The sequence below is a fragment of the Antechinus flavipes genome, chromosome 1 (assembly GCF_016432865.1).
Source record: "Antechinus flavipes isolate AdamAnt ecotype Samford, QLD, Australia chromosome 1, AdamAnt_v2, whole genome shotgun sequence".
Classification (NCBI taxonomy): domain Eukaryota; kingdom Metazoa; phylum Chordata; class Mammalia; order Dasyuromorphia; family Dasyuridae; genus Antechinus; species Antechinus flavipes.
Genome location: NC_067398.1, coordinates 678,150,840 through 678,295,018, shown reverse-complemented (window position 1 = coordinate 678,295,018; position 144,179 = coordinate 678,150,840). Strand labels below are relative to the sequence as shown.

Below are 144,179 nucleotides of genomic sequence, written 5' to 3'. Positions count from 1 at the left end.
CCCAATCTTCAGCAACTGTCATTCTAGTCAATGAGTAGCCATCAACACTGAGGCAAAACCCTAAACCAACAAAAAAGATAATGGCTCCCTAAAGTTCAGATAATGATTAGCATTTTTAGCAATAAAATATTTTAAATTAAGATACATACATGTTTTAGAAATAATAGTATTGCACACTTAATAGACTATAGTACAGTGTAAACATAACCTTTATATGCAGTGGGAAACCGAAAAATTCATGTGACTTTATTGTGATATTTGTTTTATTGTTGTGGTCTGGAACTGGACCCACAATATCTCTAAGCCTACATTGCTCCTACTATATACTCTATTCCTTGGTGATGAGGTTCTTATTAAGGTCTTCTATATAACCTTCCATCGTCCAAATAACTTTAGAGTTGTCACTGGTTAATCTTAACCTTCATAATTCTGAAGTCTGATATGAGCAGCACTAAATGAAAGGTAGAAAAACGAAGACAAATATAACAAAAACAATATAAAATAAATAACATAACAGTTCCCTGTAGGAGTGACTGAATCTGGGGGAGTTGAAGGAAGGGATCAGTCTAAATGATCACCTGTTGAATGATACCAAATCTGTGTAAAAAGGTAGCAAGAGCAGCACCAGGAACATCAGGGTTATAGCAAAGATGATAAGATTTCTTTTTTTTTTTCTTTTTTTTTATTATTATAACTTTTTATTGACCAAATATATGCCTAGGTAATTTTTTTTACAACATTATCCCTTGCACTCACTTCTGTCCCGATTTTTCTCCTCTCTCCCTCCACTTCCTCCCCCAGATGGCAAGCAGTCCTATATATGTTAGATATGTCACAGTATATCCTAGATACAATATATGTGTGCAGAACCGAACAGTTCTCTTGTTGCACAGGAAGAATTGGATTCAGAAGGTATAAATAACCCGGGAAAAAAAACAAAAATACAAGTAGCCCACACTCATTTTCCAGTGTTCCTTCTCTGGGTGTAGCTGATTCTGTCCATCATTGATCAACTGGAACTGAATTAGATCTTCTCATTGTCGAATACAGATGATAAGATTTCTTGCATAGTCATTGATCCTCATCACAAGTCAGGGAGAATTGCCCTGCTCCAGTTAGTGTTCCCTGGCCCACCAGCCAGACTTCCCCCTTTCTGGGAGCCCCATGGCACATGGCCAGGGAATATGGTGTGGTGGAACACAAAATCTTTGCATTATGAAAGGCTTCTGAGGGACTCATCCCCTTCTTTGATGGGGGATGGTTAGACATTTTCACCCTTTCCTTGTTCCTATTTTCAAGCAAGTTTCCTCCACAAAATGCTACACAGTGGTCCTCTAAGCCTTCCTTCTGGAGGAATTAAAGTTGATCAGTGGATCTTATATAGGCAGGAATATGGAAAGTCCTGTTGGTTTTACATTATAGGAAGCCATGAGCTATGGGAGTTGGGAGAGGGTTTCCCTTTGTCCCCAAATATGCTGTTGAACCCTCGACACGACACTGGGCTACCATGGCTGCTGAAGCTGCCTCACTGTTTGCTGCCACTGGGGCCTATGTCTCTGGATGTTGCCGCCTGTATCCCTGGAGTCCGTGTCTCTGCCTGATGCGGCCTACTCCTACTCTGGCCAGTCTTTGGCCACCATTCTGGGACTTTGTACTTGCTTCCCACCACCTCCCTAGAGCAGGCCTGCTTGTTGACCCAGACCACAGCTGCTGGGCTTTATGTTGTGGCCTGCTGCCTTCTCTACCAGGAACAGCTGCTCTCCCCAGGCTGCCAACTAGGTGCTAAGCTCTTCTCACTTACTCTCTGCAGGCCGGAGCACAATTTCACCACTACTGGAACCTGACTGCCACCACCTCACCTCACCCTCCCCACACATCCCAGCCCCATGCAACAGGTCATCTTGTGATTTGCCCAGAACTCTGCAACCAGTTTCAGAGGTAGGTCTTTAGTCCAGGGCTTCCTGACTACAAAGCCAGCTCTCTCTGGTAATTACTCCATACTGCTTCTTTCTCTCTTTTTTTTAAATAAACATTTATCAAATATATATTATGTGCCAGGCACTCTACTAAGCACTTCTCAAATATTATCTATTTTAACAAGGCTTGCTTTTTTAATTTTAAAAAACAAACTCAATTATCTTCATATTCTAGAAAATATGAAGGCACAATATGCTTTTTGTTTTGTTTTTTCCCCTAGTAAATTAATTTATTTTTAATACATATTGCTTTATGAATCATAGAGCAGAAGGGAAAAAACATAGGAGAGATTTTAAAAAACAGAAAAAAGAATGAACATGATATGTATTGATTTACATTCAGTCTCCTTCTTTTTCTGAATGCAGATGACATTTTCTGTACAAAGTCAATTGGGATTACTTTGGATCACTGAATCACTGAGAAGAATCACCATCTTCCATAGTTGATCATTGCACATTCTTGCTGTTATTGTGTACAATGTATTCCTGGTTCTGCTTGTTTTCCTTCACATCAGTTCATGGAAATCTTTCCAAGTCTTTCTAAAATCAGCTTATTCATCATTTTCATAGGACAATGATATTCCATTTCTTATACCACAATTTGTGTAGCCATTTCTCAACTGATGGCATCTACTCATTTTCCAATGTTTTGCTACCACAGAAAGAGCTGCTAAAAACATTTTTGCACATGTGGATCCTTTTCCCTCCTTTAAGATTTTCTTAATATACAGACCCAGTAATGGCACTGCTGGGTCAAAGGGTATGCACAGTTTTATAGGCCTTTGGGTATAGTTCCAAATTGCTCTCCAGAATGGTTAGGCTATCTTACCCAGCAACAATGCCTTAGTGCTCCAGTTTTCCCACATCCTCTCCAACATTCATCATTATCTTTTCCTGTCATCTTATCCAATCTGAGAGGTATGAAATGGTAGGTCAGAGTTATGTTAATTTTCATTTCTCTAACCAATAGTAATTTAGAGCATTTTTTCATGTAACTATAGATGGCTCTGATAGTTTAAATCCCATGGGTAAAACAGAAATAGAAAGAATTCACTGATCATCTTCTGAAAAAGATCCCAAAATGAAAATCCCAAGAATATTATAGCAAATTCCAGATCAAATTGAGCTCCTATGACAAGAAAAAAAATATTTCAAGCAGCCAAAAAAAAAGCCATTCAAATATCATGGATCACAGTCAGGATCACACAAGATTTAGCAACATTTATATTTTTAAAAATGGAGGGCTTGGAATATGATACTCCAGAAGGCAAAGAAGCTAGGAAACAACCAAGAATCATCTACTCAACAAAACTGAGTATAATCCTTCAGGGGGAAGAAATGAATACTTAATAAAAGAGAACTTTCAAGTATTCCTAATAAAAAGACCAGAGCTAAATGGAAATTTTAATGTTCAAATATAGGATTCAAGAGAAACATAAAAGGGTAAACATGAAAGAGAAATCATAAGGGAGTTAACAAGGTTAAATTATTTACATTCCTTTATGGAAAGAAGATATATGATCTAAGAACTTTGTCATTATTGTCATTATTGAGAATTCATAGAGGGAATCAGATGTGAGTTGACTTTGATGGGATGATCACAAAAGAAATTAAAGGTTTAGAAAGAGGGATGTTCTGGGAGAAGAGGGAAGGGAAAAGAAGAGTCGAGAAAATTATCTCACATAAAAAAGATATGCAAAGAAGAACTTTTACACCCTTGGAAGGTAACACTTGAACCTCATTTTCATTAGAATTTGTTCAAAGAAGAAATAACATATACACTCATTTGGATACCCACCAGAAGCGGTGGGGCAGGGAAAGGGAATAAGAGAAGATGGGGGATGATAGAAAGGAAAGTGAATAGTGGTAGGCATTGAGAAATGACAGGATGGATATATATACAGAGAGAGAGAGAATACACACACACACACACACACACACACACACACACGCGTATATATATATATATATATATATATATAAAGAGAGAGAGAGAGAGAGAGGGCACAGCAGTGGAAAAAAGTAGGATGGAGGGGGAAAAACACAGTAGTCATAACTGTGAATGTGAATAAGATGAACTCACAAATAAAATGGAAACATAGGAGAACGGATTAGAAACCAGAATCCAACAGTATGTTGTTTACAAGAAACACATTTGAAACAGAGAGATATACACAGAGTTAAAATAAAAGACTGGAGCAGAATCTGTTATGCTTCAATTGAGAGGGGGATAGCAATCACAATCTTAGACACAGAAAAAGCAAAAAGAAACTTAATTTAAAAAGATAAACAGGGAGAATATATTGGCTAAAATGGTACCATAGACAAGGAAATAAGATGAATGCTAAACATACACTGTGTATCATGTGGCATAGCATTCAAAGTCATAGGAAGAAATAGACAGTAAAACTATACTACTGGGGAACTCAATTTTCCTGTCTCAGAACTAGATACATTTAACTATAAAATAAATAAAAAACAAGCTAAGAAGATCAATAGAATTTTAGAAAAAATAGATATTATAGACTTCTGGAGAAAACTGAATGGAAGTAAAACTTTTCTCAGCTGTACATAGTATCTTCACAAAAATTGGCCATGTATTAAGACATAAAAACATCACAACCAAATACTGAAAAAAATGCATCCTTTTTAGATCATAATGCAATAAAAATTACATTCAATCGGGGGCCATGTTAGCAGAATAAAAATTAATTGGAAGCCAAATAATTGAATTTTAAAGAATGCATGAGTCAAAGAACAAATCATAGAAACAATAAATAATTTCATTAGAGACTGAGCAATGAAGCAACATATGTGGAATATAGCTAAAACCATACTTAGGGAAAAATTTCTGTCTCTAAATACATACATTAATAAAAGAAAGAGCAGATTAATGAATTGGATGTATAATTTAAACAAACTAGAAAAATAACAAATTTAAAATCCCCAATTAAACACCGATATGGAAATCCTGAAAAATCAAAGGAGAAATAAATAAAAATAAAAGTTTTAAAACATTGAACTAATAAAATTAGGAGCTGGATCAAAGAAAAATGATTTTTGATTAATTTGATTTTTAAAAAAGAAAGAAGAAAAGTAGTATAAAAAGGCTAAATGCATCACCAACGAAGATGAAATTACAGTAATTATTAGGAATTATTTTGCCCATTTGTCAATAAATTTGACAATCTAAGTGAAATGAATATTTACAAAAATGAAAACTGTCCAGATTAACAAAAGAGGGAAGATATTACATAACCCTATCTTAGAAAAAGCAATTGAATAAATCATCAATGAGCTCTCTAAGAAAAAATTACCAGATGGATTTGCAAGTGAATTCTAATAAATATTTAAAAAACAATTAATACTAATACTATATAAATAATTTAAAAAAATAAGTAAAGGAGCCTTACCAAATTCCTTTAATGATACAAATGTGGGATTAATATATAAATCAGGAAGAGTAAAAATAGAGAAAAACATTCAATATTCAAATTACTTTTGATTATAGAGATTGAAACAACACTGAAATACCAATTCACCACCTATCAGATTGGCTAATATGACAGAAAAGGAAAATAACAAATGTTGAAGGGGATATGGGAAAATTGGAACAGTGAAACACTGTTAGTGGAGTTGTGAAATGATCCAACCATTCTGAAGAGCAATTTGAAACTATGCCTAAAAGATTATAACACTGTCCTTTCACCCATCAATACCTGTTGTTAAGTCTGTTACCCCAAAGAGATAAAAAAAAAGGGGAAAGGATCCATATACACAAAAATATTCATTGTGGATTATGTGAATGTGTGTATGTATATGTGGACCCATAATATTGGAAACTGAGGGCAAGTCCACCAATTTTGAAATGATTGAACAAAATTGTGGCATATGGTTCTAATGGAATATTACTGTGCTATATGAAATGACAAGCAAGATGGTTTCAGAAAAACTTGGGGAGTCATATGAATTCATGCAAAATAAAGTGAGAGAACTAGAAGAACATTGTGCATAGTAATTGTGCAATGATGATCAGCTGTGAAAGATTTAGTTATTATGATCAATACAATGATTTACAATTCCTAAAGATTCATAGAGGAAAATACTATCCAGAGAAAACTGAGTACAAATTGGAGCATATTTTTTCACTTTCTTATTCTTTCTTGCTTTTTTTTTTTTGCAGTGTGGCTAATAGGTAAATATATTTTTCATGAGTTCACATGTATAATTAATATTGCCTTCTCATTGGGTTGGGAAAGGATGAAAAGGAGGAAGAGAATTCAGAATTCAAAATTTAAAAAAAAAAAATCGTTAAAAATAAATAAATAAATACATTTTAGAAACCTAAATAAAATAAAATCCCACCCAGATTCACTGTCTGGAAAATCATCAATTAATGAATGAATCACTTGTTGATTTGACTTGGCTTTAACCCAAACATGACATATCTAAAGCTAAATAGAAGAAGGAAGCTGAGAACAGTGGAAAGAATCTAACTTTTAGAAGACCTGGGTTTAAATCTTTGCTTTAGTTACTTACCTATATTCCCTGGGCAATTTAACCCTCTTGGCTTGTTTCTTTCTTGGCAAAAAGAGGAAATTGTATTAGATGATTTCAAAGATCTTTTCTTGCCTTAAATCCTAGAGTTTCTGCTTAGATTATTTAGTATTTTCAATTATTCTCACCTTTCTCCTGGGGCAGCTAGGATAGAGCACTGGGCTCGGAATCAGGAATATATCTTCATGGGTTCAAATCCCATCTCAGATACTTACTAGCTGCCCTGGACAAATCACTTAACCCTATTTGCCTCATATCCTCATTTGTAAAATGAGCTGGACAAAGAAATGGCAAATTCCTCCAGGTACTTTCCCAAGAAAATCCTAAGTGGGGTGACAAAGAGTGACATAAATGAAAAATAATCTCCTCCCCTACATCAGAAGGATTAATTGATAACAAACAGTTGCCTTGAAGAAGTTTTTGAATGCCCTTAGACTCCTCTTGTGGGGCAAAGCACTTGATACTGGTTCCATTGTAGCTGAGAATTACAAGGCAGGGGCTCCACAGTTCATACAAAAGCTGGCTGAAATCTTTCATGTTATATAGCAAGAGGAAGTTATCCTCCAGGAATCCAAAGACGCCTCCACTGTCCATCTCTATAAAGGTAAAAGAAATGGGTCATCTTGTGACTATCACAGAGAGGTCTCTCTCTTAGTCATTGTTAGCGATTCTTGCCAAAGTCCTTCTGAAGAGGCTAAACCTTCACCTGGAAGACAGGTATCTATCTGAGAACCAAGCTGGCTTCAGAAAGGACCAAGGAATTGTTGAAATAATGATTACTGCCCAACAACTCCAGGGCAAGTACCAGGAGCAGAAAAAGAGGTTTGTACAAATGATCATCAATATGACCAAGGCCTTTGGTGCTGTCAAATATGAGGGCTTGTGGGAAATGATGACAAAATTTGATTGCCCCAAGGAATTCATCTCATGACTGCAAGCTTGCATGGGTTCTGGATAATGGAAGATTCTCTAGCACTTTCCCAGTTATCAATGGCGTGAAATAGGGCTGTGTGCTTGTTCTCATGCTTTTTACTGTGTTTTCAAACCCCTTACACAAGGATGAAAATGGCATCAAGGTCAGCCTCTACATTAATGGTAAATATTTTACTTGAAAAGACTACAAGACTCAAGTGAAGAAGAGTTGATGTATGATTTTTTTTTCAGACGATTATACACTCAATGCATTCTGAGGCTGAGATGCAACAGATTATGGATAATTTTTTACTGCTTGTGCTAATTTTAGCCTAACAATTAATACTGAGAAAACAGGTTCTTCACCAGCACCATCCATATATGGAAAATCAGTTACAACAAATGGAAAAGTTTTAAGTGCTGTGGATAAGTTTACTTACCTTGGCAGAATACTTTCCAGGGATTTATACTTTGATGATGAGGTTGACACACACATTGCCAGAGCTAGATCACTGTTTGGGAGACTTCAAAGGAAATTGGGGGAGAAAAAAGGTATTAGCCTGACCACCAAAAACTGGAGATCTACAAAGCTATTGTATTGACTTCATTGTTGTATGTCTGCAAAACCTGATTAATATTCCAGTGCCAAATCAGGAAACTGAATCACTTCCATTTGAATTGTCTTAGATTCTGAACATCACCTGGAAAAATAAGATACCAGTCACTGAGGTCCTTAATTCAAACTCTGTTGCAGAGAGCACAATTCCAGTGGGCTGGTTATATTGTTTCAATGCCAAATCTAAATAATCTAAAAGATTATTTTATGAAGAACTCACACAAAGCAATCACTCACAGAGTGGCCAGAAGAAACAGTGCGAGGACACTCTTAAGGTTTCTCTGAAGACTTTGGAATTGCTTGGGAGAGGAAGCACAGGACTGCCCAGCATGGAAGGCCCATATCAAAGAAGGCACTGTGCTCTATGAGCAAAGTAGCATTGCACTAGCTCAGAGAAACATGAAATGTGTGAATTTAGGGATATCTGCACTCCAAACATTCATATTGACTGACCTGAAGTAGAATCTTAAGAGTTCATATTGTTCTGATGAGCCACAGTTGAACACACTGTATCCTGACCCCCAACATCCTTTCTTCAAGGTCTGGCTCAGCCAATTTAGCCTCAAGGCTTCCCAGGCTCAATCCCAATTAACTTTCTCTCCAGCAGAGCAAAAAAAGCTACTGGAGCAACAGCTGTTCTTACCTTAGGGCCCAGCACAAACACAGACATTGTTCACTCCTCTCACAGGGGACAAAGGTTCAGGTGCTAGCAACCTTGATTCCAGGGAGACTTCCTAAGAATATTTCAATGCCCTCTGGATTTCTGGACTGTGGTCTCCTGAGAGGAAGTATCTCAATTAGTAAATAGATTCTGAGACCTGGGGCCCTGACTATGAGCCCAAAATTCCAACATCTTTGGATTAAGTCTAGCACCTCTAGATTCCAGGATGGAATTGAGACTGAGAATGATAGAATTACAAAGTGCTAGAGCTAAAAGAAGGCCTATCTTTTGGGAGGATCAAGAAGATAACAGTAAGGAAGACAGAATTCTAGAAAAATAGGACTTAAAGTGAACAGAGGTTGGGGGAAATGGCATTCTAATTTGGGCTTTTGATCATTAAAGCAAACACTGACTAGTGGAGAGAAGTAAGGAAGAACTTATACCTGACTAACCTGTAACCTTATCTGGAAAATGAGAATAGTCATTATCTGCAAGTTGCTCAAAGTATAAGAATAAACAATTTTCAAAAGAGTTGCCAACTTTAAATTTCCACATAAAAATATGCCCTGAGCCACTTGTAAGGAGTTGATAGGCTCATGGATGAAGGGAAATTTGGTAAAATTTCAATTTGATAAGGTTCCAAATAAAAGACCATTTTATTTAGACATTCTGTTGCTTTGTGCCCATGCACAAGACATTAAATCTCTCTAAACCAAAGCATCTTATCTGGAAAATGGGAATAGTAACCATCTGCAAGTTGCTCAAAGTATAAGAACAAACAGGTTTCAAAAGAAGAGTTGCCAACTATAAAAGTTCCACATAAAAACACTCTCTACGCCACTTGTAGTGAGAAAAATTAAAATTAAAATAACTCTGAGGTTTCACTTTACATAATACCAATTGGCAGACATGACCAAAAAAGAGGAATCGTCAATGTTGGAAAAGCTTTAGAAAGATAGACTATCTAATACACTATTAGTGAAGTTGTAAATTGGTCCATTGTCCTAGATGTACATTTGGAAACAAAAAATAGTAACAAAACTATCCATATCTTTTGTTGATAATATACAGAAATAATGATGATTTACATGAGTTTATTATATATCCTGGAATTTTTCTGCATTTGTGAAGTTTTCATTCTTTCATACATGGTTAATTTTTGTGAATGTACCATGTACAACTGGGATAGAAAATCATCTCTAGGGCTGAATAAGTTATGGTATATGAATATTATGCAATATTATTGTTCTATAAGAAATGACCAGCAGGATGATTTCAGAAAGGCCTGGAGAGACTTACATGAATGGATGCTAAGTGAAATGACCAGAACCAGGAGATCATTGTACATGGCAACAACAAGATTATACGATAATCAGTTCTGATGAATGTGACTTTTTCTAACAATGAGGTGATTCAGATCAGTTCCAATAATCTTGTGATGAAGAGAGCCATTTAAACCCAGAGAAAGGACTGTGAGAATTGAGAGTGAATCACAACATAGCATTTTCACTCTTTCTGTCATTTGCTTGCATTTTGTTTTCTTTCTCATTTTTTATTTTGATCCAATTTTTCTTGTGCAGCAAGATAATGGTATAAATATGTTTATACATATATATGTTGGATTTAACATATATTTTAACATATTTAATCTATATTAGATTATCTGCCATCTAGGGAAAGGATGGAGGAAAGAGGGGGAAAATTGGAACACAAAATTTTGCAAGGGTCAATGTTGAAAAATTATCCATGCATATGTTTTGTAAATTAAAATTTAAAAAATTAAAAACAATCATCTCTAAAAATCTGTTATATTAAACTTTTCCAAAATCCTATTCAGTTCTTTCATTTTTTTGTTTATCTTTTGGTTTGATTTATGGAGGCCTCAGAGGGGTAAATTAATGTCTCAATATTATAGGATTTTGGGGGGTTTTTTGTTGTTGTTGTTGTTTGTTGTTTTTTGCTGAGGCAATTGGGGTTAAGTGACTTGCCCAGAGTCACACAGCTAGAAAGTATTAAGTGTCTGAGACCAGATTTGAACTCAGGTCCTCCTGACTTCAGGGCTGGTACTCTAGCCACTGCATTACCTAACTCCCCTATTATAGTTTTACTATATATTTCTCTCTAACTTATTTGATTTTTCCTTTAAGAATTTAAATGTTATATCATTTGGCACATATATGTTTAGTACTGATATTCATTCATAATCTGTGGTATCTTTCAGCAAAAGGCAGCTCCCCTTGTTAGCCCGTTTAATTAGGTCTGTTATTGCTTTTACTTTGCCTGAGATCATGATTGCTATTTAATCCATTACTTCAGCAAAAGAATAATAGATTCTGCTTCTTATTTTAACTCTGTATGTATCTTTCCATTTCAGGTATGTTGTTATTATTGTTGTTGTTTTTAACAACATGTTGCTGGATTCTAATTTCTAATCCATTTTGCTGTCCTCTCATTTTATTTGTGAATTCATTCACATTCACAATTATGATTGTTAACTATGCATATCCCGGGAGACAGGATGATAAATTAAGAGTCAATTCAATTAAACTCTCAACATTCCCTTCCAAACAACTATAAAAATGACACCTTGAATAAAATTTTAGAGCCACAGAGCTAATAAAAGTTAAGGTAAGACATTTTTCTGGCCTCAGAACTTAGGAGGTCAACAGGAGAGGTTTGTATCTCTGGGGATGGAAGCCTGTCCAGAGCCCACACAGCAGGAACAACAGCCTTTTTCTTGACTTCCAACTTGATATCAAAGTTGAGTTCTGTTCACCTCAGGATGGGGAGGCCAAGCTTTAAGCTTTTGCATGCTGCTCTTTTCAGAGCTAATTCTAGGGGTCTGCAAGTTTGGGATGCTTCCATCTGGTCTTTAGCCACAAATACTAGCCCTCCCTTTGCCTTGCTCCCTTGTGATCAATGCTGAGGGTTTCTCTCAGTCCTAGAACTGTGACCCAGAACTGCATATGGGCAAGAGAGTTGACAATCAGTGCCAGCTCTACCCAGCTGCCCCTGGTCTCAGGAATGAGAGCTCTTGAAGCTGCTACTGCACTTGGAACCACCCCTGCTGTTTCATCTACATTAGTTTTGGGCCAGCTTCCACCTCCATCTCACATATCTCTCTTGCCAACCTCCTACATTGTCTTAGCCTGGAAGAATGTCTCACTGACATTTTTTTGGCTTTGCAACTCTAGAATTCAATCTGAAACATTATTTTAAAATTGCTTGGATGTTGGGAGAACTTAGCTGAGTGCTTTCTCTATTCCACCATCTTGGCTCAACCCTTAGAATTCTCCAAGGATATAGCCGTTAGCATCATTTAAAATATGTGCTTCCAGCTGCCTGTCCACTTGAGACTTGAACCTATTTCCAGAAATTCATGATAATGAGTAATAGAAGGGCGTAACCCTCCCTGCAGAGCTTGTACAGAAATTCTGACTGTCTGTTGTCATTTTGCAGTGTGATGATGAACGGCCTTCTAGCTATCTTCTGAAATGGATTTTAATGTGTGTACACAATTCCCAGACAGAGAGAAATTCTCTGCTCTTTAGCATCATTTGGGTGAGAACGAAGAAATGCTGTAAGCCCACATATAGGGAGAACTCTCCTTACCCGGTCACCATGAGGCCATGAACACTTACACTTTTGTCTTGTCTCTAGGTGTGTTTTTTCTGGTCTTAGATGAACGCGTTATCATTGTTAGAATGGACCAGGGTATGACCTTGTGAGCCAGGGTTAGGATGGCCCCAGCAGCCAAGATAAAGGCATTCCTTCTCTAATATTCACCTAGGATGAGGGGAGACTCAATACAATAGAGATAGCATCACATTTTCATGGCCGTGCAGCAAATGGAGTAGGAGATAGTCGGTAGCAGTAGCTTTTGCTACTATCCTCCTGATTTGGAGGTTTAAAGCATTTCTTTTTTTCTCTATCAAATAGAGAGAAAGGTTGAGTTCTTCTACTTGTGGCTTTTATATATAGCCTCAGATCTGGTTTAGCAGCCAAAAAAAAAACTCACCTTTCTTAACTAAGCAGAAAGAAATAGCTCCAGAACACCTGTGCATGCTCTGAATCAGGACAGGACCTCTCTATTAGCCATCATCTTGCATTTTCAGAGCCAGACTGTCATTGACCAGTCTTCCATTGTATTCTAGGGTAAATAATAATATCTGTGATACTCAGCCCACATATCTGTTGTGAGGGTCAAAGGAGATAAAGTGTGAATGCCATCTGAAAATCTGACAGTACCAAACAAATGTGCAAATGTGATGGTGGAGTTGTTATTTCCAGAAGCCTCTGACAAGAGATGAACTCTGGTAAATCCCCCCTGCTGGATCCAAGGCCTCTGAGGGCACACCAACTGTTCTTTGAGAGCCCAATTAGAGCTAAGGTTTGAGCCACTGCTGGGAGGACTTTTAACGAGCCCCGGAAACTGCTGTTCTCCCTGGAGCAGCAATTTGTTCAAATCACATTAACTATCCTTAATTGAGAAAAGTTACACTTTGCTAACTCCCTTTGGGGAAAAGCATTTCTCTTTCCTGCTTTCAACGATCCTGACAGTTGCACCTAGGAGGTTTGGGAAGCCCCAAGGACCCAGTTCAGGCCTTGCTGACAGGCTGGGAAATATAAGAAAAGGTCCTGTGAGTGAACAGGATTTCCCAGAACCCTCCCTGGGATCCCCTAGCCCCATACCAACTCCCCAAGCTCAGTCCTGCCTCTGCACCTAGCACAGAGCTCAGGCCTCTGACTCTATTCCAGAAATCATCAATTTAACACACTACATACACACACATCTTTTAAAAAATAAGATTATCTTGAAGTGCAAATGGCCAAATCAAAATGTAGCATCTCATTATATCTGCTATACCTAAGACACTTACTAGCTGTGTGACACTGGCTGGACAAGTCCTTTAAGTCCTGTCTGCCTCAGCTTTTCACCTGCATCACCCCATTGCCCCAGCTGCTGGTGGGTCCAACTGCCCTCCATTCTCCATTCAGCCACTAAAGCTCTGGTCACATCACCTCCTTCCTCAATTAATTCCAGCGGCTCTCTAGTACCTTTAGGAGCAAAGACAAAATCTTGTCTTTGTGGTCCAAAGCCTTTGTGCTCTCGGCCCTCACACCTTCCCAGTCTTCTCAACTTGTTCTCTCCAGTTCAGTGATTGGCCTCCTGGCTGTTGAATAGTACCTTCCATCTCTCAACTACAAGTATCTCCTCTCTCTGCTGGCCATGTTTTTCTCTCCTACACTCCATCTACTGACCTCCCCAGCTTCCTTAACACCTCATCTCCAAAAGAAAGCGTTTCCTAACCTCTCTTAATTCCGGTGCTTTCTCCTCTGAAGCAGAATCATTTTGTCTCCTTATAGACTTAGATGCTGGGGGTGGGGAAAGGGAGATTTTCTCTGTGAGACAAGCCTGCCATATGTTCTGTATATTTTTACTCTGAGTGCTTGCATGTAGCTAAAGGACCTTCATCTTTTCTAGAAAGCTCCTGGGAGAGATTCCAGGTGAGGAGGGAAAAAAATCAACTCCTGGTGTTCTGGGGGGAAACCTTGGGGAAGGGTGGTGATGGTAATTAAGAGTGATATGTGACAAACTGCCAAGGTTGAATCTGGTGTGCAAGGTGTAGTCCTGGGCCATGGCCCTGCAAGTGCACGAGAGGAGGGCCAACAAAGCGCTAGTGTTTAAAATGTGAGGAAGGAAAGGCAGTTGTGACTTATGGACTTTTCAAAGAGGGAAGGGAAGCATTTATATAGCACCTACTATGTGCCGGCACTGCACTAAGCACTTTCCAAAAATGATCTGGTTTCCTTACAATGCTGGGAGGCTGGTACCATTATTTTTTCCATTTTGTAGTTGAGGAAACTGAAGCAAACAGGGATTGAATGACTTGCTTAGGGATTTAGTAACTAGTAAGTTTCTGAGGCTAGATTTGAACTCAGGCCTTCTTGCTGCCTCTTATCCTTCTCAAAGTATATAAGACATTACTCTTGCCCTTGTGGGCAAGCTAAGTCATAGTATCAGATATAGCCACTGAATCTCTTTTTCTCCCCAAGCTTATTTTATTTAAAAAACAGAATAAGAAAAAAGAAAAACAGAAAATGAATACAAAACGAAATGAAACAAAACAAAAGAGAACATTGTCATGTGCCCAAGAGAACATCAGAACATCAGGGAGGATTCAAAATATATAGAAATGAATTATCCCACCACATAAACACACACATGGCTTCCCTAACCATTATGACCCTATGCTTTAATTCTTCTCCTTAACTTGCCTTGCAATTACTTAACCTCCCTCTACCCGTGGATCCCTCCGTTGTCTTCTTTCCTCACCCTTTGCTTCCCCATTCATTTCTCCCTCCCTATGTATTTGTTTATAGATTTCAGAAAGTGCTATACCCTTGATGGTATAGCTATAGTGTTGCCTATTTGACCCATTCCTGATGTAAGTTTTCAGAACAATGAGCCTTCCTCCCCCCTCTAATGCCTCTGTGTCTATTCTTCATCTGCACCTCATTGGTATGACATAATTACTATTTTTACCTTAATTCTGCCCCAATCTTTCTTTTGAACTGTCATATTATTGATGTCAATCTTAAACCTATTCTATAAATTTCCCATGTTAAAAAAACTAATAATTTATCCATGTTGAGTTCCTTGAAACTGATCTTTGATGTTGACTATTATAAATTAAATTTTCTATTAATATCAGGTTTGATTGATAGGAAGTCCTGACAATTTGCAAGTTCATTGAATGTCCATTTTTTCTCGTTCAATATTATAGATAATTTTGCTGGATATATTTTTGGCCACAGGCCTAGTTCTTTTGATTGTCAGTAGATATGATTTCAGGACCTGCAGTCCTTTATTGTGATAGCTGATGAATCCTGTACATTTCTAATTGTAGTTCCAACATATTTGAATTGTTTTTTCTTGGTTCTTGTAAAATATTCTCTTTGATCTTGGGGTTTCAGAATTTGGCAAAAATGTGCCTGTGTGTTTTCCACAGAGGATCTCATTAAGGTGGTAATTGGTGTATCTTTTTCTATTTTTACTTTCCCTCATGTTCTATCACTCCAGGACAATTTTCTTGGGTTATTTCTTGTATCACTGTGTCAAGTTCCTTTTTTTGGTCATAATTTTCAGGCAATCCAATTATTCTTATATTTTCTGCTCTCCAAATCTGTCATTTTTCTTATGAGATGTTTCACATTCTGTTCACAAATTATTCTTTATAATTTGTTTTGTTTTTCCTTGGTCTCTCATAGAGAGACTTCTTCTTGCCCAATTCTAATTTTCAAAGAGTTATTTTCATCTTTGCCCCTCTGTATCTCCTTTTCTAGGTTAACTTTTTTTCATAATCTTGTTTTTCTTGGATAGTTTTTTCCTCAATGGATCTCACCTGATTTTAATTTTTTTATTATTAAAGCTTTTTATTTTCAAAACATATGCATAGATAATTTTCAACATTCACCCTTGCAAAACCTTGTGTTCCAATTTCCCTCCCTTCTCATCCCCTTCCCTAGACGGCAAATAATCTAATGTGTGTTAAACACTTCCATTTCTTCTATGCATATTTCTGCAATTATCATGCTGCATAAGAAAAATCAGATCAAAAAGGAAAAAATGAGAAAGAAAACAAAATGCAAGTAAATAACAACAAAAAGAGTGAAAATACTATGTTATGGCCCACACACAATTCTCACAGTCTTCAATCTGGGTACAGATAGCTCTCTTCATCACAATACCATTGGAACTGGTCTAAATAATTTCATTGTTGAAAAAAGCCTCATCCATCAGAATTGATCATCGTATAATCTTGTTGCTATACAATGATCTCCTGGTTGTAAAAAATTACCCAGGCATGGGCTCTGTCAATAAAAAGTTGTAATTATTTTAAAAAATGATCTCCTGCTTCTGCTCCCTTTACTTAGCATCAGTTCATGTAAGCCTCCCCAAACCTCTCTGAAATCATCCTGCTGATTGTTTCTTACAGAACAATAATATTCCATAACATTCACATACTATAATTTATTCAGCCATTCCCCAATTGATGGGCATCCACTCAGTTTCCAGTTCCTTGCCACTATAAAAAGCGCTGCCACAAACATTTTGGCACATGCAGGTCCTTTTCCCTCCTTTATGATCTCTTTGGGATACAGGCTCAATAGAAACACTGCTGGTCAAAGGATATGCACAGTTTGATAACTCTGAGCACAGTTCCATATTCCGCTCCACAATGGTTGGATCAGTTCACAACTCCACCAACAGTTTTCCCAGTTTTCCCACATGCCCTCCAACATTCGTCGTTATCTTTTCCTGTTATCTTAGCCAATCTGGCAGGTGTGTAGTGATACCTCAGAGTCTAAATTTGCATTTCTCTGATCAATAGTGATTTAGAGGACCTTTTCATATGACTAGAAATGGTTTTAATTTCTTCATCTGAAAAGTGTTTATTCATATCCTTTGATCATTTATCAATTGGAGAATGGCTTGAATTATTATAAATTTGAGTCAATTTTCTATATATTTTAGAAATGAGGCCTGTAGCAGAACCATTGAATCTCATTTGATTTTTAATTTTTTGTGTGTGTGTTCTATAAATTATCTCTGGGCAAGGAGCCATTTCACATTACTCTTTGGGGTAGAAGCTTTTTTTACTTCAGTGTCCTTCTCTGAAGATGAACGCTGGTCTTCTCTGTTCCCACTATATGTTTCTATAGTGGGGTTCTTCTTTGCTGGTTCATTTTTTAAATAAGAGATATTAGTGTAAACACCTTTAATTGTGGGATGGGAGGATGGTGCCTCTCCCTTCACTTCAGCTTTCCCCTCTGACCAGGGACCCTAAACCAAGAGCTCCACCCTTGAGCAAGTGTCCAAAACTCCTGTCCCACTGCTTCTGCACTCATGGGTATTAGTTCCTTCTTACCCAAGGCCAGGTTCAGCAACACCTGAGGTTCCCTCAGTCTTCTGGGATTTAGTCCCAGATCCCACAGTCTGGGAGGTGAAAGTTTCTGTGGTATTGAAGCTCCAGAGGACCCAAGTTCCCTACTCATGTTTCTTCGGAGCTAGTCTGGAGGCCTTTGCTCTTCACACTGGCTAATCCCAGCCCCAAGTCTTTCTTCAGGTCTTCTCTGGTTGTATCAGGAAGATTCCTGTTCTGTCCCAAATCTTCTTGGTTTTATGTTCTATTTATTGGGGGAAATCACAAGAACTTGAAATTTGCCAACCTACTCTGCCATCTTCCCAGAATCCTCCCTGCCACTGAGTCTCAGTCAAAGCCAGTTAGACAATCCCAGGTATTAGTCACATAGTCACCTTATAGGAACCTTGGAGGGCAGTTTATACTTTTCTAGGAGCAGAGAAGAATAGCCATCTCCATTTTCTGAATTTTAGCTCTGTCCTACCTTTAAAACAGGTACTTAACTTGGAGTTCATGGGGGGATTATTGAGAATTATGGATTATAGGGGATCTGAAAACTTGTATGGGAAAAACAGCATTTTATTTTTGCTAACCTCTAACTGAAATTTAGCTTTTCCTTCAATTACTTAAGACCTGATTCTGAGAAGGTGTCTATAGGCTTTGCCAGAATGCCAAAACAAATAGCAGCTTCCATCTGTTAGCCTGGTCCTCAGAACTTGTGACTTGAGAAGGACCATTTAATTTTCCCAAGTTTTAATTTCATCATCTGAAAAATACCATCTGTTTAAAAAAAAGTGAAGAAGCCTTTCCTACAAAGAGGTGGTTGGAGAATCAAATAAGACCACGAATGTAAAGTGCTTTGTAAATTGTAAAGTGAATCATTATTGTCATGAACTCCTAAATTTAGAACTGAAAATCTTCCTTCTTCTTTCTTCCTCCTCCTCTTCCTCCCACTTTTTAAATTAGGGACTTAAAAATTAGGTATTCATTTCTTTTTTGTGTTTCTTTAGGATCTAGCATGGTACCTTCTCCCTCTTTCTTCTTCCTTTTCCTCCTCCTCCTCTTCCCCTCCTTCTCTTCCTCATTTGCCCCATAAAAGAGATAGTACCAAATTACTTAGTGTCAGAGGTACAGAAAATCTAACCAGAACCTAAGTCAACACAAGAATAGCTTAAGAAAATGGGTCTTATGGAAAGGTTTAATGGCAAGAGGGACTCCTTCTTCAGGAGATTTTTCCATGTTCCCTTCCAATCCTAACATCCTGTGATTTCCAAATCAAGCATTCTCCCTTCCACCTCTATGCCTATATCTGGAATATGTTTTGTCCTCTACTCTACTTCTTCAATACTGACTTTCTTTAAGAATTAACTTAAATAATGTTTCCTACAGGAAGACTTTGCTGACCCCTCTCCTACTGTTAGTACTTTCTCCTCCAATTAATTCATACTTATTTATCCATGTATAGATTCTATTCCATCAGTAGATTATATAATTTCAAGAACTATTTTTAAATGACTTTCTACCCTAAAGATCTAACACAGTGCTATGTGTATATGTATACGTGTATCCATGTTCATTTATGTGTATAAGTATGCTTAATAAATGATTATAATTAAACTGTGATGTTGACAGGAGGGTGATATATAGTTACAGTGACCATGCTTTGATTAATCTGGAATCAGGAGATCTGTCACTACTTGTGTGACCTTGGATGATTTGTTTAAACTCCTTGGATTTCAGTGCTTCAGTTTCTGGTAAAATGAAATTTTTGGATTAGGTAACCTCTGCATTTACTTTCATCTCTAAATCTATGACCCTATGATGCTACAAAAGAGCATTTGCATTTATCCACTCATATCCTTTGATCTAGCAATAATAGGTCTGTATCCTAAAAGAGGTTTAAAAAAAGGAAAAGAACTTTTCTATACAAAAAAATTTATTGCAGTTCTTTTCTAGTGGCAAAGAATTGGAAATTGGAGGGATGCTCATCAAATGGGGAGTGGCTGAAAAATGATATGGGATTGTAATGGAATACTATTGTGCTGTAAGAATTGATAGGCAGAATGATCTCAGAAAAACCTGGAAAGATTTAACCTAAACTGATGCAAAGTGAAATGAATGGGACAACAATGATCAACTGCAAATGATTTAGCTATTCTCTGCAATACAATGATCCAAGACAATTCTGAAGGATATATGATAAAGAATGCTATCCATCCCAAGAGAAAGAGTTAATAGGGTCTAAATACATATTGAAGTATACTTTTAAATTTTTTCTTTATTTTTCTTGAGGAATTTTTTGGAATGTTTTCTTTTACATCACTAATATGGAAATATGTTTTGTGTGATTACTTATGTATAACCTATATCAGTTTGCTTGCCTTCTCAATAAGAGAGGTGAAGAGGGAGAGAATTTGGAGTTTAAAATTTTAAAAATGAATATTAAAAATTGTTTTTATGCGTAATTGGAGAAAATAAAGTATTAATTTCTAAAAACAACCTTTATAGGGGCAGCTAGGTCATGCAGTGAATAGAGCACAAGCCCTGAAGTAAGGAAGACCTGAGTCCAAATCTGATCTAAAACAACACTTAACACTTTTTAGCTGTGTGATCCTGGGCAAGTCACTTAACCCTCAATTGCCTCAGGGGGAAAAAAAGAACCTTTCTAATAAGGCTTTGATAGGGAATGCCCTTTGTCTATATTGTCATGTGTTTCAGTTCGGAATTTGAGAAATATGATCACTCTAAACCAATAGAGCAGGGGTGTTGGTAGTGGAACTGCCTTTTGCCAAATATGTGGGTAGTTGGGTCCATAGTTATTTTGGATGGTGTGTTTCTTCCTGCCTTGCTGGTAAGAAGCATCTGGCCACTTGGCCACTATGAGTGAAGAAGCAGTGAGGGAGCACCATAGTGCATAGAACTTGGGGCTTGGAGTTAGGAAGCCTCCTCTGAATTCCTTCTGACCTCAAACACTTACTAGTTGTGTGACTCTGAGCAAGCCACTTCACCCTGTTTGCCTCCGTTTCCTCTTCTCTAAAAATGAGCTGGAGAAGGAAATGGCAAAGTATCTTTGCCAAGAAAACTCCAAACAGGGTCACAAAATGTTGAACTGAAAAAAAAAAAAAAAAAAAAAAAAAAAAGAGTGAACAACAACAAACAAGTAAAGAAAGCCTCATTCCCAAACAAAAAACAATGGTCTTAGGTCCTCCAAATATAATCTATATGACAGATTTGGGGAGGACCGGAAATCAAACTCATACCCACAAATTAAATGTTCGGGACAAGTACTCAGGTATAACTTAAAGTCTTGTAGTGGTATAAAAAACAGCTCTGGATTTTTACATGGACTTAGTTCAGTTTTGAGTTTCCCATACAACAGCTTGTATAGGAGGGTAAAATAAAAATAGGGGGGAGACCTTTGCTGTAACCCTGGGTTGCTCACAGAGCATTAGCATTTGGCTTGTTATGTCACCACCTAGTGGTTTTTATCTTTTATTTTTTCCCCAGAAACAGGGAGTTGATCCATTATAAGCCTCCACTAAAAGGGCTTTCACCTCCAATGTAAACATCTAGGATAATCCGATGTTGAATATAGGAAGAGATTTTTTAAACTGAAAAAAAAAAGAATTCATATTTGAGTCCAAGAATAAGCAAGGCTCCTATCATTCTCTGCTCTCTAGATTTCTATACTACCTAGAAACTCCAAAACAAGGAGAAAGCTTCAAATAATTCTTATCCCTGGTGCCTCCCATTACTTGCAGATATTCTCATGCAGTCCTTCAGATTTATAATACCATCCGGATGGGGCTCTTTCCCAAAGGGGAAAGCACTCAGCATTGCTGGAGTCACACAATGCAACCTCCTCTTTCCCCCAGAGTCCATGTAATCATTTAGACTTATAATCTTGCTCTGCTCTGCTCCCTACCCAGATAGTTCATCCAGACATAATACTGCACTGAGAAGTACCTTGCTTCACAGCTACCATGAGTAAGACTTTTAAAAAATTATCATCTGTAACCCATTATCTGTGCAGAAAAGCAGCTCTGAGTTTAAGCAGACCCCGTCCAATCTTGGGAGTTGCCCATACAGTCTATTTGACCTGTGTAATGATGATTCATGACTCCCTACTAATTCAATGACTAAGACAGCCATCTGTTAACCTAACACGTACAACAGAGAGGTCTGTTGTCATCTCAGGACATTTAACTAGGATGTGACCGATAGCTTCCTGAGACTTGTCAGACCTCATGAGCACTACCCATCTACCTTTGACAATTCAGGTGGGAGAGCCTCCTGTGACAAGAGGCCTTTGTCCAGCTTCGTTCCCTTCCCTCTGTGCTTAGCTTCCTAGGAGACAAACTGGCCCGGGAGACAACCCCTAATTTTGCTCCTTCCTCTTTTCTCTGCCTTGTGGGAATCTGTAACAAGTATAATTTGTACCTAAGTACAGCTCTTTAACTGTGGTTACCTCTCTGTCTCATTCTATTGATGAGACCAAGACTTCTTAAACACTTGCCACTCATGACTCCTTTTTGCTAGAGAAATTTTTTACATGACCCCAGGATATAGTTAAATGAAATATTTATACAAATCAAACATTTACTGATAATAAATCATAATTTCATGGCCTCCACATTCAGTTCCGAGACCCCATATGGCATTGCAAACGGCAGTTTAAGAAGCTGGAGATTAGAGTCCATGAGAACTGGAGTGATGTCTTTACCAGAGGCTCTAAATTGGGTTCATTGGATTTTAGGGATCCATTGGCCTGTGAATAGATTTCAGGGGGATCCAAGACATCTTTTTTGGTAATTCTATGTAATCTTTTATTTATTTATTTGTAATCCCTTGCAATCCTATATATTTGATTTTATGTAGTTAAAAACATTATTAGGGGATGGGATCCATAAGATTTACTAGAGGAGTTCATACTATAAAAAAGGTTAAGTGGCTGAGATCAGATTTGAATCCAAGTCCTCCTGACTCCAGAGCTGTTGAAATCTTTACAAACTGTTTAGTCATTAGAGTTGAGATGTTTGGGGCCAGAACCTGAAACAAGGTACTAAGTGAACTAATTGATACAATGCTTTTGTTTACACCTTTACTCATTGGAGTTCACAAGTATGGGAGATTCACAAAGTTAACTGGGTAACTTTGTGAATTCACACCTCCCTTGAAGCTCTTGGAGCCAGAGAGCACTATGGGAGAAAACCCATAATCCCTCTCTCTCGCATCCCACAATCCCTCTCTCAAAGGAGCATAAATAGAGCTTCAGTGAGCCCAGCAAGAGAGCGGAGCTGAATTTAGATTGAGAAGGGAGCATCAAGTGAGTTCAGCCAGAAGCCCTCTCTGAGTGAGGAGTTTTACTCCAGAACATTGACTGGGGTTGGAGAGGAGCACTCTGGGAGATTGAGAACCAGAAGCCCTCTCTCGGAGGCAAGACAGATTCAACTTGGTGCTGGCTCTGGAGGCTGAAGAAAGCAGAGGCAGAAGCAAAGGACAAAGCTGCAAGAGCTCTTGGAAGCAAGCAGAGAGAGAGGCCTCTAAACTAACCAGGCTGTGTTGGAGACAATAAAAGATCTGAACTTTTATCGCCTGGCTGCATTTGGGGTAATTATTGATCTGAACTGATACTAAGGCTGCCTCCAGGAAACCTCCCTGAGAAACCTGCTCACTCCCAGAGAGAACTATAATTTTAAAGAAGAAAATCACCACACAGAGCTGGCGACCTATCCACTGCACCATCTAGGGGCTCCAAAATAAGTGCCTACCAAATGTTTGTTGAATGAATGAATGGCCATATGGAGCATCCTTCCCTTCCCAGCAGTGATGGAGATCTTTGCCAAGACTGAGTTGGACTACATGCCTTCTGAAGTCCCTTCTGGGTGAGCATGGGACTTGGAGGCAAAGGCCTGGGGTTCAAATTCTATTTCTGATACTTATGTGATCTTGAGGGCCAGTCCCTTTCTTTCTATGGGCCTCCATGTTTTCCTCAAGGGGATAGGTTCCTTCCTAAGATTCCTTCCAATTCTAGACTCCCACTTAGTCAGGATTTTCCAAAGAAGAGGACTGTAATGGGTTGAGGCTTGAGTTGATGCACTGAGGTCCCAAGCACATGAGGCTAAATAGTAATTGGACCATACTCTATTAATATATAAGCTTGGAGAAAGAATGGCCCTGCCCACTCTTTGTGCAAGTCCTGATGTGTTGTATAGGAAATGACGATTTTGGTGGGTGGAGGCAGGGGAGTGGAAAAAGAAGGGAAAGGAGAGACTTTTTGCATTGATTCGCATTTGCTCATCTCAGATCTCCCTCTATTAGCTGGCTTCCTGTCGCAGCTGCCCATATTGCTATCGCAATCCTTATTCACCTCTTCACTTCATTAAAGATTGAAGATTTTTCCTTTAACCTGAATTCCTGATTCCAGCTGATTTTAAATACCCAGTCATTACAGAGGACCATTAATAGGATTCCTATTTATAAACCCATAGTAGCTAAGTGGTGCAATGAACACGTTTGCTGATCTTGGAGTCAAGGAGACATGAATTCAAATTCTGACTCACATACTTATTTGCTAGATCAATTACTTAATTTTTGTCTAAGGTCTCTGTTTACTCATCTGTAAAATGTCTTTTATGGCACCCACATTATAGAAGTTGGTATGAGGATTAAATAATATAAGTAGAGTTTTGCAAACCTCAAAGCACTGTATAAATGTTGATGTTATTGCTGTTATTGTTGTTATAAGTCTAACAGACACTGAATGGTCCCAGAAATTTCTGAAGCAATGATCCAAGACAATTCCAAAGGATTCACAATGAAAAATGCTATCCACACCCAGAGAAAAACTGATAAAGTCTGAATGCTGATCAAAGCATACTATTTTCACTTTGTGTGTGTGTGTGTGTGTGTGTGTGTGTGTGTGTGTGTGTGTGTTATGTTTCCTTTGGGTCTGTGTCTTATTTCACAACATGATTAATATGGAAATATGTTTTGCTTGGTTGCATATGTATGACCTATATAAAATTGCTTGCTGTCTCAGGGAAGAGGGAGGCAAGGAAGGGAAGAAGAAAATTTGGAACTCAAAATTTTTTAAAAGAATGTGAAAAAAAAAAGAATGTGAAAAATTGTCTTTATATCTAATTGGGAAAAATATTATTTAAAAAAAGAAATTGCTATAAAGGCACCAACATCTGACACTCTAGAGACCCCATCCCCACAGCCCTGGAAGTACATTAGCCATACATGCTGGAGAGCTTGTGATTTTCCAAATGGTGCCTCCCTCTGGTTGTGTGTCTCTATGTGTGCATATTTATTATGTGAGCAGAGTCATAAGTAGGAATTCTGACAATTGGGACAAATTCTGTATGAAATTATGGCCTGGGAGTTATTCCTATGAGTCAAATTGGGTTTTGCAAATCTGGAAGCTTTATAACCCACAGAATAGATATTACAAAATCTGTACTGAGATTGCCACCAAAATGTCAATCCACGCAGCATGAAATTTTTATTTCAAAGCTAATTGCTAGCTGATTTTTACCTCTTTCAAATTGACCACTAAGCTATTTTTCCTTTATTGAAAGCCTCTAAAACCAGAAATTCTGGTACACAAAGTAAATTCATTTGAGGGCTGTCTGGATGGAGAGAAGCAAACCTTGTCCTAAGGCACACATCTCTACCCACAAACGGATAATAGCCAGGAAACAACTTGCTGGCATTTCATGTGTACTCTAGGTTTTCAAGATTCAATTGCCCTTCTGAGTGAAAGAAATGTCTCATTTATAGCCAGTGAATGTCACAGACTATCATTGCCTTGGAAGAGATGATGAAATGGCCTGAGGAATCTGGGAAAACTTATATGAACAGATCCAAAGTGAAGGGAGCAGAACCAGAAGTATTTATATTTTATATAAGACAGAGAGCTTAGACTTTTAAGAACTCTGGCCATTGCAGTCACCAGTGATGAAGCGTGCTATACATCTATCTTCTCAGACAAGTGACAGACTCAAGATGCACATTGAGGCATGTGGTCGGCATGGAAAATTATTTTGCTTGATTCTACAATTTGTTACAAGGATTTTGTTTTGTTTTGTTTTTCAATGGGAGATGGAGGCATTGGTGGGAAGGAGAGAAAATTAAATGCTTGTTAAATAAGTGTCTTTTTAAAGGAACTAAATGCACTCCCTGGAGACATGAGACTCAGTGATGAGTCAACCCTAACTTTCCTAGTGGAAAATGGCCTGAGGTGCTACTTCCCTATTACTCTTCTCTTGATTGTGTGGGTAGAATGGTGATAGAACATTGGGGAAGGGAGGCAGGGATTGGGAAGCAAGGAATGGGAGGCAGGCTTTGGTTGCGGCTGTACCTGGTGTGGAGCCAACTCTCAATCTATGAAACTATGGAATCTTAGGAAACCTGTTCCCTCCAATTCAAAGAGCATATTGCTATTCATCATTTAGCTTGACCTTGACCCCAACTATTCCTTTATCCTCAAGTCTCTGAGCAGGAAGGAACCATATGTGAAGGGGCACTGTGTCTCCAGTGGATCCCCCATCTCTGTGTGATCTTCACCCCAGAACCTACTCCCTGGGAAGCAGGCCTCTTCCTCCCCAGTCTTTGATCAGTGGGGGAATTAAATGTGTCCCCTCCCCACAGCCCTGCCCTTATTATTGCTCTGGATGTGAGGAGCAGCTGTATTCCTTGGCCCTTTTATTTTCCCTGCCAAGGTTGGGAAGCCTGGCAATCTGATTCTTCCAGTTCTACTCCCCACCCTGGAGATCTCTTGATGCATAAAATCTTGGTGAGGACCCATTAAATCAAGGCGGCTATGGAAAAGGGGGATTCCTGCACTGAAGTTAATTTGGAAGGCATTGTACTGGGAAGAGCAGTATTTTTAGAGTAATACTTTATTCATTGATTTCAGTCATATCAAACTCTTCACAACCCCATTTGTTGTTTTCTTGGCAAAAAATATTGGAGTTCTTGCCATTTCCTTCTTTTCACTCATTTTACAGATGAGGAAACTGAGGTAAGCAAGGTTAAGTAACTTATTTGGGGTTCACACAGCTAGTAAGTGTCTGAGGCCAGATGTAAAACTGACTCCAGGCTGTCATTTTATCCGCTGCACCACCTAGCTGTCCTGTAATAATATGTGGGTGTAAATCCTAGAACAGAAAATACTAAGACATTTGAGCCTCAATTATTCTGTGCTCTAAAATTAAAGTAGAAATGACCTCTTAAGTTCCCTCCCCCACCTTGAAGAGTCTAGGATCTCTAAGGTCAAAAATGGCAAAGGAAAATGTGCCGTTGGGTGGAACTATCAAGAGTTGGGTCTTGGGGAACCATGATGTTACCTTGAAGGAGCAGATTATTCAGAATTCACTGAAAGGAAATGAGGAGTCTCCCCATAAGCTCACAGAATGTCAGAGCTGGAGGGGATCATCCTTTCTTGGGAGATTGTATACACATCTCTCATTCTTACTGACTTACAGGAGAGAGAGGCAACCTGTAAGTTCCCACAGCTTTGGTAAGGGATAATACAACTGATGAAAAGGGTGGGAGGAAGAGAAGGGAGAGAGATGAAAGACTTGCGGAGGTCAGAGGTAGGTCTGGGTCAAGGGTAACATGAAGCTTGGAGGAAGGTCATAGGAGGAAGGGGGAAGATCCTTAGTTGTCAGAGCTATGAGGATGTGGAGGGATGGGTCACAGTGGAAGAGTGGGAGCCTGACGAGGTCATCACAGTAAACAGCAAGGTGAGACAGAAGAGGATGAATGGAAAGGGGTGAGATAGGGGGCTGCTGAGGAGTAAGGGGCTAAACTCATATCCCAGGGAGAGACCAGGCCACTGAAGGTTAATATGAAGCCAATCTGTGGTTGAAAGGGCCCTGGTACTAATGTACCCAATGGCCTCTGGGTACCTAAACTCAGGCTGCTCCAGAGGTACATAATCGTCAGCCAGCTGGTCTTTCAGGACTGAGGAAATTGTGCAATTATCCCCAGCCACGTATTCAGGCATTGTGGGTGTGGGGCTTTCCCTTCCTCCTCCAAACGTAGCTCAAGGGGCAGCCTGGCAAGCCTGCCTCCCCGGGGGAAGTCGCAAAGGTAAAAAAGAGGCAGAGTCGGTGTTCTGGCCAATCCAGAATGAGCGAGGCCCAGTGTTTATTCCAGCCCGAGCCCAGCCCACTCCAGGGATATGGCCAGGGCCAGGGGCCAAGGTTCCTGGGTTCACTCTGCTACATCTTTATCACAGTCCATTATCAATGAATTTTCCTCAGGTCCAGGTGGGAGAGATAAGAGCTGATGGTTCTCCTTTGGACCTCGTAATCCCCTTCTTTTTTTCGCAAGCACATGGTGACCTGAACAGGGTGGAGGGGAGGAGAGCAGTTAGGAGTTATGGGGACAGGAGCCCCGACCAGGAGGGCCCAAAGGCAGCCCTGGGGAACCCCGGGAGCAGAGCCAGGAGCTGAAGTAATGAGAACTGGTCTTGCTACCTGTACATTTCTGCCCAACCCCTGCCCCCAAACCTAAGGCCAGGCTTAGGGAGAAGGCACCCAATTAGAGGGTTCATGAGCTTCACTGAGAGAACTCTCCACCGACTGAGGAAGTAATAAGAGTCTAACAGCAGGCTACCTCAACTTTCTCTTGAGAAAATCCATCCTTTCTGTCTCTGTTGTTTCTCTCACTCTGGGTTCTGCTTCTGCCTCAGTTTCTGTCTCATCTTTGTCCCTCTCTGAAGGCACCGTGCATTTTCTCACTCTGCCTCTCTCTGACATACAGAAATCACTTTTCTCTCAAATTCTCACTCAGGCACACACCCCCTCATTCATATATGAATTAGACCCTCACTCTAGTGCCTTCCATTTCCTAAATTCACACTCTTCCTCTTCTCCAAAGTCAGATGCCGCCATAACCACCCTACATTCTCACATAAACATTCTCATTCACTCTCTGACAAGCATATTGATCATGAGATCACAGGACATCTACTCCCAGCTCTTCATTTCACATATGAGGAAACTGAGACCCATAGAGATGGCTTGATGAAGGCCACATAAATGATTTTTAACCCAGTTCCTCTGGTTCCAAACACAGTGATCTTTCCATTGTGCTACCACAAATCTCTTATATGGTCTTTCTCTCTCTCCTTCTCTCTTTGTCTCTCTCCTCCTCCCTTCTTCCTCTACTGCCCTTTCTCCCTTCTTTTGTCTCTGCCTCTGCCTCTTCCCCCATTTTTCTCTCCCACTCCTTTCTCTCTTCCTCTCCCCTCCCTCTGTTGTCTCTCTCCTCCCTCTTCTTCTACCTTCCCTTCCTCCCTCCCTTTCTCCCTTCCTGTCTCTCTCTGTCTCTTTCTGTCTCTCTGTCACACACACACACACACACACACACACACACACACACACACACCCCTCAGTAGCTTTTAGAGATTCCCCAAGGATATTCTTACCACAAAGCAGCATGTCAAGCTAACAATGAGCCCCAGAAGCATAGCCAGGCAGATGAGGATGATGGCCCAGTAGGGCAGGTCTGGGGGGAAAAATAGTGATGCAGAGGGATCATGGAGGTGAAAGGACAGCACAGAGTGGAGTGTCCTTTGGAATTCCCAGCCCATGGGAAGAGAGTGGACAAAGAGCAGCCACCCAACCTAGAACACACCCCCATCTTCCATACTACCAGATCTTTACCCCTTCAAATAGAGCTGATTTGGGGAGCAGGGTCATGCAGACTATGGGAGGGGATTTAGAAAAAGGGCTGAGGCTCAAGGCATAGAAGAAAAGAAATTGGGCAAATGGAGAGGAGGTTATTTTGGGCCAGAGAAGATGGTTTGGGATTCTCTAGTGTCACACACCCTGGGACAAGGGTGGGTGATAGTGCAAGACCCAATATCAGAACAGGGAAAAAGGTGACAGTGCTACTGAATCATACCCAATGAAAAGGGAGTGGGCTAAGGTGCGGACACACAGAACCCTCCCCAAGCCCACCCTCTCAAAAGGTGCTCAGGAGTTGGGAGACACACCCAGAGATCTGACAATTGGTAGGGATAAAACACTCTTCATTTGTCTGGTGAGCATAGTCAAGACAGAGCTCAGCACTGAGTGCTGGCTAGGGAGAGAAAAGTCAACCTGGACACTCATTTCCTGCCCCATCCCCGACTCTTCAAGGAAGAACTGGCAGGGGGCAAGGCTAATGATTAGCACACTTACCAGTTTTCTTACTTGTTCCATCTATTATGTTGGTAGAATACCCTGAGGATAAAAAAATATGGAATAAGGATAGGAAACTTTGGGTGTGGAAGATGATAATGTAAGGACAAAAAAATGGAGAGACTGTGGAGGCAAGGCAAAAGAAACAAACTCAAGAGATCAGAGAGAGAGGAAAAGATATAGGAATAATGGAGACACACAATTGTAGGGAGCAAGGATAGCAATGGGGGGGGGCAATCAGGAAGGGAAGAGGGAGATTAGGCATCTAGGAATATTGAGTCAGTGTCTTTTGCGCTTGAGATGTCAGGATTCTATAGCATTCCAGGAATCCCTCATCCTTCCCTTCAGATTCCCTTAAAAGGACAGAAATACCAGACTGGAGGACCAGCCCCTCACCATCCACCAGGACACTGTTCCGATCCAGAGTGAAATTCTGTAGCCGGGTGCCATTGTTTGTCAGCTGGAGGAACTCTTGGTACACAGCAGCCCTGTCGAAGCTGTGGGCCCGAGTGGCTGAAGTGAAGTCACACAGAGAGTCCACCCCGGTGTGGCTACTGGGAGGGACAAGCCTAAAGAAGAGTGAATGTGTCAGTGAGGGAGAAAGGAAGGAAAAGTGGGGAGGAGAGAGCCAGGAGCAACAGCCTCCGGGGAACTGGGCCGTAAGAAGCAGGCCTCTGGCCCTGGCAGGAAAGCCTTCTGCAAGGGGGACCTCTTCTCACTGCATCCCTGCCACCAAAATTAGATTTATTTCTTAGGTATTTTGTAAATTCATATGCACACACACACACACACACACAGACAGAGACAGACATTTTTACACACAGATGGTAAGCTCCTTGGGGAAAAGATTTGCATTATTCTTTTTATTCTTTTTATTTCCTATACTGTATCTGATGCAGAGTGTGTTGCTTAAAAGCTTATTGAATGGCTGATTAATTGTACATACTCTTGTATGTACTTCTAAATTTACATATTGTGTTCCTAGACTGTAGCCTCCTTGAGAGCAGAGACTGCTTCAGCTGTGTATTTTTGCATCTTCCCCAGCACCTGTCCCACTGTTTGGGACATATTAGGAGATTTATAAATTCTTGTTGATTGATTGCTTGGTTTTCCAGACAGTTTGGCAGCATAAGCTTGCTGCTTTCTGTATTCCCTGGACCCTCTCTCTGTGCTGGTTTGAGGCAGCTTGTAGAAGGAAGAGGGGAGGGAAGGAAAGAAAGAAAGAGAAGAGAAGAGGCCTGCCCCTAAGGCACATCAGAGGAAGGGATGCTCTGTCTTGAACATGGTCTGCTTTGAAACTTGGTCTCCCCCAAGAACTGCTTGCTTGCTGGGATCATGGGAGTGAGAAGCTTGAGAAAAGAAGAGTCCTAGACAGAGCTGTCCCCCTGGGGAGAAATCTCACCTAAAAGTCTGCACCTGACAGTCAGAAAAGTAGCTCTTGATGCTGCTGTTTCTGAAGAGCTGGTTTAGCTACAAGAAAAAAAAAAAAAAGATTATTTCCTAAGATCCAATCCTCAGGCCAGATCGTGTCCAGAAAAAAATACTTAAACTCTTTTCAAGTCATGTTATGGGGTTAACTTCTCCCTCTGGCAGATACCAGCCCAGATGGGCCTTGATGGATGGAAGAGATGGACTGAGCTCACTTTCCTGGGGATCAGAGACCATCCTAAATGAAACAGGGTACCCCACCCTGCCGCCCACCAGTGTATAAAGTTTTGTAGGAGAATCTTCCTTCCCTGCTTCAGGGTCAAACCACCGGATTGTTTCCTTCTCACTACCAGGTTGATACTGGGTAAATCGGTGGATCCCTTTCACACCCAGTGACTCCCTTGTGTACTATGAAGGGGCTAGCTGGCTGGTGTCTAAAGTCACTCCTGCCTCTGCTGTCTCCATCCCCCCTTCCCTGAATCTCTTCTCTGCTGTCTTTTCTCCTGCCCCTTTAGACATAGTGTGATATACCTGGGTTCAAGGATGAGCTGAATTTGAATTCCTTCCATGACACACTGATGCTAAGTAAATCAGTTTCCTCAATTTAGAGCTGGAAGGGACCTTCAATGATATCAACTCCTACATCTTACAGATGAGGAAACTGAGGCTAGGAAGTTAAGTGACTTGCCAGGGGTCACAATTAATGTCTTAGACAGGATTTGAACCCAGACGTTCCTGATTCCAAATTCAGCACTATCCACTGGGTATCCTGGCTGATTCATGTAACAGGCAACTCCCTATAAGTTGCAGATTAGGTACTGATCTGCTTTGGTAGAGGGAATCACTTCACTGCAACATTTCTCTATCAATGAAATACAGGTCCAGTAAAAAAACAACCCAGTTCTGAAACCTTCCCTCCCTCCTACCACCTCCACAGGTCCCGTCTGTTGCCCGCCTGACACCATCCTCTTGAAGAATCTAGACTGAAAGTTCTTCCTATTTATTCTCTAGGGAACATAGCGGATGGAGGTTGTTCAGGGCTCGGCTAAAGCTCTGATGTGGCCCACATATTGGGGAAAACGACAGGGAAAAGGGCATGTTTGGAGGGCCCCACTTGGGCGCTAGCTCTTGAGAAGCCCAGAGGAAGGGACTAGAGCCTCACCGCATCCTCAATGCCATTTTTGTTTTCCTGATATTCGACTGAGTCAGGATGTGTCAAGTTCTGGGAATAGAACAAGCTGGTGATGGTGAAGTTCAACTTGAAGTGTTGGGGTCTGAGATCAGTCAATGGCTTAGCTGTAGACAATGGGAAGGCTAGTTCCAGTTCTGGGAAAAGAACAAAGAAAAAGACTGATGATGATGATGATGATGATGATGATGATGATGAAGGCCCAAACTGAGAGAGGTCAGAGAGACGTCATATAGACCAGTCCCCTTTCTCCAGGGATAGAAAGCTAACTGGCCCTTTCTCTGGTTCATATCCTGATCTTTTAAGACAGATGATACCAGTGTCCATTTTCAGGAGGCCAGGAAGTACCCAATTGTTCCCAGGAAACATCTGGTGAGTTAGAATCACAGGCAGCCAGAACTGGAGAGTCACTTAAGAGTTTGGTTCCCTCATTTTGCATGTGAAAAAGATGGGCTGCAGTGAAATTTGTTCATCAGATCTACCTAAAGACCATCCTGGTACTTTTAAACTTTGTCTTAGGTTGACCTTTCCCAGGACACTTATTTCGGCATCTGTGTTAAACACCAAGAGTTCCTACCTTAGCCCCCAGGTAGTAAAATGCACAAAGGCTTAGGAAGTCCAGCTCCAATACTACCTCCTCTTAGAAGGCTTCCTGAATGCTCTGGGCCAGGAATAAATAGTCCTCTAGAACCTCACAGATTATGTCCCTATCCTAATGCAATCATCTATATTTTCTCCAGCCAACTCTCCAAAAAAGTTTCAGGAAGATTTAAAATGTGCATTGGTAGAAGACCAAGTGCTCTGTTCATGCATGAAATCACAGACCCAGCCTCCCTTATTATTTCCTCTGTTATCCCCTTGAAAGGCAACATGGAAAAGTGGGTAGAGAGCTGGTTTTAAAGCCAAGACCACCTGGATTTCAAGTGGCAGCTGCTTCTGGCACATACAGCCTGTGTGAGCCTTTACCTCTCAATGCCCCCCTCATTCTCTAAAACTTTAATGTGCAAAGCATGCATTAATATGCACTGATAAAGGGGGTTCCCTCATTGGAGTTCTCTGTGCCTCTGAAATGCCAGGGATGGACTCCAGAGAGGAGAAGAAGAAAGTGGGAGGGGAGAGAAGGGAAAAGGATTGCATAGTATGTTTTTGCATATTTTTATCTATATCTGTGTAAAATGGTGAGGGAGACAGTTTGGAATTTAAAATGTAACAAAAAGAAATTAAGTTTTTAGAAAGAAAGGAAAGGAACAAACACTTGGTATGTGCCACGCACTGTGTTAAGTGCTTTAGAAATATTACCTCATTTGCAATGCTTAATAAATTGTTTTCTAAAGGAAAGAACTTTGAATGTCAACAGACAAACAGATAGAAGGAGTGGGGGAAGCCTGAAGGGATAGATGGGAACAAAATATGTAGTCTATGCCCTTTTTTGACTTCAGGGAAGCCTTTATCATTGGGACTCACTCTCAGAAGTAAGTGAAAAGGGGAGGAGGAGCTGCCCTGAACGGATACGAAGGCTAGCTCCTTGTCTGGGGCTGGAGGACTGTAGGGATAGTCTGGAAGTACAATTGGTTTTTCCCAGATCTGACACTTAACTTTTTATGACTTTGAGCAGTCATGTCTTGCTTGCTTGATATCCTACATTCTGTATGCTATCCTCAGACATTGGCATTCTGTGTCCTAAAGATGCTCCCAGTTTTGACATTGTTTTCTAAGGGTTCCCTGCCATTCTGACATTGTATTCTATACCCTCCCCATCCCAACTCTGATATTCTGTGTTCTAAGCTTCTCCCCTGACTCCAGTCTGCTATTCTGTGTTCTAAGGGCTCCCTTCAGTTCTGACATTGTATTCTAAGCCTTCCCCATCCCAACTCTGGCATTTTGTGTTCTAAAGGCCCGCTATAGCCTTTAATAATCTCTGCTCTAAAGCCTCTCCCAGTTTTGACTTTCTTGGTTCTGAGAACCTTGTTATTTCAGCCATGTTATGCCTTATATTCTAAGGAACTTCCTAGCTCAATATTTCAATCCCACAAATCTTAATTTCATCCCAACTTCCAGGGGCACAAGCTTTCTAAGACTTTTGCTTCTGCTCACCACAAGTTCACTTCCCACCTCCCATCCCCTCTGCAGTTTTCCCCCTCCCTTGCTATTCCCTTCTCCCCAATCCAGGACATTGTGTTTTCTCCTACTTGTCACTTGGAGGTTATCCAGCTCATAGGAGTCCCCTAGACAGTGGGCTGTGGCATTCCGGGTTCTGTCTAGAAACACTTGTCCGATGGTGTCAGGATCCAGGTTGGAGGAGAAGCTGCAGGTGCAGGTGACCAACACAGAGCCTACCCTATGGACCAAGATCATAGGACATTTGACCAAAGGCCTGACCACAGATGGGAACCAAATTGCCTATTCCACTATAACCTTGATCACAGAGCAACAGTCCTGGGTTGAAGTGAGGAAGTTTTGTTATTGTTTTTTTTAGCTCAGCAAAACAAGATGAGAGGATTCCACAAAATTTCAGAGATGAGTTAATTCATCAACTAGTATTTATACACTCTGTACAAGGTACTGTGCTAGGCATTCAAGATACACGCTTACCTAATCTAATCTCTGGCAGGGAAAGAATTCTTCTATAATATCCCTCACAGGCTGCTTATTCTCAGCTGCACCACTACCAGCAGTTCTGATTTTAAAGATATTCTCACCATAAGTGGAAATCTCTCTCCTGTACAATCTTCCCTCTATTTGCCTAGTTTTTCCTGCTGGAATCCCATAGGTAGTCTGCTTGCTTTGCCCCATGATGGCATTTTAGCACTGGAAGATTGTTCTCCTGTATCCTAAGGCTTCAGACTCAGACAATCTCCATTTTGGGAGGGAACTCAGTGGCCATCTTGCCCAAGGGAGTTCAGCAACATCCCTGACAAGTGGTCATCCAGCCTGTGTCTCTCTGTCTCTGTCTCTGCCTCTGTCTGTCTGTCTCCTTTTTTCTCTCTTCCTCACTCTCTCCACCTCCTCCCACAGTGGAACTGTGATTCAAACCTTGGTTCTCTAATCAGAATCTGAAGACTATAGCAAAACCGAGGGAGCAAAATAGAAATGCTATCTGTGGGTATTTGAGGTATTTTCGAGGGGGATGTGTAACATTAGACCAATAGTATTTACTAATTCATGATCCCACAATAGCTTATGAGCTTGCCTGGGAAAGTAAGAGAGAACCCCGATAAGAGGAAATACAAAGCATGAGCATGGAGAGAAAGGGATGGAGATGGAGAGGAAGTGGGGAATAAAGTCCAATGGATGTTGAATCTCCTGGGGAGGATTAGGGGAGAGGAAAGGGCAGGGCATATTGAAGTCACTGGGGGGAAAGTTAAGGGAGGACCATGAGGTGATGGGACCCCAGCAACATATCCAGTGTTATACCTTGCCAGGAGGCAAATTTATTTTGATGAAAGAAAAAAACAATTAGAATTGCTCCTAAATGGAAGGGAAAAGTCTTGGGAACATATGAGTTCTCTTTTACCAGAGATCTTTAGACAGAGATAACCATATGGAATTAGAGCCTCTTGTTCAGGTTTAAGGTGCACGAAACATCCTCTGGGATTCACCCCAATAGTCTCTTGTACAATCCGTTGAGACCCTGCCACTGGGCCCACTGGGGAGGGAGGAAGCCCGGGCCAAGTGTGGCTGTGCCCAAATCCCTTTTCTTGTTTCTTCACAAGGGCACTGGAGATAAACTTGGCCTGTCCAGAGCTAGCCTTGCCCTGAGTGTCCCCAGGAGTCTTAAATCATAGATCTTAGTGCTGTCAGAAGCCAGCAGGCAGGCTGGCCCAGATGGAGCCAACGATGGGGTTGGCAGGGGTCATGGAAGAGTAATCAATTATCCATTAAGTGCCAGCACTGGGGGTGGGGGGTGGAAAAGATGGGGAGGGATGGTTTGGGATAAGTGGCCAGAGCCACACCTACCTGAGGCCTGTGATGAGGCAGTAGCGGAATCTGTCCTGGAGCTGGCTGCTTGAGTAAAGCTGTGTCATCTGCAATAGAAAGCAGCATGATGGACCAGAATATGCCCTCCTCCCTGTTCCTCCCTCTTTCCCCCAAATACCTAAGGAAAGCTTGGGGAAGCTTGGGAGGATCCATTCTGCAAGCTGAAAAAAGGTGCTGTGAGACAGTCCTACAGGCTCTGTTCTTTGTCTCTGCTCTCTGTCTTTTCCCTTCCTTTCCTCCATCTTCTCTTTCTCTCTCTCCTTCCTCCCTTTTTTTCTCTCATTAATTCTCCCTCTTTTTTTCTCCTCCTCTTTATCTCTTTTTTTTCTCCAGCTCTTTCCCTTCTCTTCTTCCTCCCTCCTCTCTCTTTCTCCCTCCCCCATCCTCTACTACTTCTCGTCCTCTTATCCCCTCCTTCCCTCCCCTCTCTCTCTCTTCTTCTGGGCAATCCAGATCCCACTTGCCCTGCAGCTTAGTTGTCTTAAGAGAGCTACCTGGAGCCCCTAGAGCTTAAGTGCTTTTCCTACGGCCACATAGCTAGTTTGTACCAGAGGCAGGGTTTGATTCCAGGTCTTTCTGAGGAGAAGGTATACAAGTCCAGAGAATAAATGGGGAAGGAAAAGGAATCCTCTGGATCCTCCACTGGAAATGCAGAGCCATAGCTGGGAATGTTAGTGCAGGAGAAAAGTACCACAAACCTCTTTCAGGGTAAGTGTTATCAAAGATACATCACTTGGGGGCAGGATTGATATTGTTCCGTGGAGGAAGGAAACAAGGATGTGAACACTGATGGAAGGAGGGACCGCTGGGGATTCGGGGGGACAAAGGACTGCCTAGTTATGGCTCCTACTCCTTCTTTTGCAAACTGCCAGAGTCATCTTCCTAATACCTCCTCTGATCACGTCATTCTTCTCCCCAAATAACCCTCAGTGTCTCCTCATCACTTAAATATCAAAATCCTCTAAATCTGACATTCAAGGCCCTCCACAATTTGGGTCCAACTGATCTTTTCAACTTTTATCTTAAATCTCTTTTGAATCATCAGTTTAGCTATGGAAGGAAAGTTATCCAATCCACTCTACAATGCCATACCCTCCCACCCCCACCCACCCCTACATACATACACCATTTTACAATTAAGAAAACTGAGACCTAGAGAGATGTGGCTTCCATTGAGTCACATGAGTAGCAAATAAAAAAGGTAGGATATAACTTGGATCCTTTGATTCGAAATCCTTCAATTCTTTCCATTGCTCCACATTTCCTTTTCTCATTCTATATTCCCTATATCTCCTCCAAGACTATTTCCCAGTCCTGCCCTCCCTCCCACTCCCAAGTTGAAAATGATCCTTCCTCTTAAAATTTCTTATAGCACTCTATCCAGGCCTTTCAAAATTAGAACTATTATTTCCATGGCTCTTTATGACGATCTTGATTACAATCTTGTGATGTAGGTGCTATTATTATTCCCACTTTATAGATGAGAAAACTAAGGCTGTGGGAGGTCAAGTGACTTGTGACCCTGTCTAAAGTCACACACTTAGCTAGTAAATCTCTTAGAATTTAATCCAGGTTTTCCTAACCTCAGCTCCTATGTGTTATCCACTCTATCACTTAATCTACTCATTTGCACTTATATTTCATTCTCATATTTCACATGTGGATATGTCTTGCTCTGCTATTAGAATGAAAACTCCTTAAAAGTAAAAATCTGTATGCCATTTATCTTCCAATCTTTCCTATATGGATTTTGGTCCCATTTTGTATCCTATTTGTTGGATGGATGAATGGATAGACAGACAGACAGAAAGGTAGGGAATAAATAGGTAGATACTAGTGTACATAGATGTATGGACAGAGAGAAGGATGGATGGATGAGTCACCCAGGTGGATGAATGGTGGATGGATGGTTGAAGGAAGGAAGATAGTGATCAGAGTAGATTAGGGGAAACATGATTGATAGAGATTCTACTGATGTAGACCAAGGATATGGATAGTAGAAATGTTTAAACTTTGTATGTGGAGAGAATGTAACAGAATTAAAGAAAGGTATTAATGAGTAGTCTGGACTTGGGAACATTATATATTAATAGTCAAAGTCTTGTGTTAAAGGGGAATATCAGTAGCCTAGGGTCTTAGGGCCTCTAAGTCCTTTTCCAAAAAGAGGGATAATGTATCCAGGACTAAGGAAGGTAGTCTGCTCTGGTCCTGTCTGACAGGCACATAAATCTAGAGTATTGAAAGGGACCTCAGAGAACGAGTTCAACCTTTTCATTTTGCAGATGAGGAAACTGAGAATCAGAAATATATAGTGCCCAGGTCACCAAGTTATAAACATCAAAGGTGAGAAGTAAACTCTGACTCCCACTCAAGTCAGTTTTCTTTCCATTCTTCTGCCTCCCTCATCTGGAGTTCAGGTTGCCATGTTTTAGAGGAGACCTGGGTGAGTGAACCCCCTGAACTGAGGCATAGGTGGAGGAAAGAAGGAGAGACCTGATTCTGGGAGGGCTCAGGAAAAGTTCTTGCTTGGCTGGATTCAGGAGAGGAAGAAGAGAACAAGACTTTTGGATAGAAACTACAGGCTTTTCAGGTTGGGAAGAGGTTGGATAGTGAGTGGGGACCTGAAGACCCTCTGAGTGAGACTTGCTGCTTGCATAAGACACAGCCAAGATTTCTTCTAGAATTCGGGCTAGTCTGACCTCTAAACTGTCCTTGTGCCAGGAGATCTTTGCCCTTAAGGCTGATACTAGCAGAGAATGCAAGGAGTGAATGGGATGGGGAGAAGCTTCCAAATCTGGATGCCTCAGGAAGAACCATTGATCACAGCTCTACTAAAATGAACCCTCTGGTCCAACTTTCTAATTGTACAGATGAGAAAAATGAGTTCTGGAAGGTCGAATGATTGTCTCAAGATCAAACAAATCTTGCATTTAGCAAGAGCTTCAGTGTCTTTGATCTATGGCAGTGGAAGGTCTGGGACGAGGATACAATTTGAATCTAGTTCTTCATCAGTGGGGAGAACACCTGTGTGCATGAAATCTCTGACTAATGCTCACCGAGGAAAGCTCACAGAATCTCATGGCTGGAAAGGATCTTAGAAGGCATCTAGAGCAAAGTCAACACGAGCAAGAATCCTCTTTCCAATATCCCCAACAGCCTTTGCTTGAAGACCTCTAGTGAGAGGGAGAGAACCCACAACCAACAAGACAACCACTTTGTATCTAATTGCTACAAAGCTTTTCCTTAGATCCACTAATTGCTCCTCATCCTACCCATGAGGGTTGCTGTCTCTTCCCTACTAGGATTCTTTCACCCAAGGAAAAGGTCACTAGAGTAGAGCAAAGCCCCTTTAACCTTGGATAGGGGTCACTTCTCTAAAATCAGCCTATATCATTTTTTGGACATTCCCCATTATTCCCGCATGAGGAATTTGTGATCCAAATAAAATTCCAAGCTCTTTCATATAAACCGCTATTATATTTTTTAAAACTTGGATGTATGACTTTACATTTATCTTTATTAAATTCTATCTTAATAAATTCAACCCATCCCGTCATCCAATAGGTTAGCTACCCCTCCCAGCTTTGTACCTTTTGCAAATTTGATGAGGAATGCTATCCATGACTTTAAGAACTAATAAAAATGTTAAATAGCACAGGGCCAAACAGATTCCTGGCAACTCCACTGCAGATATGCTTCCAAGAGAACACTGAACCATTGGCCCTCTTGGGGCCTGGTTACTTTTGAAACTGTTTCTCTATATGATCATCTATGGGCAGCTATAGATAGTGGAGAGAGTTTTGGGTCTGGAGTTAGGAAGACCCGAGTCAAATCCAGCTTCAGCCACTTACCAGTTGTGCAACCTTGGGCAAGTCACTTTAACCTGTTTGCCTCAATTTCATCAACTGAAAAATGAGCTGGAGAAGGAAATGGCAAACCACTCCTGTTATCTTTTTGAAGGAAGACCCAAATGGGGAAGAGTAGGAATCGACTGAAAATTACTGGACAACAAAAATATAATTATCTCTATATCTCTTCATCTTGTCCAAAGGATAGCATGGGATATTTCATCAAATACCTTTCTAATATATGGGTAAACTATATCGATAGCCCTCCTCTAGGTTATTGATACTAGGCTAGTAACCCTGTCAAGGAAGGAAATAAAGTTAGTAATGGCACAACCTGTTCTTGATGAACCTATATGAGATGGTCTTTGTGATGATTGCTTTCTTTTTTAAATGATGACTAACAATCCCTTTAATATGGTGTTCAAGAATTTTGCCAGGAATTGAAGTCATGTTCAGTAGCCTATGGTTTGCAAACCCCATTCTTAAAAAAAAAAAAAAAACACACACACACACAGTAGAGACATTTGCTTTTCTTTAATCCTATGGGATAGCTTAATGCTTCATGATTCTTGTTTTTCTTCACAATCTTTCAAAGATCACTGACAATAGCTCATCAATTACATCTATTTCTTTTAAGTATCCTAGGATATAGTTTTCTTATGATTAGAAAGGCAATTAAGCATTTTCTTTCTACCCACCTATTTGTCTTGGCTATCAGTTTCTTTTTAGCCATTTTGTCCTATCCTATTCAGACCAAAGATCATTCCCCTTGGCAATGCAAAAAAGGAGAAAAAAAGTTGAAGTGCTATGCTGTCTGTCATTTGTTATGCCAGAAATGTCCTTTAGTGAACCTCCTCTTTTTTTTTTTTCAAAAATATCTACCAATCCCTTGTTTTTGTATTTAAGTTTTCTTTGGCAATCTCGATGCATACAGAGATTTAGCACTTCTGACACTATTCATATAAAAAAGATTCCCATGGCTTTTTAAAAATATTTATATTCATCCTCCATTACCTTTCCTTGTTTCCATCTTCCTTATATGTCTATTTTTTAATGCCTTGGAAAAATTCTAGTTGGTTTATGTATTCCCTGTATATACAAATTGTTCTTTCCATTTTCTTATCATAACTGTTTGTTCAGAATTTCATTCTGGAGAGCTTGCTATTCCTTCTGGACTGGCTTCCCCCCAGATATTTTTAAGCCATGACATTCCACTTTTCCTTCCTCTGACCCTTTTGAGATCTGATCTCCTAAAGATAGGGTTATTCCAAGTTAAACTCTCCACATGACAAATTCTAAGATGGAATGATGACCTCTCCTCAAGGTTGCCATCATTCCCACCCTAACATCAAATTCCTCCTCCTTGGTAAGAATAAGATACAGAACAATAAATTCTTCTCAATGGTTCCTTTACCTTTTGAAGGATGAAAGAATCATTAAGGCATTATGCTTGTGACAGAGAGAGCTCCAGGGGATGTCTGTATGATTGAAGCCTCCATGTTATACAATGCCTCTATATCAGGTACCTAATCTATTCTCTTCTAACTCCATTTTTTTTTCCTTCTGTTAGTCTATAGTATAATGTCATGATATTTTTGTTCCTCTCTTCATTGGCCTTCACCCAAAAGCTCTCCACCATGTTTCTCCCTTTGGTTCCTGGATTTCCTAATGATAGCTCAGCTGTGATTGCTGCCAAATGCAGCACAGAACATGTACTTAGTCATAGAGAAAAGTACAATGGCAATGGGGCTGTGGTCCCAAGAGTTCCAGGCTTGTGATGGACTCTAAAAGTCTTACTGAACAAGGCATAGAATGACATTCTTCTAGATAATGGAGACCAGACTAAAGCTGGCATCCGTTCAACAAATACTCATTATCTATAGCTTGCAGAGAGCTACACTTAAGACTGGAGAAATAAAAAGTACAAGTTTGGATCAAACTTTGGCCCTCAGTCTAGAAAAAGAATAGGACAGAGATAGAGGGTTCTTAATACTCTGTTCTATGATATGAAGACCCAAGGGAACAGTTGTTATGAATCGGGGGCTATTGGTCCAGGGATGGGGAATCAGAGGTGGCTTCCTGGAGGATATGGTATTTGAGGAAGAATTTAAAGTCTTCTTTTTGTGAAGAAAAGAAATAAGGACATTCTAGATCTAGGGATCAGCATGAACAAAAGCAGAGAGGAGAGGGGGAACATATGATGTTGGGGTAGGTCAGAGTAGTCCAGTATGTCTAGAGTGAAGAGTGGATGGAAGTGAGTAATAGATTAAACTGAAAAGTCTGAGTGGAGCTAGATTATCATGAAAGGCCTTGAATGTCATACAAGAACACTTGGACTTTAGTCAATAAGAAACTCTAGAGGGTTTTGAGCAGAGGAGATACACATAAGACTTCCATTCACACTGATTTATATCCTTTCCCTGAATTAATATATACCCTCTTCCCTTCACTTAAGACATCCATAAATGATGAGAGCCAAAGATTAGCCAAAAAAAACTTGGATGAATGGGAGTGGCTACAGCAACCTACCTTGTCCTGGATGTCTCTCTGCAGTGCTTGGTACTCTGGGGAAGTGGGGTCAGAGTTGGTAAGGTTGTGGTTGATGATCCTGAAATCAAGCTGGTATTCCCCTTGTCCGGGGGTACTCTGGGATGAATAGCCTAGGAGGGAGGAACAGTTCATTGGCTCACCAGACTCAAGAGCAGGAATGGGGTTTAGAGATCATCTAGTCAAACCTTCTCATTTTACAACTGAAGAGACTGAGCCTAACGGGGCCTAGCCTACTAGTATCAGTTAGGATTTGAATTTGGGTCTCCTGATTCCATATCTAGCTCTCCCTTTTAGCAGACAGGAAGTTGTGGTGAGAGATAGGGACCCTACCAAAAACTCTGGCCACCTGAGATTGAAGAGTGGATACTAAGCCAACCTTGTTGGGAATCAGCATCAGAGATGAAGGGTTGGGGTATGAGGGAGGGAGAGGTGTGGCCCACTCATTTTTTTTTAATTTTAAAACTTTGCTCAAGTTTTCTTGTTGCCCTTTTATTTTTATATTATATTTATTTCTGAATATAGTCTTTTCCTCCTCTTCCCTGAGAGTCTCCTCCTTTGTAATAAAGTGTTTTATAATCAGTTTAGCAAAACCAACTGACACAGTGACCTCATCCGACAGCATATTCAATACTGCCCACTCACATTGCCCCATCTCCACATTTCTCTGGGCCAAGGCTTGACTGTTATAATTTGATTTTGGTAAGTTTCTGGCTTTTGTTCTTTCCATTTACATTGCTGCAGACATTATGGATGTTTTCCTGCTTTACCTTACTTTACTACACATCTGTTCTATATATCTTCCTATATGTCTCTGAGTTCTTCATATTGATCGTAACTCACTCGCTTACCCATCTTACTAGCAAGCATCCTTCAGTAGATTCCAAGAGAGTGGGGTTTGGCATGTGGGAATAGAGATGTTTTGGGGTTTTTGTGGGGGGAAGGGGAGATTCAAAAGTCTAGGGAAGCAGCAACCTCAACCAGATTTGGGGTATCAATTCCCCTCATCTTTGAGAAGTCCTGATACTTTTCCCTAAGAAAAAACCTTCATTCCCCAAATATCTGCACAGCAGAGATGTATTTTTAAAAATTAAACCAAATTTAGATTAATTTGATTTGAACATTTTACTGTGGCTCTAGGACTGGGGGAGGAGAATGAAGCTATGCCTGAGGGTGTCACCTAATCAGCTTGGATTCACTTCAGTAGAGAGGAACAGCAGCCTGCTGACTCATGCTCTACCTGATAGCATCAGAGGACCTCGGTCATCTGGTCCTAGTCCTTGCTGAAGCAATAATCCTGCTAGTGGTCCATAAGACAGGGCCAGGGGAGGGAATATTTGGAGGAAGAAGAGAAAACCCATAACTTTGCCCCTGGAATAAGAGTGACCGCTCACCATTGAGGCAGAGACTGTCTTTGTCCAAAGTATAAGGCCCCAGCTTAGTGAGGCCATGCGTCTGATTGCTCAGTTCCTGGTAAACCCTCTCTCTGTCGAAGACTGGACTGGTGGGCCCTCTCTGCTGCACACATATAGCATCCACTCTGGTTGCTGACCCATCCATCATAGGTCTAGGAAAAGACACATTCAACATGACACAAAAGCTGACAGGAATCCCACCTTCTGGGGAAAGAGAAGTTGCAGTGCAGGACTCTATGTTTCCCTGGGGTGCTGTGTCACAAAGATTGGCTGATGTGCCTGAGGCAGCTTGGAATAAGTGACATTAATTAGGATGACTGACAAACTCCCACTAGCTAATAGGGCAAGTGTGTTGAACTGCCACAGGTGCCCAATAGAGAAAAACCATCTTGACAGAAGGAAACTTGTTTCACACAGTGACTTACAAGAAAAATCATGTTCCCCCAAACCATGGACTAGAGGATGGGGATTGAAGCACTTTGGGAATTAAGCAACGGGGGAGCCAAGAGAAACATGGAAGAAACACACCTTTATTGGAAGTCTAGTATGAAATCAAGGCATATGCTGGGGTACCTAGGGAAGAAGCCTCCCAAATCCCCAACTATCAGCTTCTAGGGCCTTACCTCAGAGAGATGAGTCCGCATCCAGAGTAGTACAAGCCAATGCTGCTATTTCTGAACAAAGGGCCCAGCTGCCAAAGGAAGATGATTAGAGAATGCTCAGACAAATAAGGGACAGCTAAGGAATTAAGGTATAGAGTGGGAGGTGCAAAATCTCACCAGTCGCTGGAGGGCCCCTTCTATGTTGTTAAATTTGGTAGAGCTTGGGTGTCCCATATCTGCAGTGTAGGGCAGATTAGTGATGGTGAAGTTCAGAGTGAAAGGTTGCAGTCGGGGGTCACTAGCTGCAAGAAGAGAGGGGGAAAACACCCTGTCTGAGCTTTGGAAGACTCAGGGACCGTGAGAGGAGACAGGGATGCTTCTGTCTCTGGCATTCATCCCAAGGGCACCACTGTCTTTCCTCTGCTTTGCTTTTTGAGTGAAGCACAAGACAGCAAGTTCCCACAAGATATCTCACAAGGCTTAATCAAAAATTGTGCTCTAGGACTCCTGCATAACACCCAGAGTTTTTCCACTACATACTGCTCTTTCCCACAAAGCTAAAGTTCATCTCACCACCTATCCCTGACCTCTCTGTGGGTAAGTTTGAAAAGTAATCACCATCCAATTTCTGAAAGAGGAATCAGGAAATTGATGGTCATGTAGCTAATCTTGAGAAGAGATAAAAAATCTAGAGATCTGGGGTCTCTTTCTCATAGAATCTTAACTCTGTCCTGGCTTTACAGATAATTGATGAATATTTGGAAAGACCTAGAATTGGTCTCTTTTAGACATCCCCTTCTCTCCTTGGCCTAAGGGTAGAGCAGGGTGACTACTTTCCAAGATACTGAAGCTTCTGCTTTCTTACCTGTCCAGTGTCCAGACCCTGTGGGTCCCAGAGGGATTGCAGATGGTGATATAGTGGCAAGGCCAGGAGCTGCAGAAAGGAATGTCATTAGATAAGGACTAAGACTATGGTTACAGAGGAGAGCTAAGTGAAATGGAGGTCATTTGGGCAATGGCATCAGATGCTGAAAATAGTGCTAAATAAATGCTTGCTTAATGGAGGACTATGTGTGTATACGTGCATGTGTGTATTTGTGTCTTGAAGTTGAAGATCATCAGCTGAGTTAGATTTTCAGTCACATAATTCTTAAGGGAAATGGAATTCAGGATTACTAGATATATCATGAGATGTTTTTCCACTACATACTGCTCTTTCCCACAAAGCTAAAGTTCATCTCACCACCTATCCCTGACCTCTCTGTGGGTAAGTTTGAAAAGTAATCACCATCCAATTTCTGAAAGAGGAATCAGGAAATTGATGGTCATGTAGCTAATCTTGAGAAGAGATCAAAAGATCTAGAGATCTGGGGTCTCTTTCTCATAGAATCTTAACTCTGGAAGGCTTCACAGAGGGCATCTAGCCCAAGGATGCCCTCTAATGTATCTCACAGAAAAAAATTTATCCTGCCTCTTTGATAAAATTCAGTGATGAGGAACTGACTACCCTCTGAGGCAGCCTATTCTTTGGGGACACATTTCTCATGACACTTGAGTGGGTTGTAGGAATTTTTTAAAGCAAAAACTGCTGGTATACACATTATATTTCCCTGGGGCCAAAGCTCAGATGTTAAGAGAGGCAAATATGGTTTTTAAGGTTTCATAGATGACCCAAGACTCAAAAGGGATTTGGTGGATAAAAACACTTACTGGTACCCGGTTGGGGCAGATTTCGTCCATTGTAACCTGGAAACCAAAGAATGAACAATGTTACATGGAAGCAGAACATAAAAGAAGAAAATTCAATTCAACAAGAAGTACTTGCCATGGACTTCCCTGGGCTAAGTTCTGAGGCTACAATGACAAAATTTAAGGAGTTTATATCTTATTAGGAAAAGAGGCATAAAGGAATAATTGGAGTGAGGAATCTGTTTGTCCTACTTGAGCCCTTGTTCATCCCCCAAGTCTTTGACTTGAACAGTCCTGGTATAAAATGAATAAAGTTGTGGTTTGTGAGAATCCAAGATGGAGAAAATAGAGATGAAGTATCTGAATCAGCCTATTTTTTCTTTTCCCTTGCCTGTGGAAACAAGAGGAAAGCAAATCCTTTCAGTGTTTGTCTTTTATGTCTCCACACTCCCCTCCCCAGCCTCCTGGTTGGGTTAATCACACTAAGAACAAAACTAAGTTCGACTTAAGAGTGCTTTGTAGATTCCTTTTTTAAACTCTCTAAAGTACAAAGGATCTCAGAAGCCCCGGTTCCAATCAGTATCCAATCCCCAAGTAGCAATCCCAACAAGTGGACAAAAGCAATGAGTAACAGCATGAGTAACAAAGGACTGAAGACTTTGCTTCTAGTAACAATGAAAAGCAGGGAGGATTTGATAGTGACCTGCACAGTATATATGCTGTTCATCTTTTAGCTCAAAAGTACAGACTAAAACAGTATCAGATCTCAAGCTATTTTACAATGGTAATCATCAAAGCAATCTGATGAGTGTGGTTAAAAAGTGATTGATAGTAATACAATATATAGAAGTCATCAAAGTAACTTAGTGTTTGATAAACCCAAAGTTCTACACTGTTAGGGCAATATCATTTTTCAACAAAAACTGCTAGGAAAACTAAAAAAAAAAAAAAAAACAGTGACAGAAAGTAGGCATAGATCAACATCTCACACTATAGACCAAGATAAGGTCAAAATGGGTACATTATTTAGATATAAAGGTGGTATCATAAGTAAATTAGGTAGCATGGAAAAAAATTACTTGTAAGATCTATGAATAAGGGAAGGATTCATGGCCAAACAAGAATTAGAGAAGAAGCAAAATGGATAATATTGATTACATTAAATTAAAAAGGTTTTGTATAAACAAAACAACCAAAATTAGAAGGAAAGCAGGAAACTTTTTACAGCAAGGTTCTCTGATAAAAAAAAATCATTTCTCAGGTAGCTAAGTGGCCTAGTGGATACTAGGATATATATATATATCCTAAATTTATTTTTAAAAAAATTATAGCCATTCTCCAATGAAAAAAATGGCCAAAATATATAGACAAGTGATTTTCAGAAGAATCAATCAAAATAAGGAATGAACAATAGAGAAGCATCTGAGTGTGGTCAGGGTCTGAAGTTGGAATAAGAAGAATAGGAGAAAAATAATTCTGGGACTATGACAGATGATGTAGAAAATGAGCAATGATCCCAAAGTGATGGGAAAATCCCCCTATTTCCATCAAAGGAACCACTATCCTTCCATTCCCCAGGATTGTAACTTTAGCATTATCCTGGACTCCTCGCCCTACATATCCAATAAGTTGCCAAGTCTTTCCTTGTCTACCTTTATGACTTTCAACTAACTTCTTCCCTTTACTCACACAACTACCGCCATAATTCATGCTCTTTTACTAAGACTATTACAAAGGCTTTCTAATTGGTCTCCCCTCCTTTGAATACAGTCCACTATATTCTCTACATGCAACTTCCCTACTCAATCAATCTTTAGTGACACTCCCAATTGCCTATTTTATTTTCTAGGACTAAGTACAAACTCTTTTTAGCTTTTAGAGTTCTTTGGCTCCAGTCTCTCTTTCCACCCCCTCCTGCAGCTTGCAATCCAGCCAAACTAGCTTTTTTCTTTTCCTCACAAAACATTCCATCTCCCATCTTCCTATCTTTACTCTGGATATCCTCCAAGTCTGCTATATATTCTTGTCTGATTTCTACTTCAGAATCCCTCCCTTCAATTAAGACCCAGCTCAAGCACAATCTTCATGAGGTTTTTCCTGCTAGAACCTTCCCTCCCAAACTACTTTACACTTAAGCTATTTTCTATACATTTGCATTTATTACCTGTAAATTTATGCTGTATGTTTATATATGTCCCTGTTCTCTCTTTCACCAGAATGTAAGCTTCTTATAAGTAGGAGTTATTTCCTTCTTTGTGTTTTTATCTCCTGAGCCAAGCACTGAGGTTCCTTTTTATTGATTGAATACTCACCATTGAGGTAGAAACTGTTTTTATCCAGGGTGTAGGGGCCCAGCCTGCTGAAACCATGTGTCTGGTTGCTCAGTTCCCAGTAGACTTTCTCTCTGTCCAGAATGAATTTAGTGGGGTCTCTCCATTGAGTGCACACTGCATCTACTCCTGTTGCTAATCCCTCTTTCTCTGATCTGGGAAAAGACACATTGATGATAAGAGATATAGTACTGGGTTGGATGCTGGGGAGCCTGATGGGGGGAAACCACTCAGTACATGGAGGCTGAAATTGAAATACCTGGCTTTTTGTGAAAATGGTTGATGATTGTGTGACAGTGGTGCACTGATTGTGTAAGTAGGAATGTTGAATGGCTAATAATCTCATAAAGAGAAACCTATTTATAATAGAGTTCTTGCTCTAAGGAATAATTGAAAAGGGAAATCACATTTCTAATGCATAAAAGAAACAGGGATAAAGCAATCTGGGAATTTAAAAATAGAACTAAAGACACTTAAGTGTGAAGAAGCCACCTTGGTGGAGAGCCTGAGGGGGACAGAATTGTATCCCTGAGGGGGTCAAGGGCCACACTCCAATTTCCATCCCACAACTTTTGGATCCTCACCTTAGAGAAGCCAATTTACACCCAGTGTAGAAGTTGCCAATGCTGGTTCTCTTGAACAATGGACTGAGCTGGTAAAGAAAGGAGAAGGTCAGTGTGCTCAGATCTAGGCAGGTAAGGAATCAAGGAAAGGGGAAGGAAGCTGTGCAGGTGGGACTTGGGGCAGGAATTGTAGAGGCTTACCAAGCGCTGTAAGATTCTCTCTGTGCTATTGAATTTGGTGGATCCAGGCCGCACCATGTCTTCTGTGTAGAGTAGGTTGGTGATGATGAAGTTTAATGTAAAAGACTCCATTCTCTGGCCACCAGCTATAATAGAAGAGGTAAAAGAATTTCGTGTTGGAGCCTGCAGACCATCAGTGGGAATAGCTAGGGATAGCTTGTAGATTCTGTCTTTATTCCTTCCTGGGATGGAAATTCAGCCCTCTGGTCCCACTGATGCTCTGTTAAGAGACAGCTCTCTTTCCTCAATTCCGCTTTTCCTGGCTTCCTAATTTCTTCTCTAAAAACAGTAAGACACTTCAGGAAATGAATCAGAAATGAAGGTTCTCTCTACCTGTGGTGCTGGGGAAAGATTGTGGAGCCAAAGAGGTTGGTGGGGCATATGTGGTCTTCACAGGAGCTGATGAGAAAAAAAAAACATGAGGATTAAAAACCATTACCAAAAGCAAAATGTGATTGGATATAGGCAGGATCCATGATAATAGGATGGAAGGCAGTGCCACTGGGTGGGAACTCAATCCAGAAAATTGGAAGATAAGACTCAACCACTGTAGAAAGGAATGGGGCCCGATGTGAAGGATCCTTGTTACTAAAGTCTGTCAGGTCTAGGGCTTCCTGCCTGGGATATTCTGGGTTGCTACATTCTTCTCCTTCAAAGAGGGATACAAGGTCTTGTGATAAGTTCCCAAAGATATTGCTCTGACTCAGAATTCTCTTTAACTTTTTACTTCTGTCTCAGATTCCTTAACTTCTTTCAGAACACAGCCCTGAGACCTTCCCAGACCTCCCTAGTTGTTTGTTCTTTCCCTATTTCTATCTCCTTGAAATAACTTTGTTTTCACTCTGTATATATTTTATACACATTTAAGCTATTTGCATATTGAAAGAATAAGTTGTTGGAGAGCAAAAATTCTTTCTTTCTTTTGGCTTTGACTCCTGAGTGCTCAGAACAGTGCCTGGCATATAGTAGATGAATAATAAATGCTTGCTGAGTTGAAGTGAATTAATTGACAAAGAATAACATTTTTCCCAGTCCCTGTAACACAGGACTACAAAGTAACATGACAAGTCAAATAGTCCTAACTTCCTTTGCCCCTGGCTTGACAGATGAATGCTTTTCTAAACAATTAAAGATTTTAAAAGGCCTAGTAGTTGTTTCCTCTTTTAGAAAGTATTTTCTCTCCCCAGCTAATGCCCAAGCAGTAACGTTGGGAGGTGGGGGAAAGAGAAAAGGGAGGTTAGGACCACATTCCTACCTGTGTTGGTTCCTTTCCCTGTGAAGTCAAGGGGAGTTGCTGATGTGGATGCACTGCCTAGCCCAGAAGCTGCAGGAGGAAGTGTTATTAAAAAAAGAATCAGGGACTGTGGTTACTTACTAACACAGACCTCATCAAAGCATCAACACAGCACTTCCCCAGCCTCCATTTAGGAGAATGAAGGAGAGGGCTTTTATTCAATGAATGAACCAATGTGCCATTTTGGCTACAATAGTATCTAGCTAAGGAACTACTAAGTAGAAATCAAGGCTACATAACTCTATGACTTTCCTTATGACTTTTTCACAGAGTTGAGGCTCACCTGTGAATTTATGAATTCCCCACCCCCAGTTTTTTGTGGGAATAGCTTAGTAAGTCATCATCAGTCAAATTCTGTCAGAGAAATTTCATAGCCCCCCCCCCAAGTCAAGAAAGGTTGGAACAATCTTGGATGACTTTTTTCCCTGGATGTCTTCTCTTTTTTCCTTAGATGTCTTCCCTCCTGTGAGGAGAGGAAAAGACTTCTCCTCAGAGAATCTTAGAACTTAAAATGCCCTCAGAAGCTATTTTGTTGAGAAATTCCCTCTGCAGTACCCCTGAGAAACAGCTATCAAGCCTGTGATCAAGATCTTCAGGGATGAGAACTCATTACTTCTTTGAGGTAGTAACCCTTTCTACCTATAGGACTTTTCTTCCCTTCCTAAGATACCTGAATAGACTTTAAGTAAAGGTACTAGCAAAGCTACAAATGTTTCATATTGTTAAATCAAATTCCAACTTCCAGTGTCATAGAGAGAATAAAGCTAAGAACTCAAAGGGGACTTAAATGCCAAAACACTTACTGGTGGCAGGCAGGGCTGAATCATGCTCATTATAACCTAGAAACCAAAGGACAGATAAGTAAGAAGGATCACAAGACTGAAAGAAAAGGAAAAGAACTTCCTAGTAACACAATGGGAGAAGAACAGTCACATTGAGAACTGTTTCCTTAGCCCATGCTTCTAAGGGATTTGCTCTTTGGGGAAGGAGAGATGAAAATTCTTTTTTCTACCCTCTGACATGAAGAGTAGAGAAAATAATGAATAATTTTTAGGAAAACTGTGGGAAATCTCTGTTATATCTATAAATATATAGATTAACATTCAAATCAATACATTTTTTGATTTTCCCTGGTCTTTAGAGTCCAATGAAGCAATTTTTTTCTTTCTTGGCTTATCTCCAGAGTCCCTTTCCCAGTCTCTTAACTTTCTGGGAAGCTTTAAGATGATGAATAGAGAGATAGACCCAGGGTTCTTGAGAGGTCCCCATAATTTCTTTCCCTAGAAACTTAGGTCTGAGAGAACCTAGGAGATCTGTAGTTCATATCCAAAAATGTATTCTGTACAGAATTACCAACAAAAGATAATCTAGCATCTACTTGTCTGGAATGCACTTGTATCTCATTTCTGCCTTCTAGAATCCTTAATCTTCTTTAGCACTCAGATCAGATATCTTCTGCATGAAGTCTGTCCTAAGCTGTTCTTCCCCCAGCTGCTTGTACTTTTCCCACATCAGTTTATATTTATTTTGTGGGTATATACATAATACATATTTTTTCATACATACATATAAAATAATATATCTATATATGATATATACATGTGTATTTTCCATATACATGTACATGGAGATATACATATACATTTGGGTCTATGTGTATATGTGGGTCTATTAGACCTGACTTTAACACAGTATGTATAGTATACATATGTATGTGTAAGTATGTGCATGAATATATTTTTGTTGTTTTCAGCCATTTCAATCATATCTGATCCTTCATGATATTATTTGGGCTCGTGGATAAAGACATTAAAGTGGTTTGCAATTTCTTTCTCCATCTCAGTTTACAAATGAGGAAAGTGAAGTGTACAGTTAAGTGACTTGCATAGGATTACATACCTAGTAAGTGTCTTAAGAGCAGATTTGAACTCAGGAAGATAAATCTTCTTGACTCCAGGCCTGATACCTACTTGCCCATCCATACATGCATACATAACCCACATACATACATACATACATATATAATATGTATTATGCAAGTATACATATAAGACCTGCCCATGACATACTATATGTGGTAAGAAATTAGTTGTCAAGAGAGTCTGATGCAGGGACCTCCAAATTGAGGGAGGGTGAAAATTGATTTGCCTGAGTTTTTGTGGAAATGGTTGATGATTATGTGGCAGTAATGTACTGATTAGGTGGATAGGAGTGCTGAGCAGCAAATAATACCACAAAATAAATACCTATTTATATTAGAAATATTATTCTAGGGAATAACTGAGAAGGGAAATTTGATAAATTCCATAGCTATCACTAAACAATATCAAACAAGAAGAAATGGCATCTTAGGGAAATAGATATGAATAAAGTCTGTTTTATGCAGTTGGCTAAATAGAGGATGAATGAGGAGAGAAGGTTCTAGGGGAGGTGAAGACAACAGGAGAAGAATTTAGTATTAGGATTGTACAAAGATGGACTGGGAGAGAGACAAATGATTCACTCTCCACAGCAGAGCTGCTCACCATTGAGGTAGAGACCATTCTTATCCAAGGTGTAGGGGCCAAGCCTGGTGATTCCATTTGTCAGGGTGCTGAGCTCCCAATAAACCCTCTCTCTGTCCAGAAAGGGGATGCTGGGTTCTCTCCAGTGGAGGCACACAGCATCCACTCCTGTTGCTGACCCTTCTTTCCTAGAACTAACAAAGGAAATGTTGATAGAGACCCCTGGAATGATGACAGACATAGAGGGGGCTTTACAGAGATAGGAACAATGAAATGGAGATGCTTGAGCCACCAAGAGAAAAGATGAAATTGACCCTGGGAAGAGTGATGAACTTCCACATCTACTGTGTAAGTAGGACTGTTGTGCAAACCACAAATCTTCATTAAAGAGAATCTGACATTAGAGAATTTGTTCCAAATCATGACTTATAAGGGGAATCATTGTTCCAAGATCCAAATCAGAGTGGTAGAGATGAAGGAATTTGTGTAATTTGAACAGGGAAGAAGTATAGGGAGGAATTTTCTTTGTTGTTTGTTCAATTTGAACTCTAGCTGTGTACCTAGGAGCTGAGAATATATACCCTCATCAAAACAGCTCTAAGCTTCTGGGATCTCACCTCAGAGATATTACTCTGCATCCAGAATAGAGGGAGCCAATGCTTGTATTCCTGAACAGAGGGTCAAGCTGGTAAAGGAAGGAGAAGGGAATAATAATTAGAAACAAAATTCATTTAATGCTTTAAGGTTTAAAAAGCCTTACTTAAAGTCCAGCACTCTATCGAGACTGAAATAGCTGGGTATCCCCTGTGAATAGAGGATAAAATCTAGATTGTCAAGAAGGCCTGAGTTCAAATATAGCCTCAGAAACTTATTAGCTGTGTGGCCATGGGCAAATCATTTAACATCTGTCTGCCTCAACTACTTCATCTATAAAAAAGAGAGGTGAAAATACCTCTCACCCTAGAGCTTTTATGATGATCAAATAAGATGCATTATGTACAGTGTCTTGCAAACTTTAAAGTGCTATATAATACTATTATTCATCAAGCTACTTAGATGGGTTCATAAGGGAAGTACATTTCTGCCTAGATAGGGTCTAGAATCTAAGATATGCAAAAGAAACCTCGCAGATAAAGATAATGAAGGAGTAGGATATTTGTAGTAGTTTGCATCTCACCAGGTGCTGCAGGATTTTCTCTGTGGTATTGAATTTACTGGACCCAGTATTTCCCATGTCTGCTGTATAGAGCAGGTTGGTGATGGTGAAGTTCAGTGTGAAAGCTTCTAGGCTGTGACCTGTGGCTGTAGTAGAGGAGAAGAGAGACTCCTTCATATCTGAAGCTTGAGTACATCAGCACACCCAGGGGCACCCAGCTCTTATTGTGCTCTTCCTTTCTAGAAGAAAGGCTCAACATCCCGTCTCACTTAGTGTCCCCATGAGGGAACATTTCCCATGCCACCCTTGTTCTTCATCTCCCATTTTCAAATTTCATTCCCAATGAATATTTTCCTTGGAATGAATAATAATGCAGATCATTGGTACCTGTGGTGATGGAAATCAGTGAAGGAACCAGAGATGTTTCTGGAGTGAATGTACTTGGCACAGGAGCTGAAAAGTTATTGGAGTGGAAAACCATCGAGAACATCACTATATGGATGCTATTATGAGGGGAATGGACTATGAACTTCAAAGAGAAGGGAATGGCTCAATTAGCTTGGCTTAAAATATTACAATCTCCAGATAGAAATTGAGCTAGAGAGTTTCAGTCACAGAAGGAGAAAACAGTGGTCTAAATGATGCACTTCCATTGGGGAGCCTTTTTGGTTTAGGGGCTTCCTAAATGGCATATCCTGGTCCTTCACTCTCCTCAGCTTTTAGATGGAACAAGTGGATTCATTCCCATAGATTGTTTCCAGGTTGTTAAATTGCCCAAAATTACAATCTTGTCTGACTACTGGAACATGGGACACAAGTCTCACATGCTGATTTTCCTTCCCTTGAAAAATGACTATTTCTTGGAATGAAGAAGTTTTGAAAGAGTCGGGATTTAAAAGACATTATTTCCCCAGTCAGTAGTTATGATCCCATGGTACTTGCTCTCCAGGGTGCTGAAATCACACTGTTCCTACCTGTGGAGCCTCCGGGTTTTGTAGGCCCCAGAAAAGTTGTAGACCAAGATGCAGTCCCTGCTCCTAAAGCTGTAAAAGGGATAATAATGTCATGAGAAACCATGGTTAGATACAGAAAAGCATTATGAATGTGAATGTTAGTTGAGCCCATATTTGAATGAGTTTAGGGCTCTGCACATTGGTGATGACCAATAAAGATTTATTCAATAGGTGACTGAATGGACATAATCAAATTTCTCTGATGACTGCCCTAAAATAGGAAAATACCATAGGATCAGCAGATAAGGTCTATCATCAGTGAATCTTTTATATTTATATTGAGAGGAAGAATGAGGAAATTCAGGATTTCATAGCAGCCCATGAAGTGAGACTCACTCTCAATACTCTCTTGTATAAATTTGTAATCTGCCTGTCTTCTTTATCTCCCTATTTGGATAGCTTGACTAGTAATCATTAACCAACCTATGAGAGAGAACTTGGAATTCTGAAATAGGAGGGGCATGATTCTGGAGGTCTCAGGCTTTTCCCTTCCAAAATCATAGAACTTTGGAGTTGAAGGAACCCTCAGAAGGCACCAACTCCACAGAAATTCTACAACATCCCTGACAAATAATCACAGAGTATCCATTTGAAAATCTCCATGTGATGAAGAGCTTACTACTTCTACATGTAGCCATTCCACAATAGAGATATCTTTCTTATGGTGCTTGAGTGTGCCATAGGACCAGATATTATAGTGAAAGCCATAGCTATTTCATAGAGTCATAGTGGGGGTACTTATCCAGGGAAACAAGGCTTGAGATTCCAACATAATCCAGAAATTAAAAGGACTCTCAATGCTTAAATACTTACTAGTTGAGGGTTGAACTGGAATGTGTTCATTATAACCTGGAAAATAAAAAAAATGTATAAAGAAAGGAGCACACTACTCAAAGGAAGGAGGAAAAGAGACAATCAAAGAGGATAAAAGTGAAGAGAACAGCTGAGTCCAGATGACTCAATTTGAGTCCTCACTGAATCTGGAGGATGTCCTAATATAGGAGAGGAAAAGGGATGAACTTTGCTATGCTCCCCCTTCTCCAGCTCTTTGACCTGAGAAGCAGTCCTGGGCATAGAAAAAGGAAATGTGTAGCTTGAGAGTAGGAGTGGGAGAGGGAAAGAGGTTGGAGCCCGCAGGACTTTAGGCACTTGAATGAATACACTCTTGCTATTCTCTGGTCTTTGGAAATTTAACAGAGAGCAAAACCTCTGATCAGTTAAGCCTGGTTTGTTTTTGGTCTCCCTCTTCCTCAGCCTTCTGGCTTATTGGAAGTATTTTGCACACTAAGAAGGAAGAAAGTCTCTCTTAACCTTCCCTCCTCCCTCCCCAACCCTGAATATACTTCATCTATAAAATGAAGATAATAATAGCACCTGCCTCTCAGGGTTGAGGTTTAAATAATATTTTTCAAGTATTTTACACATTTTAAAATGCTATATAAAGGCTACAATAATAATAAATTATGATTGTTATTTGCTTTTTAGAAACTTCTTCCTTTATGCTGAGAAAAATCTGTTTTTTTAGTCTTCCTATTAAACAGTATCAAGTTCCCACTCATTTTATTCACTCTCTTTTAGGCATGCTTCATATCTTGTCAATGCTCCTTCTAAAATGTGGGCCTAGAACTAGATACAGTACACCACATGAGGCCTGATTAGATTAAGGGACAGTAGAACTATTACATCTTTCCTTCTAGATATGATACATCTCAATGAAGCCTATCTTACATGGTTTTAGGACTTTCTCCAATTGGGCTTGCAATCCACTAAAAAACCCAATTCTTCTTTGTATGAAATGCTTGCCTAACTATTTCTACTTCATCTTGCATTTATGCAGTCAGATTTATTAAGATTAACTGCAGAATTCTACTTTTATCTTTGATAAAATTTACCTTGCTAGTCCTTATCAATCTTTTCAACATATTGAGGTTTTATTGGACACATTCTGTCTAATGCATTAGCTAACTATCCTCTCCATCTTTGTTTGTTTATATACATTTAACACCATTTGTCTGGGGCTATGAGAGACAGCAAGGTGTAGAGGATAGTGGGTTAGATGTAGAATCAGGAAGACCTGAGATCAAGTCTAGAACTCAGAAACACATTAGCTACATGATCATGGGTATCATCAACCTCACAATACTTCAGGAAATTCTGTAAGACTTGAGGTTACAGATGAGTTGCCCATCTACATAGGAGGGAGTTTACACACTAAAAGTCTCTTTCTACTGAAGGAAAAAAAAAGTAATGTCGCCATCAAAGTCAATGCTAAAACTAACAAATGCATTCTAATGACTAAGCTTGGGCCCAAAGAATAAATAAGAAAAGGCATTATTACCCATTTATTCATAGGAGTAGAAGGTTATGGATATGGAATACTACATATAATGTCAAACTTTTTGGTTATTTTGGTTAGTTTTGCTAAATTATTCCTCTTTTGCCCAATTCTTGGTAAGAAATGGCTCTCTAGAAGGGAGGAGGATTTCTTAAGAAATGAACTTGATGTAAAAACAAAAGATAATACTGGCAATTTATGTTGTAAAATAGAAGTATTGGCTAGGACTATAAAGTTGCCACAAATGACAAGAAATCAGGAGTCATGAGTAATCATTTTTCCGGTTAAGTGCTATAGAGAGAGTTTGTCTTACATAAGAACTTCAACAAGGGATAGAGTAGATAATGGTTCTAGGGTAGGTTAGGGGTTGGATTAAAATAAAGATGGGGGAAAGGTGAATACTGAGATTATAACATAAAAGAAAGTGGGACAGGTGGAATTGCCTCTGTAAGTCTACTTACCATTAAGATAAAGACTGTCCTTAGCAAGGGAGTAGGGACCCAGCATGGAGATGCCATATGTTTGGTTACTCAGCTCCCAGTAAACCCTCTCTCTGTCCAGGATAGGGCTGTTAGGATCTCTCCGATAAGTGCACAAGGCATCCACTCCAGTTGCTAATCCATCTTTCATAGGTCTAGGAAGGAAAATATTGTTGGAAGCTCTTCCAGGGGTCCTCAAACTTTTTAAATAGGGGGCTAGTTCACTGTCCCTCAGACTGTTGGAGGGCCAGACTATAGTAAAAACAAAAACTTTGTTTTGTGGGCCTTTAAATAAAGAAATTTCATAGTCCTGGATGAGGGGGATAAACGTCCTCAGCTGCCGCATCTGGCCTGCGGGCAGTAGTTTGAGGACCCTTGCTTAGTCATTGATACTAAGAAAGTAGCCTGAGGGAGCACTCATATAAAGGGATAATGAAGTGGTAGAAGAGGATTGCAGGTGATGATTAGATTGGTGGAGGCCCTCCATGATGTCTACTTACCTTCTAGGTAAGATTAAATAACCAAAAATCCCCACTGGGGAGAACTATATCTTGCTATATAAGTTTTTGTCCTAAATTATGGCTTACAAGGAAAATTATTTTCCTGAGAACCCATGAACCAGAAATGGATGGAGAGAAAGCAAATCTGGGAATTTAAACATGGAGGAGATATAGCAGAAGGACAGTATGTGAAGAGCTTTGCGATTATACCCCATGAGCCCCAGTTTAGAAATACCCCCATTATGAAATCTTGAATACTGCAGAACAGAGACTATACTCTCAAACAATTTGCTCAACTCTCAATTTTCCTGGTTCTTACCTCAGGGACATCAGCTTGCATCCAGAGTAGGAGGAGCCAATGCTGCTATTCCGGAATAAGGGGCCAAGCTGACAAAGGAAGGGGAAGATGAATCCTGGCTTGTCAGTAACTGAAATCAAAGGTACCATTCATTGTACAGGCAGGAAATGAGGCAGGAGGTGGGGTAATCTTACCAGACGCTGCAGGATCCTCTCAGTAGAATTGAATTTGCTGGAGCCTGGATGCTCCATCTCTGCAGAGTAGAGCAGGTTAGTGATGGTGAAGTTCAAGGTGAATGCCTCCAGGCTGTGGCCACTGGCTAAAGGAAAAAAGGAGAAAAATCTTTGTACCTGCAACTAAGGCACATCAGTCACTGCACCTGAAAATACCCAGTTATCAGTGTCGTCCTCCTTCTTGAAAGAAAAACTCAGCATCTGGACCCCACTGATGGCCATTTTGTGGGATAGCTCCCACTTTTAAATGTCCCCCTTTTGTTTTTTATCTCCCTTCTTGTCTCACATCTAGAATTGTTCCAGGAAATAAACATAGGTGCTGGTGGTTTTTACCTGTGGAGCTGGAGAATGGTGAGGGAGCCAGAGATGTTGCTGGAATGAATGTGGTTACTGGAGAATCTGAGAAAAGATCATTATGAAACATCACATATATTACTATCACAAACATGAGGTATGGGGGAGATACTCTTCTTGACTTGGATGCTTAGTCTTCTTATGGGTACTCTCAATCTTGAACTATGAGTCCTGGGATTCAGTCACCAAAGTATACAGGGACTGGGAGATACAGGCTGGTTCAACTGTAAACTCCCACTTTTAATTATATATGCCTTTTTAGTAAGTATTATTTCATTCACTCAAGCTATTGTTTCATTCATTGCATTTTTATCCCCAGGACCTAGTACACTGCCTGTGCAATGGACTTAATACTTGTTAATTGATTGGTTGATTCTGTTGGCAAAACTTAGTAGGCCTGGAATGTCTTGAATCATCCTTTTAAAAAGGACAAGTGTCTCATTTCCAATTTCTATGATGATTTTTCTGGTTAATTGTTAATGGCAGAGTTAGGCAATTCAATCCTGTCCAGTCTTCATAGAGTCATAGTTTATTAATAACTGAGCTAGCTTCAGATCTTCTATTTGACACATATTGGTTATGTGAGTAAATTATTTAACCTCTCATTGCTCTAGGTAACTCTCTAAGATTGTTAAGTTGCAGAGAATGTGTTTAACTTTGCATTGGTAGACATATGTCCCTCATCTGGGAGTTCCTTATAACCATGAAATAATACATTTATTCTCTCCCCTTTATCTCTGGTCTTTGTGATGTGTGATCTGGGATGCCACACCAAATCCCACATCCCAAGGTGTGTTTGAGATGCAACTATATTTTAGGATAGAGATTATGGAACTTTTGATCAGCAAGCCTCTCCCCAGACTGTTTGGTCTACAGGAGGCAGAAGCAGCTGCATTCCCTATCTGTTTAACTTTCAGGCCCTAGTTAGGGGGTGAAGATATTGGTGTGATTGTTGGGTGGTCTAGGAATTAGAGAAAAAAGCTCCAAAAAAGACATGGAGTCATGGATAATAAAGAGTTGTAAGAGACCTCAGAAGTCAGTGAATCCAACTTGTCTCCTCTATAATATTACAAATATGCATTAGAGAAGACAGTCGTCTTCAAGTAGAGAACTCAGTGAATCTGGGGTCATTAGACACTAGTCCAGAGACCTCCATTGAGGAAAAGTTTATTCAATGGATGGCTGACAGAATGTTATTCATCCAGTGACTGCCAAGCTGAACTTCATGACCTTTCCCTCAGCATGTGAGTTGAAGGGATCTGCTGGTGACTCCATTAATCAGGCAAGTTGAGATCAGGGGTTCTCAGGGAACCATCATGTGAGTTCATCCCCACCCATCCTCATTCGCCATCACAGAGCTTAGGATCAATTGTGAAGAGCTGATTCATCTGACTTGCTTGTGGGGACAGCTAGGAAACTCCTTACCATTCAAATATTGAAAAAGGAACTGGGAGGCCTGAAAGAGCTATGGCAACTTAGAATTCTTTTTCCCATTGTTGTCCTATGTTAGAAAGAGTACTAGATTTAGGAACAGAGAATCTGAATTCAAATTCCATCTTTGTGACCTCAGGCACTTCCAGTCTTCCTCTGAAGATCTCTGGTGATAGGGAATGGACTATCTCCCTAGGCAGCTCATTCCAAGCTTGAAATTCCTTACAGATGACACTTGAAAGGACTTCAGGGAGCATTGCCATGAACACAAGCCATATGTGGTTAAGATTGTCACACTGGGGTCAGGTCAGGAATGGAACAAGAAGGCTAACTCACAGATGGCTAATGGTGGGGGAAAAATACTTACTGGAAGTAGTTTTGGCCACTCTGTGCTCATTATAACCTGGAAAACAAAGGATGGACAGTAAGAAAAGGAAGAGAGCAGCTTAGAGGCTCAGCTGAAAGAAGGAATTAGTTTACACCACTGGTCGGTACTACCAGCAACCCTGCATCCTCTGGGAAGAGAAAGAAAATTCTCCTGTTCACCACCTAACATTTTTGTCTGACACCAAGGAAGGTAAAGAAACCAGAGAGATTTATAGCTTGAAGTGATTTCCTGTGGGAGCAAATGTAGACTTTCATTGGTCCACCCTTTTTCTTTTCTTGCTCCTAATACTGTCTTCTGGGATGTTTGGATTCTACTATATGACAGGTGGTCTGGATAATTGAAGAACTGAAGAATGATAAATGAAGATAATTATCATCATCATCATCATCACTGGTATTTGTATTATGGTGCTATATTATGGTGCTGTAAGGCTTGCAAAACACTTTAGACATTTATCCTCACAACAAACCTATGCAGTTGGTGCTATTATCCCCATTTTACAGATGAGAAAACTGATCAGACTGGTTAACTTAAGTGACTTGTCCAGGTCATATAACTAGTGTATTTGAGAGAGAGAATTTGAACTCACTTTTTACTAACTCTCGGATCAGGACACTATCTCTGCACTGCCTATCTGCCCAGTCTACCCCATAGTTTCCAGTTGTCTCTCTATACTGGGGCTTCTCAAAATGGACTTGCTTCAGTTTGTCAAAATCCTTTTGAAAACATAGCCCCAAGATGAGATACAATGCTCCAGACATGTACCCAACAAGGCAGAGGAAAATGTAACTGCCTACTCTTTCAGTAGTTTTTCAGAGTACTAAACTTCTATTATTGTGGACTAATCATTTATGACCAGAGATATATGATTGCAAAATGATTTGAGCTGGGAATTCAGAGTCAGAAGGTCTGAACTCAGACCCCTCTTTCTTACACTGAATGAGAATTGGGTGATCCTGAAAAACAATTCAGTCTCTTAGGCTCAGGCAATTCTCTAAGATGATAGGTTTTAGATAGGTTGCAATTTGCCTCATGAGAGGAAATTTAACATATGAGTAGTCTTTTTTTGCCTGCCATGTCACTTTGATGGCTCCTATTGAGCTTATTGTCAACAAAATCTCCAAGATTTGAAATAAAATGCAGTCTAGTTCTGTATTCTCAAACTTATAAACCTATGCTTGATTTAAAAAAAAAACTAAACACAGAACTTAAAATCATTGGACCATAAATTTAGAACTGACAGAGACCACATCTTGACCAATTTTTTTTTAATTTTACAGAAAAAAGAACTGAAGCCCATATGTTGGTTAGCCAACAATCAAGCTGAGAGGAATATCAGGGCTCAGGTTCCTGATTCCATTCTACTTCTTAGATAACCATCCTTCCTAACTTCACGTTATCTATACTTTTGTATGTTGCCATATAACTTCCTCAATTAATTACATAAAAGGATAAATTTGCAACAACAATAAAATAGGATAAAGATCAAATTTCTGTAGCTACAAGAGATGGCACCAAGAATTGGACAATATAGGGAATCAGGTTAAGGGTAGGTCCTATCTTTTTGCAGTTAGCTGAAGGAAGGAGGAAATGGAATAGAAGGTTCTAGGGTAGGGATGAAATTAGGGTCTAAATAAAAAATAATTCTTTAATACATGAAGAGATAATGACACTGAAGTTATATCAGAAGATTGACTTGGGAGAGTGGCCAAGATTTTGGCTCAGTTAAGTAACTCACCATCAAGATAAAGACTGTCCTTGTCCAGGGTATAGGGGCCCAGCCTGGAGATGCCATGTGTTTCCCTGCTCAGCTCCTGATAAATCCTCTCTCTGTCCAGTACAGGGTTGGCAGGGTCAATGTGACGGGAACACAGGGCATCCACTCCAGTTGCAGAGCCATTCTTCATAGGTCTGGACAAAAAAATGTACAAAGTGACATGGACATCCATAAAATTGGTGCTGAAAAACATTATAGGGATTCTGGGCATAGAAATAAATATATTATTGAGATGACCTGGGAAAGACTGATGACCCTTGGAATGGTTAATGAACAAGCATTATTATTATCTTTGTGTGAGCAATCAGAAAATCCCAATTGGAAAGAATATTGTTCACATTGGACTGCTTCTTCTAAATCATTAACATCTGAGTGGAATTATTTTTCCTGAGAACTCAAGAAGAATAAGGAGGACTGGAATAAAGTAGTTTGGGAATTTGAAAGTTAAGAAAAAGAGACTAAAGTGCATGAACGAGTTGCTTTTTTAATCCATACTTCCATTAGAGGTTTATTCTCAAGGGTGAAGGGAAAATGTTTCATTTCTTATTCTCTTGACTTCTTACCTCAGAGAAATCACCTTGCATCCAGAGTAGAAGGGGGCAATGCTACTTTTCCTGAACAAGAGACCAATCTGGCAAAGGAAGGAAAACATCGGGTGAACTTGGAGTAAGAGGAGATGGTTCCCAAACAAGGAAAGCAGCTATGCAAGTAGGGGATGACATAGGCAGGGAAGAGACTAACCCGGCGCTGAAGGACCCTTTCTGTAGAGTTGAATTTGTCAGAGCCTGGATTCCCCATGTCTTCTGTGTAGAGTAAGTTGGTGATGGTGAAGTTCAGAATGAAAGATTCCAAGCTCGGAGTGCTGCTGACTGAAGTAAGAGAAGGAGATCAACAGCTATGTGTGAGCATTAGTCCCATCTGCAAGCAGAACACCCAGTGGCTGTTCTGTTCCCATCTAGAAGGAAAACTCATTGCCCTGGTTCCACTCATGTCTCATGTGAGAAAAGATTCCACACTTCCCCAATTGTGCTTTATTTAGCTTTTCCCCAACTACTAATCTCATGACAAATTGGCTCATTAAGGCACTCAAGGAAAGGATTTAGAGATGCTTGCAGCTCATACCTGTGGTGGTAAAGAATGGTGATGGACCAGAAGGTGTTATTGTAGCAAAAGTGGTGGATACAGGAGCTGAGGATAAATCAGGACAAAAAAAACCATTGCTAAAATCACAACTGATAAAATTATAGAAGCAAGAGAAGAACAGCAGATGGGCTTTGCTTGGCTTAGTCAAGATTGATCAATCAAAAGAACATATGTCCAAGATACTGTGCTAAGAAGTTCTAGGGTTACAAAAAGAGGCAAAAGATGCTCCCTACTTTCAAGGAGCTCACAATCTAATAGGGAAGATTATCAAGTGAAGAGCCATATTCTAGAAGATTATAAAATAAAGTAGAATTACCACAAGGGGCATCAGGTATGTGGGGTAAAGTGTTTTTGTTGCTAATGATGGACAGAATAGCCTTTTGCAAAGGGTTCCCTAGCCCCCCTTCATCATTTGAGTGGGATACACAGATTTATTCCTGAAGAGATCTGTCTGTAAATGACCAGATATTTAAATCTTAGTCTGGTCTTTGCAGCAGGAGAACTCAGAGGACATGTCAAATCACACCTCCTATCTAGTCCTACCCTCCACTTCTTAGAATAAGGAGCTTGTTTGGAAAGTCTAAGTTTGTTTCATTTTTTTCTTCTTTTAAAAGCGTTGAAGAACACTTTCCAAAATACTGATGTCATCATTCTCTTACCTGTGTAGACTCCAGGGTCTGTAGATAGCAGGGAATAAGTGAAGGTTGATCCAGTGGCTGGCCCAGAAGCTGCAGAGAAGGATTCTTATTAAGAAATGAACATACAGAGCAACACAGATTATGTACTCGAGGACACAAGAATTGGGTTTGGTTTTGTTTTGTTTTGTTGCCTTTCTTTGTATTCCCAGCACCTAAAACATTAATTAATGGTCATTGCCCTAGATACTATCTCTAGGTTCTATAAACAGGAAATGATTAATAATGTTTGACAAAATAAGTAAATGAATGCTGTCAAACTCCTTGAGTGACCACAGCAGGGGTTTTCACTGGCTAAAGTCACTTTCATTGCTAGTAACATCTCTAGCAGAAATGAAGTAAAGGTTTCAAGGCATCCCATCATGTAATTCCTACTCCAGGTAGACTTTTACAATTGATGTTTATCTATGAAATGTCAATTCCTCTTGACTTTCCTATTTGAAAAGTTTATTAAATTATCACCACATAACCTTGGATAGAGGGAATGGGAATTTCAGAGAGTGAGGCAATGTCTATGGTCATTAAGTGCCAGAAGGACCAAAATGTCTTTTTTTTCTACCTGGGAGCTTTCCCACACAATTTCAGGACTGGAAATCTCCTAAAGGGGCATATAAATCAGGAATTCCCTAGTATCCATGGAAAATGGATATCCACTATCAGCCTGAAGAATTAAAGTGATAGGAAACTCATTCCACATTGAGGCAGTTGATTCTACTGTAGGAAGAAGTCCTTTCTAATAACACTCAAGTGAGTTATGAGTGCACAGATATTAAAGAAATCCACGATAACTTCACTTTTCTCAGTCATATTGAGGATCATTTCCAGGTGTGAAGCAATTTCAGCAATCACAGCTGACCTGAGAATCAAAGCATATTTGTATAACAAGACACTTACTCATCATGGGTTGGACTGGACTGTACTCATTATAACCTGGAAAACAAAGGACAGATAATGAAAAGAAATATCAAATGAGAAAAGAACCAAGAGAACACTTGAGAGGCTCACATTGACAACAAGAGAACAGAAGATCTAATGACTCAGTTTGCCATCTCTTGGCATTTTGGGTGTCTGCCTCAAAGAGGGAAGGATCAAAAAAAATTCTTCCAGGTACCTGCCAGCTCTATGACATGACAAATATAACAAAGGAGCTGTCCTTGATCTATTCTGCCTTATTTAAACAAAGAGCAGAGCAAACCTTCAGAATGTTTGCTCTGGTTTGTTGTCAGGCTCCTCTTCCCACCCTCCTGGCTTAGAGAAGAAATTCAACACACCAAGAATAAAGATTAACAGAAACACAGAAATGAAGTAATGACCTGGTCCAACCTATAATTGACCAGGAATCCTTTCCACAACATTCCCAATAAATGGCAAGCTAGTATTTATTTGAAGTTCTTCAGGGAAGGTAAACCTACTTCATGAAGTAGACATCCCACATAATAAGAAATTTTTCTTTATATCAAACCAAAATTTGCATCTTTGCAACTTTATTTTAGGTTCTGCCTTCTAGAACCAAGCAGAATAAGTCCATTGTCCTTTGTTTGTGACAGTCCTTTAACCCCTTAAAGATAATAAAATACTTTATCTTTCATAGTATAACCTAAGATTTTTCTTAACTTTTTTTGTTTATCATATAACATTATTGAGCCATGTTGATTGTCAGAGTTAAACTTAGTAATTTTTTTCAGGCAAGTTTAGCCTTGCCTCCTCCAACTTACACTCACAAAGTAGGTTTTCAGAATCCAGATATATAAAGCTTTATTATCCCTATTAGATTTCATCTTATTAGATTTGATCCCAACATACTAGCCTATTCAGATGCTTTGGGATTCCCAGCTCCATCATCTAATACATTGATTCAATTCTAAAGCTTTGGGTTAACTGTAGAATTAATAAACATATGTTATATGCCTCTTCTCAAGTTATTTACCTTTTAAAAGTCGCACAAAATCAAAGAAATATCAGAACAAAATACAACACCTGCCCTTCCAAGTTGGCATCAAATAATTAATCACTATTCTTTGGGTCCAGCCATTCTACCATTTTAAACCACTTAACTGTGCTACCTTCTAGTCCAAAGATTCTTAAATTGTGGGTTGCGATCCCATGAGTTGCGTAAGTAAATGTGGGGATTGCAAAATTATGATTTATTATTAGTAAATGTTTGGCTTGTATATATGTATATGTATTTTATGTACCTATGAGATCTGAGGTCACCTAAAAATTTCTTGGGCAAAAAGGGGCCACAAATGGAAAAAGTTTATAAGAAGCTCTGATCTAGTCAACATTTATCCCAAACAATGGAATTAACATGGGGACATTTGTCAAATGAACCTGTTTCTTTTCCACTTCCTGAAAACATGTTCCATCCTTAAAAAAACAAAACTCTTTTACTTGATCCTGCAATCACCTTACCCTATCATTTTATTTGTCTTCTCCCTTTCACAGTCAAAGGGATCTAGAATCTAGATCAGGGAATCTAGAAAAAGCTACTTTTCCCACTCACTTCTCAACTTCTTGCAATCTGACTTCTGATTCTACCACTTGACTGAAACTGAGTTTACCAATAATCTCTAAATTGCTAAATCTAATGGCCTTTTCTCAGGACTCATTTTTTTTTACCTTTTTATGTATACACTGTTGACCACACTGTTTCTCCTGGATATGCTCTCATCAGCTCCTGGTTTAAATCATCATCTTTACGCAAGCCAGATACTAGATCCACACAATTAACCTCATCTGTCTCTTGAACTTCAGTCCCATATCCAGTCCCATAAGTACTGGAGATGTCCATATGAATGTTACAAACTCATCTGAAACTCAACATGTTCATAATGGGAATTCATATGTCTTTCTAACTCACCCATCAACTGTTGATGGAACAATCAACACCAGATTTACAACTTTGAAGTCATCATCAATTCTTCCCTCTTGTCCCCAATTTGGAAAATTAGCATCGATTCTATTTTTACATCACTGCTCACATTTGCTCACATAGCCCACTGCTATGATTAACATCCTCATCACTACTAGGAGGCTTTCATAACAGCTTCCAAACTGGTTTTCCTGACTCTATTCTCTTTCACACCAACCCATCTTTCTGCACAGATGTTAAATTAATGTCCCTAAAGCACAGGTCTGAACTTGTCACTTACTTCCTCAAGAAGCTTTACTGCTCTAATTTGCATATTCCCTTCTTTAGGATTGCTTTGGGAATAAAATATAAATGCTTCTATTAGATATTTAAAGCCAATAAGAAATCTAATTAGCTCCAAGGGATCTTTTAGACTTATTTCACTTAATTCCCTCTTACATACTATATGTTCCAATTGTTACATTTTACTCATATGTGATGTTCCAACTTCTGGTTATAGAATTATAAGCGGTCATCCATATCTATAATGCTCTCTCATGCTCACTTCTCCTTCTTGAAACCTTTTCAATGGTTCATCTTAAATATTATCTTTCACACAAGATCTTTCTTCATCCCCTCAACTATTAGTGATCTCTTCTTGAAATGATTTTGTATTTGCTGTGAATATATTTTGCATTTCTTTTTCTTTCTGGATACATGGTATTTTCCCTTAGTAGAGAATAAGTGCTTTAAGGACATAAAGATCATTTGATATTTTTCTCTATATCTTCAAAGACTGGCAAAATGACTGACAGAAAAAGCACTCATTAAAAGTATAATGAATTGAACAGAATTTAATTCCATTCCATAATCACCCTCTTCCACAGGGCTCCCCAATTCCTCTTAAGATTGTAATGAGGAACTGGACACAATATTCCAGATATAATCTGATAAGTCCAGAGGATGGTAGGATTTTACTTTTAATCTTCCAGCTATTGTCTTTGTGCATCCTAATATTGCATGTGTACACACACACACACACAACACATACACATATATATGTGTGTATATATATATATATATATATATATTATTGCTCTGTGTTATTGGCACTGAGCTTGTTATTCATATTGAGGTTGTAGTTTATGAGAATCCCCACAGAATGCTGTCTAGCAATGGTCCTCCATCCTGGGCCCTTACAGTTGATTTTTAAAAATTTTACTTATAGAATCTTATGCTCATCTTCACTAAATTTCATTTTGTTAAATATAGCCCATGTCTCAAGTGAATTGAGTCCTGATTAAATCATGATTCTTTGCAACATGGTAGTTATCAACCCTATCAATAAACTTTGTGTCATCTGTATATTTGCTTCCTTTTATCTATGTTTTCATCCAAGTCATTGTTAAATATATTGAACAAAATACCACCAAAGTCAGAGCTTGGTGACTGCCACTAATTGAAAACAATTAAGAAAACTAAAAACAGGTTCTCTGGGGAAGTAGGTATCTGTTTTGCATAAGTGAATAGACAAGGGATGAATGAGAATAAAATTAGGAATGTTTGGAGAGCTAAATCATAATGAGAATGAGATGAGACAATTTGGAATTAGGACAGAGGAGAGCAAGACAGACACTGGAGCCAATCTCTGCTTTCATAACATAACTCACCATTGAGGTAAAGGGTGTCCTTGTCCAGGATGTAGGGGCCAAGCCGGGTGATTCCATAGGTCTGGTTGCTCAGCTCCCAGTAAACCTTTTCTCTGTCCAGAAAAGGTCTGGCAAAATCTTGCCAACGAGTACATATAATATCTACTCTGGTTGCTAAGCCGTCCTTCATTGGTCTAGAAAGGAAATGTTGATGAAGTCTCCTAAAGCTTGGTGCTGACTGAACTGACATGACATGACCAAGTGGTTATTGGGGCAGTGAAACTGAGATGTCTGAGATAATATGGTAAAAGCTGATAGTGACACTGATAAACCCACGCTACGTCTGTAGACAACAGTGTGGAATGACCAAGGATTCTCCGTGGATCAAGGACTCCATGGACAAAGGAGATAAACACAAAACAGCTGGGGAATTTGAAAATGGAGGAAAAGGTCACTTTATGGAGACCTTATATTGGTTTTTTATCTACTCTGAGCTCTGGTTGTGTGCATGTGGGTCCAGAGAGGACAACCTTAGGACCCCAAATGATAGCTTCCTGGGTCTCACCTCAGTGACGTTAGCCTGCATCCAGAATAGAAGGAACCAATACTGCTTTTCACAAATAAGGGATTGAGCTGGCAAAAAAGAGGAAAAAGTGAGTGAGCACAAACATACCTTATACAGTTGGAGTCCAAGGAATGAAGATTATTGTATAGGAGGGTGCATGAGATCATAAATCAAGGGTTGGAAAAAACCTTAGCAGCCATATTATTATCAACTACATAGTATATTGCCTGAACTCTGGTGGTCATCCTCATCTTCTTCCCTCTCCCCAACAAAACTTTGGACTCTGAAAGGTAAGCTTTTTACCTTATCTTCTCTAGAACCAGATCTCCATGACATTTCTCAAACAATAGGATGCCAAGCCACCTTGAGCATGTACTCTGGCTTTTCCAGATCCCACTAGTGTGCTGTTACTGACCTCCTCTCCTCCCATTAGAATATAAGCTTCTTGAAGACAAGAACTGTTTTATTTACTTTTATTTGTATTCCCAGTGCTTAGTTAGCAAAATGCTTCACTTAGTGAGTGCTTAGTTAATAAATATGTATTACTTCATTTATTTATTCTTCCAGTCCAGTATAATTCTCTAATTTTACAGATGAGGGAAACTGAGAGATTTATTTGCCCAAGATCACACAAGCAAAAAGCATCAGAAATGGGATTTGAACCCAGATTCTCTCATTCCAAAACCAGTGCTTTTTTCCATTGTACCATCCCAAGGGCAGGGACTGGAAAATCTCACCAGCTGTTGCAAGATTCTTTCTAAGGAGCCAAAAATGACAGAGCCAGGGCGCCCCATGTCTTCTGTGTAGAGCAGGTTGATGATAGTGAAGTTTAGTGTGAAAGGATCCAAGGTGTGGTTATCAGCTATGGGAGGGGAAGAAAAAAAATACCCATGCCCTGAGCCTCATCCACATCACACAAATATACCCACTGACATCCTCTTCTTTCCTGAAAGAAAAACCCACACTCCATGGCCCCATTGAAATCCATTTAAAGGAACCTCTCCCATCTCCCAAACCTTCCTTGCCTATTCCTCTTGCATTGTTCTCTTCATCTCCTAGTTAAGCACAATAAGATACTCCTGGGAATGTATAGCAAGTACACCCTTTAAAGGTACCTGAGGTGCTGGAGAATGGTGATGGAGTTGCAAAGGTATCTGGAGGGAAAGAGGTTCTCACAGGAACTGAGGATAAACCATGAAAAATGGAAATCATTAACAAAGCCATAGCATGGAAATTTTCAAATTGGGGAGACAACTACCGGATGTGGGAGGAAAGTCACAGAATCCCTTGCAGAATGGGGCTCAATAATCACAGGAGGAAACAGATAATTTATGTAATTGGCTGCTACTAGCAAAACTTGTCAGTCTCTGTCCTTCCTGTCCAGAATACCCCAGAGGTCTTTACTTTAAGCTTTGCATGGGACACATGAGCTCATTTCAAATAACTATGAGAATTTTTTGCTACTAGCTGTGAAATCAACTGCCAGAATTTGCCTTTCTTTTTATGGAGGAGAGGTATGTATTGGGGGAGAGCTTTGAAATGTGTAACACACTAAGGTTCGCCCTCCTTCACCCAAATCCCAGATGCTGATTTCCTCTTATTTGAAGGGTAATTTTTTCTTAGAATGAGGTGAATTTTGAAGATTAAGTCAAATTCCCTTTTCATAATCATGTTGTCTCCCCAGATTCCATGTGGGAACCCGAGGGGCAATGCCCCAAGGTAGTAAAGTTGCCGCATTTCTACCTGTGGAGGTTCCAGGCCCTGAGGACATCAAGGGAGTTGTAAATGATGATGCAGTGAATGGACCAAAAGCTGTAAACAAAAAATAGAGGAAGAGGAGAAGGTGAAGGAGGAAGAGGAGGAAAAGGAGAAGGAGTAGTAATATTGAAGAGTGAGAGAAACCAAAGTTTCCCACAGGGTAACTGGTAGAAATTGGTGTCATCATGATATTTATGTGGTCATTAATTCAGTGTTCCACATGTAGGAAATGTCTAATAAGTGTTTGACAAATGATTGAATGAATGTGGACAAATACTTCTGGTTGACTTAACTGTCTAGATTCTCACAGGAGGAGCCTTTCGTAAGGACATTGGTTAAAGTATCCTGTTGACACTATTAACAGAAATGGAATTTAGGGGTACAAGGGATACTATCATGAATACTCACAGAAATGGAATTTAGGGGTACAAGGGATACTATCATGAATACTTCCTTTAGAAATCTTGCTTAAAAAGCTAAGGTGCACTATTAATTCCCCTGACCATCCCATAGGGATGACTTACTAAAGCTATCACCATTCAATCTCAGATTGAGGAGCCTGGGAATCCCAGGAAATGAAATAGTGTCTTTGGATCATGAAGGGTCAGTCAGAAGGATCTAGAGTCTATTGTTTTCCCCACCTGGAACGTTTTCTTCATAGAATTGCAGTAGTAATAGGAAAACCCCTCAGAGTATGTCTAACCCTCTTCTTGTGTCTGTGATGATTTCTAATGATGGAAAATTCACTATGTCTCAAAGACAGTCCTGGGGGAGGAGAATTCCTTTCTAAATATCCCAGAATTGACTAAAGGGGAAGGAACACTGGCATTATGGAGCTTTCCTATAGGAGTTGGGGGAAGAAGAAAAGACTTGGGATTCAGTAATGACCTAGGAGTCAAAATTGATTTGAAAATAAAAACACTTACTTGTCGTAGGTTGGATAGGATGGTGTTCATTATAACCTGAAAAGTCAAATAACATATAACAAAGAAAAGTAGATCAGAAAAAAGAAAGAGGAAATTTGATAGACACTAAAATGAGAACAAGAGCTGAACTGATGACTCAATTGAGTTCTATTGTCATCCTTGAGATGACATTCTTCTGTGCACTCCCTTACTCTCTGCCATGAAGGGAGAGATAATAAGGACATTTAAAACTTTGGGGATTTTGATAGCGCAAAGAGTGTCCTTATTCAATTCATTTTTGCTATGTCCTGTTCTGCAGAAATATAGCATAGGGCAAAGCCACTTAATGACTATCCTGGGTCATCTCTAAGAGCAGGGCAGAACCCTTATGCACAACAGTAAGCACTTAAACAGAATTTTCATTTATTTTAATTCAAGCTTCCTATATAAGAACTCTTCCAAAATCCATTTTCAGCAAAATGTCATTCTGGCTTTGCATGAGGACTCTCAGTGGAGGAAACCACACTCCTTCCTCAGTACATTCTTCTTTTGGATGACTACAATTAATGGAAGATTTCCCTTACTATGAATCTAAATACCTTTCCGGGTCACTTTCACACATTATTTATAATTCTGCTCTTTGAGGCCAAGTAGAAGGATTTTATGTGCTTTGTCCCTTGAGAGACCTTTAAATATTTGAAGAAAAACATTAGGCCTCTTTTTATTCACACTAAACACACCCAGTTCCTTTAAAGAATTTTTTATGGCATTGTTTCAAGTCCCCTTGATGGCCATTTTCTTTCTATATATGTTTTTCTTAAAGCATGAATCCTCAGAACACAACTTATATTGTGTGGCTAATATTGGGCGGCTGATTAGGCCAGAGGACAATGGAACTACAATCTTCTTCTATACAAGCTCTAGATTTGTCTTCATGGGGACTAATTGAATTGTTCTATCATACTACTGGATCATGTTGAGATTTCAGTCTGCTGAACCCTTATAATCTTTCTCAACACGAATTCTTTCTAGACAAGTTCCCACAATCCTCTGATCAAGCAGTTAATTTTGTAAATTTGAATCCATATTTTTACATTTGTTAAAGACCATGTTGTTAGATGTGATTCACCTTTTTTATTTTTATTGAATTCAAGTACTGACTAACATGTTAACTACTCAACCCTCCCAGTTTTCTGTCCTTTGAAAATTTTTTTCCATCTATGACTATCCAAATTTATTGCTAAAATGTTGAATATAATAAAACCTGATGCGCTAGTTGACCAATAATGCAGAAAATGAAGAGGAATGGGTTAACCAGGGAAGTAGGAATAGGTAGGGCCCATTTTGTGCTATTGACACAAGGGACAAGGGAGGATTAGGGACATAGAATTCTGGAGGTGTTAGGTCCTGACTCAGAGTGGGAATAAAAAGAAAAAGATATTAATGTTGGGATATGGTCTCCAATAGAGTTTATACTGGAGATAAAGGGCTCAACTATTGCCCTAGTGAAGAATCTCACCATTAAGGTAGAAACTATTCTTGTCCAGAGTGTAGGGGCCCAATCTGGTGATGCCATGGGTTTCATTGCTCAGTTCCCAATAAACCCTTTCTCTGTCTAGATAGGGACTGGTTGGCCCTCCTCGATGGGTGCACACAGCATCCACTCCAGTTGCTAAGCCGTCCTTCATAGATCTATGGAAGGAAACACACGTTGAGACCTTTGAGCTTAATGCTAAGAGATTAACTTGAGGGAGAAATTGGGGAAATTAAACTGAAATGAAGTGACATCAAAAAGGATGATGATGGTTAAAAAAACTCCCATTACTCGGGGGTTAGGATGGTTTAATAAATAGATCTCTTCCTGGAGAGAAGTATTTCAACATTATAGCATTTGTTCCAAATCATGACAGACAAGGGGAGCTACTTTCCCAAGGACCCCTGAATGAAGACAATGAGAATGAAACCATTTTCAAATTTGAAAATGGAAGAAATGGACCCTAGGAAGAGGCACTGCCTTTTTTGCTTGCCCACCTCAAGCCTTAGCCATGAACCTGGGATATCAAGGGAAATGATGTCAGATTTCTAAATTTTATCCTCAGGTCTCACCTCAGGGCAATCACTTTGCATCCAGCATAGGAGGAACCAATGCTGCTTTGCTTGAACAATGGGCTGAGCTGTTAAGGAAATAAGAAGGGGAATGAGCAACCAAATTTTCATCCCCCAAAATGGAGAAACTTGCTGCACAGGAACGGGCTTGGGTAGGACCAGTGGAAACTCACCAGGCGCTGCAGCACTCTCTCTGTGGAATTGAAAATGCCAGAGCCAGGGTGCCCCATGTCTTCTGTGTAGAATAGGTTGGTGATGGTAAAATTCAAGGTGAAAAGTTCCAGGCTGTGGCCACCAGCTATTACAGAGAAGGGAAACAAAAGACCCAGGCCTGACCCTTGGGCACATCCATCAAGCATCCATTCAAACTGAACTACTACTGTTGTATTTATTCAAAGCTGGAAAGAAAACTCAGCATCCTGACCCCAGTGATATCCACATTATGGAATCCCCCCCATTTTTTCTTTATATCTCCCATCTTCTCATACCCTACTTAAGTATAATAAGTTATCATGGGGATTGAATCAGAGACATATCCTTTATACCTGTGGTGCTGGAGAATGGTGATGGAGCTAGAGAAGTGTCTGGAGAAAAAATGGTTGTCACAGAAGCTGGAAATAATAATAATAATAATAAATATATAACATAAATATATTATATAATATAATAAATATATAACATAAATAAAGCATAAATAACAATAAAAAATAAATAACAAAATAAATAAATAAATAACCTAAAAAAATCTGAAGTCAGAAAATTGGAGTAAAAAGTTTAGCTTGCTTTAGCCACAGAATCCCTGGGTGAAAACTCACAATCCAGAATGAGAAGTATGTATGTATTTGATCCAATAGGGATCCAATCATTAGTATCTCTTAACAGGTCGAGAGCTTCCTGTCTTAACTTTAACTTATTAATGGAACATTTGGGCTTATTTTTGGTTCCCATAGTGATTTATCCAGTTAATTTTTAAATTTATAAAAACTTAAATCTAGTTAGGTCTTTGGGACATGAACTCTCACGTTAATACATTAAATCATATACCCTTTTCCCAAATGGCAAGTAATTATGTTTCCGAGTAAAGAGGATTTAGAATGTTTAGGTATGTTCCTCCTTCTTTCAGAGAGACCATTTTATCAGTTTCTGAGATTTTAAGTGTGCAGGGGAGAAGGGGAAGGGAATGGTGTGCTCTTTGGGGTATTAATGTTCTTACTTGTTGAGGTTCTAGGCCCTGCGGACCACAGGGTAGTCACAGGTGCTGATACACTTGTTGGCTGTTGAGCTGCAAAAAGGAGTATTATTATTCCCTGTTGTTCTCCATATAAAACCCTAGTGAAATTATGATCATAGCTCCATATGCAGGAAATAATAAATGTTTGATGGCTTAGTGAGTGTGATTAAGCAACATCCCTAGCAGCTACCAGAATACCCTGCCAATGAGAGTAGTAGAAATGACATTAAGAGCTACAAGAGGCTTGTTGCATGAGTCCCTCTCCAACTATTCTCAAAGGGTTGGGTTTCCCTGTGACTCACTCTTTTCTTTAATTGCCTAGAGATAGCTTGCTAAGTCATCATTCTCATGAAATCTTGGGCAGAGAACATGGGAATCCCAGACTGGGAAGTTGCTCTAAGATATAGAGGACCAGGAGGATCTAAAGGTCCATCTCTCCTATCTAGGACCTTTTATTAAGAGAATTTCAGAGATGCAATGGTCTTCATTTAATCCAGGAATGCCGTCAATAACATCTATGACAAATGGCCATTCAACATCTTTTTCCCCCAATACCCCAGTTTCAGTGAACTTGCCACCTCATGAGGCAATTACACTATTGGGATTTCTTTCTAATGCTGCCTAAGTGTGTTGCCAGGAAAGGGACTTCAATTAGTTCATGCTGTCACACTGGTGACAGCTAAGAGTTAAGAGGGAATAATTCTTTTTCTTTTTGGAAGGGAGTATCTTTGTATATGCAGTACCTGGCACATGTTAAGTGAGTAATAAATACTTGTTGACTAACTACCTGAGAATAAGACTTACAGACAACCAAGGATGCAAGGGATTTAAATGGTAGAATACTTACTGGAAGAATATTGAACTGATCTGTGTCCATTATAACCTAGGAAACAAAAGAGAGACAATGAAGGGAGAATATGATGGGAAGAGACTTAAGATACTCGGTGACAAAATGACTCATTTTGCTGTCTCCTGGCATCTGGCATCTCCCTGGTACCCTGATCCATGAGGAAGCAGATAACAGAATTCTCCTGTATCCACTCCATACCCCTGCCAATGTCTCTGATGTGAGACCCAGAGCTAGTCGTACAAACAACAAAAGCTTGCAAGCTGAATGAAAGTAAGAGGTACTTGAATGAGTCCAGCCTTGCTGTGTCCTGATTGTAGAAATAGCAAGTAAAGCTTCAGACTTCCTGTCCTGGCATATTTTCCATGACAACCCCTCAAATACTTGGAGGAAGAAGGATTTAAAGGTGATACAAGAAGCATCCTCCTTCCTCCAGGTTAAACATCCCCATTTTCCTCACCTGATATTTATATGTAATGAACTAAAAATCCTCCAATGATATTTACATGTAATGAACTAAAAATCCTCCATCATTTTCCTTCCATCCTTCTTCCTAACATATGCTCTTTGGTCCAGTGACCCTGGCTTGGCTGTTCTACAATCAAGCGACTCCATCTTCTGACTCTGATCATTTTCTCTAGTTGTCCCTCTTACTTGGAATGTTTTCCATCTTTACCTCTTAGCTTCCTTCAGGTCCTATCTTCTACAGGAAGCCTTTCTCAACCCCTAACTAATTCTAACACTTCTTTTAATTATTTCCTATTTATCTTGTATACACAAACATGTTTGTCTTTCTTATTAGATTATAAGATCCTTGAGGGCAAGTACTAGGTTTTTTTTTTAACCTTTCTTTGTGCCTCCAGAATTTAGCCCACCACCTGATATACAGCACATGCTTAATGAATGTTTATTGATTGACTGACTGACCCTTCTTTGGATGTTCTCTAGTTAATCTCTCTGTTTTAATTTGGTGGGTGAGAGTATTGGTCAACCAATGATCTCCATTGGATTGAATATTTACCTTAGATTTTGTTTAAGACTCTAAATTCATTTTCTGGGCTGCCAGTCATTCCGTTGATTTATGGAGATTTCAGTACATTAAAAAGTTCCAATTGTCTCATACAAGAACTGCTGCCTAGCCAAGTCTTTTCCACAAATAACCATTATCTTCTCAGTTTGCTCTATACAGGCCAAAAAGAAACGGCCAACTTCCTGCTTCCTGAACATGACATTCCTATGTTCCTGGGATGGACTATGCTCACCTTCATTTCTATGAACACCTAGCTCCTTTTAAGGCATGTCTCATGTGCCATTTTCTCCAAGAGATCTTTTCTGACTTAGTTGCTTCCCCCCTTCCATAACTTTGTGTCTATCCTAGATTTATTTGTGGACATAGTGTCTCCTTCCAATAAAATATAAGTATATTGATGCTAAGAAGGGCCTCAATTCTGTGTTTGTATCCCTAGGACTTAGCCAACCTCCAAGCACATAGATGTTTAACAAAATAGTGTTGACTGATTAATTAAGTTTAAATTTAATGTAAGTGAACTTAAAATCATTCCTTTTATGAATATCATGTTATATTTACCTTATTTTTTCATGTGCTAGTTTTTTAATAGGATCCTAATTCTATTTAATACCTTAACTATTTATCTCTTAAAGCTTTGTAACTTTTATATATTTGCTGCTCTGTCTCCCTACAAATTATTGCTAAAAATCACTGATTAGAACAGGACCAAAAATGTCTCTGTTTTTCTTTGTTTCTGTCACCAAGATATACTAACTTAAGGGAATCCCTAGGGAAATAACTTGTATGGATAGAATTTGTCTTGTATAGTTGGCGTAATAGGGGATAATTGAGAAATAATGATTCTCTGGGAAGTTAAGAGTGAATCAGAGGGGAAGGATAATATAGGAGGAAGTGGGACTGGGATGAAGATAGGAAAAAAGGCTGAGTTTCAGTTTAGACTTCTCACCATTGACATAGAGACTGTCCCTATCAAGGGAGTAGGGACCCAGCTGGGTGATGTTGTTTGTCTGGTTACTCAGCTCCCAGTAAACCCTCTCTCTGTCCAGGAAGGGGCTTGTTGGATCTCTTCGCTGTGTGCAAAGGGCATCCACTCCAGTTGCTGAACCACTCAACATTGGTCTAGAAAAGGACATGGTAACATAGAAACTTGTACTGAAAAGGATGACAGGAACCCCAGATACAAAGAGAAACTGAGTAGCCTGAGAAGATTGGGGGAAAGACTGGTGGGGATTCCAGGATGATTTGAGTTGTTTCCATTATTTCTTTGGTAAGAGTGTTGGTCAACCAATGATCTTGACTGGATTGAATATTACCCTAGAGAATTTCTTCTAGTTTACACTTAACAAGAGAAATGAATTTCCTGAGAATCTATGAATAAGGAGTATAATAAAGCAGATTAGGAATTTAAGACTAGAGAAAATAGAGCAAAAATGGAAAAGCTACCTTTGGTTGAAGTCCAACCCAAGCCTGGAGTGTATTCCTAGAGGAAGGCGGGAAATGCCCATAAATCCCAACTTGAAAGTTCTGTGCTCTTACCTCAGGCAAGTAACTTTGCATCCAGAGTAGAAGGATCCAATGCTGCTTCCCCTGAACAATGGACCAAGCTGACAAAAGAAGGAGAAATGAGTGAACACAGGGGCTGGAATGGAAGGAAAAGGAAATTGAGATGAAATTTAGAGTAGGAGTTAGAAAATCTCACCAGGCGTTGTAGGATTCTCTCTGTGGAATTGAATTTGCTGGAGCCTGGATGTGCCATTTCTGTTGTATAAGGTAGGTTTATGATTGTGAAGTTCAGGGTGAAAGTCTCTAGACTGAGGCTGGTGGCTGCAGGAGAAAAAGGCAGAGAAACTCTTCACCTCTGAACCTGAGGCAATCAGTCAGAATGCAGATACCCAACTACTCTATATAATTCCTTCCTAGAAGGAAAGCTCATAATCCTGGGCCCACTGAGGTTCCCAATAAGAAATCTTTATCCACTTCTCAACTTCTCTCCCTCCCCTTTGCTCTACCCCTCTCATTCCCTAATCTCATTCCCCCAAACAAGACTTTCCTGAAGAATGAATAATAGAAATAGGAAGTTTTGAACCTGTGACATTGGAGAATGGTGATGGAGCCAGAGATGTTGCTGAAGCAAATGAGGTTGTCACAGGGGCTGGGGAAGAATGTATTGATGAAATTACCAGGTAAATGTTTCAAGTAAGCTCTCCAAAATATGGGGCAACTGAGCTCTGCTTACTTAGCTTAGTTAGAGAACCACTGAGAGGGGAACTATAGTCATGAGTCTAAGAATGATATTCAGTCACCACAGAAAGAGACAGCAAGTAGAGTGAAGTGAAGAGCTAAAATCTAAGTTTGTTAGGTCAGAGCTTTTTACCTGGGTTGCCTTGGGTCACACTCTTTCGCATGCTCCCAGTTTCCCATTCCCTACTTGTTGGGTGATAAGTTTCTTAGAATGATGGTAACTTTGAAATGCATAATATGTTTCCCTTTTTTGAAAAAGCAGCTGTCACATAGAGAATAAGGATAATAACCTGCCATATTCTTACCTGTGGGACTATCAAGCTCAGTGGGTCTTAGGGGAATTTCAGTTGTGGATGCAGTGTCTGGCCCCAAAGCTGTGAAAAGGAATGATGTTAGAGACACATGGATTGAGATCATGGATAAACAAAGTGTAACTCCCTCTCTTCATAGTAGAGAGGACAAAATGCTATGTAAACAATCACACAGTTACTCTATCAGTAGTAGTTTGGCTTAACTAATTTTTTTTTTAACAAAAGAGATTTTAAAATGGAGGCAGCCATTGAATGGAGTATGGAGGCAGCCATTGAAAGGGAGAGCATTTGCAGAAATAATTATAATGTAAAAGCAGAAAAACATCAATAAATCAATTAAAAAGAGAGAGAGAAAGTCAGAGATCATGGTTACCCCTCATGAGAATCCAAAGAAACTAGAGGCATTCGGGCATTGGTTCAGTGTCTTGCACTTAGGAGATGTTTAACAAGTTTCCTCAATGACTGTCTGACTGACTATTGTCAAACACTTCTGGAAGCTGTCAGAATTCTCAGCTAGTGATTTGTCCCAGTAAGAGTCCCTGAGATGTTCTCTTAGCGACTGTATTAATATAGGAAGTAAGATCAAAGCCATAGAACAGCCTGTGAGCCTCCCCTCCTCTCTTCCCAGAGCTGAGGTTCATCTGCAAACTGGCAAGCATCTTTGCCCCCTATTGGGACAGTTGCCTATATAGGCAACCCATAAGCATTGATTAAACACCTACTGCTCTTCAGAATGGGGCTAGACACTATGCTAGGGACTGCAGAAACAAAAGCAAAGAAGGAGACAGTCTCTACTCTTAAGGAGCCAAGTCATTATCATCCAAACTCTGAGAGAGTAACTGGAATCCCCCAAATCTGAGACTGTGGTTCCAACCTGTGAAGGGTCATGTGATTCCAGAGCTCCATTTTCCCTAGTTTGGAACCTTTTTTTCTGATAGAAGCATAGAATTGCCAAATTTCAGCCTAGGGAAAGTTCTCAAAGGGTCACCTATAGCCTCTTAGACAGATGGTTGCCTAACAGGGTCATAGGACTGGAAAAGATCACAGAGGCCAAATCCAATTAAGTGACTTGCCAAGTCTTGTACGTATATTTAAGGCAGGGTTTAATTCAGACCTTTCTCACTCCAAATTCATTAGTCTATTCACAATTCATTAGTCTATTCTACATAGCTGCTTTTAAAACCCTGAAGACTTGCAGTGGTGTTGGATTCACCACTTCCTGGAGCAGTTCATCCTGCTTTGGGTTTTTGATACCTTTTGACATCCGAGTGGGATGAAAGGATGAAGTAAAGGTATTGACTGGTTGGCACTCACACCAGAGGCCAACTTCAGGCCTCAAGTGGGGGACAGAGTTCAGGGTGTGTAGATGGATGAAGACACAGGGGTATTTGAACGTCAGAACACTCACTAGTAGTATACTGCACAGCACTGTGTTCATTATAACCTGGAAAACAAAGAAAGGATAGTGATAGGAAGGTTCATGAACCCACAAGAGAAGGGAGGAAACAAGAAGCTCAGAGTAAGGGGTACAATGGAATTGAAGATTTAGTTTACTAAGCCTGGGCACCTGAGGAAATTGTTTCTTGAAGAAGGAAAAAAGAAAATTCTCATTCCCATTTCTCTACAGATAAAGACAAAAAAGTTTGCAATCTGGAGAGAGTCCTGGATTGGTAAGAGAAAAAAAAGATAATGACACCTAAATGATTCCATCAGGGTTCTCTCTACCCTGGACTATGGGGAAAAGAGGAGCAAACCATCGGGGTGGCTGTCTGTCCCCATATTCCAGGCAAGAAGGGAGTGTTCAGCAGCCAAGAGTAATACAAGTCTGTTGTTAAAAATGCTGAAAAGATCAAGAGCACAGTTCCATGATAGATCATCAAGTAACAGCAACAAAGGAAGCCTTAAGGAAGGGTCTCCCCACTTAAAAGTCATTATGGGAAGGCTCTGTCTTGGGCAGGGGGTTCAGGAAGAGATGAATGAGAAGGGCTCGGGGAGGTAAGGAAGACTCAAAAGAAAGAACGAAAGGAAGGGCTGAGCCTCAAAGGGGCAGCTCACCATCAAGATAGAGACTGTCCTTATCAAGTGAGTAAGGTCCCAGCCTGCTAATGCCAAAGGTCTGATTGATCATCTCTCGATAAACTTGCTCTCTGTCCAAGATGGGTCTGGTGGGATCTCTCCGATAGGTGCATAGCACATCTACTCCAGTCGCTGAGCCATTCTTCATAGGTCTGAGAAAGGAAATATTGGTAGTTACAAGAATCATACTGAGGAAGCTGAGAAGAATCCAAGTATAAGCACAGGCGCACAGGCATTTCCTCTGAGGAACTACTGACATTTCTGTGAGAAAGAACATTGAAAAATATTAGCTACATACAACTCCTCTCTCTCTCTCTCTCTCTCTCTCTCTCTCTCTCTCTCTCTCTCTCTCTCTCTCTCTCTCTCTCCCCCTCCTTCTCTCCCCTCCCCTCCCTCTCTGCCCCCTCTCTCTGTCTCTCTCTTTCTCTTTCTCTCTCCCCACCTCTCCCTTATCTTCTCTCCTCTTTCACTACTGAAGAGGAAATTACCTTCTCAAGGAGAATTTTAATATTAGGGGTTGAATTTGAGCTTATCTTCCTGTCTCTAAGGCCAGCTTTCTGTCTACTGTGCCAGATTGCCTCTAAGTATCTGTAAAATGCTCTCTTTACGTCAGAAATTTCTTTTGAAGCATGCTCTACAACAAGGGAGATCACTTTCCCGGGGGAGATCACTTTCCCGGGGAAGCCATGAACAAGAAGAACCATGACAAAGCTCTTAAGAGCTTGAAAATAGGGGGAAAGGAGCAAAAGGACAATGTACAAAACAGCTCACTTTGTTGTGAGCCCCACTCCCCGGAAACCCAGCCTGTGTCCCCCAAGGTCCCAGGGAGGTGTCTTCAAAATCTCAATTCTAAATCTCTGGCATCTCACCTCAGGGAAGTCAGGTGGCATCCAGAGTAGAAAGGGCCAATGCTGCTATTCCTGAACAAGGTGTCCAGCTGGTAATGAAAGGAAGTAATGAGTAAGTGTCAGGAAAACAGAAGGCTGAGCCAAGGAAACAAGGAGCTCAGACTTCTGAGGTCTGAGGCAGGAAGTGGGAAGACCCACCAGGTGCTTCAGGATTCTCTCAGTTGAGTTGAATTTGCTGGATCCAGGAAGTTGCATGTCTTCTGTGTAGAGCAGGTTGGTGATGGTGAAGTTTAGTGTGAAAGACTGTAAGCTTAGGCTGGCAGCTGTGGCCATGGGAAAGAGAGAAATACTTATGTTTAAGTCTCAGGCAGATCATACAGCACACCCATTAACACCTTATTTTTTATTGTTCTTTGCCCATCTCCCTTCTCCCAACCCCATTAATATTCTGGATCCACTGATGAATCCCATTAGGTAGCCTTGCATTTTCCAATTTCCCCTTTTCTCTTGTCCTGTAATCCCACAACAAAGCATAATGCAATTTCTAGGACGTGACCCAGAGATCCAATATCTTTGTACCTGTGGTGCTTGAGAAAGGTGATGGAGCTGGGGATGTGGCTGGAGGGGATGTGCTTAGCAAAGAAGCTGTTGGAAAAATTATTGTGAAGAAGGGTGATTAATAGCACAGTCATTTGAATGTTATAAGATGGGGAACTGACTGAAAGGAGATATGGAGGGCAAGTTTTCTATTGCCTTGGCTATTCTTAAAGTCAGAAGGAAAATCAGAAGCCATCTTGTCTGGTTTTCTATCTGAATAACCACCACTGAAACCCTAATTCACCAAATGGCCTTTCAGTCAATGCTTTTTGACCTCCAGGAGAGGGCAATCCAATACTTCCCAAGACAGCACATTGTACTTTGGACAGCTCTCACAATTAAAGAGATTTCTAAATTTTCTTTTTTTAAGTTCCATCCATTTTTCTGGGGCCAAACATTACAAATCTATCCCCTGTTCTATATGACAGCCCTTTATATATTTGAAGCCAGTTATCATGTCTTCCTTGAGTTCATTCAAGTTGGGCAACACCAGCTCCTTCACATAGTATAATGCTAGCTGTGCTTTTCTAAGTCAATATGCAGCCCACCAGGATCCACTTCTACTTGGGCTTGACACCACTGTCAGGAAACAGAATCATCCTCTTCCCTACCTGTGGAGCCTCCAGGTCCTGTGGATCCCAGGGGAAACCCACCTACTATTGTTGTGGTTGAACCTGGAGCTGGGGAAAAAAGGAACATGATCAGAGATTGACAATCGACCTTGAGTCTCTAACAGAGAGCCTTGGGGCAATTCCAGGTGTCTATGTATGAGTCAGGAGCCTTCACAAGGCAGGCACTCAATGTACAAGAACACCAGCTGAGGGGCCTGACCTATGATTGATAGAAGTATTCCATGAACCATCCTCCCGATACTTTATCCCATGGAGCTGAGATTCCAAGTCTCCTGTCAGTATTTCTGACCTCACCAAATCTTCCCTTAAGTGCAGATCTGACCGTATTCTCCTACTCAACAAACTCTAATGGTTCTCTATCATTTCTAAAATCAAATATAAGAAGATCTGAAGCAAGATGGGGCCTCAACGTCCATCTAGTTCAACCCCCTCATTTTGTTGAAAAAGAAACTAACCACAGAGTTCAAATGATCTACTTATTCAAATCGCACTGGAAGTAGATGTAAGAGATAAGATATTCCAACTCCAGAACCAACCTATATCCTTTTTTAAAAATTAAAGCTTTTTATTTACAAAACATATGCATGGGTAATTTTTCAACACTGACTATTGCAAACCTTCTGTTCCAAATTATCCTCTCTTTCCTCCATCCCCTCCCCTAGATGGCAGGTAGTCCAATACATGTTAAATGTCCAACTTACATCCTTAACAACCTAATCATGACTTACTTTATTCTACCCTCATGATACCAAACTCTCCTTCCCAATCTCTGTGATCTAGCCAAACTGACCTTCTCCCTGTTGATCACACAAAGTACTTTATCCCTCATCTCCATTCTTTTTCACTGGCCCTATACCATGCCTAGAATGCACTCCTCCTCATCTTAGTCTCATAGAATGTCTTTCTGCCTTTAAGACACAAATCAAGTATTATGCTCTACAGAAAACCCTTTCTAATTGCCCCCAAACTGCTATCACCCTCCTAAAAACCTCGAATTGATTTAAAAATTGATCCTACATATACATATATGTATATGTATATGTCTATACACATGTATACATAAATATATACATGTCATCCCCCCACAATAGATGTAAAGCCTTTTAGAGAAAAAAGATCTCTTCACTTTTTGACTCTGTACCCCACCCCCAGCATCTAGCACGATGGTTGATACATAGATGGAGCTTAATAAATGTTTGCTGAGTATTTTATTAATTGTGAAAATAGCAAAGTCATCACCACTCAGTGTCTAACAAAGGAAGTAGAACTATTGGACATAAGAGCATAATTCTAGGGCAAGAGGGACGGAAAAGATCTTGAGCCCCCTTTCCCTTAACTGGAGTCTTTTCTTCACAGAATCACCAAGTCATATAATATCAGAGCTGAAAAGATGCTCAGAGCACATCTAGTTGAAGAACACCCACACTTTATAATATCCCTGACAAGTGGTCATTTAGCTTCCATTTGTGGGCCTCCATCTTCCTCATTACTTCCCAAAGCCTACTAAATATATTTCTTATATTTTTTTTCTTAGAACTTCTTGGATTCTTTCTAAAAATCTGAATAGCTGCAGAGTAAAGGGCAAAGAGACTTGGGCAAAGGCCATGATCACTTCAAGCTATTATATTGGGACCAAAGTCCAAATATCAAGAGGGGAATGAGTTTCATGGCTCCCAGATGGCCCAGGATTAAAATGAGATTGAAGTGTCAACATACTTACCAACACTGGATAAGACTGGACTGGGTAAGACTGGACCACGTTCATTATAACCTGGAACCAAAAGGTGGACAAATGAGAGGAATGAAACCAAATGGCAGAAGAAAAAAAAAGGAATGCTCAGAATGAAAAAATAAATTTAAAAGGATCCAATCTACTGCACCTGATCATTTGAGACACCATTTCTTATCGGAAAGCCCTAATTCTCTGGCATGAAGTAAGAATAGGAAGCTCTGCAGTATGACAGAGACACTAAGTGTCTGAAATAATGGAAAATAGAGTTCAAGCTACTCTCCCCACTTTCCTGGCTTAATGAGGAGCTTAGGATCATAAATATAGAGCTGGAAGATACCTCAGAGATTGTCTAATGCACCCTTTCCTTCTCCAGATGAGGAAACTTGATTTGATCAATGATTTGTCATTAGGTAATTATCATTATTATGAGGATTTTGCTCAGGGTCACTTGGCTAGTAAGTGTCTAAAGCAAGATTTGAACAAGATCTTGTTGGCTCCAAGACCAGTCCCCAAATCACTAAGAAAAGCCAGCTTCGGGTTATAGGAGTCATAGAGGCATAAGTAGCAGGGCCAGAATCTGAATCCAGATCCCCTGACTCCATATCCAGTACATTCCCACTGTATTATACAGTCTTTCACAGTGATTTTTTGGCTGGTGCATAATTACTATTAGCCAGTAGTTCAATTAGACCTCCAGGATATCTTCCCAGAAATTGTCACCTACTTATGTTTTCCCTATTCTATACTTACGTGGAATTTTACATGCATTCCCATTAAATTTTACCTTGTTAAATATGTCACATTATCTCAACTTTCTGGATTCTGGTTCCTCCCAACATATTTTTTCTCTCCTAGTCTCATGGCATCTATAATTACCTGCCAGCTATGCTTCTTTCCCAAGGCATTAATAAAAATGTCAGAGAGCATAGAACCAAGGACAGAGCTCTATAGTGGCTATCAGGTGGGAACAAAGCAAAAAGCTTTGAGAAAATGGCTCCTTAAGGGAATAGATATGGGCTAGAATCTGTCTGTCTACCTTCTGAAGTTCTGTATGTGATTAAAGCCTTATTTCTAATAGGAAAGTCAGAAGAAAACACTAATTTTCAGATTAAAACTTATGAGGAAGGAAAGAAACAAAGGCAGGTATAAGAGGTACGCGCCTTCTCTCCATTAGACTGCTTACCATTGAGATAGAGACTGTCCTTATCCAGGGAGTAGGGGCCCAATTTCCGGATGCCACGAGTTTGGTCGCTCAGCTCATGGAAAACCTGCTTGGCATCCAAACCAGTGCTGCTGGGAAACTGGCGATAGGTGCAGACAGCATCCACACCTGTCTGTGATCCTTTCTTTACAGACCTAGGAAGGAAGACACTATTGATAAATCTGGAAATATGGAAAACAATATAATTCAATATTTTTAAAGTAAGAAAAGCAGTACAATGCAAAGTGCTTGCTTAAAGCAACTTTTAAAAATTATTATTATAGCTTTTTATTTACAAAACATATGCATGGGTAATTTTTTAACACTGACCCTTGCAAAACCTTCTCTTCCAACTTTTCCCTCCTTCCCCCCACCTCCTCCCCTAGATGGCAGGTTGTCCATTACATGTTAAATATATTAAAGTATATGTTAAATACAATATATGTATACATATTTATACAGTTTCTTTAAAGCAACTTTTTAAAAAAGATGGTTGTGAATATTATCTTCTCTATCTTATAGATGAACAAAGATAAGGAGTCAAAGTTACTTGTCCAAGTTCACAAAGTTCATATATTTTTAGGCTGGAATCTGAACTCAGCTTTTTTGACTCCGATGCTATTGGAGACAAAAGAACAAAGTAAGTATTCAAGGCATAGCCAAAATTTTGCTCAGATTACAATGGAGTGACTCCTTTGCTTTTCCCCAAAAGACTGTAAGCATCTTGAGGACAAGGTCTGCTTTGAGATGGCAGAGGTTGTTTCTGTTTTGCTTATTTATTCCAGCACCTGACGTTGTGGCCATAATATAGTTAGTGCTAAAAAGAAATGCTGGTGAATGAAAAGATGGGTGGATGGAGGGATGGATGAATAGATGGATGAATAAGATGGATGGAATAGATGGATGGACACTTGGATGGATGAATGATAATAATAGAACTGGGTCTAGATAGAAATTGCAAACAAACCTTTCCCTGGAGGGCTGGGGGAGAAGGGAGAAAGGCTATATTTAAACGTGGACATTGCAAAACTAGAGGGAACAGAATTTGTGAGCCAATGTGTAGAGAAGAAATCTTTGTTTGGAATCTGTCTCAAACCCCGAGCATCTTCCCAGGGAAGTTATCCACAAGTCCCAAGTTTAGCAGCCTCACCTCAGTTCAGTCACTTTGCATCCAGAGTACAGGGAACCAATGCTGCTGTTTTTGAACAAGGGGCCAAGCTGGTGGGGGAAAAAAGGAAAAAAACAAAAGTATGTCAGGGGGGTGATCCGGATATGAGGGCAGACGGCAAAAAGAGCTGGAGGTGGGCAATCTCACCAGATGCTGCATAACAGTGTCTGTAATGTTGAATTTGACTGAGTTCTGGTGTCCCATGTCTGCTGAATAGCGGAGGTTGGTGATGGTGAAGTTCAGTGTGAAAGGCTTCAGGCTGGGTTCTATGGCTACAGGAAGGGAGGGAAAAAGATGTCCAGATTTCCAATTGAGCCAACACTTGTCTACTGCCTCTTATGTACAGAGTGGAGGAGCAGCAAGCTGTACTGGGTCAAGGACTGAACTTGGAGTCAGGAAGACTTGATTTTATCTCTGACATGTACTAGTTTGGGAACCATTCTGATCTCCAGGCAAATATTGAAAACTAATTTATAGATAAGATACAACCTACCATCTCTGACATATTAATGTAGACTGTGGCAAACATTGGGGTAAATACAAAGTTTAGATAAGATGTGGTCATTGCCCTCATAGAGTTTAAAATAGTAATATAATAATAATCATTTTAGATACCTTTTGTATAGTATTTTAAGGTACAATGGACAGAGCACCAGCCTTAGAGCCTGGAAGACCTCAATTCCAATCTAGATTCAAACACTAATTTGCTGTGTGATCCTAGGCAAGTTACTTGCTTGCCTCAATTAACTTAGCTGTAATATGGGGACAGTTATAGTACCCTACCTTCCAGAATTGTCAGGATGATCAAAAGGAGGTTAATTGTAAATCCCTTAGCACAGTGCCTGAACATTGTAAGTAAATAGTTTAGAAATGCTATGCAAAGTATAATAGTCCCCATGTGGAGCATTATGCTCAATATTGGTCAGAAAGATTTGAGAATAAATCAGAAGGAATTGAGAGAAGAGCCCCTGAATAGTGAAAGACTTTTTACATCCACTCCATATTGGTTTAAAGGACTGGGGATATTTAGCTATAGAAGCGGAGACTTGGAGTAGGATCAAAATCTAGCCCTTTTCCTGTACTTGAAAGGCTATCACTGAAAAGTGAGATTGGATTCATTCTAGAACAGGAGTAGGAGCAATGAGTAAAAGTTATAGAGGTAAATTTTAAGCTTAATGTGTGGGAGCCACCTTTCTGCCAGCGAAAGTGATCCCCAACTGGAAGGAACTGCCTCCAAAAGCAATGGATTCTCACTCATGAGGCCTGTGAGCAGAAGCTGGGGATAACTTAGGTAACAGGTTCTATAAGAGCTGACAATCGAAAGCCAGGTCTTCTGAATGCTGATTCCAATGCATCACATTATTTAGATGGATGAAGACATGGTTACCCCTGAATTGATGGAGCTTACAGTCACTCAGAGAGCCAAGACTCACACATATACTTCAATACTTCCAGGAGAGATGATAACAACGAGCATTCACCAAGACATATCCATACATTATCAGCACTAGGTCTTCATGTATTCGTGTAGATAAAAGTTATTAATGCCTATGATGATGCTATGGATTTGATTCATAAAGAGATTGAAATTGCTTTGTAGCCATGGCCTAGGCTTCCAAAGAACTGTAACCACTATCCTGCACCAAAGAAGTCACTAAGTAGCTACAATCAACTGAAGAAGCAGAAAAAAGCATTATATAGGAAATAGCTCATGAGCTTTGCTGTGAAAAGATGCTTTACACCCCCCACACACACCCAAAGTACCTTGAATACGAGTATAGCTTTAAGGTTGCTATGTTTGAATGAGTCATGTTCTAGAGCAGGTGGGTTTTATTTGTTCTGAAGTATATATACCATGGTAAAAATCAAGATTTAGAGAAGATGAGTGTATTAATATTATGTGATGACTGAGTTGTACTCTGGATCAAATAGAAGTCATCTGGATTGCTTCTGGGGAATTATAAAATACTTTTTAATGATCCCAAACTATTCCACGATGCAAAAGTCTATTGCCTTACAAGAGTGATGCTATGATGGAACAATACAATTTTTGTAGATACATGACAATGGGGAGATATATGGTGGAGATAATTAGGCTGCAGCATGTTGCCCATGATGACTCACCCACAAGATGTGGCAGTAAGTATATCATCCAAGACGTGTATGATTGTCTGAGATTGACGTGTATGTTAGTCACATAGCAAGAGAGTGTGATGGCAGATGAATAATTTTGGTGCTGCATTTCAGCCCACAGAGTGTTAAAAGATCTAAGAAGAGCCTCCAGTGCATTGAATAGATCTTCTATGGAATATATAGATGATTATCCAGGTTAAGAAATCATCGATAAGTAGAGATCTGCTGTTCTGGAAGGAGTATTTACATTTGTAATTCAAGTGACCAAAAATAATATATTTGACTATGAAGATGACATTTTATCTTTGAGCAGGCAAGTGTCAAGGAGAAAATATACCAGCATTAGAAAGACTGAAAAGGATGCTTCTTTTATGCATATGAGTTTCCTCATTAGTGAAGTACATTGTGCAAAAACTTCCAACTTTTCTGATTTGAGTCACTCAGAAATAAATTATGCCCTAAAGTCACTAAAAAAAGCAGCATAGTTCTAGATATTTTTTCTTCATCATTAAGCTGAAAATTGTGAATCAATACTTTCTTCCTCTGTGCCTATGCACTGGGGGTTGAAGAAAGCATCCACATGCCTCGAGTTCCATCTTTCACCTCTGCTTTTTATATCCCTTATTTTCAGGGCTCAGCCACCTTCAGTTGGAGGTCTTTCTTGCTCTCTCCAATGACTAATGCCTTCCCCTCATAGGTTACCTTTGATAACTCTGAATATATTTTTATGTAAGTTCGTGTAAATGTCTTTGTCCTACGATCAGGTGAGCTTCTTGAGGGTGGGAATTGTTTTTCACTTTTTCTTTGTATTTCCATCATTTAAAATAGTGGCTGGAGTAGTGATTTAAAAATGCTTGTAAGAATTGATTTGAGTATATGTGAAATGGGTTGGAGCGGGGGAGAAAGCCTAGAGATAGAAAAACCAGTTTGGAAATTGATGCAGCAATCCATGAGAATTGAGACCACAGTAAGATGCTATTGGCAATGAAGAAGGGATGTGTCTTGCATCTAACTCTTCAGAACAATCCATGCGACTAACTGGATAAAGGGGAAATAGGGGGAGGAATTAGAGATGACTTCCAGGATGGGAGCCCAGGTGAAGGGAATCTTCAGTACAAAGAGAAACTTAAAGCTCTATTTTGGAAGAGCATTTTAAAAGTGTATATAGTTAGATTAGTAAAGGGCCAAGGAATAGACCTTGGGGAATATTACAAATAAGAACGATAATGATAAAAACAACCAACACCAATGTTCTATGACAAGAATACAAAGCCCTTCCTTATAACAACCTGGAGACATAATAAGCATTATGACTCCTATTTGACAGGTAAAGAAACTGAGGCTTAGAGAGTTTAAGTGATTTGTGAGAGATCACAAAGCTAATAAAGGTTGTGATTTGGATTTCAAACAAAATCTCCTGACTCTAGGTTCAGGATTCTCTTTAAATTATATCCTACTATCTCAGTGGAACCCACTGGAGCACAATATCATGGGAGTATTTTTAGATGCACATTAGAGTCTTTCTGGGACATTGAAGACAAGGTCCCTATTCGACTACTCAGTGATTGAGTTGTAGTTTTTTGGAGTCAACTCAATCCTAAATCCAAAGAAAACTGAGACCAGAGCTAAATCTTATGGGGCTGGGAGAATGGGACTGCTAAAGACAGACAGGAAAGTTTGAACATGCTTTATCAACACTTCCATTCCAACTCTTCCTTCTCCTGTTCTTCTCTGACAGGATACTGCTTCTAGGGGGAAAATATAGCAATAATTTTAAAACCCCCTGACCTTAGAGTACTTCTATTCTAACAATCTGTCAATGATTCTAAAGTTTTCTGGCTTTAGAATAAAGCATTATGACCTTAGAGTGCTATTGTTCTAACTATCTATTATAAAAATTTCCTGACTTAAAAATATATTATTTCTTCCCTTAGATTTTAGGGAAGATAGATCAAGGATCCTGAGGCCCTCTGCCCTTAGAGTGCTGTTGTTCTGACAATCTGTCTCTCAGTGATTCCAAAGTCTTCCTGCCTTAGAATAGTCCTACAAACATTACTGTCAGATAGATAATCTGTTGACCAGTAATAACCAAGTTCCTGAGACAATAATGAATAGACCACCTCTCAAATATAATACCTGTATAATCCATAAAATTAGCAGCAATTAGGACAATTATTAGGACAATTCTTTTGGAAATTAGCCCATTTGAATTGGTGTTACAGTTACAATAAACTTTGCCCCTTGACCTGGAGATGGGTTCAAGTCTGCAAATTCTTTTGAGATACTTTATATGTTACCAATTTGTGACCCCAACCTTTTGGGACCCCCTTCGAGCCTTAACATTTGGTGGCCTGTATGGGGAGAGTCTGGTCTCCCCAGATTGATTCCCTCCTTGTTAAGGTAATCCCATCATTTTTCCCCCTCAATCCTATAGCTGAGATACCCCAAGCAACTGGGAGAAGGCTTGTCTGAGTCATCATGAGTTCTAAGCTCAGCAAATTTTCCTTGACTGGAGATGCCCATTTGGAAATTCTTGCAATTTTCAACAAAGTTCCTTCCACCTTCTCTGGGATGCCAGAGGAGGTGAAGTGCTATGGGATGGTTTTTGGCAAAGATGGGACATGTCATTTTTGTCTGTATCTGTGTCTCTGTGCAGAATGTCTGTGTCATGTTTGTTCTATGAACTGAATTCTGTACCTGGAAAGGTTTAAAATGCAACCAGCAAGAAAAAAACTATTCTGTAGTTAGAACACTGGGAAAGATTTCTTAACATCCTTGACTCCCCCCTCAAAAAGGGAAAGAGCCTAACTTTTTCCTGTGGACCTTAGCTCTGGCTAAGCTGGGGGCTACAGAAATAAAGTTAGCCAATTAAAATTAAAATAACATCTTAGCAGATTCTCAAAGTTTTGAGAGCAATAATCAAGAAGTATGGCAATTAGGAATTTTAAGACTGCAAGAAAAAATCTTGAAACATTGGGGATAATTTCATGAATTTACCCCATTCTGAAAGAAAAGAAAAAGAAAAAAAGATAAATAGAAAGTTTTTCTAACCCTTCCTTGATTCCTATCTTATCCAGAGTCCTCTTCTACTCCTTTGGGAAAGCACCCCAGAAGGTATTCAAGGGAGCGTCTCCACTCCACTCCCTGGAATCCTGAGTGTATCTCAGTTGTGAGGGTTGCTAAGAAGATAGATATAGCTCAAGTCCCTTTGCTAACTCCTCTCATATCTCAGAAATAGATCTAAAAAATGCTAAATTCTGTCTCACCTATAGAAATAGGAGAAGCAGTAACAGCCATGGGAACCCAAACACCTCTCCAGCCCAGATTGGAGGAATGGGGATGAAGTGTTGGTCAGGCTCCATGGTCAACATTCCCTAAGCCATGACTACTGAAACTACCATGAAAGGGAGATCCTGGCACCCGTCACCCCAACCTTCAGCAGGTTTTATCCAGCAACTGTTGTAGAAGAATCTGGGTACCCCTGACATCACTTATCATGGCAATGTGAAGTGAAAAAGCCAGTCAGCCTCTGCATTTGGTAAGCCCACCATTCGATTTCAGTTGCAGAAATATATTAGCTCTATAATTTATGGCAAATTATTATATTTCTCTGTGTGTGTAAAGTAATTTGGAAATTACCTCCCAAGACTAGGAGGATAGTGCATAAAGGAAAGAGTCTAATTTCTCTTCCTGCTTCCCTCCTTCCCTGACTGCAGCAAGGATGCATGGATAATAAAGGGGTTAGAAAGAGGAAAAATATATTTAGTTCAGTGAAATTTGTTATTTGAGATATGACAGTAAAAGCAATTTTAAAGGAGCTTTAATCAAAGCCCTCTAAAGGAAATTGTAATCTATTTGCACTGATAGTATTAATAGAAGATTTAAGAGTTTGGGAATTTTAGGAAAACAGAAAAGCAGTTTGCTACTACTACTTTTAAAATTCTGGCAACAAACAAGTGTGCTTTTGAGTTCTCTAGAGTCAGTCTTCTGAGGGCCCTATCGTAAAAAAAAAAACAAAAAAAAAAAAACCTGGCACCTTAACCTTTTCCTGGCTCCTAGAAGACAATGGTTTGTGTGAATTGGAAAATAACCAAATGGCAATTCAATTTTTCTGGAATATTCTATTAGAATTTAGGAATCTTATTAACTAAAGTTAAGTCAGTTTTAAAATCTGTTTTATCTTGATTCTAAGAAGTGTCTTGTTTTCTCCCTAAAACAAAGGGGAAACTTATTTAAGGTGACTATTTGGCTATTAGAAAAATTCTAAAGTTGTTAACTAAGTTCTTTGGAGTTATTGTTATCATGTTAAACCTAAAATTGTTGATTACTGTGTGTGGAACAAGAGTGATGAGATGAAAGCTTCATCAGGTCACCTCCAAATATGAGGTATGCAAATACTTTTTCTGCCCCTAATAGAGTGGGGCACATCCATGAAAACATTAAGAATAGTTGGGGTGGACAACAGCAAGCTCAGCTCCTTCTGTGGGATCTCTATCAACTCCCCTTAATTTGTAAGCTTGCCAGTTTTCTTGAAACCATCAGGATAAGCAAGGTCATCAGCCCTGAAAATTGAGCCTATTTAGAATGTATAGTTTCTAAACATGTAATGTGTTTACTAGAATTCTATCAGCTTGTTTAATGATTGCTCTTTTGCACCAAGATGAGTTTAAATTCAAGAAATAGAAAAACATGTTAAAATCTCCCATGTGTGTATAAGTCCTGACAAACTTTTTAAAATAATGTATTTAGGGGCAGTTAGGGCTACAGTAGATAGAACACAAGCCCTGAAGTCAGGAGGACTTGAGTTCAAATTTGGTCTTAGATACTCCTATAGTTATGTGACCCTGGGTAAATCACTTAACCCTGATTGCCTCAGCAAAAATCAATCTATCAATAAAATAATGTATTTAGCCCTAAGCTGTGATTAGTAGAATTTGCTATTAGAGATAAAATCCCTTGGGACTATAACTGATATTCTTTTGAATTTTGAATTTGATTGTCTGATCATTAAATCAGTAACCCACCATTCGAAAGAAATGCCATAAGTTACTCAGAGGGATGCCTTTCTGAACTGTCACAGGTGGATGTTTTATCTGGTCAAGAGTTGAGAGGACAACCTTAGTCTCTGCTCAAGGTGGGATCCTTCCGACTCAGTTTCCCAATTCTGTTTCTTTGTTTCCCACCTCATTGTTCCCGAGTCTGGCTATGAGATGGAATTGTTACTGGATGATTGGTTATCAAGCAGAGCTAAGGATGCTTTATCCTGTCGTGTATGTGCTCTTAGACTGAAGCTTGAAGAACCTGGTTTGATGCTATTACCACCATATGTCCCTGCTTTCTCCTCTCATAGCAAATTCCTATAATCAGAGCAAATGGTCAGTAGAAACCACGAGCCCAGTACAAGTATCCCAGGGGACACAATGGTTTTCTGCCTTAGATCTTAAAGATGCTTTCTTTTGCATACTATTATATAAAGACTCAACAGTCCCCACCAATTAACATGGGCAGTTATATCCAAAACATGGAGGTAGCTCAGGGCTTCTAGGACATCCCCCACATATTTGGACAAGTACTGGCTGTCCAATATGTAGTTGATTATCTTGATCTGCAGTCAACCAGAGAAGTTTTTCAGGATACACATAAAAATCCTTAACTTCCAGGCCTCCCAGAACAATGAAGTTTCTTTGTCTAAAGACCCACATTGCCTATTAATTGTGGCCCACATTGCCTATTAATTGTCTGTTAATTATTTGGGCCATTTATTAACTCCTATGTCCTTTCTGCTCACAGAGGAAGCAATCTTACCACTCCCTGAACCTTTCTCAAAGAAACAGCTGCATGCTTTTCTGGGCTTGGCTGGATCAGCCTTAGCCCTATCTAAAACTTTTTATTCTCTATATGTTGATGGAAGGCAGGGCCAGGTCCTAGGGGTCTTGACTCAGTCTCTGGAACCCTATCCCAGACCCCTTCCTTACTTCTCTTTTTTTTTTCCTTCCTTACTTCTTAAAGAAACTCGAGGGGACCCTCCTGCCTTAGAGCATGGGCTGCCACAACCCTTCTAATTGAGGAAGGCTCCAAGCTTACCCTAGGCCAGCCTTTGGAGGTTCTAACCCCACCCCCCCAGAGGGTTCAGAGCATTTTTGCCCTCACAGAATTTTAGAATTAGGTAAAGGAATGAGAGTGAACGTCTATACTGACTCCAAATGTGCCTTTCATGTTTTGCATGCTCATGGGGCTATAGGGAAAGAAAGGGGACTTTTGACATCAGGGATAACTAAATAATTCTCCCATTAAATGTGCAGGGGAAATTCTACAATTATTGCAAGTTGTCCATGGACCTAGAGAGATTTCTGTTATGTTTTGTAAGGGACCCCAGAAGAGGGATTCATTTCAGGTCATGGGAAACAGGCTTGCAGATTCAGCTGCCTGTGCTGCTAACTGTTTGCCTCTGACCGTGGCACCTTAATTCCCCAATTCCTACACTCTCATATACATTCCAGGAACAAACCCTTTGCTAAAGAAAGAGGGGTGCATGCTTTCTCCTTATGGATGGTTTTAAACACCTTCAGGCCAACTTCTAATCCCAAAGCCAGCCAGTGGAAACTTCTCTTTGGCCCACACCAAGCTACTCACTTGGGAAAAAATGCTCTCCAATCCCTTGTGAAACCTATTTTCACTGGTCACAAGCTAGGAGAAACAATTAAACAGGTCTGTCAGGCCTGCCCGGTTTGTGCCCAAGTTAATCCTGAAAGGGCTTTAAAATCCCCCCTTCTCCTGAAGCCCATCCAGAGGAGGGGTACGTACCCAGGGGAGAACTGGCAGATATATTTTACACATATACACATACACCATCTTCTCTCTAATTTTTGTTGTCACCTTTACCAATTGGGTAAAAGCTTTCCCTTGTAAGACTGAAAATGCTCAAAAGTTTTCACTAAAGGAGATCAAACCATTTAAGATTAATTATTGTCTCCACTCTGCATGTCATCCTCTCTACTTTTAGACATTATGGCACTTGCACCCTAGGCCACCTGAACACTCTTTTCACTGTGTATATTGCCACTATTCTACCCATTACCCCTACTCCTTTGAGGTGACAAAAGCAGGGGATTTGGGGGGAAATGTCCTTTAGTATTTATCCTAGGAAAAGCTGTCTGGATGAAAGACATTTGTCATAGTTTCAAATAGCTCCCCAGTCTTCCTCTGGGTGGGGGATTCCTGGTTACTGTTCCTAGTAATCCCCATATTAACTCCACTTTTGTTTTTTGGGGGTTTTTTGTGCTCAATCTACTTGTGAGATTTGTTTCCTCCAGACTCCAAGCTATGAACTTTCAACTGTTGTTCAACCTGCATACCACTGATTCACTAATTCTGACAGCACCCCCTGGATGCTATCATTTTCAAGTCATGTGCCTTCCTTCCTCAGTCTGGACCCCACTAGGCAGGGACAGCTCTATACCCCTTATCAGCATGAAGCATCGCATCTCCAGAAGCTGAGATCTCCATGCCTTTGTCCCAAATGAATTTGGGGTTTAAATTGCTTGAAAAGGGAAAATGTTATCTTCTAAGGGATATAGCAATAATGTTAAGGTCCCCTGATCTTAGAGTGCTTCTGTTCTAACAATCTGTCCATCGGTGATTGTAAGTCTACTGGTCCAGGAATATAAAACTTTAGGGAAGATATATTAGTTGTCCTGAGATCCTGACCTTGGAGTGCTATTGTTCTGACAATCTGTCAATGATTCTAAAGTCTCCTAGCCTTAGAATAGTCCTAACTGTCAAACATTATTGATTGTCAGATAATTTGATGGTCAGTGATAACCAAGTTCTTGGGACAATAGTGAATAGACCACCTCTCAAACCTACCTGTGAGCCATAAAATTAGCAAATAAGTAACATGAAGCTCTAATCTAACTTTGTCTATAAACCTATCTTCTTTCTCTTGATTCTTTGCTAAATTCTTTTGGAACTTAGCCTGCTTCAACTAGTGTTATAACTACAATAAACTTTGCCCCTTGACCTGAAGATGGGTTCAAGCCTGCAAATTATTTTGAGACACCTTGTTACACTGGTCTGCAATCCTAACCTTCTGGGGTCTTCTTCTGAACCTTAACATATCCATCTCTCAATCCAATGTTGGGGATGAAGGATAGAGTAAATAATCTCTTTCCCTCCCAATAGGGACCCCAGAGGTATGGGGAAATTGAGACAGTAAATACTTACGAATTTTTGTGGGGGCCAAGGACAGATGATTATAACCTAGAGAGAGGAGAGAGAGAGACCCATCATATGAAGAAGGAAAAAAGTTTGAGGAGAGAGGGCCCACAGGATCAGGAAATAAGGGAGTAAAAGTGTCAGAGATGGTGCTGGTATGAAGGGGAAGGAGATTCAGGTTAGGGATTAATTATACTTGAGGCAGCACAAAAATTTCCTCCCCATCAAAGATCTCCTAGAACAGACAGCTCCCTAAGAAGAAATATAAAAGAAGTCTTGGCCATAGAACCCTTGGAAACAGAGTAAACAAGAGAAAGAAATCTGGGTCTTAAAAGAGAGAATGAGAGTGTGGCCCAATCTCCTGAAATTAGGAAATAAAACAGAGAAGTTCATATGCAGATCTGAGCTACTTACCATTGAATGAATTGATAAACCATTGAATGAATGAATTAATAGATGAACGGATGAATCAATGAACAAACATTTATCAAACACTTATTATATGCAAATCACTGTGCTCACCATTGAGGTAAAGACTTTCCTTATCCAGGATATAGGGCCCCAGTCTTGTGATATTCCAGGTGTGGTTGCTCAACTCCCAGTAAACCTTCTCTCTGTCTAGTACAGGGCTGTCTGGATCTGTCCGACGAGCACAAACAAAATTAACTCCAGTTGCTGTTCCCTCCTTCAAAGATCTGGGAAAGGAGGAAAAAAAGGAAATTAGAAGTCTGAAATGGGACCTATTGATATCAACTTCTGAAGTGGGAACAGCACCCCTGAGAAGCATTGGATGATGGTCCCACTGGGTCTACTTTAGCGAATTTGTGAGGAACTCCTCAAATTCCAAGTCTGAATTCAACTCCCTGAAACTATGTGGACAAGAAGATGTAAATAAATTCATTGAGAATTGGAAAAATCTGCCTGAACCCATGTTAGAGAAGGCTGGAGACACAACTCTTTTCTGAAGGGCATCTATCTATCAGTACTGTGCCTGATGGGGCCAACAACTCACAGACATCTGATCTCACCTCAGCAAGGTCAGTCTGCATCCAGAATACTGAGAGCCAAGGCTGGTCTTTTCAAACAAGGAACTGAGCTGAAAATGAAAGGAGAGAGAGTGGGACTTCTAGGTCTAGCCTCAACACCCAGGGCTAAGGAAAGGAGTTTGGCAGAGAAGACAAAAAGGTGTCATATCTCACCAGATGCTGCAGGATATTCTCAGTGAAGTTGAATTTGCTGGAGCCTCTTTGGCCCATGTCTGCTGTGTACCTCAGGTTGGTGATGGTGAAGTTCAGGGTAAAAGACTCAAGGCTGAAGCCCCCCACTACCAAAAAAAGGGAGAGATGTTTGGAATGCTGTCTTTGCTGATCCTCTCCTGTGTCTCAATTTTATGACCAAACATAAGCTACTATGTAGAAGGTAGAGAGACATCCCCATGTTTGAGCTTTGAAAATATTAATTAGAATGAGATAATAATCTGTAAAGTGCTATATAAATAATAGATGATAGTAATGATTATCTCATCCCCATCATCATTAAGGACACCTAGCTGAAACTGTTCTATTTCCTTCTTCAGAGAATTCACTAATGAATCTTTCAGGAAACCTTTAGCCATAAACCTGGCAATGCAACACAGTGGAAAGAATGTTGAATTTGGAGAAGAAATGGGTTCCAGACCTAACTGTCCCACTTCCCTATCTTTGTGATTTTGAGTTTCAATTCCTCTTTGGGCTTCAGTATCCTTAACTGTCAAATGAAGGCAAGAGTTAGAATAGATGATCCAGGAACTCTAAAATTGTGAACTTGAGGTTTCCCATCTTTTAACCTCATGGTCAACTGCATCAAGACCTTCCAGATAATTGATCAAAAAGGAAAGCTGATCTTACCTGTGGAAATTGGTGGTGGAGCTGTAGTAATAGTTGTTATTTCTGGAGCTAAAGAGAAATATCATGAATGAAAACTATGGATCAAATGTCCATGTGACAAGAAGGGTTACAGACTATAAAACACAGGGAAAATGAACTCCAATTGACTTGGCAGGGGGATTGAATTATGAGGATGGGGGTGGGGTTTCCTCTTTTTTTTACATTCCTGATCCACCCTTCTCCTTCCCAGGATGCTATGAGAACAGGGTCAGGATGGAAAAGTGATGTTCTTTGTTTGCTCCTAAAATAAGAAATACTCACTGCTTGTGGAAGAAGAGAGAGTCATCTGATAGTTGTAACCTAGGGGGGAGAAGAGGGAAGGGAGGAGAGAGGAGAGAGGAAGAGAGAGAGAGAGAGAGAGAGAGAGAGAGAGAGAGAGAGAGAGAGAGAGAGAGATTTTATTGTAATCTGCAGTCATAAATGAATGGGACTGACTGGGGTTTTGAAAAAGGATTAAGTAGAAATGTGAAGAGAGAACATCTGAGGCCAAAAAAGTTGGGAAAATATGGGTCATCAGCTAAGAGAGGATTTCACAAAATATTTCCATCTGCCCATCCTGTATCCTTAGGCTTACCTCTGAGGAACCCCTGCTTCCCCTCAGACTTTAAACACGTCATAGCAAAGTACTTTCACTAAGACCAGGAGAAGCATGGAGGCAAATTGGATTCTCACATGCACAGAAAATTGTTTGGACAGTTAAAATGTCAACAAGCATGGGACTAAGCATGGAGGTCAAGGAGCTGCATGTCCTGGTTTTGGTTGGCTGCTTACCATTGATGTAGAGGCTCTTCTCATCCAGGGTATAGGGACCCAGCCTGGTAATGCCATGGGTCTGATTGCTCAGCTCCCAGTAAATCTTCTTTCTGTCCAGGCTAGGGATGCTGGGGGATTTCCAATGGGTACAAAGAACATCTACTGCAGTTGCTGTACCATTCTTCACAGGCCTGGGAAAGGACAACATTGATAATGACAGTGAAATATCAGTCTCACCACAGGCATATATAAGTTAGCTGCATTGAGAAGGAACAATCCATGTTCTGCAAAGTAATTCATTTCTTTATTAGAATAATTATTTGTTGTAAGAAAACAAATAGTTAGATTTATCATTTTATTAAGGCTCTTGGGCAAGGAATAGACCTTCCTTGACTAACGTAGGTCACCATCTTTTCTGCAATATATAGATTCAGACTGTTTCTTGGGGAAATTAAATGATTTGCTACACAGCCAGTTTGTGTCAGAGAGGAGATCTGAACCCAAGTTTTCTTGACTCTTGAGACCAGCTATCTAACCCACAACATGCATCCTCTGGAAGTTTAACATTAAATATCAATATGGAGCATACACTAATACGACTAACCCACTAATAAACAAATTAACAAAATAAACTATTTTAAAGTCTTTTCAACACATAATACAACTTTTCAATCACTTTTTCAAAGAATCCCATCGATATTTTATTCATTTATGCTCTTTCCCTTGTCCTTTTTTTGTAGGTGTATTTGGACTGCCAATTTTTTTTATTTTGCATTATTTTGTAAAGTTCTTTCCTTATTTCTTTGTACCAAGTGGTGCAGATAATAGAATGCAAGACATGGGTATTAAGAAAATCAGACTTAAAATCCAGCCTCAAACATATACTAGTTGTGTTGTCCTGGACAAAGTCATTTAGCTTCTAACTGTCTTCTGTTTTCTCAGCTATAAAACAGAGATAATAATAACACTGCCTCCCCCAGAGTGGTTGTTAAGATGAAGTGAGATTTGTGTAAGACACATAGCACACACAATGCTTGACACATAGTAGGTACTTAGTATAAATGCTTGTTCTCTCCTTTTCCTTTCCCAATTCAATCATAGAATTCAGAGCTGAAAGAGAACTCAGTGGTCAGCTAGTCTATCTCATGTCTAAAAGGAATAATATCACTTTCATATTGGCAATCTCTGATCTTTTTTTGGGAATACTTATTTTGGGAATAAATTTCCTGTTAGACATTTTTTTCTGTCATTTCTAATACAAAAGTCATCCACCTTGACAGAGAAATCAAGTAAAAAAAATTCAAACTCTTCCATCCTTTTCGGTTGTCAGTTATCATCATCTCATCTACCCCAATTAGCAAATTTTTCCCATGATTCTCCTCTTCTTTACTCAGCACAGTTTTTTTTAAAATTCTCATTTTGTTGTCCTTAGCTTCATGATCAACCTCTAGCTGACTTGAAGTATTAGCACTCCAAAACACTATTTTTACAAGAGTTTGCTATTATTATAGTCTTCTTGTTATCTCCTCTTTTGTATAAACTCAAGTATTTTGTGTATATATATATATATATTTTTCATCTAAGCTAGTTGGTTAGCTTCTTGTGCATGTACTTCAATCTCTTCTGACAATTTCCCATTTTTTTCTGCCTCTTTAGAATTGTTTTACCTGCATCTTCAAAAGTTCATTGTTAGGAATGAATTTCAATTGTCTTCCCATATCCTTTAATTCTTTGTCTTACTTGTGTGCATGCATGCATGTGTATGTGTATGTGTGTATATACATGTATTTGTGTATAATACTGCCAGTAAAATGCATTTTAAATGTCCCAAACCTTCTCTTTTTCAATAAGTTAATCATTTGGCATTCTAACCAAATTGACTTAATAGTTGTATCTTACAACTTAACTCAACATCTTAAGGAAAAATGTGAATATGGGAAATGAATCCTTAAGTCTTCTTCAAGGAAGGCAGCTCAAAAGCCACCAAAGGAAAACCTCCCCCACTTCTCCCAGTAGTCAGTGTTCTCTCCTCCTCAGATCTCTATGTGTACATTGTATCCCTTGAGTCCAAACAGAATGTAAACTCCTTGAAGAAAGAGACTCTTTGCCTTTGTATTTCCAGTACCTAGTAATGCACTTGGAACCTACTGGGTAACAACCACATGCTCCCTGAATTTAGCCCCGTTGGATAGCTCCTAGTGATGGGATATATGAGGGCAGTAGTCTCTCTTACCTCAGCATGGTCAGTCTGCATCCAGAATAGTGAGAGCCAATACTACTGCTTTCAAACAAGGGACTGAGCTGAAAAGGAAAAAGAGAAGGTGATTGAGCATCTGGACAGATTGGGGTTCGAGTTCCAGAGAAGAAGAGCAGGACAGGAAGTGGGAAATCTCACCAAGCGCTGTAGGACTTTTTCAGTGGCATTGAACGTGTTGGATCCTGGCTGTCCCATGTCTGTCGTGCAGAGCAGGTTGGTGATGGTGAAGTTCACAGTGAACGAGTCCAGAATAAGGCTGCCTGCTGCTTTGAGGGAAGGAGAGAAGCCCCCAATGGGGTCATTGGATTCTAGATTTTGAATAGGAGTGGACTTTCTTAACCCCCTCCTCTTATAGGTGAGGAAACGAAGAAGGAAGATTCAATGATGTGCCCAAAGTCCCATATCCGATGTCTGAGGTGAAATTTGAATCTAAGTGTTCCTGACTTTAGACTGATGTCCTCTTCACTGTAACATGCTGTCATCCATCAGCTCACCCAGGGACACCCAACTGAAGTTGACCTGTTATTTACTGGAAGAAAAACTGACTCCAATAATGCATTTGTGAGAGGATTTTTCTCACTCTCCCTTTCCCCCCTTCAATACTATCTTCCTCTACAACATCCATCACCCATTTCTCAATTTACAATCCCAAGGAAACAATTCAATTGAAGCTAAAACAATTCAATTGAAGCTATCCCAAAGATGGAAAATGCCATCTGCATCCAATCAGAGAACGGTGGATACTGAATGTGGATTGAAGCATAGTATATATTTTAACCTTTTTTGGCTTTTTTTTTCTTTCTTATGGCTTTTTTTTTCTTTCGGTCTGATTTTTTTTGCACAACATGACAAATATGGAAATATATTTTAAAGGATTGCTTAAATTTAGCCTATATCAGATGCTTACTTTCTTGGGGAAGGGGAAGATAAGGGAAGGTGGGAGAAAATTTTGGAATACAAAGTCTTATAAAGATGAATATTGAAATCTATCTGTGTTTGGAAAAAATACTATTTTTAAAAAGTCTATCCCAGAGATAGGGCAAAGACATATGTGATTCGTACCTGAGGAACTGGCTAATAGCGATGGAGTAGAAGAAACTCTTGCAGTGAATGTGGACAGGATAGGAGCTAGAGAGGGAAAAAAATCAATGTCACAGAAAGATAACACTTGAGTGTGGGATATGGGGAAAGGGATTCTACTGGACAATGGTCATTAAACCATCCTGTGGAAATTGAAGGTTAAAATGCTGAGGGACCACAGGCCATCCCCTAGTCCCTTCTCTTTCTAGAGTATAGGATAAATAGAAAAGAGGATTAACTATTTCCTCTACCAGGTCATAGGGTGATAAATTAAGTCAATGAATACTCACTGGTTGTTGCTGGGCTGGAGAACTGATGATTGTAACCTAGAGAGAAAGAAAGGAGATAAAATGAGAGAGAGAGGGAGGAAGACTTTAAATTAGGTATAACTGGTTTTCTTGGGTCTTTTCCTGCTTTTCTGTTTGCTTAACTTCCAATGGAAAGAGGAAAAGAGAAGGAGAATTTGGGAACAGGCTGACTATTTTCTGAAAAGGGCAAAATTGAAATGATGATCCAAGGGGTATGTCCTGAGTGGGGCTACTCACCATTAAGGTAGAGGCTGTCTTTGTCCAGGGTGTAGGGGCCCAGCCTGCTGATGCCCCCTGTCTGGTTGCTCAGCTCCCAATAAACCCTCTCTCTATCCAGGAAGGGACCAGTGGGACCCCTCTGATATAGGCAGATGATATCTGCTCTAGTTGCTGTCTGATTTTTCATAGATCTGGGAAAAAACACATTGAAGGAATCCTTGAAATAATCTGAGAATGATCTCTAAAGGCACCACTGGGGATCAAGTGGATTTTTATCTAGGCTGGGCCTAGAATCATGAAGATCTGAAATCAAATTTAGTCTAAGACACTTATTGTGTGACACTAGAAAAGTCTTACTCTCTGATTACCTCAGTTTCCTCAACTGCAAAATAGGAGTTGTTGCAAAATAATAATACTATCATGTAGAGTTGTTGAGAGGGTTCTAATGAAATAATCTTTGTAAAAGTGCATAGCATAGCACGTGGCTCATAGCAGGTGATTATTTCCTTTTCCCCTTAATCAATCCATTGTTAGTTATGCAGAGAATAGGCCACTGGTACTCTGCAAACTAACTTACAGTGACAAATATGTGTGCTTCTGATCATTTCGTTCTAGCCAACATGTCTCAGGCTCTGGCTTTGATTGCTAATCTTGCCTTACTTCTTTTGAGCAAAGATTTTTTAGCTCAATATTTCTGATTTCTCTTATCCATTCATTAGTACCTTGCAATTTGACTTTTGACCTCATCAACAGGCTATTGCTGTTATTAACTAGCCTTTTCTTATTGACTTGTTATTACTAACTAGCCTTTCCTTATTGACTTTTATGACTCTGAAAAGATCATCTACTTGGATAACCTAAGGACCACTGGTCTTTGCTATCTACTCAAGAGCTGAATCCCAATTTTGTTTTGTTTTGCCTTCTCCAGATAAAGTGTGAGGCTCCTTGAGCATAGAAACTGCCCTGCTTTTTCTATTCATATTCTCAGAGCTTAGATCTGTGTTTGGCACATAGTAAGCCCTTAGATGCTTTTTTTCATTCATTCACCTATTCCTTCTCATCCTTCTTTACTCCTTTCATGTGTTACCCCAAAAACACTGATACCTTCCTTCCCAAGGTTTTAGTCTTCTTGGCTGGTGATCTTATAATTTCCTATTAGCTCACTATTATCTCTATACCTTTCTCTATATGTGGACCCTGATTACTTCAAATAATGAATCCCATTATCAAGTACTTGCATGATTCAAATTTTCATTTCATGTTTCCATTGAGCTGGAACCAGTGGCCACATTTTATATATAATTACAACTTCCTAATAGTCAATTCTTGAGTAGTGTGACCATTTTTTGATAGTTATTATTCACCTAAGAGTATAACAATGATCTTTAGGTCTACATATCCAGCCTTGATGTCTTTCCAGAGCTTTGGCCCTTTTATTGTCATCTGCCTGTCTTCCCTTATTTCTCTAGTAATTTAGCTACCATGTTCTTTCTCTCTTCAAATTGTTTTTTTAATTTACCTATTATAGATCTAGATCTAGACCTTTGAGCTAATCTAGCCCAAGTCCTTTATTTTACAGATGAGGAAAACCAAAACCCAACAAGAATAAGGTGACTTGCAGAGCTGGAATTGCAGAAAGCTTTCCAACTTTACCAAATATAAGTGTGGTATCCTTCTCACATAATGTGACCTCTTTGGAGGAAAAGGGACTATTTTTCATTTTATATGGCCAGAACCTACTAGAGTGCCTTGCCCACATTGAGCACTTAATAACTGTCTCTTGATTGAATGAATAAAGAGGAAGAACATGTATGGCCCCACACCTTGGTTTAGATAATGAATCTGCCATGGAGTCCCTATGAGACCACTAGACACAACCTTTCTGGGTCCAGGGCCCTCAATTTGTTGGACAAGATTATTTACTTAAATTCATGCTTACTCTTAAACCTTGTTGTCTGGAGGTAGAAAAGGGGATTAGTATACTCCAATAGGCCAGCTGTGAATAGGGTTGTAGAAATCCCATCAGGAAAACAAGAGACAGAGGTGGTGATCTTACATAAAAGAAGGGTCCATTAAAGGACATTGCTCCCTCCCAACCTTACGCCACTATCTCTTGGGGTTTTTACCTCAGCAAAGTCAGCTTGCACCCGGAATAACTGGATCCAAGGCTGCTATTCTCAAAAAAGGGATTGAGCTGAAAAAGAAAAGGGGAGTAAGCTAGCTGGGAGCTGGAGCCAAGGGCTGAAGAGCCACTGAAGCTTCTTGACCAGGGCAGTGACCTTGCAAATTAAAGAGGCCAGCGTAGGTGGAGAAAGGAAGGAGCAATAAGAGCAATAAGCAAGGACTCTCACCAGGTGCTGCAGAATACGCTCAGTGGAGTTGAATTTGCTGGAATTTATTTTCCCCATGGCTTCTGTGTAGAGCAGGTTGGTGATGGTGAAGTTCATGGTGAAAGCTTCCAGGATAGACCCCAAGGCTGACGGGGAGAGGAGAGCAAAAACCTTTCATGACTAAGCCTTGTACCCATAGATCAACAGAAGCTGGGAGACACATCCTCCTCATTTCATCCTCCTGGCTTCCTTTGTTTCAAAAGCCATACTTGGTCACCCCCTCTTTTTAATGCCCTCCAATTTATTTGTACATATTTTGTATTTCCTTATGTATGTTGTTTCCCTCCATGTAATGGAAGCTCCTCAAGGGTAAGATCTCTGCAGTCCTAGCACTTAGGACAGTGCTGGTGCAGAGTAGGAAATTCATAAATGCTTGCCAATTAGCTTACACATGTAAGTGAAGCTTAAGAAATTTCTGAAGCACTTTCCTCCTAACAAGTCCTTTTCAAGGCATTTTGTCTTCATTTTATAGATGAAAAAATTGAGATTATTCAGAGAGGATTTAGGCAATACCTGTGTGCCAGGCCACATAGGTGGTAAATGTCAGAGAGAGGAATTGAACATTAGTTAATTGATTCTCATCTGGCTCTGAGTCCAATATTCTTCTCTTCCCTGCATCTCAGACACCTACTAACTGTGTAACCCCCAGGGGCAAGTCACTTAACCCTATTTTACCTCAGTGTTCTTATCTGTCAAATGTGCTGGAGAAGGCAATGGCAAACCACTCTAGTATTTTTACCAAGAATACCCAAATGGGGTCGTGAAGAGTTGGACATAACAGCAAAATAATAATAGCTCCTGAATCCCAGGGAAGTTGTGAGGAAAACACTTAGTATTACTGCTTGGGACAGAGAAGGAACTAATGCTTATTTTTTATCCCCAATACTCCTTATTCCCTCTGCACCACATTGCTTTTCAAACCTGACCCGAGAAGATCACTTGACTCAATAAACAGAAAACTGGGTCCAAGGTAGGCACCAAGTCTACAAGTCAAGCAGCCTAAAGATAACCATCTTCTTCATATCAGTGATGATAATAATAGCTAGCATTTATTAACACTTTGGTTTGCAAAGTGCTTTACAAATTTCAACTATTTTCAATTAATCAATAAAAATTTATTAAGCCACCTACACTAAGCTACTGTGAGGGGTATTGAAAATATAGAGATAAAAATAAAACATCCCTTTCCTCAAGTAGCCTGCATTCTATCAGGACATTATACCCTGAGTCCTTATGGACTCAGTCAAAATTTGCCCTAGAAAAGAAAAAGAACAATTTCCATAAATCTTATAAAATAAATCCTCCCTTCTGCTTTTAAAGCTCTTCACAAATGCTATCCCACCTCCAGAAAGAAAGCTGATGAATTCTGAGTACAGATTGGTGCATATATTGTTTTTCATTTTTTTATTTTTCTTGCTTTCACACACACACACACACATACATACACACACACCATGGATAATGTGGAAATATGTTTTGCATTACTTTATATGTATATGTATAATAAATATCTTATTTCTTGCCTTTTCAATGGCTGGGGAGGGGAGATTTGGAACAGAACATAAAAATGTTTTTAAAAAGCTCTTTACAACCTGGCCTCAAATCACCTTCTCAGATCATTGTATGTTATTCTCCCTCCTGCATTTTATGATTCTGTCAATCTGGTCTTCTCTCTTTTCCTCCTAAATAATATTCTATTTCTAATCCTCATGCTTTTGCACTAATTGCCCCTTATGTCTGGAATACCCTCCCCTTTACCTCATAGAACCCCTTTCTCCTGTCAAGATTTAACTCGAGATCCTACCTTCTGCAGGAAATCTTTCTTGATTCCCCTCCTCAACTTAGAAATTCTTCCCCCATCCTTAATTACCTTGTATTTACTTGCTTTTATTCTGCACTTATATCTGTAGTTGTTGTCTCCCTTGTTAGAATATAGGGTCCCTTATTCTGAAAGAAGTGGATCTCTTCGATAAAGAGAGCTAATTCAGTTTCAATTGATCAAGGATGGACAGAAGCAGCTACACCCAAAGAAAGAACACTGGGGAATGAATATTAACTGCTTGCATTTTTTTCTTCCCAGGTTATTTATACCTTTTGAATCCAATTCTCCCTGTGCAACAAGAAAATTGTTCGGTTCTGCACACATATATTGTATCTAGGATATACTGTAACCTATTCAACATGTAAAGGACTGCTTGACATCTGGGGGAGGGAGTGGAAAGAGGGAGGGGGAAAATCGGAACAGAAGTGAATGCAAGGGATAATGCTGTAAAAAAATGATCCTGGCATGGGTTCTGTCAATAAAAAGTTATTTAAACAATTTAAAAAAATAGACTATAGGGGTCCTTGTAAGAAGAGCTCATTTCATTCTTTGTCAAATCTGGCATCTATGAGTGGTCCCTCTCCTGTCCTCTCCCATTTCCTGCTTCATATCCTTGGGGACATGAAGATCAACTAAACCTTTCCAGGGGAAGAAGTAAAGTATCAGACAATTCCTACCTGTGCTGCCAGAGGACAATGATGATTGAGCAGGAGGCATGGTCTGAGAGAGTATAGTTATTGAAGGAGCTGAGGATTAAAAATTATTAGTAAAAATCATTGGCCAACATTGTTGAATGAAAGGGTGTAGGAAAGAGGTACAAGTTTCTCTGAAATACTGGGAAATCCCTTCTATGTACTAGAGTTACACTGAGTTTGACTCTAAATCCTGAATAAGGAGGAGAGAGGGATGACCTGCTTCCCAAGCTCATTGGGTTTTGAAGATTTAAATATTTTAGGTAACAAATAAAATATAAGCAAATGAGCAAAGAAAATCTAAACATTGGTCACATCTAATAATATATGTCTCATTCTGCCCCCCAGCCTACTTTTGCTCCTCTGTTCTATACCCGTCCCAAAAAGGTCTTTTTTTTAAGTTGGGAGAAAGAACTGTCCTTTCTCTGTGGTGTCCCAGAAAATATATAAATCAAGACATCAATAACTTACTGCTTGTTGAGGCGACTGGAATCTGGTGGTTATAACCTGGAGTAGAGGTAGGGGGAAAGAGGAAGAAGAGGAGGAGGGAAGGGGGGAATAGAGAAAAGAAAGAGAGAGAAAGGAGAGAAAAGAAGAAACAAGAGGGAGGAAGAGAAGAAACAAGAGGGAGGAAGGGAAGGAGGAGAGAGGAGGGAGGGGAAAAAGAGAGCACACATGAAGCTTTGAGAGAAGGGTGGCCCACTCTAGACAAAGGATTAGGGGAGGAATGGAGAGGAGGTGGTCTAGAGCCCATAGGACTGACAAAATGGTGCTTCACCATTTGAAAGGGAGGTATTCATGCAGCTCAATATGGGAGTCCAATAAAACTATCTGCACTCTTTTGATCTCTAGATCTCAAGGAGTAAGCTCCTATGTCTACATAGTCCGTTACCACTTGGAAGGCAAATGTTCCCAGGAGGGATAGGGAAATCCACAATGTGAAAAGAAGCCCAAAAGAAATGAAGAATTGGGGGTTGGTGGATTGTGGAAAGGGCCCAAATCAAAGAAATGGAGGTATATGTCCTTGAGTAGGGCTGCTCACCATCAAGGTAGAGACTGTCCTTGTCCAGAGTATAGGGACCCAGCTTGGTGATGCCATGGGTCTGATTGCTCAGCTCCCAGTAAACCTTCTCTCTGTCCAGGACAGGAGTGAAGGGGTCTTCCATATAAGCACACACAATATCCACTCCTGTTTCTGTCCTGTTCTTCATAGACCTGGAAATTAATGGTTTAGATCAGATGTGTCAAACACACAGTCCTTCCCAAGTGTGGTTTGAACTAGATTAAAATCAATTCCTCTATATTAATGTGTGTTTTAACCAAATATATTGTATATAGAAATAACTTAAATATTTGTGTATGTATTTGTGTGTGTATTTCATACATGTTTATACATGTGTGCATATATAAACACATATGGTTTTCTGAATATGGCCCACATGGATTCCAAAGTGCAATTGAATGGCCCCCTGTTTCTATCTGAATTTGGTACCACAGATATAGTAAATAAAAATTAGTCATTCAGGGAACAGGTAATCTTAAGAGGAGTTTGGGCAAAGGTTTGGAAAGGATCATGGATTTAGAGTTGAGAAGGACATTGGGAACAATCAAATGCAATCCCCTCTTTTTCACATGTGAAAAACCTCAAGCTAAGATAGGTTATGTGACTTGCTTGGGATCTCATAGCAGATAAGTGCCTGAGAGAAAATCTGAACTCAGGTCTTCCTCTATCCATTCTATCCACCACACTAGAGTTGATAGTGCTCTGAAAATTCATTCATTACTGTGCTTATAAGTGTACATGGAATCTGCTTGCTTTCATTAATTTCCTGATGCTACAGGAAGAACATTGGATTTAAAAATCAAAGGATCCTCAGACACTTAATACTTCCTTAGTTGTGTGACCCTGGGCAAGTCACTTAACTCCAATTGCCGCAGCAAAATAAATAAATAATAAAAATAAAAATAAAAGGATCTATGTTCACATTCTGGATCTGACATCTATCTTGTGATCTTGGAAAAGTCTTGGGAATCCCTTTGGGCCTCAGTTTTTTTTTCATATGTAAATGAAAGGAATGAACCAGATGACCTCTAAAATCCCTGTCAGATTTCAAGCTATAATCCTATCATTCTGGAGAAAGTCAATGCTGATGAATTCTAATCAATCATTTACTATGCATCCATTGTGTGCCAGGCTCTTTGTTGGGCCTATGTTAGTCCCTTTACAAAGAAAAAGCAAAAATAGCCCCAATTTTGTCTTTAGAAAAATTAAGGGAAAAGGAGTTTTTTCTCCACCTGGGAATGGGTGGAAGAAGTCCAGAGTATCTCTAGTGGTTTGCCGGCAGGGAAAGTTTATCCACTGCAGTTCGTGAATGAAGGAGCAGAAGAGTTAGGCTGGAGTTAATCTGAGTTAGGTGGGAATGCTGGTCTCTGGTATTTGAACCAGTGGCTCCGAAGACTCTTACCTCAGCAAGGCCAGACTGCATCCAGAATAGTGAGAGCCAAGGCTGCTCTTTTTAAACCGGGAATTGAGCTGGAAATAGAAGGGGAAAAGGGACACTGTTGAGTACCTAGATAGATCATCCTCCTGGATGAGGAAGACAGAGAGGGGGCAGAGGGGGACTAGAAGGGAGGTCTCACCAAGTGCTGCAGGACATTCTCAGTGGAGTTGAATTTGCTGGAGTCCCTTTGACTCATGTCTTCTGTATAGAACAGGTTGGTGATGGTGAAGTTGAGTGTGAAAATCTTCAAAGGGGAGATCCCTGTGGCTATATATAAGGAAGAGAGTCTCAGAAATGTTATTCTAGCTAATGAAATACTATTATGCAATAAAGAAATGATGAACAGGCAGATTTCAGAAAAACCTGAAAGACTGGATACATGAATGGATACATGGATACATGAATGGATGAATGGATACAAAGTGAAATAAGCAGAACCAGGACAACATTGAACACAGTAACAGCAACATTGTCCAAGTCTCTGAAATGTTATTCTATTTAATAAAATACTAATGAAGGACCTGAAAGATTTTTATGAAAGGATACAAAGTGAAATGAGCAGAACCAGGATAATATTGTACACAATAATAGCAACATTGTATAATGAGGAAACATTGTGTAATATATCAACTAGTATAAGCACACACAATATCCAGATCTTCTCAGCACAAGACAGTTAGAAAGGACTCATGGTGGGGAAATGGCATCTACATCTAGGGAAAGAGTATCTAGATCAAAGCATACTGTTTTCACTTCTTTTTTCATATTTTTTCCCTTTAGGTCTGGTTTTTCCTTTCACAACTATGGCCAATATGGAAATGTGTTTTATATAATTGCAAATATATAACTTGTATCACATTGCTTATAATTTTAGGAAGATGGGAAAAGGAGAGAGGGAACAATATTTGGAACTCGAAATCTTGTAAAAATGAATGCTAAGAATTGTCTCTACATTTAATTGGCAAAAAGTAAAATACTATTAAAAAAGAAAGTGTTATCCAAATAAGGTGTTTTGTAAACCTTAGTACCATATAAAAGGTAGTTGTCATCATTATTAATAACATCATCATTATTATTTCAACTGGCACTGTGCTATTCCTTCCTTAAAGAATGAAACTTTGAGGAGACGTCTAATCCTGCATGCTTCCTCCTAGCAGTATAAAGAATTGATAGATTTGGAGTCAGAAGACCTTAATTCAAATCCTGGCCCCGCCATGTCCCACCTTTTTTATGTTAGACCTCAGTTCCTCACATGTAAAATGAGGGGATTGGCCCAGTTTCTAAGGTAAAAACTTACTCTTAGACAAAAATTATTGGAAAAACTAAAAATTATCTGGCAGAAACTAGGTATTCACTAACATTTCACATGACAAATCAAAATAAATTCCAAATGGGTACATGACTTAGATATAAAAGGTGATATTGTAAAAACAAAATTAGATTAAAATGGAAAAATTACATTTTAGATCTATGAAGAAGGGAACAGCTCATTATCACCCAAGGGTCAGAGAAGATATCAAGATAAAATGGGAAAAAACATTTGTTGCAAGTTCTTCTGATAAAGAGTTTCATTTCCAAGGTTTATTAGGAATTAATTCAAATTTATTAAAAATAAAAACAATTCTCCAATTGATAAAACATCAAAGGATATAATCATGTAGCTATTTAAGGAAGAAACTCAAGTTAATATCTGTGTGAAGAAATTGTCTAAATCAAAAATGCTTTGAGAAATGAAAATTAAAATAACTGAGTTATTTTAAATCCATTCAGATTGGCAAAGTTAGTTTAAAAAAAAAAAAAAAAGGAAAATGAGAAATGTTGATAATAGGGAAAGTGACCCATGAATGCACTGTTGGTAGAGCTGTGAACTGGTCTCACTATTTAAAAAAGTAATTTAGAACAATGCCTCTAAAGTTACCAAACTGTGTATACCTTTAACTGAACAATATCACTACTAGGTTTATATCCCAAAGAAAAAGAACCAGACATACAACAAATTTATCGTATCACTTTTAGAGATGACAAAGAATGGAAAATGAGGGGATAGTCATCAATTGGGGAATGGCTGAATAATTTTTGGTAATGAGTGTGATGGATGGAATACTGTTGTACTAAGAAACAATGAAAGTGGTGATTTCAGAAAAATCTGCGGAGACTTGTGTGAACCTATTTGGAGAAGGCACCAGAATAATTTATACAACTTTATATAATAAATGATACAATAGCATCATCAAGACAAATAACTTAAGACAGATTTAAGAACTCTGATCAGTGCAATGACCAATTAGGATTCCAGAGGACTAATGAGGAAACATGCTATCTTTGTAGAGAGAAGTAATGGATTCAGGGTGCACAATGGGACATATATTTTTGGACATACCTAATGAGAGAATTTGTTTTTTTTTTCCTGTATGATGTCTACTTCTTTTTTTGTAAATAGCACTTTTCCGATTACATGTAAAGATAGTTTTCAACATTAATTTTTATATGATTTTGAGTTCCAAATCTTTATCCTTCCCCTTTTGCCTCACTCCCTTCTCCAAGACAGCAAACAATCTGATATAGGTTATATATGTGTAATCATGTTAAAGATTTTTTTATATTAGTCAGGTTGTGAAAGAAGAAATAAAACAAATGGGAAAACACACACACAGTGATAACAGTATGCTTCTATTTACTTTAAAACTCCATAATTCTTTCTTTAAATGTGGATAGCCTTTTCCATTGTGAGTCTTTAAGAGTTGTCTTGAATCATTGTGTTGCTGAGGAAAAACTAAATCTATCATAGTTGATCATCACTTAATCTTGCTGTTGTTGTGTACAATGTTCTCTTGGCTCTACTTACTTCACTCAGCATCACTTCATGTAAATCTTTCCAAGTTTTTCTGAAATTTTCCTGACTATACATATTTCTTAAAAATATTTTCCCCCCTTTCAACTGAGGGAGGGGGAGGTAGAAGATATATATCTAGATCTAGATCTAGATCTATCTATATCTTTATATATACAATCCCAGCTTTCAAGGACCTTGCATTCTACTGGAGGATGTGTTTATATAACATAGATCCAAGGTAATTTGAGGGGTAGGTATTAGCAGGTGGGGGTATCAGAAAAGGCCCCCACATAAAAAGTGGCCTGTGAGTTGACAAAGAGGAAAATGAGACAATCCCAGCTCTCAAGGACCTTGCATTCTACTGGGGGAATGTGTTTACATTACATAGATCCAAAGTGATTTGAGGGGTAGGTATTAGCAGCAGGTGGGGTTTCAGAAAAGGCTCCCACATAAAAAATGGCCTGTGAGTTGAGCTCTGAAGGAAACTAAGGATTCTAAGAGGCAGAGGTAAGGGGGGAATTAAAGGTATCATAATAGATATAGATAGATAGATAGATATGTATGTATTTAATTGGAAAACTTAAATTTTAAAATGAGTAAATAGGACTAGATATTCACATCTAGCTCTAAATCTGTGTTGCTTTGATTCTATAGGCTTCTTGGCTTTCAATTTCACAACCAAATGCAGCAAAACTTGCCAGAGTAAAAATTGGTGGTCCTTACCTGTGGTGGTAGTGGGTAATGATGATAACGTCAAAGAGGGAGCTGAAGTTTTTATCACAGGAGCTGAGAAGGAACATCAGGTATTAAAACTACAGATCAAATTGCCATGGTAACATCACAGGGAAGGATTATGAGATGTAGGGAAAACTGTCTCTGCTTAACATGATCATGTGGCGGAGATTGAACTATGGGAGTTAGGGAACTGGGTCTTTGAGGGGCCTTTTTCTTTCTTTAGCACCCCTTTCTTATCTTTTCCTTCCTAGGACACTGGGGGTACAGGGTCAAAATGGACAAACTGTTTGATAGATTGAAAAATACTCACAGATTGTGGAAGAGAGGGGGTCCGTCTGATGGTTATAACCTGTAGAGAGAGAAAATAGCCATAGATAGAGGTACTAGGATTAGGAAAGAAACAGAAGAAAAAGAAGATATTCCTATAATCTGGTAGTTAGGAAATTGGACTTCAAATTTGGCCTCAGATGCTTACTAGCTATGGAATGCTGGGCAAATCACTTTACTTCTGTCATCCTCAGTTTCCTCATATGCAAAATGGAATTTTATAACATCAGCTATCTCTAATGGTTGTTGCGAGGATCAAATGAGATAATATTTATTATGCACTTGGCACAGTGCATGGTACATAGTAACCTCTATATAAATATTAGCTGCTATTATTATTATTATAACTAGAAGGGACATAAGAGATAATCAAATCTAAGTCTAATGTCCTTTACAGAAGAAAGGCTTGGAATACTAGCGGGTCAGTGTCTAAGAGAGAGCGCTCTCAACTCAGAAGCCCTGTTGTCCTAAGGTCCTGTAAGACCTTAGTGTTCTCTTACTAAGTAAATCCACAAGTATTTATTCCTTGACTCTAGACAGACAAAGAGGAAGATGAGACAATCCCAGGTCTCAAGGACCTTGCATTCTACTGGGGGATGTGTTTACGTAACATAGATCCAAGGTGATTTGAGGGGTAGGTATTGGCAGCAGGTGGGGTATCAGAAAAGACCCCCACATAAAAAGTGGTCTGTGAGTTGAGCTCTGAAGGAAACTAAGGATTCTAAGAGGCAGAGGTGAGGGGGGAATTAAAGGTATCATAAGCATGGAAGACAACCTTTGCAAAGGCATGTAATAGCAATGAAATATCATGCATAGAAATAATAAAAAGCCAGTTAACAAGCCAGGGATTGATGTATCACAAGGCTAAAAAGATAGGAACACCAGACTTAGAATGAGGAATATTCATCTTGAGTTCAAATCCAGCCTCAGACATTTATTAGCTGTGTGGTCCTGGCAAGTGACTTAACTCTGTCTGCCTCAGTTTCCTATGTAAAATGTACTGGGAAAGGAAATGACAAACTAGTCCAGTATTTTTGCCAAAGTAACTTCAAATAGGGTCATGAAGAGATAGACATAACTAAAACAACTGAATACAACAAAATACTTAATGAGCAAGTAATATCAACAAGGACAGGTAAGGCCCTAGAGACAGGCCAAGATACCGATAGGAATAGTGATTTTTTTTTTTTTTTTGCTACTTATAGAAATATGACCAAGTCAGAAAGGTCAAGGAGGTACATTTCCTGAACCAAGCTTCTCACCATTGACATAGAGACTGTCCTTGTCCAAGATGTAAGGCCCCAGCTTGGTGATTCCCTGGGTCTGATTGTTCAGCTCCCAGTAAACCTTCTCTCTATCTAGCCCAGGACTGGCAGGGTCTCTCTGATACCCACAAATGGCATCCACTCTAGTTGCTGTCCTGTTCTTCACAGGCCTGGAAAGGGAAACACAATAGTGACCCTGAATCACTGTGCAAATGAAATCACTTGGTAAATGAAAGTTAAGTTCCTCCAATAATGGGTCCTTCTTGTTCTGAAAACCGCTTGATGTCTATGCTTTGCATGTGCATGGGGGTCTGTTTCACCTGTTTCCTAGTTCTTAGTCCTGCTGTGAAATGTTCCAACCTCTTTCTTTGGGAGGGCTCTCCCTTTGTGTGGAAAAGGCTGGGAAGTAGGACAAGGGCATTTCTTATATCTACTTGCAGAGAGCATCAGAGACTCCCTGGCTTGGGGGATCAAGGAAGAGCTACTGGGGAAAGGGGAAGGTAGGTAGGAGGAAAGGGGGAAGGAAAAGGTGGGACTTCCTTTGACTTAGCTAAGCAAGCTGGGCCCTTTCCTCTACCCCCAACCAGGCTCTCACCTCAGCAAGGTCAGCCTGCATCCGGAATAGCCCAAGCCAAGGCTAGTCTTCTTAAACACAAGGCCGAGCTGGAAAAGAGAGGCAAGGCAGAGTGAGCACCACCTGGGGCTGGAGCCCCTGGAAAATGAAGGGAAAATAAAAAGGTCTGTTGAACAGGAGAGGGAAGGTAGGGAGCCTCACCAGGCGCTGCAGGATCCTCTCGGTAAAGTTGAATTTGCTGGAGCCCTTCTGTTCCATGTCTTCCGTGTAGAACAAGTTAGTGATGGTGAAGTTCAAGGTAAACAGCTCCAGGAGAGTTTCATCTACAAAAATCCCACCCATTCAAAGCTTAGTCTCCGGCACAGTGTCTCTCACTACACTATCATCAGCAATCAGGGGTCCAATTATCTCTATCAAATATACACACCCTTGGCTTCTCTCTCTTGAGCTCCAATGCCATGTCACCAATTGCCCAATGGACATTTTGAACTGGACACCCTGAACAAGATTCATTAACTTTCCCAAAAAAATCTCCCTTAATGCTAAAGTAACCACCTGTCCTCACAATCTTCTAGGCTCACAATCCAAGGTATCATCCTTGACTCCTCATTCTCCCAAACATCTAGTAAGTTGACAAGTGATATCTGACCAACATCTATTGCATCTGTCCTTTTTATCTCCATTGACAAAGTTACTACTCTGGTTCAAGCCCTCATCACATCTTACCCAGACAATAACTTCCTAATTGGTCCATCAGTCAGCTAGCATTTTTTAAGAACCTACTATGTTGCCATATACTGTGCCAAGTGTTGAAGCTACAAAAAGAGGTAAAAAAAAAATTCTCTGCTCTTTTCATACTCTCCTCAGGCAGGGGGACAAATTATAAATAACTATAGCCCATGCCTGACACACAGCATAGCAACTACTATATAAATGCTAGCTATTGTTATTATTATTATTATTATTGTGACAAGGTAAGCACAATGGATGGAGCACTGGGCCTAAAGTCAAGGAGATTTATCTTCCTGAGTTCAAATCAGATTTCAGACACTCACTAGTTCTGTATTACTCTGGACAATTCACTTAACTCCGGTTACCTTAGTTTCCTTATCTGTAAAATGAGCTGGAGAAGGCAATGCTAAACTACTATATTACCTTTGTTAAGAAAATCCCAAGCAGGGCTATGGGAGTTGGACACAACCAAAGTAACTTTACAACAGAGGTATCTGTATGGCCATAGAGAAAGAACTTTCCTTGTCCAAAACAGAAACAAATATTCTGCCTACGCAAACTCTGTTCTCTACTCAGAATCAGCTGAAGCCTCCAATTTTGGACTTGCCCATCATATTGACCAGTAGGAAGTGTGAGATCATATTCCAACCAGCCACCAGAGGGATCATCAGAAGGTGAAGTGGGAAAGTCTTCCAAGCATTGTGGAAGGTGGGGCAAAGGCACCGAGGGGGATAAAATGTCAGTTTTGGGGAGCCCAGGTAGGATGATCAAGCTGAAACATATTCTGATCCAGTAGAAATGTGCAAGAGACAGGACATTTCTCCACATAGTGGAAAGCAGAATGCCCAGAGGTGGTTCATAGACTCCAAACATTCAGCATCCTTTTCTTTTTTTTGAAGCAATTGAGGTTAAATGACTTGCCTAGCCCCATACCCCTAGTAAGTGTCTGAGGTCAAATTTGAACGGAGGTTCTCCTAATTCCAAGGCCTGTGGTCTACTCATTGAGTCACCCACCTGCCCCCCCTTGTCTTCCTGATACACTAGTGGGTAGATCTCTCTCATCCCTTTCTTGTCTCTGTGCCTCCAGAGCCCTCTCCTTAAGGAAATCAAAATTTCAAGAAAAGGAAGTAGAGATAATGGTTCCTACCTGTGGGTTTGGAGAATGACGATGGAGCAAGAGATGTGACTGGGGAGAATGTGGTTATTGAAGGAACTGGGGACAAAATCATTATGAATGAAAACCATCAATCATCATTGGAAAATAAAGGGAAAATTACAAGGGTCTCTGGGATACTGTAGAAATCTCTTTTGTTAAGTGGCCAGTCCCTTATTCTGATTCTCAGTTCTGAGCTAAAGGGATTGGGGGAAGGAGAAACTCTTCCCTTGGCCCACTTTCACTCCTTTGTCCTTTCTTCCCTCCTCCCAAAGTACAGTTTCCTGTGGTCCCAGAAACAGGGAGAATCAAGTACTGAATACTTACTGCTTGTGGTTGGAGTCTGTTTATTATTATAACCTGTAGATGGGAGAACAAGAAAAAGAAAGAAAAAAGAGGAAAACAGGAGAGGAGGAGAAGAGGGAGGGGAAAGGATAGGGGGAAGAGGAGAGGAAAGGGTGAGAAAAGGACAGCAGAAGAGAGGAGAGAAAAGGAAGAGGAGGAAGGGAGAGAAGGGGAAGGGAAAAGAGAAGAGAGAAGGAGTATTAGGGGGGAAAGGAGAGAGAAGGGAAGGAATGGAAGGGAGGGTGTAAAGGGGAAAGAAAAAAAAGGGAGAAGGGAGGGAAAGGGGAGGAGGGATTAATGAGAACATTCAAAGATATATAAGGCTAGTAAAGAAGGGGATCACTAATAGTTAATAGTATAGAGTCAGCACCAAGTCTGACCCCATGGTCCCTCTTATCCTTCTTAGTCCTTCCCCATATTTCGAGTTACTGAATTGATGGGAAGATGAGAAACCAGAGAAGCAGACCTGGTCTGTAGAAGACACGGATTCTTAACCTTTTTTGTGTCATGTACTCCTTGAGCAGTCTGATAAGCCCTATGGATCCCTCCACAAATTGTCTTTCAAATGCATAAAACAAAGAAGATTACAAGAGACTCCAATTATATTGAGGTTATCAAATTATTTTTAGACAAGTTCATGAAACCCAGGTTGAGAACTCCTACTCTAGGGAAAGTGTGAATTTGGCAGGTAGACCATTTCTTGGGAAGGGAGCCAATGGGAACCAAGCCAGGGAGGAGGTGCCCATCCTAAGTGGGGCTGCCTACCATTGAGGAAGAGGCTGTCCTTGTCCAGGGTGTAAGGACCCAGCCTGGTGACGCCATGGGTCTGTTTGCTCAGTTCCCAGTAAATCTTCTCTCTGTCCAGCACGGGGTTGGTGGGACTTTCACGATGGATACACACAGCATCCACTCCAGTGGCCTCTCCGTCTTTCACGGGTCTGAGGAAAGACATATTGATGGGAAATCTGATGCTTTAGATGAGACAAAGTTAACCCAAGAAAGTATCATTCATTACTCTCTGAAAACTCCTTCCTTTCTCTAGCTCTAAAAGTATATATGCTCCATGTATTTATGCTGTTCCCTTAGAAAAGTCTGTTGAAATGTCCTAGCCTTGATTTGGAGCAAGCTAAGAGGAAAAGGATTCTTCACTTGTGGGGCAGGAGCAGGCAGCTCCAACGGTGCATGGGGCTAGTAAACAGTGGAGAGAATTAGTTTCCAAATCACTTTAAAGTTTCCATGGGGCAGTGGCTGGTATACTGCGCCTGAAATAAGGGGTACGTGTGTTGTTCTTCCATTATGGTTTAATGGGCAAAGAGTTGGACTTGGAATTAGGAGGGATGTGAATTCAAATTCATTTCAAACTCTTACTGCCCTGAGCCCTGAGCACTTAGTTATCTCTTTTTAGCCTCAGTTACCCTCCCCATCTTTAAAACAGGGATAACAAGAGTATCTGCCCTCACGAGGTGGTTGCTGAGGATCAAAGGGGACAACATGTATGGTTGTGCAAATTGTAAAGCATTATTTGGGATGTCCCCAAAGCTTTAATAGCTTAAAACCGCTCTAGGACTTTAGGTATGCCCTGCATCAATGCCAGTATTACTTTATATGGACTTCACTGCAGCCACCCAGAGGTAGGTGTTCTAAGTATTATTGTCCTTATTTTAGAGGAGAGGAAACAAGCTTTGAGAGGTAAAAGATTGCCCAAATAAATTTAATAGCTCTTCATTATTACAAAAGGAATTTGAAACTCCTCTGTCCGAGTGAAAAATCTTGTCAGAAAAAAGAAATAAGGTTCGAATTCCCCAAATCCCCTTGCTTCCTCCATTTATTACTTTGGCACTTCAATTCCCTCCTCTTTAAAATGAAAAGGTTGATCTATACCACCAGTGGTTCTCAAAGTGTGGTCCACAGAATCCTGTAGGTCTCTCAAACCCTTTCAGGAGGTCTATAAACTCAAAATCAGTTTTGATTTTTAACATAGTAAATATTATAAATATAACCCATATAAACAAAAAAATTGGGGACATATACTTGATAATTTTTAATAGTACAAAGATACTGGGAACAAAAGTTTGAAAAGTATTGCACTGGCGTTCCCCTCCAGCTCTGGTCTACACTGCTGATCCCTAGAATAGCTATGAGATAAGGACCAAATTGTTGTTCAGTCATTCCGGTTATGTCTGACTCTTCATGGCTCTGTGGACTTCTGTCTGTGGGGATTTTCTTGGAGTGGCAAATAGAGGTTAAGTGATAGCTAGGAAGTTTCTGAGGCTAGATTTGAACTCAATTCTTCCTGGTTCCTAAATGGCACAGTGACAAGCCTGGAGTCAGGAGAACTCATCTTCATGGATTCAGATCCAGCCTTAAACACTTACTAGCTATGTGCTGTTGGGCAAGTCACTTAACTCTGCCTTAGTTTCCTCATCTATAAAATTGAAGGTGATAACAGCATGTATCAGATTGTTGTGAGGATCAAATGAGATCATGCTTTGTAAAAGCACTTAGCACAGTGCCTGGCATATAGTAGGTGCCATATGAATGTTTATTCTCTTTGCCTTCCTTTCCAAGATGGGAATGGATGTATTCCATTCAGCTTGGGAGATAAGGAGGAAGGAGATAGCGGGGCCAACTCAGGCAGACCCAATCTGATCCTGGTCCAGTCTTTCCCAGGGTTCTCACCTCAGTGAGGTCAACTTGCACCCAGAATAACTAGAGGCAAGGCTGCTGTTCTTGAACAAGGCTCTGAGCTGGAAAAGAAAGAAGGGAGGAAGGGTGTGAGTCAACAAATGCACAGGACAGAGTTGGGACTCCCAGCCCTGAGGGGTAGAACATGGTATAGGAGGACTCACTAGGCGCTGTAGGACTTTCTCCGTGGAATTGAATTTCTCAGAGTCTGGATGTCCCATATCTTCTGTGTACAGCAGGTTGGTTATGGTAAAGTTCATGGTAAAAGGTTCTAGGTTGGGTCCCCCTAGAGGAGGGACAAAAATGCTCAATTTGATCTTTGGGGCACACATGAAGACAGGAGCATCACTATGGGGTGGGAAAGCAGATCTTGGAAACCTGTGTTGGGTTTTATTCCCATTTTATAAATGAGTAAATTGAGGCTCACAGAGACAAACTAACTGAAGTTCCTTGTCCAAGAGCAGATCCTTTTGGTCTGTCTTCATTCCTAACTATAGCCAGGGTCTCTGACCTTAGTGGTTTTGACCAAAGAGGCAGTTAATTGGCACAGTCCCTAGAGTGCTCAGCCTGGAGTCAGAAAAACCTGAATTCAAATCTGACCTGGGATATTTACTAGCTGTGTGGCTCTGCCAAGGCACTTTTCCATTACCAGCTTCTGTTATCTCATCTGTAAAATGGTGCTAATAATAGCACCACCTCCCAGAGTTGTGAGGATCAAATGAAATAATTGTAAACTCTTATAGCACAGTGCCCAGCACATAGGAGGCACCCTATAAATGCTCATTCCCTTCTACTTCCCTTCTCCACGGGCAAGAAGATGTAAAGGAGAGTATTGGAAGCCAAATTTTCCTGAATGCACCCAGATTATCTAGATGATGAATCAATCAATACCAGGCTAAGTACTGAAGAGGTAAATAAATACATTTTCTTTCCTCAGAGAATGTACAGAAGGGACCTCTCTCAGCTAGAGAGAGCCCTTGTGATTATGTGGATCTGAATCTCAGCTCTGCCATTTACTCTCTTCCTGGGAAAAATACTAACTCTCAAATCAGAGGTCCCAGGTTCAAATCTCACCTTCAATGCTTTCTACCTATGTGATCTGGGCACATGGCTTAACTTTTATGGATCTCCATTTCTTCATATATAAAATGAAGGGGCTGAGCTAGGCAGCTCCCTCAGTATCCCTTCCAGCTCCAGATCTAGGATCCAATCACCCTGAGCCAATCATTTTACATCTCTGAGCCTCACTTAAGATATCTGTAAATGAATGACTACACTTAGAGCTGGACTTCTAAGGTTGCTTCTAGCTTTAAATATATGATTTAATGAAGGATTTTTGCCTTGCAAACCTCACTCCTCACTCTGCAACTCTGGCTCTCAAGGCTGTGCTCAAAAGGAATCGGAGACACAGAAGGGTCCTTACCTGTGATGCTAGGGGAAGGTGTTGCAGTCAGAGATGGTATTAGAGAAAATGTGGGAACTGAAATAAAAAGAACAAACTGTGGATGAAAACATCAATGCATGAATACCGCAGGGAAGGGTATAGCCTATGGGATTGGGGTGAGGTAGAGGGCATCCTGCTTGGATCAGTCACAGAATCATGTAATGGGGAGGGTAGATCTCTCCATCTAGAACTCCAGATGCTGTTCATTTTTGCATCCTTCACCCTCCCTCCAGAGCAGCCTTGCATAGAGGAGGGGTTCAAGTAAATTGAGATGGAGAGATGGCTTTTCCTGGTGTCTTCCTTACTCTTCCATTCCCTCCAGGGAGCAAAGGAAGAAGGAAGGGGGCAACAAGCCATTCCTTCTGTAATATCTGTGAGACATGAATGGGGGAATTGGGACCTAGGATGCTTACTGCTTGTGGCAGAGACTGATATCCGAGCATTGTAACCTGTGAGGAGAGAGATGGGATTTTAGTTTAAAAAAAATAAAAGTAAGAGATGTAGTGAAAAAAGGAGAACAGAGGCAAAGGGACTAGATAATGAGCATGCTAGAACACTGGAATTCTTGCCAATCTAAGTGGGAAGCTTTCATTGGATGGTTTCCCAGCCAGGGGACCTACAGAAGAGCAGCTTCCAAGATCTTCCCTTCTTGGTTTTAAAAATAAACCTTAATTATCCCTTTTTCTCCTCTACCACTATCATTTCTTGATTTAAGCTCAACCACTCCACCCCTGAAATCAAACCTTCTCTTGTAATAAAAAAAAAGCAGTTCAAGCAACACTTCCAATAATACTATGACCACATCTGATAATGTATATAACATTCTGCCTTCACAATCCCCCCAGCTCTCTGCCAAGAAGAATCCCTTCCCATCTCCACTTCTCACTTCATCTCTAACATATTATAAGGGATGAGAAAACCAGACACAAAAACCCCTCTCAAGAAGAAAAAAATTGAGAGGTCAGAAGGGCTCAAGTCTGGGACAGCATCTCTCTCTCCATAACCAGTAAAAGAAATGAACTTAAGAGACCATTTTCTCAAAAGGGCAAAAAGACAGGTGAATTTCTGTAACTGGCTTCTCACCATTGAGGTAGAGACTGTCCTTATCAAGGAAGTAGGGGCCCAGCCTGGTGACTCCATGGGTCTGGTTGCTCAGCTCCCAGTAAAGTTTCTTTCGGTCAAAGGTAGAGTTGTTGGGATCTTGCCATCGAGCACACACAAAATTCATTCCAGTTGCTAATCCATCATTCATAGGCCTGGGAAAGGATATGTTGATTTTTGATACTGAAGATACCAAGAAGGACATTGAGAAAGCTCAAATTCATTAATCACTAGGTCCATTGGAACTGAGCAGAGCAACTATAATATTGACTACCACTGGAAAATACTAACTTCCCATTAAAAACTTTTCTTTTTCTAAATCATAATCTTTGAAACATGAGATTATTGTTCTAAAACAGTAATGACTGATGTCATCTCTCCTTTTTAATAAGTCTTAATGGTTCCCTATTTACTGCCTCTAGGGTAAAATACAAATTCCTCCACCAATGGAACCTCTACACAATATAGCCCCAAATCATCTTTCACATTACCCTTAAAAAACAATACATTCTAGCTGAATTAGCTTATTTCCTGTGACATCTCATCTTTCAATCTCCTTGGCTTAAGGTATGGGACCATTCCCCATACTTCAAATGTTCTCCTTTCTTATTCCCACTTCATGGAATCCCTAATTCCCTTCAAAATTCAATGCAAATGCTACCTCCCTGAATGAAGATTTTTCTTACTTCCTTTGATTGCTATTTCATTCCCTTCTCCCTTTGAAATTACTTTTTTGTTTTTGGTTCCTTATCTGTATGTGTTTTTTTTCCTGCCCAGTCCCTGTAGAACATAAAATCTTTTGTTTCATTTTTGTCTTTGTAATTTCAAGAATGTAGCAGAGTGTCTGACAATCAGTAGCCATTTCATAATTGCTAGTTGACTTGAACTGAATTGGGGAGGATAGGTATAAAACTAACTGGGTTCTTGAAAATGAAGAAAATGGCACACACACACACACAAAAAAAAAAAAAAGATGGTGGAGACACCTTTAAGTCTGAGGTGTATATCTGGGAGCCCAAGGCAGGAAACTCCAATGCCCCCAACTCACCCTTTCAGGGAAGTGTCTTACCTCATCATAATCAGGCCGCACCCAGAATAGAATGACCCAAGGCTGCCATTCCTGAACAAGGAATCAAGCTGGCAAAGGAAGAAGAGTGTGAACAAGTGTGTGATGGGGTTGAAAACAAGAGAACTAAGAAGTGGGGCAATGGGCAAACAACCTCACCAGTTGCTGCAGGACTTTCTCTGTAGCGTTAAACTTGCTGGAGCCTGGATATCCCATGTCTGCTGTGTAGTACAGATTGGTAATGGTGAAGTTGAGGGTGAAAGACTCCAGTCTTTTTGCAGTCACTGTAAAATAAAAAATAGCAGTCTTTTAATTTTTTTCTTTTATATTTGAACTTTTTCCCATCCTTTTTTATTTTGTTTTCAGTTCCAAATCCTCTCCCTCACTTCACTCTTTTCCCCCATCCGCTGAAAAGACAATAAATAAAACACACATGGTACATATGAAGTTATATGAGTACATATATGTTAAATGTGTTGATGATTATTAAGTTCATAGTAAGTAGAAATGTATTTTGTCAAAATACATTTCTTACTATGAACTTAATAATCATCAACACATATCTACTCATCTATCTATACTCTCATCAATCTAACTATATCAGTCTATACATCGAATTAGCTATTTATCCATCCATTCATCCACCTAAATATCAGCTCATATTTATCTATCTTTATCAACCACCTACACATCTATCCATCTACCTATCTATCTACCTACCTATCTAGCTATCATATCTATCTATTTACTTATATCCATCAATCTATATTTACCTATCAATTTAAATCTGTCCATCCATCCACCCACTGATCTACCTACTTTCATCCATTTACCTACCTATATCTAATCTATTCATCTATCAACATATATGTGCATAGTTATGTATGCATATATGTATATAGCCATATATATGTATAAACTCTATCTGTCCCATCTATCTATTCATCTCTTTATTTATCTGCAAAAAGTGTTGTTGTAGGGAGGACAAAGAACTCATCTTTGGGTCAGGGAGCCACCTAGTGCCTAGTGTCCCTTTGGCAAGCTTTCTAAAGCCTTCTCAAGGGCCTCTAAGACTATAAGCAGAAAAGGTACTGATGTGCTGGTAGAGAGAGCTTCCTTATTCAGGAGTTCTCAGAGTTGATGATAACTTCCAAGATGTAATCCATAATCTTCTATTTGTTTATAAAAGTCTCCCCTCTCCCATAGCCTCTTACTCTTCCAGTTTTCTTACACATTATTCATCTTCAAATACTCTATAATGACAATGACTTCCTTGCTATTCCTCAAATAAAAAACTCTTCCACCTCTTAGCTCTGTACATCTTCACTGATTGATCCCACATCTGAAATTCTGTCCTTCCTTATTTGCATTTTTGGGGTCTTTGACCTTCTTTAAATCCCAGTAAACCCCGCCTTCCACAGGAATTTTTTTCCTATCTCCCTTAATGCTAGTGTCATCTTCCCCTCTATTGATTAATTCTGTACACAGCTTATTTATATCTAATTATTAGTTTTTTGTCTCCTCTATTAGATTGTGAGTTTACCAAGGGCAGGGGCTATTTTTACTTGTTTTTTTTATCACTGGTGTTTAGCATTATGTCTGGCAGACTAGATACTTAATAAATGCTTATTGATAGACTAACCAATACCAGCACACCAGACATAGAAGATATGTAAACTATATACTCATATATAGATATATGGCATCCCCACAATTTTAGTACAGTTTTAGGATACCCTCAATCCTCTACTTCCCCTCTGTCTCTAAACACACACACACACACATACAATGTCCCAAAAGTAGTCTTGGTATAATTTACTTTAAAACTAAATTAAGATTTTTAGGACTAGTAGACAAAAAATTCTATTTTTTGTTCCCTTCTAAATCTTTTTTGTTTTTAAAATCAATTTGTGACCTTGACATTCTAGCAAGAAGTGGGAGGTATATTTCCCAATTAGTCTTTCTTCAATAGTGCATATCTAACTTGTACAGTAAAAATAAGACCTTTGATTGTTCCCATTACAATCTCAATAAGGATGCTTTTTTCTCTGTTTGCCAATTAAAAAGGATATCTTGAGCAAGCAGGTATTTATTTTCCAAGAAGAGCCTAGATTTTGGACTGGGAAGAACCTTAAAAACCACCACTCCAGCACCCTCATTTGATCTAAGACCCAGAGAGAGAAGGGCTCTTGCCCAAAGTCAGAGAGGTTAACAGAGCTAGATTTGAATTCAAGTCCCCTGATTCTAATCCACTGCTCTTATACTATGTGCACCTCTTCCAATTCTGACATTGCATACTGCTTTGCAATTCATTTCAGGCCCATCCTTTAGCCAAAAATTTCATCTACATAGAACCTTCTTTCCCTGCACTATCTCTGATTAAAGGATGTTCAACATGGTCCAAAAAGAATTTTAAACAAAGTTAGAAGAATTAGGTGAGATGCCTGACTCTAATACTTTCTGTTTAACTTCAGATGGGTCTCTTAATTATTCAGTGCTGGGTAAGTTCCAGATAATTAGCTGGTCTGGGCAGTAAGGGGATACAGTGGGTAGAATTTTGTGCCTGAATTCAAATCCAACTTCAGACATGCTGGCTGTATGATCTTGGGTAAGTCACTTAATCCCTGTCTGCCTCAGTTTCCTTATCTATAAAACTGGGATAATAACAACACCTATCTCCTAGAGTTTTTGTAAGATTTAAAACAAGAGAATAATTGCAAAATGCTTAGCAAAATGCCTTGCACATAACAGGCAGCATATGTGTTTAGTTAGCTATTATTGATCTGCCCAATAGAGATATAAATGGATTGACAAGAACTCTGGGCCTGAACATGCCTTCAACTCTATCAAAAAAAGTACCTAAAGTTATGTCCATAACTTCTAAAAGGATTATTACTCCAACCCCCAATGACTTATCCACCATCTCCCTAAGCTCCATACTTATTCATCTGATTCTGTGTTTTTCCTGATCCAGTGTTCATTACTTCCAAATGGATTATTACTCAACCCCCCAAACAATGACTTATCCATTGTTTTCCCAAGTTCTATGCTTATTCGTCTGACTTTCCTAATCCCAACTCTCTGGATATGTAGAAAGTTAGCAGGACTAGAATTTGAACCTAGCTCCTCTAAATTCAAATACTGTCCTTTTACTATTGCACCACAAATTCTTTACAAGTCATGAGGGAACAGTGAGTACTGAGCATGTCACACTTAAAAGACTACAGCTATGATGACTGCTTCCTCCCTGTAGTCTCCTAGAATAAAACCCAAGTTCTCAGGAAGAGATAATGAATAAAAACCTGTTCTTACCAGTTTCAGGAATTATGGCCATGGTGGTGGTCCAGGTTGACATCTCGGGAGTGGTGATGAGAGAGGGAATTGAGCTGGTTGGCAATTCCCTTGTAGACAGAACCACAGTCTCAGATCCTCTGCTGATGTCCATTGCAGCTGTGGACTCAATCAGGGAAACCTCTTTCCTTGTAGTTACCAAGGCTATGGTCTCTGAAGCCAGGGTCTCCAATGAGGCAGTTGAGCTTGTCTCTTCTCTACTGCGGCCAGAAGGAGTTGTGTCCAAAGAGCTTGTGGACCATGCTGGTGGCATATTGGTCCAGGCGAAAGGCTTGGTTAGTGCTGTGGATGAAGAGACAGTTATGGGGCTCCCTTCTTCTGTCGTGGTCCCAGGTTGGGTGGAGACCTCCGTAATGATAGTTTCAGATGCACTTATCACCACTCCAGGCCAAGAAGTTGATGCTACCATGGTTTCTGGTAAGCCAGAAGAAGCAGGCAGAGTAGTTTTTATTAAGTCCACATTACCATGGGCAGTGGTTTGGGTTGTTGTTACCAGAACCGAATGTGTTCCTACTGCAGGACTAAAAGTGGTAGCAATCATGGTCCCTGGCTGTTCAGCTGTTATTATTTTTCCTTTGTTTTCTTCACTGGACCCTGTAACTAGAAGAGTGGATGGTGAAGTTAAAGCATAATTTGGACTATGATTCATTTCCCATTAATCTGGCAATGAAAGACTTTGTCTTTGCCTCTTATATCTTAGGAATTAGGAAGGGATGGTTCTCATTTACTGTTAACAGATATCCTTCCAAGCATGAAATTTGTTTACTTGTGACTTCCCTTCCAAATTATAACCTGCCCTTTTATCCTTTTTTTTGTTGTTGTTGTTAAGGCAATTGGGGTTAAGTGACTTGCCCAGGGTCACACAGCTTGGAAGTATTAAGTATATCAGGCCAGATTTGAACTCTGGTCCTCCTGACTTCAGGGCTGATACTCTCTATCCATTGTGCCACCTAGCTGCCCCACCTCTTTTATCCCTTTTAAATTATCTGTCCTCTTTTTCTATTCCACCTGTTTCCCTGCTGAGTTTAATGCTCTTCCACATTTTTACTTTGTGTGTAGGGTTACAGGATAGAGATATATACACTCAATCCTCCTTTTTTTGGTTTAAGTAAAAGTGAGGTTCATATGATGTCTGCTTCCATATTTGTATGCCTTTCTTCTTAGAACATTCCAAGTAAGAGAACTAATAAGTCCTTTTTGCTTCTTCCTTATTTCATTACCAACACATTCCTTTTCCTCTTCTTTTTCTCTTGTAACAAGCAATTGAAAGGGGCTAAACAAATATAAAATGATTACATTCTCATGGGATGGAAAAGAACCCTTCAGAACCCTAATTTCTCATGGTTCAAAGAAGAAGTTAAATACAAATATATGCAAGATAAATACAAGATAACTGGCTATAGCATTCAAAGCCCTACCCAATCCGATTCAATTTAACAAGCATTTATTAAGTATCTACTTTTTGTGCAAGATATAGTGCTAAATGCCAGAAGGCCTAGATCTAACCAACTTTAATTTATATGACTATCATATAGACTCTGCCAATTGGATTTCCCCTCAACTTTCACGCCTATTCAGAGTTTTCCTCTGTCTGTGCCTTTGTTCATATTATTTCCTCTATATGGAATGTCTCTCTTCTATCTCCAACCTCCACACTCCAATGCAATATGATTAAATCCAACCATTTCAAAGCTCAATTGTAGTGACACTTTCTCTGGGAAGTCATTTCTGATTTTTCTCAACAATTTTCTATTGTCTCTAGGAATTAAAATTAAAAGTGATTTCTATCGAACATTCAAAGAGTAGTCAATCCCAATATTACATAAGTTATTTTCAAAAATAGGAAAGGATTATTATTATTATGTAGTCTTTATAATTATTATTATGTAGTCTTTATGCCAAAACCAGGGAAAGACAAAGCAGAGAAAGAAGACTATAGACCTCTGTCCCTAATGAATATGGATGCAATTACATACAAGAAATTGCAGGAACATATTTAAAAGATTATACATTGTCACTGGCTTGTGTTTATGCCAAGAATAGATGGATGGTTTAATATTAGGACAATTATAAATAAAATACACCATATTAATTTTTAAATGAAATCACATGGTTATAATAATATATGGAGAAAACACTTGACAAATAATAGAAAAAGAACACAAAAAGTGGAAGAAAATGTGAAATATTTCACCAGAAAAACAATTGGCCTGGAAATAGATTGAGGAGAGAAAATTTGTGAATTCTTGGACTACTTGAAATCCATGATCAAAGAGTCTAGACATCATGTTTCAAGAAATTTTAGACCAATAGCTGACACTATATAGTTGTTAGCTAAATAAGACAGGAAATAACCTTTCTGTAACTATATATAGAAGCCTTCTTGATCAAGGCATAGGCAGGATCACAGAACATAAGCTAGACAATTCTGATTGCATAAAATTGTAAACAATTTACACAAACAATAATATAGCTGAAATTAGAAGGGAAACAGTTAATTAGGAAAATCTGTGAAGCAAGTTTCTCTGATCAAACTTCTGATGTCTAAGAGATATAGGAAACTGACTGAAATATATAAGAATGAGAGCCACTTCCCCAATAGCTAAATTGTCGGAGTATATGAACACACAGTTCTCAAAAGAAGAAAATCTATCAACAATCATTTGAAAAATGCTCCAAACCATTGAGAAAAAAGAAAAAGGCAAAGTAAGAAAAATCTGAGTTTCTAGCTCACATTTCTAAGATTGGCAAAGATGATCAAAAAGGATGATGACAGTTGTTGAAGTGGTACAGGAAAATGGGGAAACTAATGCAGTGTTTGTAAGAATTTCAAAATGGTCTAGTCATTCAGGAAAGCAAATTGGAACAACACTAAAAAATTACTAAATTGTGTATACCTTTTAATCTAGCAATATACCCACCTCAAAATATAAAAGAGGGCAAAAAACATATCTACATAAAAATATTCATAGGAAAGAACTGGCAACTAAAATGGTGCCCAGTAATAAAGGGATGTCAGGACAAATTATTATATATGAATATAATGTTTAATTAGAAGCTCTTGACAAGCATATATTATAAAGGGGATTTTTTTTGCTCATTTCTCTTGAACTAGATGGCCGCCCCAAGGTCTTTTCAAACTAACTTTTTTTTGATTATGTAATTCTGTGAAAAGAAAAGCCAGTTTGTGTCTGAAGCCTGGAAGATGAGTGTTACCTTCCCCCACAGGTAGACTCAAATAGTAGTGCATAGTTATATGGAAAATGTCCAGAGTAGGCTTGCAAAAAGACCAATTTCAAGTAAAGGAGAAATTAGCCTTAAAACAGCCTATTGTGTTTATAGCATACTTGGATAAATAATGAAGAGATAGGACAAAACCTTCCAGAATTAGAGTACTAGAAACAAAGCACAGCTTATAAGATGTGTGTAAGGTTGAAAGGTATGTTTTTGAGGTCATTATAATAAGAAGAGTTTCATAGACTCTTAACAGAGTTACTTCTTAAGAGACATTCCAATTTCCCCCAACTCACTTTTTTTTCTAATACCATACAGGATTCACTTTTTCCTTGACATATATTTTCAACAATTAAAGAACCATGGCAGATATTATGTATCTCTCTGATGTTCTGTGGTATCCATATGATTTAATAGATATTTTTCCTGCCCCTCTCCCTGAGGACTCATTCTTTTCCAAAGTTCACCTTCTGGGTCAAGGAGATCATCTGAGCCTCTAAGTAGCTTGTGGAGAAGAAATTTGCTTATCCTATTACGTGTCCCTGTCTCAGATGTCAGGAGAACACCAACTAAACATTGAACTCTTTTTAAAAGCCCATTTCTTATTGGATTAGGGTTGGCACAAACAAGGCAATTTATTAATGAAGTTGATTTGTATTCAAAATAATTAATCAGCTCAATTGCTTTTGGAAAAAACATGTTCATAGGCTATCCTTGGACCACTCCCCTATTTCCTCACTATATATGGAATTTTCCATTCCATCTAGAAATTCTTCTTGTTTGCTAACTGTGGTCGAAGAGGTGGTAAATCAAACAGACTGGGTAGAACAGGAAGTCTCCTCCAATTCTCAAAAACATCTGAGCTATTTTAAAATTTGAGCAGAATAAATAGCACTGGCTCTAGAGCAGTCTAAAGCATGACCCAGTAGTCTTACCAAGTGTTTGCAGTAAAGAGGGGTCAAACCACAAGAGAATCCTTTCCCAAAATTATGAACATCCACCCACGAACTGTTTTTGCCAGAAGACCATGGTATTCTAGTTGTATCCCTTTCCTTTCCCTCTCCCAAACCCTTTCTGGAAGTGTCAACCCAAGCCCCAAGGTAAGGTAGTCAGTATACTCTTCTCGGTTGGCTCCAGTGTGAATGACTAGTGGACCCTCATACTATCTGACTGTCTTTGCCTCCTGCTGCCTTTGCAAGTTTCCAATTAAGCTATGTGAATTTTCCTTAAATGTGCCCAATACATGACCTATTGATTTCAGCACTGAATGTTCCCTATACTTCTTTCTCTTCCGAGATCCTTCAAATCTTAACTGTGAATTCCAAAGAGATAGAAACAAGGTCCCAGAAATGTTGAACAATAAGGGAGAGACAAAGAAATTAGTGTTCTGAATATAGAAATATGTTTAAAAGAATTGTACACATTTAACCTATATTGGATTGCGTGAGGAGAGAGAGGGGAGAAAAGGGAGGAGAAAAATTTGGAATCAAAATTTTGCAAAGATAAATGTTGAAAACGATCTTTGCATGTATTTGGAAAAATAAAATACTATTTTAAAAAAGAAATCAGTCTTCTACTTACCTGGGGAGCTAACAGTGGACACAGTCGTCAGGGGTCCACTTGTTAGTATTTCAGTGTCTCCTGGTGCTTCATGGTCTGGAACATGGGAAATGGGAACCACACCATCATCACTATCTGCAGGAAAGAATGATGGGAGGGCCTAAGGCTCAGTCATACTTACGGGGCATGTTGTCCCTTTATGTACTTAACTTCAAAATCCAAAATGAGTGCATATCCTCATACTGGCTCCAGGAAAATCCCCCTCCAAAGGCTTTCCTCACCACTAGATAATATACCATAGAAGTGAAACCCCAATAGTGAATCGTCCCAAAATGAAGATTGACTGAAGCACAAAGGCCACTAGGCCTGTAGATGGAAGGAGGAAGCAAAAGGAACTCTATAGATTTTCCTGAATTCCAAAAACTAAAGTATCCTCTGAGAGGATAAGGCCAAGGGAAGGGCACTCCTGCTTTTCTGCCCACAGTTCTCACCTCCCTGAGTAGACCCCAACCCATATCTTCCAGGGCCACATCAAAGTCACCTAAATGGGGAGTGTTACTTAGAAGTCTGCTTACTTGTGAACAAGGTGGAGCTAGCTGGTACAGGGGCAGACACAGACGCTGTCCCCGCCCTGGTACTGCTGCCCTCTGAGGCTGTGGATGCTTGGGTGGGAGATGTTGATGTCCAGACTACCTCTGTTCTGGCTGGAGGTGAGCTGACATCTAAAGTTGATGTTTCCATAGAGATCTTCTCAGGTACAGTCTTTAAGCTGGTTGCCCTTGGGACCTCTGAAGAGAGAGTAGAACTGGAGGGGATTGTGCTTTTCCAGCTTGTTGGAATGGTGAAAACAGGAGAAAGGTTTGGGCTTTGACTTGGAGACTCAGGGGCTTGACTGTGGGTCCATTCTCTTGTGGATGGAATCAGGGAGGATCCCCCCAAGGTGGTGTCAGCCAGACTGGGGGAACTGGTTGTGACCTGTGCTGAGGGACTGACTGCCCAGGAAACTGATTTTGACATGGTTTCCATATCTATTTTGGAAGTAATGATCTTTGATACTGGGACAATCAAAGTCACAGCAGAGCTGGTCCGGACTGCTGGAGCAGTGCTGGCTTCCAGAGTGGATGTACTTAAACTCTCAGAAGACCTTTGGGTGCCTATCTCTGGTGCTGATACAGTGACTTCAGGTAGCTTTGTGGGAACAGAGGCATCGGAGCCTCCCAGTGATTTCTCAGTTGACAGAGTGGACAGTGCTTCATCACTGCTTGTTACCCTCTTAGGACTAGTGATATGTGTCCTGGGGCTTTCTGAGGAGGGGGACGAGGTGAGGGAAGTCCTGTTGGCTTCTGTGCCTAAGGTGGTGCCCATGGAAACCTGGATATCCTCTCGTCCTAGGTTTGGAATAGAAGCTATTGTGGTTCCTGCTCCAGAGACCTCACTTGTAGTAGGAGACAATGGGGAGCCCGTGTCACTCCCCTGTGGAACTTTGGTGATGATTAACGGACTTTGAGTCTCGGATAGTTCAGCTTTGGTCACAGTAGACAGGCTTGAACCTGATCCAACATCAGAGTGGGTGGTCACCAACGATTCCCTTGAGCTGGTCTCTCTGGAACTCAGAGTCTTAGAACTTGCTTGGATTTCTCCTGCGCTGGTACTAGGAGGATGGGCTGAGCTTACTTCAGCTCCCATGCTAAGCCCTGGATGAGTCATAGAGCTGTATTTGGTTGTCTTGGTTGGGATAGAACTAACCGTGTCCTCTGTAGCTAGAGTAGCCAGAGAGAGACCTGGGGTAATTTCTAAGTCTTTTTGTGGGACTCCATGAGTCATGGCTCCCAGGTGAATTGAATCAGTAGGGGTACTCAATTTGCTTTGTACACTGTCAACAGTGGTAGTTGAGGATATGGGAGATGGAGGTAAAGTGGCTGCCAGTGGGATATCACTGCTGCTCTCTGCCACTCTACTTGGAAACTCAGGAGGGAGAAAGCTGATAGAGGAAAGAGGGACTATATCTGTGACCTTGCTGTCGGGGATGGGAGTTGTGACTTCAGTCCCAGGGGCATCTGAGTTCTTGTCCTCAGCCCCTAATATGGTTACAGAAGGTGAAGGAGACCGTGTCTTTGGCTGTATGGGAGTGGTATCTGCACCAGTGATAATGAGAGCTGTGGCTTCTGTGGAGGTCAAGGGCTGCGGGGTGCCTGTGCTTGCTCTAGACAGAATCCCAGAGATGCTGGTGAGAGAAGCAGAAGGTGCTGGTGTGGATATCACCAAAGATGAAACTGTTTCTTCTTCAGGCCTGGTCTCTGAAGTACCTGGTGTGTAGGGTGGAGTGGTGTAGACAACTGGTTCTGGGCTGGGCCCTCCCACAGGACTGGATATGAGGTTAGTTGTACTCTCAGCAGTATGAAACTTCCCTGGGCTGAGTGTGCTGGTGTCTGAGGCTTCAGTGCTGCCAGGTCTGCTGGTCTCCCACACTGGAGTGCTGGTAGAAGCCAAACTACTCTCTAAATTTCCGCTGTCCGTGGTGCTGAATTCAGGCACTGGTACCACAGAGGGACCTCCAACAGAGGGAGTGCCCTCCTCAGGTGGTGTGGACCCTGTGGGCCCTGGGGTAGGAGATTTAGCTGGGTTTGTCTGGGCTCCAGATATGGCCATGCTTGTCATGCTCCCCAAATAGGATGAGGGGACAGTTCTGGAGTAGCTGCTTCCTTCAGTTAGACTGGGCAGAGAAACAGTGGCAGCTCTATCAGGCCACAGAGTTACTCCTGGGCTTGAGGAGTGCATGTGTTCTCTGTGGATGCTCCCGGGGGCATCTGTGTTCTCTGGGAAGGCGCCGGACACAGTTTGACCTTCTGTTGCTCCTTCTGTAGACACCAAGAAAGCGCTAGGGTCCCCTCCAGGAGATGTTGGAATAATACTGGGAGCAGGGGGGGGTCGAGCAGTTGAGCCTGGCTCTGTTCCTGTCTGAGCATCCCGCTTCTCCGGGGTGGTTTGGTTCACATGCATGATTTCTGTAGCTGCAAGAGTCGAGGACAGAGGCAAAGTGGGACTGATTTCAGTCCTTGTGGCTGAAACAGTGGTATAGAAAGAATCAACTGGAATGGGCCATGAAGTCAAGTAGGTGCCAGGACATTCCCTATGACCTGTTTCTGCTACAGTTGTGTCTATAGGGAATGCATAAGAAATTTCCCCACCTGAACTGGTTTTTGAGGGAGCAATGGACTCTAAGCTGATGGTGGGTTCTACTGGAGTCAGGGAGAGTGGGATATTAGCAATGCCCATGGTGCCTTCACAAGATGTGTCAGGTGGAGCTGAGGCTTCTGGGGGAGAGGGTATGGTTCTTCTATGTGTCTCAAACCTAAAGTCATCAGGGAGAAGGGAGGGATGAGTTAATACTATACCTGAAGTTGTCTCCATGGTGAGTGTCTCTGATGCAGTGCCTGAAGTGGAATCTCTTATAAGGGTGCCAGTCATGGGAGTGCTGGTGGGCTCTGACGATTCCCCTGTCATGTCAGCTAGAGCTGTGGTCCTTCCTGCCACTGTGCTCCTAGCAGAGAATCCTGTGACCAAAGTACTTGGTTGGGATATACCTAAGAATTGATAAGGACTTAGGTCATTATGACAGAGATTCACACAGATATCATCCAACCTCACTATTCAAATTCCTTGACTCCAAATTCAAACTCCTTTCTCAGTATGACCATTTCTCTGAGCAAAATTTCGAACCTCCAAGCAATGGGGATCCACTGCTGTGGAAGGAAGAGTGGCCACCTGAAAATTTCTCATAATAAGAATAGTATTGCTTAAATGAACCTGGCCTGACACCCAAATGCAAAATAGTATAAGGATTGGAGATCAGAGAGACTGCCTGATGGATACTAGTCCAGGTATCAAACTAGCAGTTTCTTTTCTTATTATTATTATAGCTTTTTTATTTACAAGATATATGCATGGGTAATTTTTCAGCATTGACAATTGCAAAACCTTTTGTTCCAATTTTTCCCCTCCTTCCCTCCTCATCCCCCCTCCCCCAGATGGCAGATAGACCAATACATGTTAAATATGTTAAAGTATATGTTAAATACAATATATGTATACATGTCCATACAGTTATTTTCAAACTAGCAGTTTCTGCTAATATAGACAATAGATTTTTTTTAATTTACCATCTCCATCTAGCTCTAGTTTTACTGGGGGCTCAGGATATTTATGACCATTTATTAATTAATATAATCCTACAACTAAAACAATACAGCTGATAGGGGCTGGAAAAAATGGCAAAATGAGCAAGGTTTTTTTTCTCATCCTCAGTTGAGGATCCACAGAAGAGTTAAATTTAGGGTTAAGTAGAATATACAGTCTATGTTACATGTGGCTAATATTCTGATCATGTAATAATAAAGATTGTGTTTTCTTTCACATGCAAAATCCCTAACAGTTTCTCCAGAGCCTCCAGAGTCTGAGAGAAAGCAATGGAAACAGCTCCATATAGTTTGATGACAAATTCTCTTCTGAGGTCTTTTTCAAATTGTGAAGAAAATTCCATCTATCATCTACAAGGGGCAAGAAAGAAGGAACTAAGAATGATGAACCCCAGAAGAGAAGGCAGAAATGAGGCTTCTGCTTACTTGTGGGACTGCTTGTAGACAAAGTCACTGGGGAGGCACTTGTCAGTGCTGCAGTGCCTCTTGCTGCTCCTTGGCCTGGGATGCGTGTAGCCGCCACCACACTAACCTCACCACCTGTAAGAATGAATGAGGGATTTAATTGGGAGGTGATTGAACAAATTGTGGTATATGATGGGTGGGGCAGTGGATAGAGCACTGAGCTTAGAATCAGGAAGATTCATCTGAATGAGCTCAAATATGACCGCAAACACAACTATGTAATCCTGGGCAAGTCAATTTATCCTCCCTGCTTCAGTTGCTCATCTGTGAAATGAGCTGGAGAGAGAAATAGCAATCACTCGTTGCCCAAAAAAATCCCAACTGTGGTCATGAAGGGTGACACATCACTGAAAAATGACTCAACGAACATCACTATTGTGCTGTTAAAAAATGATGAACACAATGGTTTCAGAAATATCTGGGAAGATTTATAAGAACTGATGCAAAGTGAAGTGAGTAGAAACAAGAGAACACTGTAGACAGGAACAGCAATATGAAATGATGATCAACTGTGAAAGATCAATAACTACTCTGATCAATGCAACCTAAGATAATTGCAAAGTACCCATGATAAAAATGTATCTACCTCCAAAGAGAGAACTGATGATCAGAGTCCGACTAAAGTACTTTTTTTGCTATTTTTATTTTTCTTGCTTTTTTGCAACATGGCTAATACAGAAATATGTGTTGCATGACTTTCAGTCATATACATGTGACATTTATATTATCATATGTTTCTTCCTCTCAATGGGCAGGGGAGGGGCTGAATTTAAAAATGAATTTTTTTTAAAAAAGGATGGATGGATCCACAGATTGATAATATGAGACTTGCGAGATACTATGAAAAATATGTCCCTATATGTACTTTTTGAAGGCCCCAAATTGTACTTTTCTGTTCCTTCTTCCTACATGCTAGTTGCAGAAAACTCCCATGACAAAGTCCTTTTTCACTATCGCAAAATCCTAACATTTGTTAGAATCACGGGAAATGTCAGCATTTCACTCCATCCCTGTCCCCCAAGAAGAGGAAAATGAGCTGGTAACAAAGGTCACTAGATTTTACTCCAAGGGAGTAAATAGCATGTCTGACCACTCAAGTGCAAAAATGGCTCAAAATAAAGGTTCAAAGAGGAAAATGCCGAAAAGGATATTCTTGTGGCCAAGTGGAGAGTGTTCTAGATCAGAAATCAGTAAGATCTGCATTCAAATACAGACTCAGACACTAGTTTGGGTGACCTTGAAAGGATCACATAATCTATGTCTGCCTCAGTTTCCTCATCTAGAAAATAGGGCTCTAAAGTAACATCTGCTTTCCTGTGAAACTAAAATCAGATAATACGTATAAAACACATTGCAAACCTTAAAATGTTAACTATATTATCATCATCTTTAACCCAGAAAAAATTCTCATTTCACTGATCCACCCATATTCCCAAGGGCCACATCAATACCCCTTAAAGTGAAGTTTAATTAGAAGTCTGCTTACTTATGATCAAGGCAGAACTAGCAGGTTCATGGACTGGATTGGGGATTGGGTATTTGAGGAAGAGTTCAGAAAGGATCCAACAAAGGTGGTAACAACCATATTGGGAAAGCTTATTTATACCTGTGGTGAGGGACTGGTTGCCTAGACAACAGACTTTGACATAGTTTCCATATTTGTATTGTTAGAAATTGTGACCTTTGACAGTGGAGAGATCAAGGTCACAGCAGGGCTGAGCCCTATTGCTGGAACAATGTTGGGCCCCAAGGTAGCTGTACTTTGCCCTTCAAAAGACCTTGGGGTATCTATCTCTGATGCTAATGCAGTGACGTTAGGCAGTTTTGTGAAAACAGAGGGGGCTGAGCTAGTCCCTATTTTCCAGTGATTTCTTGAGGTTGACAGAGTGGACAGTGCTTGGTTTGTACTTGGTACTCAGGTCCAGTGATATGTGTCCTGGGATTTTCTGAGGAAGAATATAAGATAAAGTTTCTCTGTCTTAGATAGTATCTATGGAAGTCTGGGCCTCCCCTAGTCCTGGGGGTAAGAATAAAAGCTGCAAAAACTGGATCTTGCTCCAGAAGCTTCAATTGTAGTAAGAGAAAATGAGGATTTGGTGTTACTCTCCTGTAGAATTTTATGGATCACTAGATTTTGTGTCTCAGGTAGCTCAGACAAGTTGATCAGACAGATCAAAGCAGTCAGACTTAAATCTGACCCAACATAGGCAGAGGTCACTGTGGTTACCACTGGTCACTTGGATGTAGAGCTTTTCTCTCTGAGTCTGAATCTCCTAACTTTCTGAAATCTCTCAAACTAGTATTAGGGAAAACTATATTTACAATATTAACTTCTATGACTAAGATGGCTAGGGAAAGCTCTAATTTTCTCTAAGCCTACATATGGGATACAATTAGCCATTGTCTCCTCAAGCCAGTAGAAGTGATTGATTACTCCAGGAGTACTGTGAGACTGGAGTTTTAGGGACAGGGAGTGGTCATTGGGATTTTTTTTGTGCTCTGCCACTTTGGGATTTCAGGGCTAAGAGTGACCATACAGGAAAAAGGGATAACATTTTTGCTGAGGATCAGATTTGTGGTTGCAGAATCATGGAGAGTTAAGTTTATGTCCTCAGCTTTTATAGGTAGCTCATGATGAAGTTATTCAGGAAGAATTGATGTTTCTATGGGGAAAGATACTGTTCTTCTGTCTCAAGTCTGAGTCCCTTTTTGACCTTGACCACAGAAAGATGAGAGCCCCAGGTGATTGTGCCTGTAGTGATTTCCCTAATAACTATCTCTTGCACTCTCTGAAACAGAATCTGTCACTGTGGAGCTGGTCATGGGGGTGCTGGTAGACACTTAACTTCCCTGTCACATCAGACTCACTAACTCTCTTCAGTGTTCCTGGAGAATCTTGGGGCCAGAGTAGTTGGTTGTTATGTGAGGAGGTTTGGTGAGACTTTGGCAGGGATATCCATTTTCTTTCAGCAGAATTTTTTATTTTCTAAGGATAACACTTGATCCCTAATGCTTCACTTTATCTTCCTCATGGGCACTTTATCCTTTGCATTTCCATCAACCTTGTTTAGGGACTTTAACCTGCACTCTGGCCATCTCTTCTATAGCCTCATCATGGCCCTGAAGTCCACATCAAAGACTAGTCCTGCAGGATTCCTGTTTAATTCCTATAAAGTCTGCCCTGGATTTTCACAGTACTTATCAGTAACTGCCTCTCCTGATCTATGTCATGGAATCCAAGGTTATTGCTTTACTCTTTACCCTCAACCAGGTGCATATATTTTCATCTTCCAGATATTCTCCAGATCTGGAACTATGATTAAATTTTGTCAATTCTCCTCCATTGTAGTATGTCCACATAGTCTCCTAGGCCTTCGTTCACCATCCCTGTACCATGCAAGATTAAATTCCCCCTTACTGGCTACCACTTCTTCATATGTGTTGTTTTCCTTATTAGAAAACAAATTCCTTGAAGGCAGGAGTTATCTTTGCTTTTGTGCTTATAGCCCCAGCTCTTAGCGTAGTCCTTGGTGGAGACTAAGCATGTAATAAATGTTCAGGGTTTTTATTCATTCATCACTGCTTCCTCATGGAAAGCCACATTAATACTGAATTTTAACTATATTGGATGGATGCTTAACTGAAGTTCTTCTAGCATCCAAAAACACATGGACTACGGAACCAGACTCAGATAGTCTGTATGGATAATACAAATGACACAATGATAAATAAGCATTTAGCAAACACAATCTATGTACCAAACACTGTGCTAGGTATTAAGGATGAAAAGATA

General features: G+C 40.0%; 1 protein-coding gene across 1 annotated transcript; it reads right to left on the bottom strand.

Annotated features, from left to right (window-relative positions):
* Positions 1–27,773: 27,773 nt before the first annotated feature.
* Positions 27,774–140,465, bottom strand: LOC127545277 (mucin-16-like). The gene is made up of 103 exons (XM_051972449.1): positions 140,348–140,465; positions 139,121–139,309; positions 136,301–138,736; positions 135,747–135,860; positions 130,893–131,531; positions 127,740–127,864; positions 127,584–127,651; positions 126,497–126,669; positions 125,827–125,862; positions 125,393–125,449; positions 124,134–124,255; positions 123,964–124,031; positions 122,050–122,222; positions 121,267–121,299; positions 120,934–120,999; positions 119,256–119,377; positions 119,076–119,143; positions 118,478–118,650; positions 117,199–117,237; positions 116,877–116,939; positions 113,460–113,587; positions 113,285–113,352; positions 111,862–112,034; positions 111,291–111,326; positions 110,805–110,873; positions 108,267–108,391; positions 108,042–108,109; positions 105,934–106,106; positions 105,679–105,714; positions 105,371–105,436; positions 104,447–104,571; positions 104,285–104,352; positions 102,070–102,242; positions 101,560–101,598; positions 101,260–101,307; positions 100,573–100,697; positions 100,402–100,469; positions 99,896–100,068; positions 99,383–99,418; positions 89,174–89,298; positions 89,009–89,076; positions 87,841–88,013; positions 86,646–86,696; positions 84,905–84,973; positions 84,276–84,341; positions 83,895–84,019; positions 83,718–83,785; positions 82,828–83,000; positions 82,181–82,216; positions 80,767–80,835; positions 80,307–80,372; positions 79,920–80,044; positions 79,757–79,824; positions 79,167–79,339; positions 77,191–77,226; positions 76,326–76,394; positions 75,658–75,723; positions 75,286–75,410; positions 75,113–75,180; positions 74,526–74,698; positions 73,028–73,063; positions 72,087–72,155; positions 71,459–71,524; positions 71,081–71,205; positions 70,344–70,411; positions 69,800–69,972; positions 66,173–66,208; positions 65,243–65,311; positions 64,563–64,628; positions 64,182–64,309; positions 64,004–64,071; positions 63,402–63,574; positions 61,643–61,678; positions 59,824–59,889; positions 59,452–59,576; positions 59,279–59,346; positions 58,442–58,614; positions 56,459–56,494; positions 55,607–55,675; positions 55,020–55,085; positions 54,654–54,778; positions 54,094–54,161; positions 53,498–53,670; positions 51,776–51,811; positions 50,934–51,002; positions 50,012–50,077; positions 49,640–49,764; positions 49,460–49,527; positions 48,858–49,030; positions 46,567–46,602; positions 45,722–45,790; positions 45,034–45,158; positions 44,878–44,945; positions 44,234–44,406; positions 42,822–42,952; positions 36,424–36,491; positions 34,656–34,804; positions 32,440–32,603; positions 31,252–31,319; positions 30,246–30,418; positions 29,850–29,891; positions 29,093–29,172; positions 27,774–28,004 (listed from the first exon to the last, which is right to left on the bottom strand). The coding sequence occupies exons 2-103, from the start codon at positions 139,227–139,229 to the stop codon at positions 27,906–27,908; spliced, it is 12,537 nt and encodes a 4,178-aa protein (XP_051828409.1). The 5' UTR covers positions 139,230–139,309; positions 140,348–140,465; the 3' UTR covers positions 27,774–27,905.
* Between the last annotated feature and the right edge of the window lie 3,714 nt (positions 140,466–144,179).

What these genes read in the sequence shown, in the direction of transcription:
- LOC127545277 (XM_051972449.1), bottom strand. Translation starts at nt 139,229, where the DNA reads ATGACAGGGGAATCGTCAGAGCCCACCAGCACTCCCATGACTGGCACC. An exon ending in AGAGGATCCTGCAGCGCCTG is followed by an intron (nt 119,144 to 119,255) that starts GTGAGGCTCCCT and finishes TCTCTTTTCCAG; the next exon opens with CTCGGCCTTGTGTTTAAGAA. An exon ending in TCTCTCTTCTTCCACAAGCA is followed by an intron (nt 101,308 to 101,559) that starts GTGAGTATTTCT and finishes ATTTCTCTTTAG; the next exon opens with CTCCAGAAATAACAACTATT.